This window comes from Melospiza melodia, chromosome Z (genome assembly GCF_035770615.1).
Source record: "Melospiza melodia melodia isolate bMelMel2 chromosome Z, bMelMel2.pri, whole genome shotgun sequence".
Taxonomy (NCBI): domain Eukaryota; kingdom Metazoa; phylum Chordata; class Aves; order Passeriformes; family Passerellidae; genus Melospiza; species Melospiza melodia.
This window is the reverse complement of record NC_086226.1, coordinates 29,400,787-29,544,965: the sequence shown is the minus strand read 5'-3', so window position 1 is coordinate 29,544,965 and position 144,179 is coordinate 29,400,787. Positions and strand designations below refer to the sequence as shown.

Sequence of the window (144,179 nt, the reverse complement as noted above, 5' to 3'; positions counted from 1 at the left end):
GCGCTCCATAAGATTCTAGCAATAGCTAGATTATCCTAAGGCATGTGAATATACAAAATCCAGCGTGTCCATCCAGTGTGGTAGGTGCAGTCAGTAACAATCTTGCTGCTCTATAGATACTCTGCAATAATGCAAACAAGTTCTCCATTTGCACTTGAGAAAGTATTGGAAAATCAACTTAAGAACACTGGTAGCCATATATGCAATTACTTCTGAGTACTATTTATGGTTTGACAGTTAGTAGTATTCAATCATAATATAACAAAACTTTTAATCATCATTTTTGATTGAGGAAGAAGGTAAGGAAGAGTAATGGAAAAAATAAGGTAAGGAGAAGGTAAGGAGAAGATAAGGTAACTCTACTTACGACTATAGAAATTTAAGAGCCCTAAGTAATCCAAACAAAACTGTATGGTTGTTCTTATCTTCTCTTTCATAGTGTTAGTAACTCACAAGTTTTTATCAAGAATATTCCAGTACATTATAATTTTCTCATCATTAAAGCTCATGGAGAATCTTAGTTTATGGTTTACAAGAGTGGCATTCAGGCCTTACCTTAAATACTCAGCTTGTATGCCCAAGAAATTAATCCTTTCTACAGAATTTAAGCAGACAGAATCTCCCTCTACAGGTCTCCAAAGACACTCCTTGATTGGAAAGATATCCTGGAAGACTGTCCTGATGTGGTTAAAATGAAGCCACAGGTTAGGTGACCTGGGTACAACATGAAGTTTCTCATGCTGAGGTTTAAAAAATGCCTAAATGTCCCTTATGTCTAAAAGTTTAAAGTCCAAGGGGAAAGGATGGGGTATTTTATGATGCGTCGAGTCATGATTTTTAAGTTACTCTCGGTATCTTTGAAGTCTGTTTATTTAACATCCAGAAGTACTGCATAAGCTCTTGGATAAATATTTCAGCTCTCAAGTATGGCCCATCACATGTTTTTCTCTTTAAATGAAGACTGAGCACTTCCTTTGCTTGATGACATTAATGGCAAGTGAGCAAAAGGCTGTCTAAGAGTAAGAAGGGCTGACCACATGCTTCCATGCACTCTCAAAGCCAGAAGGGAATTCAGTGTGTTTGGATGAGCAGCAGTGTGTTTGGTGGCTGATGTTTATGGCTTCTCTGAGTCAATAAACAAAATGTGAGTTAAACACTGAGGAATTTTCTTCTGTAACTTCAGTGTTGATGATAGGGATTTCAATGCTGCCGTGTGGCTGACCAAAAGTTCTGCTCACTGTGAACGCGTGTAAACACAAACACAAGCATGTCAAGCTTTGCAGAAACCTTGAGCAGGGATTTTATTTTCTCTTTTAAAAGTCAGTGAACTTACAGGTGCATCTCAAGCGCTTCTGAGAGTGCCCCTGCCACTCTGTTCCTCTCCAGGACCAACAGCAGTTCTGTGTGTTTTGCCTGCCTTGGTCACAATACCCGATAGAACAAGGGCCTAGATTCTCCCCATTTTATGATGTTAAAAATGGACTGTCACAAGGCCATCTGGTGTATTCTTTGAAAGGAATTTGGAACATATTGTTTACTGGATGTTAGCAGCTACTTGAAATTGAACTTTTTCTGTGTGTATACATTACCATCCTCCAATCCCACAGGAATTATACACAAATATCCAGCTCTAGTGATGGAAAACATGACAGGGTGCATTTGGCAAGGATTTTTCATTTAGAACTGATTCCCTTGCCAGGAGGTTTCAAGGCTCATGCAGCATTGTTCATATGGCACCTACCCTTCTGCAAACCATCAGTGTGGCTGAAAAAGCTTCCTGATTACATCACTTCTTTTCACTTTTATACCATTTAGTAAAAGTTTTCTCTGGTGGGAAAAAGGTAGGATTGTTTGCCTCAGCCCCATTAAACTTTCTCACACAGCCTCCTGAACCAGTTCAAATAGATTTATTTGAAAAACTCAGATGTAATAAGAGGAAGAATGGCCCAAAGCAGTGATTTTTGGCCTTTTCCATTTCTGGATCTTCAAAGTTTCTGCAGAAAAACATGCATGGCAAACATAAGGTAAGCAAAGCCTTGATTTCATTAACTGTCTTTCACAGACTCCTCATAGAAAAACACTGTACTAAATCATTAATCACAGAGCTTAACTCATCCAACATTTTTCTCTATAAAGCCAGGACGTTAGTCCTGTGCAGGGTTACTGCCCATGATTTGGCCTATATGGCCTTTGCAGATAGTTATTAACAAAATCCTATCATGGAATAAAGGAAAATATGTATTTTGTCCATTTGTCCATTTTGTCAATTTGTCCATATGGCCTCAGCCTCAGAAGTACCTCAGTGTCTATAGGTTTTGAATGTTTTTTGTATGCTATACATACATGCAGCCTACTCATTTTTAACAGTGGAGAATTAAAGAGCAAGGGAATACCATTCCATGTATTTTCAGAAACTTAATTCCAAAGGAATTAGAAGCACACCAGAAATTTTCACTTCACAATGGAGAGAAACTTCAAAAGATGTGATGTGAAGCAAGATGCTCACATAGAACTACAAATCATAGAACATGCTGAGTTGGAAGGGACCCATCAAGATCACACAATCCAATTCCTGCCCTGCACAGCACATCCCAAGTGTGACACCACGTGCCTGAGAGCATTGTCCAACTGCTTCTTGAATTCAAACAAGTTTGGTGTTCCAAACCCTTCCCTGGGGAGCCTGTTCCAATGCTCTGGGTGAAAAGCCTTTTCCTGACATCCAAGCTAAACCTCCTCTGACTCAGCTTCAGGCCATTCCCTCAGGTCCTGTCACTGGTCACAAGAGTAGAGATCAGTGTCTGCTCTTCCGTTATCCCTCGTGAGGATGCTGAAGACCATAATCAGGTTTTCCCTCAGTCTCCTCTTCTCCAGGCTGAACAAGACCAAGTGACTTCAGCCACTCCTCATCCAGCTTCACCTACAGACCCTTCACCACCCTCATAGCCCTCCTTTGGACCCTCTCTAATACCTTTATACCTTTTTTATACTTTTTATATTGGAGGTGAGGCTGCCCCAGTGCAGAGCAGAGCAGGACAATCCCCTCCCTTGCCTGGCTGCTGATGCTGTCCCTGATGCCCTCAGGACGTGCTTGGCCCTCCTGGCTGCCAGGGCACTGCTGGCTCATGTTCAGCTTGCCATTGACCAGGACCCCCTGGCTCCTTTCTACAACACTGCTCACCAGCATCCCATTATCAGTCTGCACACACAATCAGGGCTGCCCCATCCCAGGAGCAAAATCTGGATCTTTCCCTTGACAAACTTCTTATGGTTAGTGATTGCTCAGTCTTGTAATTTATTGAGGCCTCTCTGCAGGGCCTCCCTGCCCTCAAGAGGATCAACCGTTCCTCACAATTTAGTGCTGAGCGCAAACATAGTATTCCTTTGAGTCCTGCATCCAAGTTACTTATGAAGATTTTGATGAGCACCGGGCTGAGGATGGAACCCTGTGGAGCCCCACCAGTGACAGGTCACCAGTCTGATGTCACACCATTGACTGTAACCTTCTGTGCCAGATCCTGACCCAGATGCTTCCCATCCCAAGACGTGTTTGTCCAATTGTGAGCTGGATATTCTGTCCTGAAGGATACAGTGAGAGTATCAAAAGCTTTGATGACATCCAAAACGATTCCATCAACAGGCTTTCCTAGACCAACTGAGTGGGTTACCTTGTCATGAAAGGAAATCAGATTTGATAAGCAGGATCCTCCTCTCATGAAGTTGTGCTGTCTGTGACCAATGACTGTATTCTCCTCCAGGTGTTTTTCAATACTTCCCAGAATAATCTTTTCCATAATTTTACTGAGCACTGAAATAAGACTGACAAGTCTATAGTTTCCAGGGTCCCCTTTCTTGCCCTTCATGAAGATCAGGAAAACATTCACCAGCTTCCAGTCAGTTGGAACCTCTCCAGATTCCCAAGATGGCTCAAAAATGAATTCTCAAGAGGGGTTTGTGATGGGCCAGCTCTTTGAGGACATAGTCCCGTTCAGTCCCCTGAGGGACAGCAGCCCACAGGTGACCAAACCTGCAGCAGGGACACCCCCATGGGACTGCAGTCCTCAGGGGACCCACACTGCAGCAGGGACATCTCTGCAGAACCAAAAGGCCCGGATGTTCCACAAGACAGGCAGACACCTGAGAGACTATGACCAACAGGAACCCACATAAAAGACACTAAGAAGCTGTGTAACAAAAATAAACCCAAAACAAAAACAAACAAAAACAAACAATGAAGAAGAAAATAGCAGCAAACAAAAATATTAAGAAACAATCAGCACCAGAAAAAATGCTGTAAGAAGCAATGTGCAACAGAACAAAATAAGTGAAGAGCACAGCAGAAAAAACAGTTATATACACAAGACCCAGACCCAGATCTTCTGTGTCATCTATCATCTGACAAGAGTAAATGGAACAGACTGACTTTAACCCCAACAAATACAGGGGAAGTCAAGCCTGGGAAAGAGGGAGGGAAAAGTTTATAGCACATGATTTTTTTTTATTGCTGATTTTCTCTTTTTTTCCTCTCTAGCCATATCAATGTTCAGAAGTTTATGTGAACTGGACATAGATTAAGCAAAAATGCCCTGAGAAGAAATGTTTTACCCATTGACTGATTCTTGAGTTCTCTGGACAATAAGGTGTGTGCTTCCACAGGTCAGGTCAGCCCAGCAAAGCTCCCATTTCTCTGTGTGGGAGCACGTATCTCTCTCCATAAACTGGAACCACAGTGCCTGAGTCCCATCAGGTGTCCCAGCCAACAGTTCCCTTTAACTACTCCAACATAAAAAATCATACAGAGCTTATTAATCAGCCCAGCCCAAAGCTAAAGGAATATGGCAAAGTACTAATTATTATACTTGGAGGGAAAGGGGAACAAGGATTTATATTAAGTATTAAAGAACTGATGCCAAATAATAAAAAAATATACATTAGTATGAATACTATCAAACACAGAGTTAGGTGTTTGTCACATTACGTATGAGGTTTTAGCATTCAATTCTTCTTTCACCATGGTCGATAGTAAAACATGCTTTTATTTCAATTGGAGGTGAATGGAGCCATTAAGTGGAGTTGAATTGTTAGGCCATATGGTCACTCTCCTCGTAGGTTTCTTCATGTTGCAGGTATTTGTTTCTGTTTTGTGTTTTTATTTACATATTCTTGGCCCATTTAGTGCCCTAAGGAGACATTTATAAATGGTCATAACACAGTAACCCACAAAATTATAGGCCTATAAATTATTCCCTCAGGCATTATAAGAGCCTGGGAAAATACAAATGCAGACAGACTCAAAACTTTTATTTAACAAAATTTACACCATATTGATGGTGTTGAAAAAAAGAAGTGAAAAACTATTTGTCTTGTGGACATACGTCATTTGGTGTGTAACTTACAGCACACACAAGAACAAACTAGGCCTTCCATAATTTCTTACCAAATCCTAGCTGGTGTTTTTCTAACATTAATGTTACCAAATGACAGTGTACTTACTTATCACATCATTTCCAAAGTGAAACACTTAAAAGCCAAGAAATTAATAAAGGACATCTGAAATCTTAGATTTTTCACATAAAAGAAAGAAAATACACTAATGGCCTCTATTGCAATGGTACCCTAGAATATTGCACTCATTGGTACCTTTGTTCTCAGAGCTCCTCTCTAAGACAAGGGCATGATGTTTTAAATCAGGGGGAAACCAAATCATGAAACAACAGATTTGGAAAGATGCCCAACTTTGTAGAACCAGTAGAAACATGTGATCACTCTTACTTTCCACACCAAAGGGGCTCCCTGCAATCCCTCGAGGCTGCATTCACAGCCCACAGGAGTGCAAGCAGGAGGCTGATGAAGAAGTTTCCCTGTTTGGGTTGCCCATACAGGCCCCTAAAAGCAGAGCATACATATCTCAGAGATGTACTACCACACCATTATGCAACAGCTTAGGACAGTCCCAGCCCCCATACTTTGAGGATCCACTCAATAAAAGCCTCACAACCAGCTTGCACAATGCAATGATGATGATGTGGTAAGGACAAGGGTAATGTGGATGCAAAGCATTTTGACACACCACTGAGTGGCCCAAAAACCTGGCAGCTGAACTTGGGCATGTCACCAGATATTGCCTCAGTCACACCAAGAAACGAGAAGCTGCATGAAAAACTAAGTGCAAGCCCAGGAAAGCTATGCTGTGACTGACTTTCTGATTGCCCTTAGTTTCAACTGCAGACTCTCCCCAGAGGTTTCCCAACATGTCCTACCTTGCTTAGCCTGTCAGCTTTGGGAAGATCCCAAAAGAAGGTGGTGTAGCCATGAATAGTCTCAATTTTAAGGTCTAGTCAAGAGATACTAGTGTCTTCACAAGAAGATTCAGAACTAGAGATGAGGTGGCAGAACTAAACTTTGAACTAAAGTTTGCAGAAGACAAATGTCTCCACACTAATCCCAGAAACAGTAACAACAAAAAAATGCCTTTGTCAGTTGTATCCAAATGATTTTTGACCTCTTAGTCCCAGAGATTATGAATTTCAGATGGTGATATTGGAAGGGCAAACAGAACTCAAATAATTGGTGCCCTGTGGACCCCCCTCTCTCTGGGAGACTGAAATCATCAATAGACTGTGTTGCAGGTCCTGATTTTGGCACACATTAATGTGAAATCAAGCTCAGGAGGAAGAAATTTCAATTTCACCATAAATATTTTATGTACAAAATTCATGGTTATCCATGATTTTTCTTACTACAGTACTACTGTCATAAGATTTGAAGACTTCTTTCTTTCACTCTTTCTTCTGAAAGGGATGAAAAATGGTTAAAAAACTATGTTCTTCAGTAAGATAAGGTACTAGGAAGGGACATTACATCTGCTAGAGAAATCAATGGAGCTGTGTGTCCACCTGCATTTATGGGAGACTCTGCAGCGTAGTATCCTGGGATGTGTTAGCCCCGCATGATCTGCAAAGAAACAGTCCCAGCTCATGTCAGGAGTGAAATAAGGCCCAGAAAGGCAAAGGAAAGATACATCACAGTTTCTCAGAGGGGGGCCTTTGGGCAGAGCAAGAGAAAATAAGCTGCTAAGGAGCAGACCCCTGCAAAATACACTTCCCTGCTTAAGTTCTGTGCACAGATTTTTTTTCTAGAGTGTAACAGAAATTCCTGATTCAGTGTTTTTCCAGAAGGTACTGATATATTGTTCCTGCCCACAAAAGATTTCTATAGGCAAGAGGGAGTGTGCTCTGTTCAGCCTTGCTGAATGTTTTTGGCTATAATCACAGAAGGACTGATAGATTTTGCTGGCCCTGAAGCCAACAGCCATGCACAGTGCACACCACACACATCCCCTTCCCTATCCACCCATGAAGAAAGGGTAGAGGAATCCAATCCAGGTCCTGGGAATCGTTCCTGGAAGGTCTCACAGCTGGGTCTCCTCTGTGAGTGTACCAGCTGGTTTGGGCCACAGCCAGGAACTATGAGAGCTGTTTTATTAGTACAGCTATACATCTCATTAATATATCTGTAGCCACTTTGAGCAAACTTGGGCCAAATGAAGGTAAACCAGATCTACTTAACACCTTGATGCTTACGGTCATTGCGCTGTCCTCAGAGGAAAATTAAAAATCCCCCTAACCGTCCCACAAAATGTTTTTCTGAGTCTGAAGCAGAATTCCATCCAGTTCATTTTGTTTCTAACAGCAAAAAATTTTAAATCTCAAGGGCTTATACTCACAGAAATGAAAGGTTATTGACATCATAAATTTTATCACATTAATACTTATAAACCTGCTTCCACATTGAGTGCAGGTTGTGCCCAAGTACCAAGTATACATTCTACTGGATATTTTTATAAAATCAGTTACTTCAACAAATATGAATTATCAAATAGCTAAGAGCTAATTTTTATTTGCAAGTATATGTTCAGTAAAATTCACAGAAAAAAGATGTGATTTAGTATAGACTACAGACGATGGCTTTAAACAACCTCTTACATTGCAGAGGTCCCATAACAAAACAAATGAACAATTGTCTAGAACTTGAAAACCACACATTACTAATTTAAAACTTGTATAGAAACGTTGCATTATGTATTAAGCTAATATAATTTAATCAAAACCCTGAATTCAGAACTTCTCAGAAGTGACCTCCATCTATATTTTTAAATGAAGTTATCATACCCTTTTAAAATATTATTTGTTACTATTAGTGTTGACACAATAACATTGTTATTATAACTGTCAACAGCCCACTTTATATTATGGAAAATGAAATTTGAAGACAATAAATTACACAAGGAGATTTCATTCAACTGTTGGATATTCTTATTCTACATAAATTCTTACAGGGGATCAAATCATGCAAGCAGATGCAGAAAATATCAGAGTTTTACTGAAAGAATATGCCCACACATTAAAAAAAAAAATTATTTATCTCTGGGGAATAAACTTCATTTAGGGCTTACAACAGAGCTCCAGCTGTATGAATTTAAACTTTACTAACTTGAGTTTTCTGCTTTCTAGAAGGATTTTCACTGACAGCATGAGCATGCATTTCAGTTCCACATCCATCCTAAATTTAACTGAATCTCTTTTGAACACCATTTAATTTATTCTCCATGTAGAGCTGGAAGTTGGAGAGCCAAAGGCAGTTTTTCTACAAGGGGCAGAAGTGGAAGACATCATTTTGTAAGCTCGTCAATCCAGCTACAGGCAGCAAAGGTAAGAAAACACAACACAACACAACACTGCCTGCTGTGCTATAGGTTACCTTAGCTGCTTCGGGCTGATGAGCATTCAGCTTTGGGAGGGATGTAAAACACTACTCTGGGCTCTCCACCAGCCTGCCAGAGGGATCTGACTGTCGGCTGCTGGGAAGAGGGGAGAGCCAGACTGCACGTGCTAGCTGTCTCAACCACTGCCATGGCTCCAGAGAAAATCATTCTTGAAGACTGTCCCTAGCAAGTGGCTTCTTTTCATTTAGAAGTTATTGCACACCAAACCATATGATCCCTTTCATGTAAAAATTGTTTTCTGTGTTTTGGTATAATTTTAAGATGATACTGTCATTCATTCACAGCAATAGTTTTGCTGAGGAAGACGGCAGTTATGTACAGAAATCTCACACCAACTTTTGCCTCAGTTTAGAAAATACAAAATTTAGTCATTATTTGGAATTACTCAGTCCCCAGATACTATGAGCAATACAAGAAAAACCCTCATCTTTTCAGAGCCCACAGTAATTTGCGTTCTTACATATTGCACATATTTATGTGTCTACTTTGCTGTCTATGTTTTCCTGTGCCTGGCCATCATCTTCCCACACCGTCTCTGTTCTCTGCAGTAAAAGTTACGCTGTTGATTTGGGGGTTTTTGTGCTGTGCTCTTTCCAGTAACAGCACAGACAGTCCTCCAGTTTAACAGAATGAGGCCAACCACATTTGAAACAGACAACATCCAAAACATGAATGAGTTTGGTGCCAGCAATCTATTTAATACCTGTGAGCTAAAGAGTTTAGTTTCAACCTCTTGGTGTTGTACAACATTCAACCTCAACACAGGTTTAATCTTTAGCATTGGCTGCAAGACAGCTCTTCCCAGTTGTTGCATTTCAGTTCAAAATTAACCCATTTTATTGCATTTTTTCTAACTGCCCTTAAAAGGGAGAAATCTTGCAAAAAAACCATTATTTCCAGGGATGCATTATGGTAATTCTAGCTTTGCAGAAGTTATATCCAAGCCTTCTATGTCAATGTTGATGATAATAAAATACACAGTTTTTAGCAGACTGCAAAATGTTCCATAAGAGAAGATGCAGCTCCACAGTCCCCTTCCTCCAACCAGTTCTGGTTTATATCTACCTGACATTCTTTATTTGCATGCACCCTCTTTTATACATTGTTTAAATACACAGTAAGATTGCTGCTTCTCTAGCAGTATAAATACACAACCCAGAGTAGGTAATCTCAGTCTCAGTTCATTATTCAGTCAAATAATTAATTAGCATAAGGTTTCAGTTCAGCAGCTGAGGAGTCAAGCAGCATATTACAAAGAACTTTTTGTCCTGATTTTATGAAGATTTAAAAGTGGAAGAAGAAAAGTATTGTCATTCTTAAGGCTTCATTTTAAATAGCATTTCAAGACTTTGATTGAATACATAGTTCATTTAAAATGGTAACGTTTTTCTCAAAGGGTACTGTCAGTTCTATTGCTCCATTTAGGTTTTAACAGGATTTTGGCTTTCTTCCATTGTCAGAAAGTATTGTTTCCAGAAATCATCATTTATTAGAGCAGCAAGTCCTTAAAAACTACCAAGACAGGCCAAGAGGTGAACACCATCCTTTCTTTTTTGAAGTTTTCTTAGGAATAAAGGAAAGGTAATTCAGCCTCTATCATCATGCCTGGATCTGCATTCCTTCCTTACAAACAGCTTTATTGATCCCTGCGTCATTCCTCCCAAAAGAATGGCTGGGGTGCCTCGGAAGCCCTCTCATTATGTAACATGTCACAACATCAGGAGCACGCTGGGGAATAGCTGCATCATTATGCAATGTCAGTCTGTGAATCAAGGCTCCCTTGCAACGCCCAGTGCTTTACAACAGTTTGGTTGTGTCTCCTGTAGTATCTCTCTTCTGGTAACTAAATATTTTAAAATAGTTTATACTGACTCCAGAGACAGCTGTTGAGGAGAAAATTCCTTATTTCAAGCCAAATATGGAGTTCATGGCTTAGCTCAGGAATTGGACAATACCCAAGAATTTGTTAGGTTTTCTTCCCCTATGCTCTGAATTGTCCAATATCCCTCCTGCCTTCCCCTCCCCCACAAAAACCCCTCTACAATAATAAAACCTAAAGCATATCCAGAGTGCTCATTATATGCTGACATTCCCTTAAAGAAACAGTGTCAGCATAGCTTAGGCCTAAATTTTGAATTTAATAATAAAATTTTAAACAAAAATGTGAAGTTCATACAAAATCTAAGGTGATTTTAAACTGCCCCAGCAAAAAGAACATTTCAAATTTAAAGTGTTCCCAAACGTTGTTGTTCTAAGAAACATTTTACATTATAAAAGCTGGTAATTGAAACCAAATAGATTCTTTTTCTGAAGTCCAACACACAGGCCTGCTCTCACTTCACAGGCAGGAAAACAATGCAAGGGGAAAAAAATCTAACTAAAATATTTTCAGAATTTTCTTTTTTAATGTTTTATCTTATATTAATCACACATCATATCAATATTGCTTTTCATTAAAGCACCTAGAATCTGGAAACTTATCATCCTTTAAAAGAAAATACATTCCTTTGTCCTAACAGTGAAGCTACCATTGGTAATGAAAACAATAATATATCTTCCATTTCCACTAGCCAAATGTCTAGCTACTTTTCCTGTGACCAATCATAACAAATACGTCAAGAGTATTAAAAACACAGGAAATACTGATCAAATTCTTCTCCAGAAAAAAAAGAAATATGTGTATAAAGTGAAGCATTTCTTACAGGAAATATCTCCATCTGAACTTACTGTATAAAAACTTGTGTTGCACATTTAATTTCTGACAATTTTTACCTTCCTTTTAAAGTGCAGGACAACATAAGAAAGTTACAATTTCCACAAGGTGTTTGGAAAATGATGCTTATCAAGATAGTATCACTCTGCACAGCTAAAATCAAAGAAGATTTTCTGTGAATCACATACACCACATAAATAATGTCACTGGTATTTTGTGAATGACACTATACATCAGTACCAATAGAAAAGGAACTTGCTAGCAAGGAAAACCAGTATTTTTTTCACTAAAGTAAGGCGCTATCAAGAGTAAAAGCAAATCTGTAACTGCTGGCCTAAAGGCACAGGTGACTCAAACCAAATAATGCTTAATCCTTGTGATATGCAAAATATTTTGAAGATATGCAACTGGAAATACCCGAGCAGTTATGAGTTTTTAAAAATGCTTCTTGGGTTTTATTGAGAATTCTTGGTGGAGGCGATATACCTGCGGGTATATCTTAACCCCAAAGCAAAATCAGCTTTACTTTGGCCACTCACAATGGTCAGAGACCTCCACCCCACAAAAGGTTTGTTACAGATGTTTATTTGTGCACGATCAGTTTGAGACAGACATGGCCAGCAGGAGCAATAAATTTGATCACAGCACTAAACTCACCAAAGGAGATGAACCAATCTCCCCTCTCACAACCCATACTTGTGCACCCCTTTTCTAAAAGCGTGTGACTGGTATAATTAAAATGCCAACGTGTTAGGGGTTAGTATTTTACCTTTGGTTTCCTTCTGTCAAGGAATTTTGTCCCATTTGTTGATAATAGAGACAAAAATGACCGGTACTTAAGAAGAGACAAAAGATATGTTCACACGGCAGAGGGGGAGGAGGGCGCCTGGCTGCACTTCTCTTTATCTTAGGTGTTTCTCTTAGAGGAGTAGAAACAGGGCAGGATTTGGTCTGGGGCTGGAGGCAGCTCCTCGCTCGCTCTGGCTCTCCCGGCGTTCGGGGTGCCAGAGGCCGCGGTCGCTGTGGGGAGGATTCCCCCCACTGCGGGGCTCTGCCTTTCTCCTCCCGCCAGCGGAGCTCTGCCCACAGCAGCGGCCACTGCTCTGGGACCTCATCCACACCTGACCTCACCAAGGGGGACCCTTCAGCTTCTGCTGGGTGTCTCAGGGGAAATCCCGGGATCCTGAGCCCCTTCCCCCTCCAAGGGAGCCTCTCCCTGGCTTGTCTGGGAGCCGGGCTGCCAGTGCCCAGCCACTGCGGTTTGACACTACTCTGGGGTATTTGCTACATTGTATCCACATACCCTCTGCCTGCTGGGGCGCCCTGCGGTTCCTGCTGTCTCATCCTGCCCCGGGTGAGCCCGCTCTGCCCTCCCAGCTGCCGCTCCGAGGTATCTGCTGCCTCCCACCTTCCCCGCCCAGCCCGCCGCCATTGCCGCCTGAGGGAGGCGCGGCCGAGCCCGCGCCACCGCGCCCCCTGCAGGCGCGAGGAAACGGCGCACGCGCCCGGCCGGGGGCCAACAGCGCCCCTGCTGGCTGCAGCCGGAACTGCACCAAAGGGGAGCGCGCTTAAGGAGCCGAGAGAGGTCCCTGGGCTTTCTGTGTCTGTTTTGTTTTCTCTTTGCTTGTTATCCTTGTTTTCCACACAGACACCAGTAAAAAACTGTTGTTCCTTCTCCTATATCTTTGCCTGAAAGCGCCTTAATTTCAAAGTTATAATAATTCAGAGGGAAGGGCGTCAGTCTCCATTCCAAGGGAGGTTCCCACCTCCCTTGGCAGACACCTGTCGAACCAAAACGCAAGGTTAGTTTGAAATACAATAAAAGTGTGAGATGTTTTTGAAGTCCATTCTTTAAGGACCTTCTTGGAGACACATTTTAGTCCTCTGAGGAGGCAGTTGTCTCTTCATGGCTTGCACACACACTACTTCTGGAGCCTGCTCTGAGCAGGAAGTTATTTTATAGTTATTTGCTGACATTTTGTGTGCCAATCTTGTTTTAAGATGAAGCATCTGTATAACTGTATTTTGAAAGGAATACAGTTTCACTCAGCCACTGGGGTTAAGTGTCCTGGGAGAATTCCCAGTGGACTAGCATCCCAAGGGCATCACTCAGCCCAGGCTCAAGATTTTGTTTGAAGAATTCTCTGGTAGGCAATACCAGAATTGTTGGCACAACAAATGTTAGGAGACTTGCTTTACATATAGTGGGCCTCTTAACATTGATAGAGGGGGACCCAAAGAAAGGGAAAAATCAAGGCTGTCTTTCATGGATCTCATAATTCCACGCTTGCTGACTCTGAGCTCCTCAATCCTGTTCTGGTCTGCCCTTCTAACACGGATGTGGTAAAACTATTTGCTCTGACAAAATTTGCAGTGCTCCTGTTTAGCAAAGTACTTTTCATAACACCTACAGGTTATCACCTACCAGCGCTTTGGCTTGTATAAGCATGGGGCCATGATAAAAAGGTCACAGCTTACACATGAAGGAAAAGAAAAACATGTAAGTGTTGCTGCAGTTTTCTAAAGTGGAGTCCTGGAAAAATTCATGTAAACTGTGCATAGCTGTAATGTGAAAGAGGACATTTGTTTCTTCAGAAGGAATTACTATGGTGCAAGAATTGTCTTGGCAGATAAACAGAACATATTTGCCCAGTGTGTAAATAACTTTTTCTTCTGTAAAACTTCTAGTGAATAAGTAACTCCATCTCTTTAATTTCTGTATAGAGAGACATACCTGTTTCTTAAAAAAAAAAAAAAAAAAAAAAAAAGGAAAGAAAGGAAAAAGGAGTTTTGGAATTTTTCAATTCTACCTTTTGACCTCAGTGGTTTTGGCACAAATTTCAAATGTCAGACCAAAGAGTATTGCTCACAGAAAAAAAAAAATGCTGGCAAAAGTAATTCTCCTATCGGGGTCACATTCTAGAGTTCAGAATGTGGGAAAAATGATCATTTTCCCCCATTTTCCTTAGAGAAAGCACTCACATAAACATTTTTTAATTAGCAAAAGCACTACATGTGACTTTGCTCATTGAATTGCATTCGAGTGTCTCTCTGCGCAGTTTCACTTGCACAATTTCACTGGAAGGAATGCCTGCCTTCCACAAGCTGTGCGCAAGCTGGCACTTCCCCACTGCCTGACCCTTGGGAATGAAACCTCTCCAGACCCTGGCAGCTCTCTAGGCAGACATTCCTGCTGCCTCAAGCCCCGGGAGGTGTGTGCCCGGCGAGGTGCAGCGCGAAATCCGGCGTTACCTGCCGCTCACCCTCAGCATCCGTGCGAGTGCTGAGCTGCGCCGGCTGTGCCAACGCCAGCCTGGAGCTCCCGGCCGGGCCTGCCCTCCTGAGCCCACAGTCAAAGAGGTTTTCTGCTGCAAAGGGATCTTTCACACAAGCATGACAGAGCTGAGGCTAAAACTTGCCTCACCAGAGGGAGAAGGGTGGGAGAAGTGAGTTCTGCTCAGCTGAGCCAGGGTACCTTTTTCCTCTAAGCTGTGATCACCTCACCAGCCTGGATCCTCTGGCAGAGGATGTTCACACTCCATGCAAAGACTTTTTTTCCAAGTTTAATGGCAAGTCTCTCAGGAGATGGAATTCAAAGCTTTCCTGGGTGGTAGCATGGAACCTAAGTGTACCCACTGTTGCAATGTCAGTAATTTGGTACTTGCCAGAACTCAACAAAATAGTCTCATCTTCTTGCCTGTTTTCTTTGGAAATATGACTTTTAGTTACAATATTTTGCCTGAACTTTTCTTCTCTCTACTTCTTTTCTGAGATACTTTTCTGAGCAGTGGCAGAACTGCTTCATTATTTGCTGCACAAGAAAGAAGAATTGAAAAAGGGAAAAAAGCCTGTTTTAATTAATAGCCTATCAGGAGCTTAAAGTACACAGACACACACACTTTAAAAAGATTGAACAAAACAAAACCTAAATAAGTTTTTCCTACCATTTTTTGACACTCAGCAGGTTGTAAGTTGGCATTTTCTCATGATTCACCTGGAGATCCACAGACACTTTAAAAGAATTAATGAATATATCACGCCGCAGAACACTAATGCATGCATTACTCATTTTGCCTGAGCTTGTTTGAAATGTTTGCATGAAGAGGAACTCAAGTAGGTACTGTTTCGTTTCATCACTTACAGTGTCTGTAACCTGACTGTAGTAAAATTTACAGCCCTGGGCTCTTTTATGACTAAAATGCTACTAGCTTAAGGATCTGCTGTATTTTTGGTACCATTATATACATGTGTTTCTGTTGATACCAATCTGATACCAATCTATGACTTCACATAATGTGATTTTAAAGCTAGGAAATGCTTCCTTAAATTATGTTTTCAATATTATGGATCAGAGGTAGGAGATACTCTGTCAAACTTGTAGAAGAGCTCCTTTGGAAGCAGCTGATACAAATCAAGACCAGCAAGTTGCTTATGTCTACTCCTCTGTAATTTAAAACTGGTTAACTCCACAAAACAAAAAGGCCTATAGGAGTCCTAGGCAGGTAAATTAATAAAAATCCAGTGAGGTGTCTCTCAGTTACCCAGCAAAGCATGGGCAAAGTGCAAACTTCACAACACACCAACCCTGCCACCTTTTTTGTTCTTGTTCCTGAAATTTCTTATCATATGAAGTAGAAAACTGCACAGAAAAGCTCCAACCAAAATAAAACTACCTGGAATAGCTTGTTTGTGATGAAATCCACACTGCTCAGAGGACAAAAGGGAAGTGGAGGAAGAGGACGTGAAACCATAATACGTGTCACTAACTACCTGCAGTCCCCTGCTCCCCCAAATGTGAAAGGAGACTCAAGCTGAATATCCCTGGAGTCATCACAGGAAGTGAGAAACTGTGAATACAGCTCCTACTGAAAGCAGGGAAGGAGACCTAGCACATGAAAGCCTTCCTCCATGAACAGCTGTCATGCAAATAACTAGCTGTCTCCTTCCCTATCTGAATTACTTTGGGAACATTTGAAATATCATGGTATAGCTGCTAGAAGAAAAAAATATGTTAAAGTGTGCACATATAAGCTAAAGGTCAATTTTTTAATCTTTCTTTTTTTTTCCAGTCCTCACATGTGTGTGATTACAAAAGGTCCCCTCCTATTTTTAATTAAAATTCAGTGCCAGAAAGCAGCTTACGAGCTCCTACAACTCTTGTAATCTATAGCACAGTCCTTTAGGGCATCATTTACCAAATTTGACCAATATGTTTAACTGTTGAAACAAAATTAGCAAAGGTTTGTATTATTCACTGCTTGAATTTTATGTAATTCAGAGTAAACAAGCTGTGTTGTTTCCATTGGTATCTAATATGGTGTTATAATAAACAGACAGAGACAACCTTTGCTGTTGGGAAATTTATACTCTACAGAGTTATGAAAAACTGGGACTTCAGACTTCACTGTAGAGTATTAAGACACAACAGAACTGAGGAGACAAAATTCCTTTATAATAGATGTGATCACTGAAAGACCCTTGGAAAGAGACTATTCTTTAACAAATCATTCTGTAACAACAGTAAAGCTGGTAAGCAGCAAATATCTGAGACTCTAAAATGCAGTGACCCTTACTTGAGTTTTAATGGCTGATGACATCAGATGCAGAAAACACAAATACAAGGGAAACAATCACTATTTCAGTTTTAAATACCTGTAGTATCTGATAACATTGTTGTAAAAAAATTAAAAGTTGTCCAAAGCAGTAAATAAAACATCAGGATAACAATTTACTATAAACAGGTGAAAACACAATAAAAACAAACAAATACAATTGTATCAAAAATTTATTCATGGACCCTGCAAAGACACTATCACTTCAGTGTTTATGCACTGCACAATGCATAAGTGAACTTATGCATAAGTTTTAAGGGAATAACAAGTAGGAGGAAATCGTTAACAATAATTACTGGTTTTTAGATTGGATCCACACTTAACTCCCATTCTTCAAGTCAAATGCAAGAATTTTGTAAGATGCAACAACACGTATTTTCATTTTGAACAAGTTTTGGTTAGAAATAAAAATCAGAATTTATTTTTTTCACTGGATGATTTTTAAAATGTTTTTTCCCAAATGACAGGGAACAGTTTTGTTTGGGTGGTTTTTTTTATTTCCAAGAATGCAGTAACACTTCAGAACAACTCAGTTCACATAAGAAGATCATGCTCAGCCTGAAGTCATCATGCTAGGAAAATTTTAAGAGCTGACACCTTGACAAGAAGCATTTCAGTAGAAAAAAATATGCTGACACTACAGAAAGCCTGTTTTGACATAAAGTCAACTAACTATGGGATATTATATATACATATAATTAATATTATGCATTCTATATATTTTAGATTATTTTACAAGTCTTCCTATTGCATTTCATGAATATATTTGAAATTAATTTTTTCACATAGTTATACAGACTTATAGTTAACTTACAGTAAACTTTTACATAGTTTACATACTTACTAGAATGATGAAAATTTAGCCAGAAAAAGAAGTGATGGGACAATGTGCTCTGGCTGAGGGTGGATTGACACCTAGGTGAAAGACTTGACACAGTTATCTGAGGATCAGTCAGGAAAAGGCCCTTCCTCCTTTTATAACAGTTTTTGATTGCTGTCAGATAGATGATGCAATTGCAGAATCACGCAGAATCAGTCAGGCTGGAAAAGACCTTTGAGGTCATTGAGCCCAACCTGTGACCGAACACCACCTTGTCAACTAAACCATGGCACTGAGTGGCAGTCCAGTCACCTCCAGGGACAGTGACTTCACCACATCCCCGGGCAGCCCCTGCCAATGTCTGATCAACCCTTCTGTGGTGAAATTCTTCCTGATGTCCAACCTGAGCCTTCCCTGGCGCAGCTTAAGACTGTGTCCTCTTGTCCTGCCACTAGTTAACTGGGAGAAAAGACTGACCCTACTGGGCTACAGCCTCCTCTCAGGGGTGACAAATGGGCTGTACCTCTAGGCACAATTCTGCTTGCACAGCACATGGCCAGAAAACTACATAAGCCAACACACTAAAGGACAGTAAATATTTGACTGATGTTGACATTGCCCACACATTTTTTTCCAATATGTGAATTTCCTTAGCTAGCTTTTCTGCAGTGAACCATCTCTACCTCAAGTATAGAATATTTCCTCTTGGGCTTTGTTCCTTTCTATCTTTTTGCTCTCTTTTGGGGATTTTGTTTTGTTTTGTTTGTTTTGGTTTTTTTCCTGCTTTTTTTCCTTTTCCGACTTTGATGTATCTTTCTCTACACCCATGTTTTCATCTTTAAGGCAAACTTACACGCAGAAATCAAAAGCACTGTTGTGCAAACCATGTTTCTGTTGACTCAACTCATGGTGCAAGTCACTGTTACTGCTACAAAGGGGATGGAGATGAGCACTGTAGTAGGAGAAATAGGACCCTCTTTATGGCTGCCTCACAGTTCCACATTCCAGGAAAAGCCAGCATCCAAACTTAAGAAGAGTAGCATAGGCAAAAGTCAGCCACAAGCATCTTGTGGCTCCAAAGTAACAAGATGTCTCTTCAAATTAGGCTCTCTTGATTTTCAGATGAAAAAGCGTAAGGCAGGGAAAGAAAAATTCTGCTGCCCGTGCTCACTTCGGCACCATTTGCACGCTCCCAGCAGACACACTATTGTCCCTGCAGCCAGATAATGAGCTGCTTAGTTGTATTTATGTGGAACAAGTGACATCCAGCGGCCGGTGCAGTCAATTACCATTCAGCGGTCAAGCCAAGTGCTCCAGCATCCTCATCTTTCTTCTTCTCTTGTTCTGCCCCCTCTTTAGCCTAAGTGCCCAACCCAATTTTTCTGACTGAAAAGAGCTTCTTCAAGGCGCTTACTAGAAAAATCACATGGGAGACTGACACAAGGATTAGGGAGGTACAGAAATAGCCCAGACTACATTTAAATGACGATTTTGATGTTCAGGTTTGCGGTGGAATTTGACTACAAGACTATTTTGCGAGTTGTTTTAATACTCAAAAAGGCAGAATGAAAGTTGATTTCCCAAAGGCAGTCTGATGAAGTTTGCTACCTGTCTGATATTCATCAATTCTCATAGTGCTGCATAGAATACTCTCAAAAAACACTGCTGAAATGATTCGACATATTAGAGATTGTGTCTAAAAAATCCCAGCAAGACTATTCTAGGACTAGGAAACAGAACCACGCTGCTGCATTAGGCATTTTTCCTGGGTATTCTGTATTCTGTTATGGGGTATTTTCACACTTATAAACGACATTCAACCTCATCTTTATGAGCTCAAAAATCAAGCATTTTCATACTTTCTGAGAAGAGATGGTTACATAAAGACCTAGGAAATCATCTCATTAACCTGTTATCCTAAGCACTACTCACAACAGCATCACATGGGCAGAATGTATACACCAGAGAAGATGGGGATGGGCAGATCTTCCACCTTGATACCCTGGAGTGATTCCTGTGACAGTCACAAGCACAAGGCCCCGACACAGCATCAGAGACTTAGACCTTGTTGCTGTTCTTACCACCAGCACTCAGTGAAAAAGGACACAGAAAATCAGGTCAGACCCTATCAAAAGGCAGCTGCTGACCATTTGTGCCATGAAAACTACTACATATCACTTAGGGACATGGAAGAGTGTAAGGTTTATGGTTGGATGCAATGATCCAGGTAAGTAATGATAGACGACAAGATATGTAATTCTGTAAGAGGCTGAAGTCTTTCAGTTAACTTTAAAGATATATTTAATAAATCATTCAAATCAAGTACTCTGGTGTGAAAGACATCAAAGGCCAAAAAACACCATGCAGTATTTTAAAAATTTTGCCCTTTTTTCCTATCTTGAAATCTCATCTCTGCCTATTTACCATGCATGCACATACTCTTTTATTTGCCGTTGCTAACTTACAGGAACAAGATTAATTTGTGCTGTGTCAATAGAAACATGTGCATTCCATTTTAAATTCTTATTTAAGAATTTTCAGGATGTTAGGATTTACAATAAGATTAACAAATATTTCTGCTAGAGAAAAAGGAAAACAGACATTCATTTAAGAATAAATACCAGGAAAAAAACCACACTAGATATATTTAGTGCCATATTGCTGTTCAATAATTTCAGATCCCACAGCAATAAGAAATTTTATAAAGGTTTGCCTGACATGCCATGGAAAGCAAGTTTTGTAAGAAGAAATAATATAAGACCTAACAATATAGCTTGGAAAAAGACCAGAATGTTTCAAGCTAAGCATACTTCAAAGCTAAGCACAAGGCCATTTCTGACTAGAGGAAGAAAATGAGGGCTGAAAAAAATGTGTCTATTCTTTTCCCAACTACAGCAGTTGCCTAATAAAAGATGTCAACTCTCCCTTTCATTTTTAGTCTGTTATGACAACAGCAGACCACCAAACAATAGCAACAACCAACCCACCAAGAGGGAAAGGTCTTTTTCAGAATACAATGCCATAGCTGCTCCATTACACATTCTGCACGAGGTTAATTCTCAGTGGTAATGCAAATACAAGCTAAGCCAAAGCAACCTAACTGATGTGTCTGGAACAAGCTTTCAAAAAAACTCTCTAAATATGCAACTAGGCAGCAACATATATAAAAGTCTTGGGAGACTTGAGCAACTATATTTGTGAAGATACAAATCTGCTTAGATAGAGGTTTTGACAACATACTGCAACACATGCAGAGAACTCTACTCCTACTGTTGAGACCTCAACCGTATTTATTTCTACAGAATTTTAATAAATGATGGCAAAACTTTGGCCTTTAAAGGTCCTCTTATTTTGCGGGAACTCGCTGATTTTGTGTCCACACCCTGAACACTTAAGTAGTGATTGGGGTGACAAAGATCATAAGTCCTCTTGTAAACTAGTGCTACCATCACAGGGCAGACAAAGGGAAACTGGGACTCCCCTGCTGAGAAAGGGCTGTTATTAAGGAAAGAAAGGTCCGTTATTAAGGGTCTTTCTTTTCCACCATCCCTTGTTTTGGGATGCTGAAAACGTTTTCTACACAGCAAATACAATCCAGTAAGGGGAAAATTGTTTATCTACTCATTAATCAGAAAACATGAATGTCATATAGAAACATCTCAACATTTACATTTCTTAAATTACTTTTTCTTTCCTTTTTTTTTTTTTTTTTTGGAAGCTTATGAATACTTTAATAAATCATAAGTACTTCCTATAAGGAGTACAGAAATTTTTGGATACAGCATCAACTTTACACTGGATAAAGTATCTTTTTTATTTTGTGGACACTTTCTTATAAAAACACCAAAAGTTTTTTGGTAAAAAAGATGCTTTAGATACCCAACTCCTATTTGTCTCTGTTCCCTTCCTATTATATTTGTATTCAACATAATTTAATTGCTTGCAAAGCATGGTAATTCTTTCCCATGTTTTTATTCCTACAAACTATAGCCACCTCCTCCAACACAAAACGCAGACAATTAAGAAAATTACCAAAACTAATTTTCACCCACAAAATGAATGCATCAAAATTTATACTGCAAGATCATCAGAGTAATTTCCAAGGCAACTACAACTAATCTTAAAAGTAAAAGCCATGAGTGAAACAATCTTTGGAACTAGGTAGACAAATGCAAGTTGATACTAACTCGGCTTGGAAATAGAAAAATATTAATGAACATAAACTCTGGCAGAATGCTTTGGTATTTCCTGCAAAGGACATAATTCTTCAGGTATGGTAAACCTAATGTCAAACTAATCAAAACCTGAGCTACTTCCCTGTCCTAACTTTTTAATATATTAGATAAGTCTTGACAAGAATCAAATCAGTATATTTTGAGGACAGAATAAAAAAGATATTGGTTGAACACTAAGGCTCAAATACTAACTTTTACACCTCACTGGCATGGGATTTTTTTGAGGAAAGAAAAAGCATTGCCTACAGCAACAATTCTAACAAAACATCCTCTCAAATACACATCTTTCATATACTGAACTTACTCCTAAATTAAAGAGACAAGTAGGCTAAACAGCTTTTACAGCTGTTTGGAGTGAGAAGTTACCTTATCCACAGAAGCCTGTGCTACAGGTTTATTAAGCTCTAAGGGTAGAATACCACCTTACAAACACAAGAGCAGCAAGGGACCAGTCTGTAGACTACATGTGTTCCAGGTTCTGGCTGGCAAAAGATCCAGCTTTCTTCTTTCTCTTTTTAAGAGCTGACAATTTTGAAAACAATTATTTTGAGAAGAATGCATGCAGAAACAATGTGTTGCTAAGGCTACTACTTACTTTATTTAAAAAATGGTTGCTGTTTGTAAGCCATTGTACATTTTCTGTGATGGAAGGATATCACGCCCCTGCAAATACTGAGATTTAACTGTTCAGCCCAAAGCCACAGAACTGGTCCCTGAATAGAGGGAAAGAGAATTGACTGTTACAGCTGTCAAAATCACCCTCTCTTGAAAATTTTCTCATTTCTCATGTCATCAGCAAAGGACATGAAATTTCAGATGTCTCCTTCTTATTCAGAGGGATGCACTGCAACTCATTAGGGAGATCAACCCAATGCATCTGCAGGAAAACGAAAGCAAGGCTTTTTATGTGCAGTGTTACGCTGTTTATTACACTAAGGTTTTAAGATATATTTTGGTCTTCAGTCACTTCAACTTCATCCCAATATTGTTTTACTTAAACTTTTAATGAAATTAACTTCAACAAACCCAAGGAATTGCAACATATGTCTAACATGAAGACTATGTAGTCCCAAAGTAACACAATACACTAGGGCATGTTTCCACATTAAAACTGGAGCTTCTTACTCGTATCATGTCCCATCCAGCCTGTAATGAACGTAAGGGGCTACCTGTGCCAGTGCCTCATCATCCTCACTGTAAAGACAAATGAGCACCAGGCAAGTAACGTTTTAGGAATAACCACGACAGCTGGTCCAGAAGAAATGGAAAGCTCCTTCTTTTCTAAAACTGGCAGCAGAGTTAAAGATACAGGGCAGTAAGGTGGGGCTACTGTAGGGTTTCCTGTAAGAATAACTCCATAAAAATCTTGCCAAGATGACTAGCTCCTGAGGTAGACAACAGAAAGTAGATGCCTCAGAAAGAGTTAACATTTCAGTACCAAATGTCATGATAATTTCTTACAGAACACAAAATGGAATGAGTAGGTTAAAAGGCACAGATGCTACTAGCTGTATCATCCTGCAGGGACAAAAAATAAAAATGGTTCCAAGGTCTACAGTCAGAGTTCAGCAGCTCCATGGATCACCTTAACACTTTTCACAGATCAAATTAATCAGGTATAAAGTGTGGTGTATGATATCTCTTGAAAGTTAAAAAAAATAAGTCAGTGTTGCATCAGCAATATGACATGAAAATGATAGCAATTCATAGCACATTGCATTTGTTGACATGTTTTACTTTTTTCAGGTTTCAAAACTCAGATATAATTCAATCACATCAAATTATATGGTTCACTAAACTAACATTCAATTATTCAATTATTATTTTGGGAGACAAAATTATAGTGAAAAATAAGGTTGTTGATGTTGATTAGCAACTTCCTATGTTGTGTTTGTACATCAATAAATCCACCATAAAACTCTTGAAAACTGAGGTTCATTGTTCCATGGTCCATAACAAAAATGAGCTTTTGAGAATGTAAAATCAGAAAATTAAGTGGCTTTTCTTACCCACATCTGTAATATTTTAATAAGGGGAATAGGCAACTGCTAGTTATTACTGCATGAGACAGCTTTAACATCTGCTTGAGTTTTTTACATTCATTAGCTGTTAGTTTCCCTTCTGTTAGGGATTTTTTTAAATTATGGGTTAGACTGACCATGTAATAGAATAACTTAATTTCATGCTGTGCTAAAGTTCAATCTCAATCTTCCTTCAGAAAACACTTCTTATTGAGTGTGAAGCCCCTTCAGTCCTTCTTTCTTCCAGTTCCTTTTTTGCTTCCTTTCATAGGGAAATGGATGGATAATAACCAGTTTTATGGGGTTTTGTCAACAAGGGACAGGAAAAAATGGTCAGGAGACAGACAGAGCCTTTTTCAGAGTATCATGTCTAATTGCAAAACATCATACTTAGTAAATGTCATCCTTACCACATCTAACAGAACCGCATCATGTATAACCTTAATTTAAGGCCATACTTACATGTGAGTTTTGATCGTTACAGCATGACTCCTTTAATTCTCTGACATACAATTCTTTTCCCCTTTTCTGGCCCATTTTGACCCTCTTATCAAAATGAGTAACAGACATATTTTGTACATAATATCTAAATATTCTAAAAACAGTTGTAGTTGGTAAATAAAGTTTAACAGCTGTTTTCCATATCATTTTCCAATTAAAACTGCTTTGCAGAAGTAAAGTCTACAGACTTCCAAAAATGTCAAGAGGTGGGAATTCACTGAGTAATGGAGAATTTACACCGCCATTTCTCTAATAAGCGAGTAAAAAATGGGGATTAACATGTAATTTATATATGCAGTGCAGAAAATTGGACTCCGAAGTGCCAGGTTTCAAAATGATATAGAGGCCTATGTTCAGCCCGTGAGTGCATGGGGTAAAACAAAACTGATGAACTGTCACTAAAGGAAGAATGCAAAATAACCTCTTCGTATGTTCAGTTGAATAATATGATCCCACTCATTCTCAAGGAAAATGTGTCTCCAGGCAAAAGTGAAAAAGACAAAGCAGAACAGTTGTTTCCTCTAACCCTTTTTTCTGATTGCTGTCTTCCCATTAGCTAACATTCCTCGCTATCATTGCAACTGGAGAAAACACTCTTTCCTTAGACCCTGGAATAAGGGCTATAAATTAGTCCCTTAATTTCTCAAGTAATACTTTAAATTAGTATTTTAGGATTGTTTCTGCTGCTTAAAAAATGATCTTTTTGAGAACTTAGAGCTTGAAATATTATTAACTCCATTTATGGAAACATCTAATTGTGTGTTTTCCTCTCAGAAAGAGCCATGTATCAAAACAGTCTAAGACAGCAATGCAATATATCCTCTGGGCAGCTGCAGAGCAGTTGGATTATGCAAGCTATTACCATTTGTAATTTGTTTATTCATAAACCACCCCACACTAATCATATTGATGGAACAATACTCATTGCAAGTGTTATGAAATGAGTATTTGAACTGCACTTCTTAGGTACAGAACAGAGGACTCAGATCTCCTACTACTCAAGTCCCCTTCCATAAAGTTTTCCTGCAAATTTGAAAGCTTACACAAAAACTCACATGCACTGATAGTGCAAAACACTCTTGATTTTGAGCATTTCTTTGAATTTAAATGTTCTGTTTACTTACTACAAATAACTGAGGCTTAGAATGGAAGATACTGAAATATTTCCCCTCATTCTTTCTCATGCACTGCAGATCTGGAAGACTACTTCAACTGGCACTCTGGAAACAAACCTAGCAAACAACGCCTTCTGTGCTGAGGATATGAAATTCATTCCTCTTTGTTGGAGGATGTTTACTATGGATGAACCCTAATCTAAGTCCTACAGACTAAATCTTCTTTCACGGTGCTAATATATCTTCTAGCTTAATTTCAAAAACATCCAGGTTTGTGTGTTCCAACAGTGCCCAGCAACATAATCCAAAACTTAGCAAGTGAATAAAACTCCAGATGCTGGGGGTTTTAGCCAAACTTCAATACAGAAGCAGGTTCAAACCCGTTTCTCTGTTTGAATGGACCAGAATTACATGCTTGCTGCTTGATACCAATGTAGTGGGCTACACATGACACATTAGACTGGAATTTCAGAAACCACATCTTATACAGAAGCAAGAATCTGAGAGACATAGATTGATAGATCACATAATGGAAACCTTGTCATTTTGTAAACCTTGTTATTTTCTAAACAGTCAAATGGCCCTACTTACAGAAGATTTCAAAGCCAATTTAACAGCACAAAAAAATTTTGTACTTCTCAGTACAGGAAGTAAGAAATGTTTCTTTGAAATACCATATTTTATAAATTTAATTTCTGATCTAAATAAGTCTCTGGCTCAAGAAGAGTGGGAAAATGATGGAAAATAGTTGGGCTTCAGTTCTGTTTTCAGTCCATCTTCCCCCCATGCATCCCCTCCCTTTCAGCCTCCTCTGATGTTCAATGTGGTTTGTCTAAGATACCACCAGGTGGGTACTGCAGAGGGGTCTGGAGGCTTGCACAATTAATGCATTCCAGAGATGGGTAAGCAGATCAGCCTGCTAAAGGGTACGAAGTGCTGCTGGAGACTGGAACAACTGGGCAAACTGGTCTCCTGAGGTTACAGGCAATTCCAGTAAAGGAAATTCTAATTACAGTTGAAAAGGAAATTCCAATTACAATTTTTAAAAAATCACTTGTTCCCAGCTGGAAGAATTGAACACTGTAACAACAGGGTGGCAGACATCTCCACCAAGAAGTTCAAATGAAAGCCTGTACCAATCTAATCAAATTGGATCTGTTTTCAGCAGGGAACTGATGCAAGTTAGCAGATCTTTCCAAACTAAATTTCTTTGTAGCTTTAGTACTGTAACAATTTGTATTGTAAAATAAATAAATAAACAAAAAAAAACAAAAAAAAAAAAAAAAATGCAAAGGTTGAAGTTCTTAGTGGTCATGGACACACACTGCAAACTGCAAAAGCTTCACAGCTGAACAGAGACAAGTACTCTTGTTCTTGCTGCACTGCTTTGCCATGACCTGATCAGATTTTCATAGCCTGCTTGAGTCAGGCTAGAGCAAACACTTGGGTGATAAGAGGTTGGACATAGGGTAGAGAGAGGAAAATCTTCAAAGCAGCAGTCAGATCCACATGACAGACTAATCTTTACCCTCTGTCACACTACAAACCCGCAGGCTCTCTGTACATGCTTCCCCTCTTCCATTAAGACGGAAGACAGGTTACTTCATGGGCCAATGCCAGGTGCAGCCTCTGGAAGAGACTTCCAGTCTGGGCTTCACCAAAGCTTGAGGAAAACACGAAAGCTGCATTGTCAGACTTGTGATATTACTGAACAAACTGTCAGATGGCTAAAATTATTCACTTATCACTCTGAAGGTAGAAACCGGAATCATCACAGCAGTCAACTCAACAGTCTTGCAGAACTAAAAAACAGTGGAAGCAAATTTACATGGTATCTGGCTCAGAGGGATAGTATTCATCTCACACTGCAGCCACTAGAAAATTAACTACTCTGGTAATTAACCTGTCAGTTATTATAGCTTTTCTTTTATCTTCTTTAATCTCAAAAAAGCAACACAAATCTTGTTCAATCACTCTCAGTTGTACAACCCTTTTCATTGACTAGAAAAGCTAAGTGAAATTGCTATGGTCAGGTGACAATCAAACCTAGAACGAAAAAATGCAAAGAACCAATGCAATTAGAAAAGAAAAAAAGAAAAAGAATATTTTATTATGATTTCCATTCACTACAGCCTTCAATCTCAATATCCTTTGGTGGCAGCTTGATTATTTTAATTTTCAAAAGTAACACTGGACTAGTTAACTACTCAGGAAAAACAACAGAAGAAAACAAACATAGTGATCAGAGAAAAATAACTGGCTTTTTATTAGCACTTCAGCAATTATCTAGTGTTCCACGGTAAAGCATATGTTAAAGAGAACCATGGTACTATTTACACAAAGTAACAGAATGGGGTTTTTCTCCAAGTACAAATGAAAAAGTGTTCCCCCTCCCTCATTTGCTATTTTTTAAAGAAAAGCTAGATCTTTTATTAGCTCTCTATGAACAGAGACATGATGCATACTGCAGCAGGATACTTCAAGTTTGACAAGACAAAAATTATGCTTCAGCATGTTAGATCCCTTCAAATCCCCTTTTTTTCTTTTGCTTAGTTGGGAGGGATATGGATAATTAATTCTTTGTCTTCCCTCTTCTCCCATTTCCCTCCTATTTTTTATAGACCTGAAGGAAAAGTTGAATACAATGAAATTGAGAAGCTATACATGCTACATTCAAATATAGCTGTCACAGTGTTTTAAATTAAAATTCAATTACAAGCCTTTTCCTGCAGTATACAACATAGTGCTTGCATGAAAAAATTTATGTCAAATCATAGAAAAGAGATCTTCAAAAATGATAGATCTGCTGTATATTGTTACATTTTTAATGTATCACCTGTTCAAAATCTGTGTTTTAAGTGATCTTCACATAAAAACAGAGGTAGCCAAGAAGAAATGCTGTATTTTATATGAGGTCTCTATGCATGGTGTAATAAAAAAATGCTTGTTCTCTCGACCAAAATGGATTAATTTCAAGACTTTCTTCATAATAGTTTGTCTTCTCTAACATAAAGACATTGATTTCTTTTTTGCCTTTTCACCATGGACAGTTGCTGTATCATTATGGAAATACGACAAATTCATGTTATTAGGCAAATATTTGAATTTCAGTCAAGGATACTTACCAGAATAAAAATGAAATGGCAATCTTATGTCATAATTTAAATTTGCTGGACTTACTATGGAAATTAAACAGTGCTTTTAATTAAATTAGCAAAAAGCAATCAAAGCACTGGATTTTAAGTTTAGTATGTTTCTGTGCTGTCCAAACAATAGAAAAAAATTCTAATGAACTTCAGTATCTTAAATATAGAAGCACAGAATGGCTTGGGCTGTAAGGGACCTTAAAGACCATCCAGGTGCAATTGGAACCCCATGGGCAGGGAACCTTCTGCAAGACCAGGCTGCTCAGAGCCCTATATGGCCTTGGTCATGAGCAATTCCAGGGATGGGGAACCTGTTCCACTGCCTCATCACTCCCACAGCAAAGAATTTCTTAACATCTAGTCTAAACCTGTCCTCTGTTAGTATGAATCCATTCCCCTCTGTCCTGTCACTACATGCCTGTGTGGAAAGTCCTTCTCCCGCCCTCTTTGGGGTCCCTTTTGGGTACTGGAAAGTGCTACAATGTGTCAGGGATGCCTTCTCTGCTCCCTGCTGAGCAGTCCCAGCTCTCTCAGCCTGTGCACACAGGAGAGCTGCTCAGGGCCTGTGATCAGCTTAGTGGCCTCCTCTGCATTTGTTCCAACAGGTCAACATCTTTCTTGTGTTGGGTGCCCCAGAGCTGAAGACAGCATTCCAGGTGGGATCTCACAAGAGCAGAATAGAGAGTGAGAATTCAAATGCATTTTTTTCAGCATCACAACAATATTAATTAAGAAAGCATCACTAAGCATCACTACTACTAAAGTAGTAAGTACAATCAAAAGCTAAGTGAACAAACTGAAACACTGTGGTCCAAATTCTGTGAACAGATAGGTATGAAAGACGTTCTACCTGTGCAGAACTGGACCATATTTTTTCTCAGACACTTAAAAAGGCAACGACTGGAAATGATGGACAATTTAGCAGCTGCTTAAAATAGGTAAGCAGTGCAAGTAAATGTACATTTCCTTGTCAGACTTCAAGATTACTTGGCAAGTGCCTGATATCCTGTGTTTCATTTAACATAAGTGCGCACCATAAAAAGTGGAACCGCATTTTAAAGCAAAGTAACTTTCCTAAAATGTTCCTGATTCACAGCATCCATACAATCCCCAAAAGAAAAAGAACATTATGCTTAGATTTCAAATCATGTACACATCTAGTTCAGAGAATGTCCTGAGTTCGAAGGGACATGCAAGGATTTTCTTCTGCTTGCATCTGTTTGAAATTTATTTTTAAGTTTTGATGAAATCAAAAGTTGCATTGTCCATACCAGCCAAAAAACAGCTTTGATGATAAGACTGAATACAGTTTTGGCACAGTATTTTTTAGTGAATTTCCATGACAGAAGTACAGACAGTAAGGAGGAGGAAGTCAGTAACTACTTAAACATGGCCACGAGTTATTTGGTTCTTCTTGTAACAGCACAATGTTGACCTTAAAAAAACCCATTTTTATTCTTTTATGCATTGTCTCATTGGAGATTTAGTTTGAAGGGCTAATCTGCCCATCTTTTATAAAAGTCTATATCCCCTGACTGAACTACATCTCCTAGGAGACAATGCAGTCTTCTCTAAAAGCCAGCTGCCTTAGGATATTGAGAGATGCTTCCACCTCTCATTTTCTGTGACCTCTGTGACAAAACTGTAGTCGGAAATATGAGCAGAATATCAATCAGTATTTAGCTTTGGTACGATTCCCTGACTTTGGCCTGCAGGGCATCACAGGTCTTTTTAGCATCTCCCAACAACATGGCAGTATTGGGCTTGTAGAAGATGGGATTGTCCACTGCTGCATAACCAACTCCCAGAGATCTCTTCATTACAATGACCTGCACATAAAGAGTTCATGTTTGAAACAGCAAAGCACAGCCACCACCCTTCCACAGACAAAGGCAACACAAAACCAACAAATGAAGAGAAACCTCTGACCAAAACAGAGTGCTCACTGCTATGAAATTGTATTTCAAATTTTAATATAGAAGATGAATTGATATCCAGACCAATTTCAGAAACATTTTCTTGTTAAAAACAATGTTTTTTCAGATTAAGAGATTGTGGACATTGCACATGCATTTACTTTATTCCATGTAATAAAGCCAAAGTATGGCATATCTACTAATGACCATAACATTGAAGTGTTTTGAAACTTTAATTTTGAAGTGTTCAATTCCCTGATAGCAACAAAATTCAGATAAGTGTTCACACCAATACTTGGTGCAACTGTCTCTTTACTATTCATCTGTATTACTTCATACATAGGACATTTTAAAAAAATAGCCAGTTTTACCTATTGAGTGTAAAATTAGTTAACTATGGCATCTTTAGCAAAGAAACTGAGAAACTTTATCTTAACTGTGTCCATTTTTATTTCTCAAATTGCAATCCATAGCTACACATACTGCTGATGAATGTATATGTCTGAGAACTTGAATGGATAACCCGCAGAACAACTGAGGCCAGGACTTCATTCAGAACAAAGTATCAAAGATTTCACACCAAGGAAACACTATATGTACTTTAGATCAGAGCAAAACTGTTAAGGTAACTACACTGTTGGTTCAACTTGGACAGTCTAAGTGCTCTACTTGTCTCAGTCAAGCATTTTTTAGGGGTTTTGTTTGTTTTTTTTGGGAGGGATGTTTGTTGGTTTTTAATTACTATTTATTATTTTATTTAAGCATACTATTCATTCTTGTATTTCTACCTCAGTATTAAACTATAAACTTAACAAAACAGCTATGAGTACAGAAATATTTCAGGGCTGTGGATATAAGCAGACCACCATTTATTCTAATCACATTCTAGTAGAAGCAGCCTAATTGATCTTTTCTATTGCAGTCATCATTGGTCTCACTAAAGCACTTGATGATGATGCTAAAATCATGAAAAGTGCATCACACTTGCAAGGCACTAACCATTTTGTTGGACAACCTGAAGAAAAGCTTTTTGTGGAAACCAGAATAGTGGAAAAATCCTACAAACCATATTTTTGAAAGCTTGCTAAAGGTAGGTGATAATTCAACTCCATTAATCTCACCTGTTTGGACTTCCAGACTTCAAGAACTGGCATTCCCGCTATGATAGAGTTCGGATCTTCCTGAGCTGCTGAATTAACTGTATCATTTGCACCAATTACAAGGACCAAGTCAGTCTCTGCAGCAAGACAAAGAAAACAACACTGATGAAAAATTATCTAAAACTGAAACATTGAGGCTGATGCACATTCTAGGCAGAAGGACCCCTAATGGTTAAGTATGCTCACAAGTATTTTACAAACTTCTCAAGCCAATTGCATGTGAGAGTTCAAATGTGCTGCCAGCTACCGCTAACAAACTACACACATTCACAATCCAATTCAACCCTGCCACACAAAATTTAAAACCTTTTGATATTTAAATGTGGTTGAATACGCACATCACTTCCAAATTTTTTTGTGCCTGGCTTTTCTTTTGAATATTTTTCTGAAAAACCTTTAGCAGCAAACTTCTGCCTTTTAAATAAATATGTAAAAAAAGCAAGAAGTTGCCAGTACAATGCTGTACATGACAGGGTCAAGTCATGTCATTAACAATAACTGAGCTAAAGAAGTAATAATAGTTTTGCTCTGCAAGGACAGGGTAGTAACAGAGATAATAAGGATATAGCATTTGCCATTTACTTCACAGCTACAAGCACTTCATAAAAAGCTCCCCCTACCCACCCCTCCCACCAAAAGACCTCTAGTCCTCTACAAAAGAAACTGAATGGCTTGACTTCTTGACTTTCTATTGTTAAAATCCCTGTGCAGTGCAAAAACAGAAGCAAATCAATCATTCAATCTAGTGGAAGCTTATGGCTCATGTGCTAACCTGGGAAGTCTTCATTGATTTCATCCATTTCCAGAACAATGTCATAGGGAACACCAGCTTCTGCTAGCAGTACGTTCAGCTGACCAGGCATACGGCCAGCCACAGGGTGAATACCAAACCTAAAAGGGAAGAAACTCCTTTAATAAGTTTGGACTACTGTGTTTTATACATTAAAACTATCACCTGTGACTTAGAAGGGTGAGAAGCTCTTAAGTATAAGCACAAATGGCAATTAATGAAAAGAATCTGTTAAAATTTAACAGTTCACCTTCCAAGCAGTACTGTATTTCAAACCTTGTGACAGATTCTTTTGGACTTTTACAAATGATCCTTTTAACTCCAAAACTACCATCCACATTAGTATGTTTTTCAGGTCCTTTACATCACTGAAAACACCACAGTGTTTAAATAAAATTGCCATGAGAAAGGCCAGAGACCATGCCACCTTTCTGAAGGAAAACTACTCCTAGACCTAGAGATGCCCTTAACAAATGACTTTATTACTCAGGTATGTTTAGAGTATGTACAAGAAACACTTGTATGAACATTTTCAATCCAACAGAAAAATTAACAGCACAAGACTTCAAGCACAAGAGAATGTCTAGCTGAATTAGGTTAACATGCCACTTTCTTCTCTGGATTGACTTTAGGAGGAAATGAAGAGGGGACCAAAAAAAAAGGATGGGGAGTGAAAAGGTAAAGAGCTAAAAAACTAACAGTTTAAGCATAAACATTTTAAAAAATGTTTTCAGAACAGCTCAAAAATAACATGAGAGATTACACTGCTCATGAGTTACTAAAGCTTCAGACAGACCAACAGACCTGGACCTGGGGTGCTCAGGCATGTATGTATGCAGCTCCCTAAGATTAAAAACCTGAAAAAGCCAGAATGGAGATGTTAAGCTGGTTTCGCTGCAAACCAAAGACGTATTTGGTTAGAAGCAAATCTGTTTCCTGCTGTTACTCTTCTGATCATCTACTGGCCCTTACAAGCAAGGCATAGCCATGTCTACTGTCATGTGCACTTTCTGTCTTTCCATCTCCGAAGCTATCACCAGATGCAATGCTGACTCACACATGCCAGAAGTGCCTCAGATTAAGATTGTATGGGGCTGAAGATAATATTGAATTCAGAAGTCTACAGACACTTTTGAAAAGAAGGAAAATAGTCAAGAAAAAACTTGGATTTTTGAATTATTGGATTTTGGAAGAGAAATTTCTGAACAGAAATCCAAGTAAGTCAGGAATTAAATGAAAGTAATTCAGAATTCTTCAGAAAGGAGAGAATTACTAATAAATCAATTTGCCATGACAGATAGATAGTCATATACTTCTATTTTCAACTCCACTGCAATGGGAATGACTGACGGACCACAAGTCACAGTCCAATCAACACAGATAACTTGTGAATTAAAGACTGAACAAATACATCCTTAAATGGGCAACTGAGCACTCCATCATCAAGGCAACATTAATACAATAAAATACAAGACAATTGGAACTCCAGCAACAAAATTATGGACATATGATTAATCCACATAATACTGGATATAATACAGCTTTAAGCTCTAGGTCAAAGAATAGGTTAAAAGCTAGTTTTAGAAGGAATGCCTTTAAAGAAGAACAGGAATAGATTGTATTCAGCTTGTAAACATTTGGGACCCTGTTGCAAAGGCTAATACCTAGAATCAGAAGGAGAGCAAACATACAGCACAAATTACTAACAGCTTATGTTTCACACCACTCAGTAACACAAGCCATGTGTAGTACTGCAGATAGATCTTAAGTATACCAAATTTGATCACTAACAGTACAGTAGGAGAACTCTTATTCTGAAGTACCCTTGAGAAACTCATCACTCCTCTGGCAGTGAAAATAGATTTTCCAACAAAATTCTCTTTTGTGTCTAATAAAATTATTTGAGTGCCTTTGTGACCAAAGCTGCTTTGGCAATACACAAAACAAAACACTCGTGAGGTTTCTATTAAGTACTATATACACATACAATCTTATTTTAAGGGCTGGAAAGCCAAAATTTAAGCTGCCAAGAGAATGAATTTCACCTTTGACTTTGCCATTCCTGGCAAGAGGCAAGGAAAGAAGAAAAGAAAGGGACAAATTATCTTCATACAGGAAGAGTTATGGCATGAACCATCAGTAGTTAGAGACTTCTGACAGACTCTGCTTGAAACCACATACTGTGTATTCAAAAAGTTTGAGAAAGCTGCTCATACAAAAGCTTTTTTGGACAAATATTGAAGCGACTCCCAAAAGTCTGCTTGTAAGAGTCTGTTAACCAAATATGACAGTAGCTTGCCAGTACTACTCAAAACTGGATGTGCAAGAATGTAAAAAAAGAGTAATTTAAAATTATAGCTTCTCTAAGACTCTCACTATGTCACAAGGTAACACTTACACAGTTCTGGACTGAAATCAGCCTATCCAGTAGAAAGCGGGATTCAGAATTCAGGTAACTGTGCAAAATAGATACTAAAAATCCCTGATGGCTCCTAATGAGTCAAATAAAAGCAGCAGTCTTGCCTCCAACTCACAACAGCAGCAGTTCTTCAAAGTCATGTGCATTTCAGCAGGAACATTTTGTTACATATGCCGTCTCAGATGTTCATAACATGAACCTCATTCATACTCAAAAATTTAACACAAATTATTTTAAAAGGGAAACGTTTTATGGCAAAAATGCTTTCAAGTGAAAAATTGCAAAGTTTCTTTGATACTCTTTTGTCATCAGTAATGCAGGAACTCCCTTAGGTTCGTTGGTTTGTTTATAAATCAAGAAGAAATCTTAAACCACAACACACAGTCACAGCCATGTTGTGTATGACTTGAAACATTATTCTAGTATTTCACTGAAACACAGAATTCAACAAGAATTTTTTCTTTTGACTTTGAAAACATAATGTGGGGCTTGCTTACCACCAACGATTGTCAAATACTGAAGTAAGTGTACATCACCTTGCTACTCACACTTCATAGGTAAACAGCTTAAGGCAAGGATATTCAACTCTTTTAACCAGCCTCTACTGATTACCTTTTAGTTTTATAAAGACAACACAGCGCACAAGTTTATGTTTTGAACTTTTTTAAGTAATATAAAACTGCAGCATTTTATTTTAAATTTAGACTAGATATCTAAAACTCCTGACATATCTAGCACTTTCAGCACAGAAAACTGCAATTGGAGTTGAGAGGGATAGAAAGGACTGAAGGAGGCTGAAGTAGTATGAACTCAGCAATATCAAAAAGACAGCTATAGCATGAAAAATTATTGAAAAATCTCAAAATAGAAATTACTTTTCATACAGCTCATAAAGTCAGTATCTATCTTTATTACAGCTGGCTAAATAACATTCTTGTAATCAAAAATGAAACAGCTGGCTCACAATAGCAGCACCTAACCCAGTACAAAAGTGTTTCAGGATCACTTCATCAATGTGAAGATAGGGTTCCTGTCATTATACCAGAGCTGGGCAGAGCCAAGTAGCATCTGCCTGGTGCCTAAGTGAACTTACTCAACAATTTAAATGTCATGTTTGCCCAAGGGCTTGGCTTCACTTACAGGTTCTCACATCTCATTCACTTTATTTAGACACCACTCTTCAGCTCTGTTTTCAGTAAAAACAGGAATCCATCACTCAAGGTAACGGGAGGGGAAAAAAAGCCACCAACAAACTATATGAACAGAGAACTACATCATTCAAGTATTCCACATCTTGAATCCTGCCATATAACAACAGTTGCAGTGCAGAATGACTTAAGAGTATAATGTTTATCATAGGTATGGACAACTGCAGGTTACAAGCTAACCCAGCTAGCTTAGACTTACTGTCATGCTGAAGGCAACATATGCCCTCAAAACCAGTCCTATGGCATAGATCAAGCTTGGTGGCTCTGCTGCAATCAAGCCAGTTAAATTTAAATTAAGTTAGACAGCTAAATTACACATACTAAAGTAAGGGCTGACACTGGCTCCCTATTTCCAACCACTACCATATATGACAGCAGGGTCAAGATGCAGATGGATCTTAGCTCTGTGCAATAGCCTTCCCAAGAACCCAACTACAGGCAAAAAACAAGACCCTGCTTCCACAAAGCATCATATACTGACCTAGTAAGGTCATCCAGAGGTGAGCTGACGCATATGGAACCAACAGCGCACCTACAATACTCCCCCAGAACACAGTAACAGCTGCATCCTTGCAGAAGCCATCAGGCACTGCATGGTTTGCAAGTTCTAACTACAGCAATAAAGCACTGGAGCGAAACAGACCTGATGAACTTCAGCTGTCCCTTCATGTGCAGCATTAATAATTCAGAACCCATACACCAAAGCTGATTACCTCAAACCAAGAACTGACACACAGGTACAGTTTGTGTTTTCATAATGTGTATAATAACTCAGCTTCCCAGAACCTGCACCAGCACACATTGTCCTTAAGCTGCCTCTCATCAGTGACAGTAATTTCCATCTTGCACGTGAGCTACGCAGTGTGTTAAGGCTGCTTGGGACAGCATCTTAACAGCTCATCCTTAAAAATTCTTCTAGATTTTCTTGTAGAGCCACAACAGATGATGGTTTTAAATTGATACCATAAATAGTTTTAGGTAATCAGGCTTATTTATTAATTTGCAGATAAATGTGTAACTGATACTCATGCACATGTTCTATTACTTACAAGAAATTAAAGAGGGGAGAAAAAAATCAGAACACCAAACACATCTGATTAGAGTTCAACCACTGACATATCAATAACAAAAACTTAAAAACACAGGTACAACATTAAATCAATACTACCATATTTTCAAAAATATAGAAAACTCTTGTTTTCATGTTGTTCAAAAGTAACTACATTCTCCAGCACCAAAAGACAGAAATCCAAGTCCTTCAAGATATCTACCTTTAAAAAGGTAAAAAAACCAAACCAGAACACTAACTTCCTAGCAACTATTTTGAAAAGCTGTTAAAGAGGCAATGTGCATGTCCCTCAACTACGAATTCCTAGAAAATCAACTTATTAACTACATCATTATTTAGAAAGTCTACACAAAGCATAATTTTAAGAGTCCTTCCATACCAAAATGCATTTTTCTTATCAAGAACATCTTATTATGCAGGAAAACTAAACACACTGACAGCAGATGTCTCAAGAAAGTTATACTGTGGTAAAAACTAGGACAGTTAACTGGATGTGGATATGAGAGCATCAACAACCCTTGCATATATGAGAACATACAGTTTTAGACTGTAATTATGTTTCTATATATAAAATTACTACAGAATATAGTTTTATTATATAGGAAAAATCAGAATTTCACAACCAGAGTTCTACAAACAACATTACATGTGAACTTCAACATTACTGATGAACTTCAGTAAGGCAAGAACTTTCAACAATTTACTTACTTCTAACTTTGCAGAAATACAACACCAGTTGTAGGACAGCCATTTCCTCTCCAAGGCCAATAGATTCAGGGGGCTATGGGATTTAGCCTATAAAAAGTTTTGTTGTTTATCCATCCATGACAAGGGAAAGCTATACTCAAGGCTCAGTAATATCCAGCTTTCTCTGTGACTTTACTAATGCATTAAAGATGTGATCCGCTGCAAGACCATCTCAAGTGAGCGATGATGCTAGCTAAGCAACTGAGTAACTAAAACAGTCTAAAGTTTCCAAAATCTCTCCTGTATTTCTAAATTTAAATCCTAGTCAAAGGTTACGCATCATGTTATATAATCTGCGGTCTTCAATGAGAATGTTATGGCTATAGGCAAAGCAAACTAAAACAACAGCTTCTCTGGATCAGTGGTGAGCCATGAAACAAAAAACCAGACCATATGACAGTCGCAATTTTTCTTGGCACACGATGGGCATTACAGACTGATGCAATCCTGTGTCCATGCTGGCAGCCCTCCACAGCGTGTGTGTGAGAGTGTCACTACATCTGGATGGTGAGTGCATTAGGGTCCCGAGGCACTCCAGGCCTACTGAAACCAGAGGACAACAGCTGCACTCAATGAACACCATGGGAGCCCAGCAAAGTGATGAAAGGCCTGAATTACCACAAACTGTAAATACAGATTTCTTTCATTAAAATACTAGGTAACCACTGCAGTCATCCCTTCCTGAAACTGATTCATTTTAAGTATAAGCCATTTATTTCAAGAACTCATTCACTTTTCCCTCCTGCAAAGCCAACATAAAAGGCAAAACCAATTTTTTTTCTTTTTTTTATTTCACCAAGGTTGGTCAAAAAAGAGCTAACCCCCCACAGAAGCACTGAAAGGAAAGCCAGAAGTGTACAAGACTGTCATCGCATTAGCCATGAAAGGGTTTTTTTGTTGCAAAACTAAGCGACCTCAAATGCGATCTGGACACACACAGAGCTGTTGCTAAACATGGAGAATCAAGGTGTGAAGACTGTTCCAGGAAGCAAATACACCACCACACACCCTCATTTCTCATGCACAAACAAATACATCCATAAAGCAATTTTATATGCAAAATTCTGGTTAAACACTAACAAGTTATTGCTGCTAAACCCTAGAACTCTACTGTTACCCAACACAATGTTGTAATACGCTGCAAAAGCTTACATGCAACTTTTTAATAAGGTTGGAAAAGTAGTGAAAGAAGAAAAACAAAACCAAAAAACCCTAATTACTAGAGGAATGATTCCAACAGGAAGTCACCATCTAATTGAAATAAACATATGGAAATCAGAGAATGAGTCTGGCTAACCAGCATCTCCCAAAATACCTTGTTTGAAATGAAAACTGAGCCTTGATTGATTTTAAAATATTAAGTTATCATAAATAGAAAACAAGCAAAATTTCAAACAATCAGCAAGATAGACATAATGTTTGCTATCCAGTATTTTCAGAATATATAAGGTCTACAGAAAAACTGAAGGAGGAAAGGAGACTTGAGGCCAATACTGGAAACCTAAGAATTATCTCTATTTTTTGGAATAGCACTCCAGCAGAATAAATTCAGGCAACTGGAGACATGCACTCCCATAATCCTTTCATGAGATGCTCAACAAACTCTAATAGCAGTCCTGCCTGCAACAGCAAAATCTTACAGGAGCCACATAAGTGTAGGTGTAAGTTGTTAATGGTTAGGACTATCTGCAACAAGAGGAGAGGCTGAAATCTGGGATTCTTCTGCCTGCAGAAGAGAAGGATCAATGGAATCTTATCGCTGTGTATAAATATAGATGAAGGGCAATAAAAAAGATAGAGCCAAATTCTTCTCAGGGATATCCAGGGAATAGGCAAGAGGCAACAGCTGCAAATTGCAACACAGAAAAAAACTGGTTTTACCCTAACGATGACTAAACATCATAAGAAACTGCCCAAAAGAGGTTGTCAGTCTCCATCAAGACATTCAAAATCCAATTGGACAACATTCCAGGCAACTTTTCGAGCTTATCCTGGTCTGAGCAAGGGGGCTGGATGAACTAGACAGTCTTCAGAGGCGTCTTTAACTTTGTTATTCTGTGCCTCTGTCAATGCTGAAAAAAACGTTAAACCAAAACTAGCGGTTTTAATGGAATGAAAAAAACCAAAACAAACCACCTGTAATACTTCTCATCAAGAAAAGCACTTACCTAACGTTTTTCCCTTGTTCTCTCAACATCTTCACCAGATCAGCTATTGGGTACTGAGCTTTTGCTGCACACAAGCCATAACCTGAAAGAATTTCAAAATTTTAATGTATTTTTCCATTTTAGTGCAGAAAGACCAGTTGCAGACAATAAGTGTACCTTCCACACACAGAGATGTTCTCATAATTAAAAATAAATGAAAGAAATTTAAAAAACACACATCAGATTCTCACACATTCCCAGCCTGACCACTGTAATTAATCTCTTTCTTGATCTCCTGACCACTTACAGTGCAGTGATTTGACCAGTCAAACTACAAAAGCACTTATTTCGCCCTCACAAAAAGACATGTTCCTTTCTGTATCAGAAAAGGATGTTTCAGACAGGTATTTTGAAAAATTGATAAAAGGGTGATTGTCAGGTTACTTGACAACCATTATCCTCAACAGAATTTCAATCAGCTTAATGCAAATCTAGTAGCTAGATATGGCTTTTAGCAGCAAATAATTTTTTCAGTCTCTCTGAGCTAATTCATCAGAACAACTACGCCAAGGATAAAAATACAAAACATGTATTATTAATGGTGTGCTCAAGGTTTGACCACAGGAAAGAGACGCAAACTCCTTGAAGATGATTGCAAGCTTCATCAGGAAAAAAAGTAGCTTACCAAATTAGAACCCTAAATCACTGATGGTCTCTTTAAACTTAAAGCAAAATGAAAGATAACTTTGTATTTTAGCATTCTTCACATTCCAGTGCTAAAATGAGTTTAACATGATAGTCATGCCATTTAGTTGAAGGAGAAACCCTAAACTGTCCCCTACCTGAGTTTTCCTTTCAGGGAACGTACTACTGAATGACATGAACAGCCAACATAATAATTTCAGGCAATTCAGGCTTTGGTTTTCAGGTTGGGTTGTTTTACTTTAATTACATTATTTATATTTAGTACATTTTGGATGGGGGTTTTTGGCCTTTCTTTTTCATAAACAAATACAGAATTGAACAAGTACATGAGAAGTGTAAACAAAATCCTGTCTTTCAGGATTTAACAGATCTGTCGGTAAAATTGGTACCACTGGTACTGTAGTTGTGCTTGGAATTCAGTTAATTTTGTGTACAGCTGTTGTGGTGTAAACTTAATTTACAAAAGATAGCTTTTGTTCTGAAGAATTTAAAATGCAAGTAAAAAGGACAAACGTTGATGACACATACACAAAGAAAAATGAAGTGGCACACATCTCTGCACAGGGGAATGATATCTGACCAGGGAACAAAAACAAATCACATGGACTCAGTCAACATTTGATATGCTGCTGCCATACTGCAACCTCTTTGCTGCTACCTTTTTTTTGGTTTGTTTTGTGTTTTTGTTTGGTTGGGATTTTTATTTTTAAATCACATCCTCTGAACATCTTGTTGTGTAAGTCAAGAGAGTCTTACCTGGAGTAATAATAATGCTATTTGCTTCTTTTATCATTTCAACTGCGTTGTCCAAATTGATTTCTGTGTGAGTTCCAGTAATTTCCATGGGTTTCCCACCAGCTGTTGATGCAGTGCCATAGCCCCCAAGAATCACATTTGCAAGGGAACGGTTCATAGCCTAAAAGACAGGATGGTTATGGTCATATAAAGATGAAATCCAAAAATAAAGGTGACACTCCACAAAGAAAACTTCTGAAGAAGATTTCTGAAAATATTAAAGACTTCCTGACAATAGTCTTTATAAGCTGGATTTGCCTTCTTATAATCCAAAGACTTTTAAAACAGGCTTTTAAAAACAGTTTACCACAGCCATCACCAAACATCAGCTTCGAACACATTACATTACACACATAGTGGGAGAGCGTCAATATTTCTCCAAAACAAAGAACAAAACTATGCAAATAGCAAATATTGGTCTCTTTTTGTTCTTAAAAGGGAAGAATATGAAAGAATGCATGCTGATGACAGAGTTTCTAAAATTTTTTTTTACATTGGCATATACACACACACATTTTTGCAAGATATTTTCCATAGTTTTTAACCAATTTAACATGTAAGCACAGCACTGCTCCATGACAGCATGGAATCCACAAAGCTCTTACAGGTAGTACTGAAGCAAAACTGCTACAGCAACAAAACAGGAAAACACAAAAGCAGCTAATCAGCCACACTGAACCAGCCACATTGTAAAGAACTGAAGGGGACCACTGACTTACTGGCTGACCACCAAAGGAAAACAAGAGATTTTAACTAGAATGTTTAAGAGAAGAACACATCCTGAAAATCTGGCTCCATTAGACACATAGCCAGAAAAAGCCATTGGCTAAATGCTTTCTTTGGCACGCCTGCTCGTGACTGTGGTCCCAAAGTAATATCTGTCAATAACTGGAAATAGGAAAAACTTGTAACTGCAGGGGATAAAAAACTTTAGAAGCAGGAAAGGAAGAGGATAAAATGCTTCTTTAATTACACATATGAGTCATACATCTTCTGTACTAGCTGAGAAGCCATGACAAAATTTAGGAATGGATCTGGAGAGTCACAAATATAAGTAGGAGGAAGTACAAAATTGTGCTTCCAGATGTCTATTCTCCACATTTCAAATCATGCAGCTCCACAGTTTTTTTGCCATAGTCTCAGAAGGTGTGCCACTCTTTGAAATTTATTATCTAGCAAATAAGCAAAATGATGATGTTAGAACTTCTGTTTTTCCTGATAAGTCATCACTGTGTCAGATACTGTAAGGGATGCACACAAACATGGTGAAATCAATATTTTTCACTGTCTACAGCACACAGTATTTCACATACCCTGAGAACACACTGCCTTTGGCATCTATCTCAACATTATAGCAGTTGTGTCAGGTAAGACAGCCTAGACAGAAGAATACCCTCGGCAGATGTTGCACATGCCAAGCTTGTAGGGAGGACAGCACTTTCTACACATATCTAAACCAAAAGACAACAGTTAGACCAAGTCAAAGGGGAAAAAAAAGAAGATAAAATATAATTAGAAATATGGGAATCGGCTAAAAGCAAGCATAAGATTGAAGTACCCTTGCCTGGCTCCACTGCAAAGAGCCAAGAACTTCCAAGAGAAAATGTGGAAGGCAGAGAAGAGCCAAGGCCTTTATCAAGCAATCATTAACCAACATATCTGGGACAGTGTGAAAACTCTTCTGTAGCCTCTTCCACCTTCTTTACCACCACACACCACAAATACGGAGGTATAAAGTGCAAGCTTCATCACTCACTGATAACCCAACAAGTGGCAAAAAGCCCTCTATGCTGAGCATAGACAAATAACAACAATGGTCAGGAGCTTACAGTCCAGGGAAAATCAAATACCTGAATCCTGAGAACTGCAAGTGCTTCCACTGTGCCTACAGAAACTTCACAGCTAGTACACAGGAACGGTCAGCGTATAATTTGTAAGACTAACACAGTTTGTCCCCTCTCTTGCTCTGTTTCATCAACCCAGTTAATGGTTCCTCTTCAACCTTAAGTTTCTTCTGGATCCCATTATGAGTCTAATACCAGAATTGCAATCATCAAGTATTACCTCTGGGTAAAAAAGGAGTGATGAGGACATGCTAACAATCAAATGTTCTGAATAAAATGTATTGTGTTGGTGTCTTAAAAGACTCACAATTCATAGGATAAGCAAACAGTACAGGCCTTTGCTTTTTGAAGTTAAATTCCCTGTCTTTAACTCAGTTATCAACTGAGGCTTTAAAAGACTCAGCACTGACTATGGATAATTAGGTAAGTATCAATAAATATACTAGTTTTGACAGAAATCATCCTAAAAAATAGGGGGGGGAAACCAAAACAAACAAAAAACCAAACAAAAAACAAAAAGAAAAAAAAAAAAACTCAAAAAACAAACAAACAAAAAAAGGAAAAAAAAAAAAAAACCAAAAAAAACCAAAAAAGCAAAAAAAAAGAAGGAAAAAAACACCAAAAAAAAAAAAGTCGACAAAAAAATCCCCCCCCACAAAAAAACCTAAAACACACAGGAAAAAAAAGGGGGAAGGAGAAACTTTTGCTTCATTAGCACAGGTTGAAACACTAAGCGCAGAATTTATTGAAACTCTTGAGCATTTCCTTCTCCTGAAATGCAGCTTCAAGACAATGATACTGAATCCCCTGATTATAACAATGCTTTCTAAAGTAATGATTTCCATTAAAGGAAGTATAGCAGAAAAGAAAAATTCTGGCCTAAGAGCATGTTATTCTGCTTACTGTGCAGAAATCATACTAAATAATTTTCATTTTACTGGTTGATGAACTTCAGTTGTCTAAGCTTATATAAAGCAGCACAAGATTTCTAGACACTACCTCAAAAACTAATCTTCCTGTAATCTGAGAAACACTGGGGAAAGTCACTCTGTCACTGCCTAACTATTTTGCTAACTACTCCCTCAGGCTTCCTATTTACCTATGCTCCTCCAACTAACTCTGTAAGTATTTCAAAACTCTCTTGTGAGTGCTAAGAGAATGAGCAATATTAGAAAGGAAAGAGACAGTAAAACAAAAATGAAGGTATAGATAGATTACTGGTAAACACACACCAAACAGTTCTCATTTTCCCTGAAGTTTACAAGAATTTGATTCTTAAAAGAGTTTTATACCTGTCTTATCCATAAGCACTATTTTTCCACTGAAGTGGACTAAATTCCTGAATGTATACAACTAAATATATGAGCTACATAATATGATTTCCTTTTGATAAGGAGACAGAAAATGTTCAAGAAAGAGATTCTTTGCAATTCATACTTAGAATTGTTAATTTTAACTCACTTTCATGTAGTTTTACAAGAACACCTTTTTAAGCTTTTCTGAAATTTTTCCTCAAGAATGATGAAAAAGAACGATACTGAACATTCCTAACATGGTAACAATACTATTTATCAGTGGAGATGAAGTAAAAGATGATTGTTAGAGCTGACCAGAGGAAAACATCAGACAGGAGAACAGGGGCACCGATCACACAAGAGCAGAAACAAAGCAGGATTACACCATAGAGAACGAGAAAGTTGGTAGCTGTGGTGCTGCAAACTGTTTTCTTTAAACCATTACCTCTCCATCTTTGAATACAAGGCCTCTACACAAATGTTGCAGAGAAAAGGAGGTCATTACTATAGCACAATACAACTATCACACCGAGATGAAGCTCAAGCTTGCAGACACACAGCACTGAACTCACGCAGGCCTGCTGCCACCCCGTGGTACTCCAAAGTAGCTGCTCTGAAGAAAAGGGCACACTTTTCTGCACTCCAAAAACCAAACTGCAAATCACTGCCTAACCAATGAACACACTTCTTAAAGTATCTCCTGCTACATATTAAATCTCGTTTAAGTTTAACCACATTTCAGAAGCTGTATGACTGGAAAAAAAATAGCTGACCACAAGTAATCATACTTCTTTGAGCCCAGATACAAATCCTTAAAGGGCTTTCCTCAGTTTTGAGATATGTCTCTCACCAAATCAAATAAAAATTACTGACATCTAGTCCAACAGTTTCAATCAAGAATTTTCTAGTCTATAAACATGTAACAGTTTGAGATCCAATGGCTTATCTTCCTAAAAAGCATGGTTAAAAAAGCTTTTTCATAACTCAAACAAGCAGAGTTTCTTTTGACTTCTTACCACACACATGATGTAAGAGAGGATGGCCCCAGAGGAGCCGATGAGTGCACCAACAATGGTCAGCAAGTTGTTGTTCAGGAGAAAGCCCTCAGCACACAAAGCCCATCCAGAGTAACTGTTCAGGACAGTAATAACTACAGGCATATCAGCACCTCCAATAGCTGCTGTTAAAGTGACACCCTGGAGAAGGAAAGAAAATACTTAACGTCAGCAATCACTAAGGAGAACACCCAGAAAAGACACTCAGCCTACAGCACTGAAAAATAAATACAGAATGGCTTGTGCCATTCTTTGGAAGGGACCTTAAAGATCAGCCAGTCCCAACTGCCCTGCCTTGGGCAGGGATATTACCCACTAAATCATGTTGCTTAGGGTTCCAACCAACCTGGTCTTGACACACCCATGAATGGAGCATCCACAACCTTTCTAAGCAACTATCAAGTTACTTAGAGCCTATTGAAGTATTGTCAGTGTAGGTATCCAGGCTGAGAATTCAACTTGCCAAATCTGCCTTTTCAGAGAGAACAGGAAGGTACCCCACCATTCTCATGCTCAGCTTAGTCACATTTTTTTACTTGCTAAATTATCCTACTAGCTCCATGGAACTGTTCATACCATTAAGGCATTCATAGTGAACAGTCTTGCAAGACTCAGTTTACAGAATGGCAATATTCAAGGTAAATTTTGCAACACTGGCATACACTGGTGTAGGTGAATGGCAGAAGTTACACAAGGACATCATCTCAAGAGGCTATCATAATAATCAGTAAATCAGAGCTTTTTCAGGAATTTTAGGGATTACCTTTCTAAAAAGTATTCTCTAATATCACTCTGTCGCATAAAAAAATTCATTAATCAGTAGCTGCAAAACTTAAGTATAAAAATGCATTCCAGTTCTCTGGAACAGTTCTCGTTTACACCTAGATCTAGAAAAGTCAGTTGCTACTTGCTACTTCAACTTACCACACAGGCATGCACCATGCCCACCGTGACTCAGGATGGCAAAATATAATTAATAAAGAGGAAACTTGCAGGACTGGAGAATAAACTCCTTTTGTAACTTGTTTCACTTTCTACAATTCCTTAACTTACCATTATGGCTGAGAGTGCTGACACAGAACCCAGGCAAGTAATTCCCGTGGTGTAAGAAGGATCAAGCATGTAAGGTATCATCCCACCAAAGCTGGCAGCCAGCAATCCTGCATTCAATGCATGCCGACCAGGCAAGAGCAGAGGTGCAGAGTTCAGGATACCTGCGATCAAACACATTTTCAGACATGAACATGTACACTCAAGGAAGCCTGCTGCTCACGTTCAGAGAAGACTGAATAACTCAGTAAAAGAAAAATTAAAAAAGAAAAAAAGGGAGGGGTAGAAGATAAAAAAAGTTAGTGGAAGCTGAGATTTTCTGCTGACTTAGAACTGCAAGACATTTAAACTTCCTCTAGATTCTCAAATAGTCTTCATTAAACTGTATTTACTTCTTATTTCACTGAAGTGCTCCAGAATAGCTAGAAAAATCTCTTTTCCTTTTGAAAAGCCTTTTTATTTTTCCTTCAACAAAGTCCTTCCACTTTGCCTCTAGGTCTTTGTATGTTGAATATGACACACAGTAGAAGGAAGCTTTTAGCTGGAACTTCTACACAAGATTATCTCAGTCTCTCAAAAACTGTGTGCTTAAAAAATATGACTACACAGGTAACACCAAGTATAAAACATTCCTATTTTCAAATGCATTAATTTCACAACTACCCTCAGTCACACGGAACTCCCACAGCTTCCCACATCTGCAGAAACTTGAGGGGAAAAGGCGGTTCAGTATTTCTGTGATTCAGTTAAAAAAGACAGTCACATTAATTTCATATTAGGGTTTGGTTTTTTTCAAACCACATGACAAAGGGTTGAAACAATGCAAGTTTGCCAGTAATTACTTACATCAGAAATAAGTGTCTCATTTAGATTTGAAAAAAAAATTAATTCTCATTTAAAATTCATTTTCATTTCATTTCATTCATTTTAATTTTCTCATAAAAATTTGAGAAAAGCTGAATTCAAGGGAAACAATGAACTGATGGTCTCAGCCAGGGGAGTCAAAGTGTGTGGCTTACTACCCTTTTCCATACCATAGGATCAGTAGTTTGCTAATACAGATAAACTTCATATTTCATACCATGATGATATGAAAATGCAAGGGAGAAAAAAGTAAACAAAAATAGGAAAGCAGGCTCAAACAGGCAGTGAAGTTTACCAGGGACATGCGCACAAATCACTGAGGAGGTACAATGGAGAGAGAAAAAATAACTCAGAACAAATAAATTAATAACTACTTAGCAGAGATACATCAGAAATACATACTACTGACAAATCCTTCAAAAGATTATTAGAGAAGACAGCTTTCCATCCTTGTCATATTTCCTCCTTCAAAGGCTGGTCTCACAAACATTGAAGAAAGCAAAGAGATGTTTCCCAAAGGAACTATTGCAAAGTTAACAACAGGATTAGTAATAGGAAGCTCTTAGCCTGAAATTCTTAGTACAAGTATCACCTCAGCTTCTCAAAAGCTGTGTGCTTACAAAACCAAAAATAAATGCAATAAAGAAAACTTCACATGCGTAATAATCAGGAATTAGTGAGTATTTAATTTAGAAAACATACTTGCTAAAACAGCAAGAGGCATGGAGCATGGAGTCTGTGCAGTAGGTAAATAGACAGTGAACTGAATGGTTTAAAGTGAGGCACCCTCAATATTGCAGGCTGCCTACCTTAATGAAGATTGCAGTGTTAAGAACAAAATCCTAGAAGTATTACTAGTGCTCACTGAATACAGCAACGTGAGAGTTTCAAGCAAAATTCTGCTCAGAAATACCAAGTTGTGATCATTAAAGTTCAATAAAATGAATTTGAGAAAAAGCATCAAGTAGTGTCTTAACACCAAAGCAACACTTATTTCTAGACAAGATGAATAATAGTATGTCAAAGCACTGAAGACAACTTTTCATAAAGCTGTACACAAATTAAACAGAATTAGAAACAAAAAAAGTACTCGTAAAAATTAAACATTTAAACTTTCACCTGGTCCAAAATACAATGGGTTTTTTTCCAATTACATAGCAGTCTAAAAGTAGAGTCAAATCCCAAGGGAAGAAAAACTCTTTAACAAATATTTAATTCTGAACAGGAGGTCTCACCTTGCAGTTTTCCATATGCAACAAGAGAGCCACTGAATGTCACTCCACCAATGTACGTGCCAAGATATGCCACAATCTTGGTGAGGTTTGCAGCAGGGTTGCTGGAGAAGTGAGGATATTCAATCATGTACTCTGCTACACAGGTGAGCACAGCAGCCAAACCAACCAAACTGTGGAAAGCAGCCACTAGCTGAGGCAGATCTGTAATCTGGATGCGTTTAGCAATTGTCAGACCTATTGAGAGATGAAGACAGAAGGGAAGTCTTAGAAAACACAATCCACCTGCTCAGCTAGAAATTAGTACAGGATGGTTCAGTGTGCAATGATTACACATACACAAGTCTGTTCCAATTAGAAATCCCTATGGCATTGAACCGAAGGTTGCACATGTGAATTTTGTGCATCATGAAAAATAGAATAAGTAAAGCATATCATGGGCTAAGAAGCTTCACCAAATATTGAGAAATTCATTGTTTTCTGTGACAAAGGCACAGTATGAAAGAGAGAATTTGGCAGTATTCGGTCAGGAACTGAACAGAAGTACAAAGTTGGGCAAGATCATTTACCTCAGGACACAAGTTTTCCTATCAGAGATGATGTGGTCCCAACTTTTCAGTCAGCACATTCTTTACCACATTGTAAAGCATTAACAAAAGCCCTGACAGTTACAATATTTTGTTCACACATTTGCCAAATAATTTTGCACAAGCCAGAAGTGTCAGTTAGTCAATTCACTTGGGAGCTATACAGTATTTCATGTATATACAGGTTGCATATATGCATGCATGGAACACAGATTGTTAGTTCATCATACACATACCTATGGTCCCACCAAGTGCCATTGCACCTGACATCTGTGCCAACAATGCAGGAGTGGGATTAAGGCTTCCAAGAGTTGCAGCTAAACCTCCTGCAACACCAATCATACCCAAAGCATTTCCAAGACGAGCTGTTCCTTGGGTAGACAAACCAGCCAGGGCACCAACACAGCACAGTCCTGAGGCCAGATACATCACCTTTAAAGGAAGAAAAAACATCAGTATGAAGTAGTCACAAATTGCATTGCTATAAAACATCTCTGATAATTACACAAAATGACTGATTTCTCCAGAATGTGTTTAAGTCACAACTCTTAAATGAAGTCAAGAAACTTTACAGGATGAGGTTTTGGCCAATTAAAATGTGATATCTATAAAGATTTTCCCTCCCTTGACGACCCTTTTTTATCTGCAAAATGACTATTAATTAAAGCCAAACCAATTTTCCTCATCAGTTCAGAAGCAACCTTTCCTTTAGCACACAAACCCAAACCTATATTTCATAATTTGTTTATGGCAAATTTGAACTAAGAAATAGCTTTGATAGTTCTGAACTACCAGCAAGAGTGTGGCCAGAAGGAGTAAAACTGTGATCATTCCCCTGTAGTCAGCACTGGAGAAGCCACACATCGAATCTTATGTCTAGTTTTGGACCCCTCACTCTAATAAAGAGCAAGTCAAGAGAAGGTCAACTGAGCTGATGAAGCATCTGGAGCAGAAGTCTGATGAGGAAGGAGTTGGGGCTGTTCAGTCTGGAGAAAAGGAAGATCAATGGAGACTTTATTACTCTGTACAATTCTTCAAAATGAGATTGTAGCCAGGTGGGAATTGGTCTCATTTCCCAGGTAACAAGTGAGAGGACACGAGGAAATGGCCTCAAGTACATGGGGAAGGTTATATTAGATATCAGGACATTTTTTTCATGGAAAGCATGGCCAAACTTTGGAACAGGCTGCCTAGAAAAGTGGAGTCACCATCCCTGGAAGTGTTCGAAAAAACTTGTGGATATGGTACTTGAGGACATGGTTTAGTAGTGACCATGGTGGTAGTGCAAGGCTGACAGCTGGATTTGATGTTCTTAAAGGTCTTTTCCTACATTAATGATTCTGTGGCATTCTGTAACTGTTGTTTGCAAAAAGTCTGTTCATGTTGTTTGTAAACTGTTGTTTACAAACTTACATGAACTGAGCTATAAATGTCCAGATAATTGACAAAACACAAATACATTACAAGCCTCTGCTATAACAGTATGTTTCACTTTTTCCAAATGCACAAGGCAATATAAAGTGATTTTTCTTACTATTAAAACAAATGTAAACAAAAGTTTACTATAAAAGGTGTTATAGTATACAATAACCTATATATAACAATATATAGTTATATATATATATTGTACATCCCTCTGCACTGAAAACTGATCCCATCCTTTTTTAACTGTCATGCCAAGCTGAACTTTCAGAAACATTTAAAACAAAGACTGATTTCTGTAGTTACTGTATTATTTAGACTGCAGTTTAGGAAAACAGTCCAATAAATAAAAGCCCCTGCTATGTTAACACAAAACCAAACAACAACAGAGCTTTTAAAGTATGTTAGCTATGTGACTGCAAGCTTACAGTTAATCAGCTTCAGATTAGCCTTGTGGGAACATGCAGCTGATGGAAAGACCTTGGATTATTTGTTATCTACTCCTCCACAGAAGAGGCATGAAGAAACATAACACTGAGCACTGGGCTAAGAGCCATGAAGTTATCGTCTTACTTGTTCAATGTAATAGCCACTGCTGAGAGCAGCTGCATAGCCTCCTACAAATACACCACCAGGGAGCAGGTACAAGTAGTTGTACTCAGGAGGGTCTGTGGGACGTTTGAACATATCCAGCATTCTCTGTGTAACTAAAAAGCCACCTGGACAAAGTAAAGGAGCAATCTTAAAAAAATAAAATCTGAAATCAAGCACATGCCAAATTATAAGAGAAGTATTTAGTAATACCATATTACCACACGATTCAGCAACCAATAAAGCTAGCAACCTGGAAAACTACCAGGAAACAAAAGCATAATCAGTGTTAGATTTTGCTGTCTCTTTCAGCCTTTTCAGAAGAAAGAGGAATTGCTCTGGCTCCATACTCTACACTGACTGTAGGATACAGCTTCGTTTATGACTGCACTCTTTTCCCAACCTGCTCTAGTAAAAGCAGTATTTCTAAGTCACATTGCTTACTTTGTTGCCTTTTTATTATTGAAGCTGGGACTTATGAATCTCAAAGAAACAGAATTTTGTTCTATGCTGCTAGTATGCATTTCAAGTAGGAAAATTAATACCAGTAGAAATCCTCTACAACTACCCCCTTGGGTTACACAGGAAAAAATATTGTATATAATCACCAGCCAAATTTATGAAAGGAAAATGCACATTTAAATAATTCCTAAAAGAGGTTACTCCACAGGGTATGCAAAATATCTATAATAACTATTGTGAAAATTGAAGGGCTGATGGGTTTTTATTGATAAATGCTCTCAGAGTCTATTCTCAGACTAACATTTCTGGAATTATACAATTAAATAACTACAAGAAGTTTAAAAATTACCCTAGTACTTGAAGTTATCCTCAGGAGAAAACCTTACATTCATACCTGCAATATTGACTGAAGATATAAAGGTTGAAAGCACTGCTAGGCTTTGGGAAATGTCTTGAGGGAGATAGTGTCCTCCCATCAGTACCAGCCCACCAACTGCAGTCAGACCTATTTAGAAGAGATAAAAGCATTACTGGAAGAGGTTACTGTGTAATCATAAAAGGCACTACACCTATAGGAAATTTCCTTTCAACTGTTGGACAAATATCAGTCAACTCAAATTTTGACCCCTACTTCACACATTAATGCTTAAAAGAAGACTACCACAGTCTTTTTCAGGAATACAAACATGCTTCAGAAGAAAAAAAGAAAAAAAAAACAAGTAAATGAATGTAGTTTTGAAGAACAGTGCCCCAGGTGCAGAATTAGCCAAGTACGTGTTCAATAAAAGAAACTTTGTTTATAATAATCAAAGCAGATCCTTTACTTATGAGAATTATGAATTACTTATGAGAATTATGAATTTTATGGGTATTTTAGGAATGATTTTCTTTTTTCCCCCTCTCTCAAAACACATAGTTTTAGGAGATGAATGGAAGAATGCAAAAAATAGGAAAGATTAATTATTTTCAGGGCAATCTTTTGAAGAGATGGGAGAAAAGATGTGGTCTATGAAAGCACACCACATCACTCCAAATAAAACACACTTTTAAGCAAATAGGTCAAGTGTAAAAATTACCTCAGAAAATTAAAAGGATATCAAAAGGATAAATTAAAACATCACATTTGCCTTTCTTTTGAAAAAAACACACTCTCAGAACACATTGTTTCATGTTTCCTTGCTATTTATGAAAGTAAACTCAATCATGCACACCAGCACTAATTCAGGTAAAAGGAGTTGTGACTGCTTCAAGTAGAGAACAAGAGGCTGTGTGACAGCCACTTACCTGAGATAGCATTAGTCACAGACATAAGTGGGGAGTGCAGAGCAGGAGTCACACCCCACACTGTGTGGTACCCCACTATCCCAGAGAGGCCAAACGTTGTCACCATTTGTGTGAAAGCATCATTAGGTGCTACAATGCCCAGCCCTAACATACCAGCTAAACCTAGAAGAAAAGCACAGGAAAGCTCTGTAACTTTTCAATAACTTCTTACATTTAAACTGTATCAAACAGGAGCCTAGTACGGACACAAAAGCAAAATGGAGTTCTCTGCATGGACTGGTTTCAAAATCAGGGAGATAATTTTTTCAAATACACTACGTTCTTTCAGTGCTAATCTTTCCTTTGTAACAGAAAATAAAGCCATACATATAATCCACACATTTGTTACACATGGACACAATGCAGCAAAGATAGGTTTCTACACCAACACTGACTGAATCCTGTCACCCCCCTGTTCTGTAGGAAAAAACATAGAAGTCACAATTATGTTGAGATATTGCTTAGATGTATCAAAGCATATGCATGAAGAACAGGGATTAAAATTAAGACTACTGAATTCATTAATTACTTCATGCAAAAGTTCTGATACACTTTGTCAAAGCAAAGTCCTATTTCCAATACTTCAGTAGACTGTGGCCATTTAAGTCTCACACAATACAGTAAAATCTGAAGAAAGCAAAAGCCATTGAACTGATTCTGCTGCAAAGTTGGGGCACAGTCCCCAGCAGGAGTCCTTCCTGCTTTTTAAGCATTTTACTAATATTTAAGTAGAGTCAAACATACATATATGCAGAGAATCAGCACGTGTTGGAATGCCAAATACTTTTGGTATTTCACTTTTGGTAAAATTTCAGAAGTTTTATTTTCCCTCTCAAGCAATTCTTACACTATGCTGATTTTGCATCAGGATACACCAGACAATCAATTGCTCCCCAAATAGCTATTCAATTAAATGAGTTAGATGATGGGTCATTCAAAAGTATTAGTCAAATGAGAAGTACTCTACACTGGCTCTCCAGCTATGGAAGTTGCCTACCTGCTGTGTATATAGACGCAGTAGTCATGGTTTTTCTAAAAGGTGTAATAGTAGCTGCTTTTTCTGCTTCCAGCTCTGCTACAGTCTTCTGCTTCACTGGCGCTCCCTGAGGAATGTTTTTTGGTGGAGGTGCTGGGAAAATCACTTTGCCATCCTGACAAGAGATATTTACAGTTATGCCTAGCATGGAATATGCTTAGTACTTTTCTTCTCAATCCTGCAATTCAGGCAAGTGCTAGCATCCTACAGCCACACCCAGGAACAAGCTCTTTTTCTGCATCAGCAGAAGTTTGCAAGGCATGACCAAGTTAATCATAATGGTTTACACATTCTTCAGACAAGATTTGATATTAGTCCAAGAGTACCTGGTGAAGACACAGCACAAGGCTCCAGAGCAGAAACAAGAGAAAAGTAAAGAGATAAAGTTCCTTAAATGGAAAACACCTAGGCAAAATAAAACTAAGTCTTGGAAATAACAAAATCTGCTACAGATGTAAACTGTAATCACAGCCTTTCCAGACCTCAGATAGAAACCAAGGATGATATCCCACATTCTTTGTTAATCTTCAGGCCTCTGTGGAGCTATCAGCACTGAGCTGTACTCACCATTTCAATGACCTGGGAGAGCTGAAGTCTATGCCCTGAGTTTTTATTTTATTATTTTCTGATAAAGCTTCAATTATTTTGCATATTCTAGTTTCACCATTTTTTTCTCTTACTATAAATGGAACACTTTTTATTTTTTAAAGGGAAGAATGTTTTTCTGGAAGAATGTTTTGGTGTGGTAAAGCCTCAAATATGTTTTAAGTAGCTATGTTTTTATCACACAAAACACAAACTTTATCTTTTTTCCTATTTTTCATTGGTTAATACATTAGATTTAACCTTGACAAGAAGACAAGACTAAAAAGAAACAGGAATTTTCAGCTAAATAAACACACCATTACCCATATGCTCCACCAAGCCACCTCTGAAATCTGCTGACATGCAGTATCTCTAAACACATTTTGAAGAGACAGAAATTATAAATGATAGGTCTGTACTCACAAATTAAGACTAGAGTATTTATAGAGTATTTAGTGGCTCACCTTCATTACTACAGTTCCTCTGATAACATGATCCAGAGTCCCATAGTCGAAGTCATCTTTTGGATCAAAGTAGAAGTTCTCTTTGTCAGGACTAATAGCTTTCAGAAGTTTGATAATATTATTAGAATACAGGGTACTGGCCTGAGTAGCCATTCTGCTAGGCAGATCTGTGTACCCAATGTGTGTAACACCCTGAAAAAAATCCAAGTAAAATAATAAGGATTTGTACAATCTCTGAAAAAGCATCATCTCTTCCAGTATATCCTTCTAGAAATATCTATCCAAACTGTATCATTTATCTCGGTTTATAATCTCAACTAAACTGGTTACCTGCAGTTCTGACTCTACTACGTCAGGGACAGATCACTCACAATAGCTACAGAATCCAACATGATCAATTCCAAAACCTTAAACTCTATTAGCAACAAGACTTCACAGACAGGAAGACATTTTGGTGCAAGAGCTTGTCTTCTCCAAGTCCTACATTCTCTCAGAACCCAAATTCTTTAAGCAATCAGGTAACAGATTCATCCATCTAATGCTTGGCATCTTCTCAGTTTTTCTGGAAGGCAGGCACGGGAGACAAGTTTCTGTATACCACTGGAGTGAAGGGAGCTCCCTCAGAGCTGTGCAAGAAATATGTCTGAGTTCATATGGATGTAAAAATGTAGCCTAATATATCCTCACTGCTTAAAGAACTAATGAGAACTAAAGGATATCAGGCTTTAGGAAAGAATGGGAAGCTGAGGCTGGCATACACTCTGAGGTGTTCAAAAGCAGGCATGCGTCAAAACACTGCTCCCACAACTTACAGCTAAGACCCATCCTCTGGCTTCCTAATGCAATGCTCTGGCACAATCCTAATAGTTCTGCACTGCTCCTATTTTCCATAACACAGAGACAGTACACTAAATCCAGGGGTAATACTCCTCTGACTAAAAGTGTTCCATATAAACCCTTCATGCAAGTATCTGCTTACTTCTCTTCTACATTCTCTAGTTTCAGTTTTAAGCAATGACATCAAAAGCCCTAGAAAGCCACAAAGACAAGCGCAACATGTGATTCTTTGATATATACAAACAGATTTCTGCTTATGTCAACAACAACCATGGCAGCAGCATCCTACAGGCTTCCCAAATAAAGGCATTATATACTTGCATTACCAAATTACACCCTAGGAAATCTGCTACTATAAATCTCATCACCCAGATTTCTGTAATTGTTAGCAGACTTCACATAAGCATCAAAAACAAAACCCAAAAAGCAGAAAGACAAGTTCTCAACTGAGCAAATGAACACTGGAGCAAAACCAAAGTAATTCAGTCCAGACCAAAGGACTTTCTTTAAGGAACCAATTTATGCTACATCTACTTTGGGTTTCAAGTGCTTTGGATGCTCTACGGGCAACACTCACATTACGGAAGATAAAGAAAAGCAAAGTCAGCACCCTCCTGAAGCTGAAATAGTACTGAGTAAGCCAGAGACTTTGTACTGAAATAAACACTGAGAGTCTGAACCTGCTTAGCTTTGCCTGTGACAGGAAATGTTTATCTCCAGCCACGGGAGGTGATAAGCAAATCAAAGAACCTATCGCTACTGCTGTGTTTTTTAGCTAGACCAAGAAATAGATATCAAATCCTACCTTCAACTCAGAAGAGACAAACACTGGACTTGGAATTTTAAGTAGCAAGAATTCTGTAATATCCATTAACAACCAAATTAACACTATACAAAGGTGTTAGTTTCTTTAAAAATATTCAAATTGATCTATTTAAATAGTGACCAAATGCAAATCTAAAGGATTACTTGAGCCCAAAGCAGCTGAAAGACTGTTGAAAATCCAGCTGCTTATTTTCAGCATACAATTTACATTTTTGTCCAGGTGAACTGAGAATGAACTGCAGATTAAAATGCTCACCTTATGAACATACATTTCCCCAGGCTTTGTAGTCTCAATATTTCCTCCTGCTTCTGCAGCTAAATCCACAACAACTGAACCTTCCTTCATAGATTCAATCATATCTTTCTTAAACAAGACTGGAGCTTTTTTGCCTGACAAAACAAGGCATAGCAAGTTAAACGCAAAATACAGCTTTCTATCTGTTGAGCTTAGGAGATGACTTCTCCTCTTTGCTCTATATATAAGCTTTAATTTTGTAAGCAAAATTTTCAAGTATTTGGTACCTAGGATAAAAAAACACATAAAAGTTTTTTTTAGAAAGACAGAAGAAATGCTAGAACATTCTGCTCCAAAAGCATACAGGAAAGTTATGCATGGTAGTCTACCAAAGATAAGTTCAATTCTGCCAGCAAACTGACAGTCCAATCTCACAATTTCAGTCATAACAAAAAAAGTTAAAAAAAAAAAAAGAGCCATCACATTGCCAGCTAGTAAAATAGAGACATTGTGCAACACAAAGCACTAAAATCTAAGCTCTACCTTACTGTGTTTCTATTACAAAGGACAATTCCATTTCAATCAGACTTGTTTCAGTGCACAAGTTGTATAGCAGAAGTAGTCATGTAGTTGTGATGCAATAGATATGCAAGAGAATTATATATTCTCACTTTATTACTAAATACTCCTTTTTTAGTAAGAAAAACATGACAATATTTGATTCATACTGATCATCCATGAAAACAAAAGTTGTTTAAAAAAAAAGGACATACTTTAAAACCAGGCCTTTATCACAGAAGCATAAAGGTGAACATTCACACAGACATAATTCATTATCTCCTCTGTCTTTATGCAGACGCAACTTCAAAATACAACCATTTACCTAGAAGAATGAAAATTTTCATTTTCCACATCAAGCATACCTGGAATAAGTGCTGTAGTGATGATAATGTCAACATCTTGGCACTGTTTGGTAAAGAGTTTCATTTCAGCTTCAATAAATTCTTTGGACATTTCTTTAGCATAACCACCTTGTCCCTCTCCAGATTCCTTTACGTCTACTTCCAACGGCTCAGCACCAAGAGACTTGAACTGTTCCAGGGCTGCAGCTCTAGAAAAAGAAAATTTTAGTTGACAGAAAAACCACTACTTTACAAATACATCATGACCAGTGACTTAAGTAGCAATCTTCAGACAAGTGATGATGTAAAACTTATTTTAGTATTAAGGAGACCATAACAAAAGTCCTCAGCTTTCTGTATTCAGTGCAAAAAATAATTGCACTGATAAATTCAGGTTCCAGTCAGACTTGAATAAGGAATGAAGGTAGCCTATGGTTTCCTATACAGTCAGCAGAGTTGCTTCAAGAAAAACCTCAAAGCTGAGGCTCTGCTGATTAACTCTCCTCATGCATTTCTGTTGTCATGACTTGGTAAATCTACAGCCCAAACAAAGGTGCCAAAAATGGGAGATAAGCACAGAATCCATGACCTTGTCTTTAAACTGTGAGATGAGAAGTATAAGTAAATCTTATTTTCACAGGGAAAATTACCAGGGGGTGGGTGTTTGAAGTTGTGGCTTGCCAATATTCTGTAATTTATTTCGCATCATATGACATCACATTAAAGAGACTAAATTTCAGTGTTAGGTGAACAGTGACAACATCAGAGAATTAAACATAAATGTTCTTGAATCTAAAGATAAAAGTATCGAGAGTACTTAAGAAGGGAATTAAAGTAAAAATGGAAAAGTTTTAGACAGATTTCAAAATAAAACATAAAGGACTAATAATGGCATAAAAATAGTAGGAAGTGAATTACGACTCAGTGTAGTACAAATTATTTCACTCTAATACAGCCATAAACAATTTAATCTTCAAGTAATTTCAAATTGTTTATTACAATTTTCACACCCTTACCTAGTATCAAATCCACGAACCACTGCACCCATCGATTTTGCCGCTCCTGCAGAAGCCAGGCCAGCAACCCCTCCTCCAATGATCAGCACCTAAAATTATAAATCTCATTAACCAGCCATTTAAACTAGATACTTTATGATAAAACCAAATTTAATTGGGCAGAGTTGCCCCATATATCCAACAGTTTAAAAGCTGTAACTCCTAATTACACATACCTAAGAGGCAACTCTTCTGTAGCTAGTAGTTTCTCTAAGTAAACATAGGTTTTCTCCTTGATATTTTCCTTTTTTCCTTCCCTAATTCTAATTTCATTTCATTTCAATCCAATCTACCTGTAATTGCAATCAAGTAAATCTTTCCATTGCACTCCCCAATGCACAAGAAATACCAGTCTCTGAATTTTTTTAACTGCTTTCTTACCTTCTCATACTTTGAAAAAAAATTAATCCAACCCCTTATAGCTAATCTGATGTTTAAAACTAGGCAAGCTTAAATAAAATTCAAATTATTCTATTATTCCCAAAACAAAACCAGAGCAGATGTGAACAAAAAGTGGTATGAGAACAAATTACAGTGATTTCTGAAGTCTCTAGAAACAGCCCAAAGGCAGGAAAAAAGCCTTTTAACATAGTTTCCGCAACAGCTACCTTTGCTCAGAAATTCACATTTTCTTTTGCCACAATGTTTGTTTAATGACACATACCTTTGCTGGAGGAACTTTGCCAGCAGCTGTGATTTGACCCGTGAAAAATCGACCGAAGTGATTTGCTGCCAGGACCACAGCCTTGTAACTGTCAATCAAGGACGAACACATATCAGTGTTTTCTCAGATTCAGTAAATTCCATTCATTATATCAATCTAAAAGATGAATATTTGACCACAGTATATGTGTAGGATAAAGCAAGCTTAGTATTTTATCATTGAACACAAGCTCAATAGTCTTTATCCATACTTCTATGGAGACGTCTGACAATATTTGATCTTTTGTTTGTAACTGCCATGGCAATTGCATTCACACTGAGTGTTCTTTGGGTTAGTTAGCTCCTAACAATACCAGATCCCCATGACAGACAATCTGTATTCAAGATAACTTAGTTCAGAGCAAAAAGGTGCTAGACAAAACAGTCAAGGAATTAGAAGAATTGTATTCAGTTTTGTTTATTTTAAAAGCATTGCTCTGATCTGCTATAAAGCTAACCATAAAAAACTTTAACACTACCCAGCTTGAAACAGCTCTGCATGAAAACAGAGATGTAGAATCATTTTAGATATACCTAATATCAAAGCACATGACTTTAATCCAGCTATACTTAAAGAAGCAAAAAAAATCATACCCAGCAATGTTGGCCATGGAGCTAAGTGCATCATATCCCTGAGCAATGGTGACCCGTGGAACCTGATCCATAGCCAAGACAGTAGCTTTTTTTTCTGCAAGTTTTTTCAGGAGGTCTGGATTTTGTGCTGGGTAGATAAAACTAATCAGGGTTGCTGCTGTCTTGAAAAGATCTGCCTCATGTACACCTAGAGATGAGTTATATATAGGACCTCTCACCTGAAAAAGACAGAAGTTTCTAAGTTAATCAGAGGAAAAAAATCAGAACACATTCACTTACTTTCTCTCAGGTTGTAGTCTGTCCATTCCCATCCAAAAAGTACAGAAAGAAGAAAGTACATCAAAGGCGATTTACACAACTGAACTGAGTAACTGCACTTATCAGCTGCAGTCCACATCATGGAATTGGCTCTAGGTGGATTGGTGACAGGGCAAACAGGGCAAACACCTCATCAGCACACACCTTCACAAAGGTCTGATGACCTTTAACTGGCAGTCGCTTTTGTTACAATCAGCTACCCCCAAACCCACTATTTTTAAGCACAATGACTATGCAACAGACATGACAATTAAGCTCTACAAACTAAGAATCACTAATAAGGTTGCAGTGCACGACTACATACAGGGAATTTCATGCCAGATGTCCAGCAAACACTCATCTTCATCTATATTCACTTCTGAGTTTCTCACTTTTCTCCAAACAGAAACCTACTTAAAAGCACTGTTCATAAAGCAGCTCACAGAAATTCAATGTTCAATGCTGATGGGATAATTTTAAACAGAGCAACTGAAGGAAGCCTCAATAAGGCAAAGGTATTTTTTCTCTTTTTTTCCCTTCAAGACTCTGCACAACCTAAGACCTTTCAAGTAAGATTGCTTTTAGTTCTTTTCTCAAATTTTTAAACACATCTTTGCTGTAAATGAGAAGTTACACAATCATATTTTCTAAGTCACAAACAGCACTATTTAAAAAGTAACTAGAGGTATATGTTACCAATTTTGGACAAAAGATTTCTTAGAGCAGGGATCTCATCTGACTAGATTCCAGAACTAGTCTACCTCACTCTAGAATACAACTCTTAGGTAGTTAAAAACTTGCTAGAGATATTATCCACATTTTTTTCAACACAGTCATTTACTTTTTTTTTTTAGTGTAGATGCATGCCTGAGCTATTAAAAAAACCCCAAAGCTTGAATCAGAACTCAAAATGGAAAACACTAATTTAAATTACCTTACCTACTGAATTTTCCACAGATTATCAGAAAAATTACTTATACATTTCTCCAAAAACAATGTAATAGGAAATATACTAATAAAGTAATTACTTTCACAACCAAATCAGAAGCCAAGACTTCCTTGGTCCCCTGGATCTTTGCTCCGACTTCTCTGTAATGGTCATCAGAAAATTTAGAACCTTCTCCAGCACCAGATTCCACCACAACATTGAAGCCTTGCTTAACCAAGGCTTGAACTCCAGCCGGTGACAGAGCCACTCTCTTCTCATTCTCAAATATCTCCTTGGGGACACCCACAGTCAGTTGTTTATATGGAATTCCTGTAAGAGTGGCAGATAAGACAGCATTAGTTGTACTAAACATTAATTAACTGGTATAAGGGACACTCTTCAATGTTGTACAGACACATGCAAACACATGTCACAGTTAGCAATTCTCTCTCTTGAGGAAGAAGCAGAATGCTATTTTCTAGGAACATCATTTACATTTCCTTAAATTACAACATCTTCCTAGAGATCCTTGTTTTCTCAGCGATCAGCAGGTGAACACAATGAGCCACACAAGCAGTAACAAGTGTTTGGTCCAGTTCATACTCATTGTCGTTTACACAGCTCTGATTGTGTAACTGGCATTATGATTTACACAATACCTGGTGTACTGGTGATAACACATGCTGCCTCAGGCCAGAATTGAAATCGCTTTCTAGACACTTCCAGGTTATTGTGAAGAAAGAAATGAGCTTGAACAGTGGAACTGCATTTTAACTGAATATGTTTGTAACGCATATCAAATTATGCCAAATTATTGAATGTAACATACTTACCACAAAGGACACTGAAAGGTATAACTATATAACTACATCAATAAGGTACTCTAAAAGTTGCCACAGAAATGAGAAATGTGAATTCAGAAGTAGTTGAAGAATAAATGAATATCCAGCTACTAGTTTCTACAAAGTATTTATCATCTAAGTTATTTACTTGTCTTAACTTGTTCACAGCTCCACTAAGTAACACCAGGAAACTGCTGAAGCTGAAATTTATGTTTTAGTTAAAGTTTTCAAATTACAAACATCTTACTTAATTCGAGTACAGTTTGGGGGCTTTCAGTCTTGTATCTGAGAGATAAACTTCTCTGATCCAAACAAGTGTTTAAATACATTATTTATGAATACACAGGCTCAAGTAGAATAATCACACATAAAACTATTACATTACTTTAATTACACTGACAGCATGCAGTCCAACATATAGGCTGAATCCCGTACTAGCTTTCACTTACATCTATCCAGAATTTAAACCTGGATTGTGACATTACTATGCAAGACATTTACACCACATGAATATTAATAAACTATAATTTGCGCAATCTAAGCAGTCACTCATATTAATGATCAAGCAACAGCAACAACAAAACCCACCAAAGAAACCACAAACCTAAAAAAAGGGAGAAAGTGGATGAGCAGATTGTTTAAAATTACATATCTCTTTTTAAATTGTCCAACAGTACTGTGTATTGTGCTACAAAAAATTGTACGAAGCAAAGAATGCAAATTTTAGGAAGGCCTCCTTATGACTTTCAGATAGAAACAAGTAAAAAAAAGCTAAAAACACACTACAATATATGAGCTTTGAGGAACTAGATTTAGATTTAAAATACCAAAATAAATTATCTGTGAAATTGAACGTGGATTACAATGTGCCTAAAGTTGGCAATTTGAAAATGTTTTTGGTTAGAAATTTTCAAGCTACTGTCAACTTACTATGTTCTGAAAAACCAGTACAGAGCTGCTAAGAACTGGTACTTAAATACCTATTTCTCAGCCTACTAACACACTAATAAAAATACTAACACATCCAACAAGACAGAATGACAGCTCACCAGACAAAGACGTTCATTACTTCTAATTGCTGCACCAGGGGAGGTTTTACTGAACCACAGGAAGTTCAAGTTGGACATTAGAAAGAACTTCTTCGCTGAAAGGATGGTTAAGCACTGGAATGGGTTGCTAAAGGGAAGTGGTCAAGCCACCATCCCTGGAGGTGCTCAGGAAACGACTGGATGTAGCACTTAGCGCTATGGCTTACTTGACAAGGTGGTGTTCAGTCTAAGGTTGGACTTGATCTTAGAGGTCTTCTCCAACCTTAAAGATTCTACGATTCAAATTACTTCTACTTTTTTTTTTAATCTTTGCCTTTGAAATCTCACTAATAAAATGGTAACAAATAATTTAAAGATAGAAGTGTTGTGATGTTTTATATGTTGCAGAACATCTGAAATATTTTAATCACAAGACAACACTCAGATTCAGAAACACATACATTCATAGAACATAAAGCCAAAACAGAAGCAAGAATGCACATCCAAAATAACAGATCCACAAAGGTAACAGAGCTTTGCAATGATTTGTTCCACCAGCATACACCAAATCTAAGCATCACCGTGCAACTCAGGCCATACCCACCACAGCAGCACTAACCACTTGTTACCAGCTGTGGTAACTGTTGCTGTCACTCAAATTACTCTTGTCATTTGAAGAGACTTTTCTCCTCATCTCTTCTAATTACTACACAATAAAGTACTGCTTCTGATTTTCACTAAATCAGCTTGGTGGAAATGAGCTCTCGTCTTTTTAGAAGCAGGAATGAAACCTAGAAGATTGAAATTTGTTAGGATAACAGAGACCAACCAGAATTTCAGAGAGGAAGCAGCTCTAGGGTAGGATAGGATAGGATGCAAAACACTTTTCAAAAAGCGCTGAGAGAAGTTAAGAACTAAAGTCCTACTTTCCCTTTCTCGTTTTGGAAGTTTGTGTAGCACAAGAAAGCCAAAGGGGAGGAAAGGAAGGGGAAAACATGGGGGAAAATAGGGGAAGGAATAAATTATAGCACAAAGGAAATAGATAACTGCAAATTTAAAGGTACGAAGACATTTGACTAAAGCTTTTATTTTTCTCAAGCAAATCTTCTATAGCTCCTAAGGTTCAAATGACAACAGACGCTTCTAATTTCCTTTTGCTCATCTGCTTCTGTGTGGAGTATCAGAATAGAAGAGTAAATGGCTAGGAGTAAAAGGACAGAAATATACATTCACTAGATGCCAGATATGTTTCCTCATTCCACTTCCTTCTTTATTGGTACATCTTGCATGCAATAAAAATAAGTACAACTTTTTCAGATAGAAAGTATTTGCACCTTATTTAGTAAACAGAATGACCACAGACCAGCACTGAGGAACATGCCCTTCTCAGAGTTTTATGAGCTCAAATCCAAGATAAATATCCAACAAGTCTCGTTTGCCTACCTACCTTTCTTCTCTATCCCACTACCAGAACTCCAGCAATCCATAAATATAAAAGCAAATGAATACATAAGCAAACTGTCAGTTTGCCAGCTTTTAGCTAGAGTAGGTATCGGACATTTTTCAAGTACACTGCCCCGAGCCTCCACGATTCAGCACTAAAATGGAGCAGATATCTACAGCTCAAAAACCAAGATCTATCTTAAAACTGCAGTACAGGTCTTGGGAAGAAAGGGTTAAAAAGTGGAACACTGGCACAGAGGATTGCAAAGCTCCCTTTCAGCTGGATATAACTCTTGATAAGCCTATGTGAACAGCAGGTCTGTGATGATTTACTGGTGCCAGTGTCCCTGCCTTCTTTCCTCTGCCCAGGTGCTGCTTCAGCAATACCCTGTTAGCAAAGTAATGGAAATAAATTATAAATTTACCCTTTGGATTCTAGACATGACTTTATGGCTGTCCCACCTGCCTGTCTGTGCTGACATACACAACAGCGTATGATCAATATTTGAGCTGGAAGAAGCTTTGTGATTAACACAGATTCGGTTTGTTGGTTTTGGATTCAGCAATTTCATCAAAGTCAATAGTTTTGAAAGGTTGAAAACTAGGGTTATAAACTTAGGACCTTGATTTAGTTTTTATTTTGAGGAAGCCCATCTGCTATCCCTGTCAGGGGTTCAAAGTCACGTCAGAATGTGAAGCCTACAAATTGTCTCTCTAATCCTTCATGTCAGGTAATCTCTTTAAGTACTGCCTTGAGTATGTTTTAGTGCTGCTTTACGACATCATGGACATCTTCCAAATACTGAGTGATATTACATACCTGGAGCACCTTTTTGACTCATTAAGTTTTTAAATATATTGAGTAGAAGATACGCAGTACTTAGATTCTCCCACTATCAGAAGTAGAATCATTACATTTTACAGGTCTTGGAATATACATTCCAGTGAAATGCTCTGGCATATACATAACTTAGAACTTCAAAAAACTAGCAAGAAGCCACTCTCTCATTCCCTTACTACAATCCTAACTGTAATGCAGACATTGTCAAACTTCAAGTAAACATAAGTAACCATTCAAGTAAAATAACTGTGACTTTCTCCACGTAACTTCTATCGACAAGAATCTTAGAGAAGATTATAAGACAAAACTATAGCAGGAAATACAGTCTTTTGATCTCCTTAACCTGACTTTGGAAATTAGTCTGCAACAAAACAGGATCAACCAATAGAATGTGACTTAGGGAAAAGATAAAGGAGAGGTTTTGACTATATGCCACATGTTCTGGGATTGAAAACAGGATGCCTATTTTTAGTGTTACTCTAATAACCTTTAAACAAACCATCTCACCTGTCCTGGAGATGAGGACATATTCCGAAGAACAGCAATATGACGTTGGCAAAAAGAAAAAAAACGATACAGAAGATTAAACGAACACCTGATCCCTCCTATTACATAAATAAGGATTTTTTTTAAAAAGGGAAATTAAAGGAGAATATTTCTTTGTTTATAAATAAAATAAAGCTTACCTAGAGAACTAATTAAAAATTAACTGCTACAGGTTTAGAAAAAAGCAGGAAAATTTAAGAAATAAGCCTAAAAATAAAAAGGATATTTAAAATCCCAAAATAGAGAGGGATAAAAGTCATAGATCTGTAGGACAAACTAATCTGGGAGTATACTGGGAAGCTCAGTCACTCCACATGCACCCTTCCCAGGGCTTCAGAAAGTTTTGTCTCTGTTTCTGAAGTAACTGGTCCTAGTGACTACCTGGCACAAATTATGGGAATACTTGTTTACATCTGTATGAAAGTTCCTATAGTTCTATTAAGCAAGTAGCAGCATAATAGCTGGCAGTAAGAAAATTATCCATGCTCCAAGTTCACTTTTCAGCTGACTCTGTATCTCCATATTTCTTCTCCTCAAGCAGCTATTGCTCTTTCACATAACATAGCCTGGATGGAATGAAAGCTAACCTGACTAAGTAATAACCACAGCCTTAAGAAGAATCACTGTGACACTAGTCTTTTCAGAAAATTTACTCTTCTTACTAATACAGTGATTTTACCAAGTGTTACAATAATCAAAGCTAATTTCTGAAAGACTGAAACACAGTTCTTTTGAATCTGTTCCATTTTGATTCAAGAGCACTTAAAAAGTAAATATAAGCAATAGCTCTGCTTCTAATTTGTCATTAAATTGCTGTTTTCTCCTTGATTTGTCCTCTACCAAATGACAAATCACATGTTACCAAAGCATACTACAAGGACAGCTTAATTATCAACCAAAAGACTACCAAACTTGTAATTCTCCACATTAAATAACTGCATTTCATTAATATTATTAATCCTTACATAAGGGCTTCCACACAACAGATTTGACAGGGCAGCACTGAGCATTAAACATGACACTAATCAGAATTCTCCATCCTTGTGGGAAAATTTTTCAAAAGTTATTCTTAAAAATGAGAAAATTCACACACACAGAGTAGCATACCAATTTCAATAAAACAGAAGAGACTCTGTAGTTTCATGATGAAATTTGTGGTCAAAGCCAAATACAAAATTGATTCCAAACTCAAAAAAGGACACTTACCTGGGGTATTTGGAAAAGAACTTTGAACCTAGTTTCCTATGTTCCAGTTTATGCTCCCAACCAAGGGACAATCTGCCATATGAAGACTGACAGATGTCTCTTTCATTCTGATATTTAACATGGAAAAAAAATTGAGAGCATCTCAAATCTATCACAGACATTCTGGTTTCAGCACACAACTCTGATACAGATTTATCAGAAGCCCTCAGAGTAAAGAAACTTCCCCTCATGACATTTCTTCGGAAGTTCCAAAATCTTCAGTCACCAAGTTGAAAGGACCACAAAATGCACCATTTTCTGTTAGTACTGCCACAAATTCTACACAACACAGGCTTCTCTGAACTACTACATGTTACTTTTGTGTCATGTTTTCACTACCAGACACTTCTGTTTCCAGCAGCACTACTTTCCTCACACTCTCAAGTACCTATTGCAGTTACCTACTGTGTACATTTGGAAGAACCAAATCTCATGTGCGCAATCAGTCCAACTCTCCACATTAATTTTTTGCAAAGACTAAGATCCTACATCTGCACAGAAGCAGGGTCTCTGCAAGGGACACACAACCCATTCAGTAATAATGGGCATTAAATCTGCACTAGGGTCTTCTTCAGTCTTCCTTCCAACTCTTAGGTTATATACAGTACAGAATAGAGAAAAAAATTGTCAGTTCTGATCTTCATGTACCAGGCTCATAGCAGAAACTGGAAATGAGTGCCTCCTTTCCCAGGTTTTTTTTTTTTTTTTCTGAAAATACCAGAACTTGTCCATTATCTGCCGAAATGCAATTTTTTGCAAATACACTAACAAACCCTACACGTGAAGATACATATCAATAGTTTTTCAAAGTGATACAATGTGTTTCCTAAACAAAGTTAAGAGGTTTTTTTAAGATTGGATAATAATGTCTATATATACTCATGCTAGCAGATGTCGTCTTTGTGAGGTCTTTATTTTCTCACATGCATGCAAATAGCTGCACTACCAAAACTAATTAGGAACTCAGGATTTGAACTAAGAAAAGCATTTATTTAAATACTTCCTTCAAGCAAGGAAAGTATTAGCAGGAGCTCAAACCCTCTAACCACAAAAACTACATGGATCCAAAGTATTCATAATAAACACAAACACCTTCTGCGTAAGCCCTATAAAGCCAGACTAAAATTGTGCTGCAACTGACTCAAGTACGCTGCTGACATAATTTAAGAGTGTTCTTTCTATTTTAAGTCTTTTCTGTACTAATGCAGATCTGAAAGAAAGAAAAAAGAAAGAAACAATTTAAATTCATGTTTTAAAATAAAACATTGCTTACAGTCCTTTAATCAATTTACCTGGCTTTGGAGCTGCCTGAGACCCAAGCACCTGGTGGGTTCTAAACATTCGCAAGCAAAGCACCTTTGCAGAATGCGCCTTCGACGGGAGCACATTGCCAAAAACAGGAGCTGAGCATCCACCCACAGCAACACGCAGAAGGCTCGCCATTGCACCCAGACCTCACAACAAATTCCTTGCCACGTATGGAACCCCTACAGCAAATGTGAAAACAAATCAAGAGTTATTAATGACACTGCACAGAAGGCATGTAAACGCAGCAGGTTTAGAACCAGTCGACTGCCAGTAGCCACGAGACAATCATTCCTCACCACCTTTATCTTTCAGGCTAGAAAAAAAACCACTTTTTTTTTTTCCAAATTAAGTAAGACAGCTCTTAACCAAAGCAACTGGCGTGACCAGCCGCGACCCGGGATCGCATTTCTGCGACTCAAGGCCATTTTCTCTTTACACCGCCGCTTTAAAACGGGAACTTTGGTACGGGAAAAGCGCGGCGCCCCAAGGCACCAAACAAACGACTCCAATCCGTGCCACAGCTCCCTCAGGAGTCACCCAGGGTGGGACACTGCTTGGGAGGCGCAGCAGAGCACGCACTCGGGGCGAGACATCCCGGGCTGCGGCCAGGGGAGCCGGGAATGCGCTCTTCGCCCGGAATCCCGCCGGGCCCCCCAGCAGCGGCCCCTTTTCTCTCCTGTCACTATTTATAGCCCGCGGCCACCGAATGACCTTGGGCGGGCGGCTCGTCCCCCGCCATGCACCGTCCCCGCTCAGGGGACACCCCGCAGCCGCCACCTCCCCGCTCCCGGGGCCCCTTCCCAGACCACCTGCCTTCTCCCGCACGTCCATCCCGCCACGCTCGCTCGCTCTCTCCCTCCCTCCCCCGCGACAGCGTGGCACCGCTGTACCTTCTCCCCAACAGCGGCTGGCCCCCACACGCACCAGGAGAATAAGGCGGTGCCGGCGCAGCCCCTCACGACGCGGCGCACACGCCCCGCACGGAGCCCCGCACACGCTCCTCCCGTAGCCCCGCACCGAGCCCGCACAGCCCCGCTCCACGGGCCTCCACAGAGAGCTCCGCGCACCGCCGCACCCGCGCACCGCCGCACTCACGCACCGCCGCACTCACGCACCGCCGCAGCCCCGCACCGCCGCAGCCCCGCACGACGCCGCGCGCACACCCGCGGTGCCGCCGCCGCGGCTCCCACCGACCTTGGGGCGGGGCGGGGGCGGACCCGTGCCCGCCAACCCGGAAGGACTGTGGGGCACGCGGGGGTCGGGCGGTCGCGTCACGCGGCGTCTGAGGGGCGGCGGCGCGGGGCTGCCGCGGTGCTGGCCGAGCCCGCGGCGCCGGCGGTGGCAGAGCGGGATAAGCGTGCCCGGCTGGCCGCGGCGCCGAGGCGAAGGTTGGGGCTGGCGAGGAGACGTGCCGAAACGCGCGTGTTGGACGTGGGGCTAACGCCATAGCACGTAAGTGGTGTCCTCTTCGTTATTGTTACTTCTTAAAATGCGCGATAAAGCAGCGAGGTGTCGGAGTGGTAGGCGCAGTTCGGGAACAGAAGACGCGGAGCTGTGTCATCTTTGGGCATTAGGAGGAAATTCTTCACAGAAAGGGTGGTTTGATGTTGGGGTGGTGCAGTCGCCGTCCCTGGGGGTGTTTAAGGAAAGGCTGGACGTGGCACTCAGTGCCATGGTCTGATTGTCGTTGGGATGTTCCGTCATAGGCTGGACTCGATGACCTCAGCGGTATTTTCCAACTTAATCGATTCTGTGATTCTATAGCTGTTGAAATAATACATGGCTGGATGAAGAGTACGTGGGGTTGGAGAGGCAGTTCCATAGGACAGCCAGCCACGCTGCCCATTGCCTCCATGCATTGTCTTCACACAGTCCTGCATATGTTGTCTCACTTCGCATGATCTGTGGGTTCCGTGTATGAGGCCTATTTTGGTTTGCTTGTTGTTTTTTTTTTAATTTACTGAAGTCTGTGTAGCTGCTCATGCAAACTACATGTTGCTGGAGATGACACAGCTTCCAGACTTGTAAACGGTGACTTAGCAAGTGAAGTAAAGCACTGAAAACATGAGAGTTATCCTGAAAATAATTAATAGGATTTTCTACTAATAAACGTTCATTACTTTTGTGCTTTTAAATAAGCTTGTGTGAAATCTCTAAAGCTTTAGAGCTACAGATTATGCCTGTGGTTTATGTTTTGGGCTCAATGACTACTGACTCCTCCAAAAACATGCCTTAACAGTATGGTAGCGATTGGAATAATTCCGGCTAGTAACAATAGATTACAGTTCAAAAGCTAGAGCCTGCCCTCTCCTTTTTTTCTAATTAGAAATACATTATCAGCATTAAAAAAAAAGTAGACCAAAATAAAATGCCTGTGTTATGAATAGTGACGAGGTTACGGTGTGCGACTTCTTGGCACCAGGCACTGAAGGTGTGTATGGATTTAGTTCTTAACTACGTTTTAAATTATTTGGCAGTACACTTAGGACAAAGCAGGTATCTCCTAGTGACTGCCTAGAAGTGTTCATAATTGTATTTGGTGAAAGTTTTAATACAGTCATTGGGTGCTTAGGTTAGGTCTGTCTAGTTTAGTGATCTCAGGGGTACTGCTGTGTGGCCTCCAAGCCTTGAAGTAATTCACAGGACTTCAGCTACTCAGGCCAAAACCTTCTAAGCATAATGTTAAGCAATCTAAAGGGGTGTACTGTTGAGGGCAGTATTTGGGGCTTGTTATTTTGGAATTAACTACCTGATTATTTTTCTAAATTTTGTTTTAGGTGTCTACACTGGGGAGAGGAAATTGGGTTCCCAACCAAACTCAACGGCGTTCATGCAAACTTAAGTAGTGCATCTCTAAGAAAAATATGGATTTGGGATCACATTCCACTTTAAATGGTAAGCAGTTGCCAAACAGTTATTAAATTAATATAACATAAAATGTCTGCTATGTGAAAAGAATTCACATTTATGTCCAAAGGTGAAAACTTGTCTTGTTCCATAACTTAAGGCACTCAATTCCTCTTAGGTGTAAACTTTAAAAAATGAGATTTGCTAACTTGAAAGATTGGCATATTCAAAATTGGCATATTCTCCATTAGAATATAATGATGGAGATTTTAATTTTTCTTCACATCAATGTAATCTTTTCATTCTCCTCCTGGCAAGGCAAAATCTACAGATGTGGACAGAGGTCACAATATAGGCATTAAAACTGGTGCTGATAACACAAGAACACTGAATATTTTTAATGGAGAAATTTAGTAGCTAATTTGTGATCTTTAAAGAATTGGTAATGCTGCTTAAATTAGTTTTGACAATGGTTTACACAAGTGAAGTATTATAATGGTTTTTTAAGACTCATTCAAAACATCCTGCATTGGCTCACATTCCAGTTGCAGAGTATAGATTTATTAGTTTACCATTCTATATTTCCAGAAGGGTTGCCTAGGAACAGTTTCCCCATGAGCCTCATTAATTTTAACTTGTGACACCTTTAATGTCTGGCCATCTTTTTATCTTGGCAAAAATCAGTCCAATTCATGCCTTGGGGAGCTAACAAATATTTTATACCCTGCCCCTCCCCTGTTAATAATTGAAATGGTAACATGTAATAATAAACCCAATAGGAACCTGACTTCTAAAGACACCATTTTACAATCCAATTGGATTTTTTTAAATACAAGACAGCACTATTGTAATATTTTAATAATGTTTCATACATACTCACCTATTTTTTTCACCCCTTCATAGTGGTGAACAGAGCGGGAACCAGTGCCACACAATCTTTGGATTTTTTTGTGGCAGGAACAAGTGGCAAGGACAGCACAGACCAGACTGTTCAGGGAGACAAAATATAAAGTCCCTCAGCATAATCAGCTGAGGTGGATTTGTGGCACACCAGATTACACTTGCCCTCCCCATCTTGAAAGCTGATTCTGATACAGAGTTTGCAAAACAACGAGAGAAAGACTTTGGAATGAAATTGAAGAAGAGTAGATTAATTAAATTGTAAATGGATATGTGAGTTGAACCGTTCTCAAGTTTATGTAATAATATTAGGAAAAATGCATTACATGAACCATGTTCTTCAGTTGGTTCCTACTGGTGTGGAAGGTGGTTGTTAAACATTAAATCAGAAGAGCATTTGTTATCACATCATGCATAAATTATAAATGAAAATATATTTTTTCTGAACCACCATCGTTTCATTAAATAGCCCTAACCGTACACTAATATGGTCGTGTTGGAGGCTTAACTTTATGGGGTTAAATTTAAAATTTCGCCTGTAGCTTTTCCATCCCTCTCTGGTGTAAACATCTGTGTATGCACAGCGTGGCGTGATGCACCTGTGGCTGCAGGTCTCTCCTGTTGTAGCTGAAGCCTTGGCCCTGCCACGGTCACCTCGCCCCGCTCGTTACCGTGGAGATGCAGTCGCAGGGAATACGGTGCCTTTGGAAACGCTGTTTCCAGGCTGGCGCGGCTCGGGGCGGGCGCGGCCATCGCGGCGCTGCGCGGGGTGAAACCGAAAGTGCGGGGTCGGGGCGGCCCCGCGTTCCGCCCGCCTCCCGCGGCCCGCCCGCCCCGCTCCGCTCCGCGGCGCCCCTCCCTCCCATGAGCGCCCGAGCCGCCCGGCCTCAGCATGTCGGAGAGTTTCAACCGAGCGCCGGGTGCCGGCCGGGGCCGCGGGTGCGGCGCGCCGGAGAGCGGCGGCGGGGCCCGGCCCGCGGGCAGCGCGTCCCGCGGCTCGGGCTCGGCTGAGGAGCAGCAGCACCAGCCGGGCGGCCTCTTCCCGCAGCAGGAACCATTGCGGCCTCCGAAGACGGCGCCCCTGGGCACCGGGATGGCAGGTACGGGCTGCTCTCCCCGCTCTTTCTTTTCGCGGGGAACCTGCGCAGCTCCCCGCCCGCCGCAGGGGCACCGGCACCCGCCCTCGGGAGCGTGGTCCCGTTCCCGGGTGTGCGATGCGGGCACCGCCCTGAGGCCGGGTCAGCCTGGTGAGCCCTGGGGCCGGCGGACACCTGGGTGACTAGGGAGGGGTAAGAGGAACAAAACCAAAGAGAATCATGTGATGCACTGTGCAGTCAGCTCAGCACCTGCTGACCGATGCCCAGCCTGTCCCTCAGCAGCCATTGACAACTCCTGGCCAACTCCCCCCCTGGTTTATATACTGAACGTCACATTCAGTGGTACGGATTATCCCTTTGACCAGTTCGGGTCAGCTGTCCAGTCTTTGCTGCCTCCCTGCTTCTTGGGGTTTCCCATGCTCACCATCACAGCATGGGAAACCCACGTTATCGACACTTGCCTCATACTGAATCCAGAACACAGTGCTGTACTAGCTAGCAAGAAGAAAATTAACTCTATCCCAGCTGAAACCAGCATACTGGGTTATGGACCTGGACCAGGTAAAGGATGTTGTATTGCAGCTGCTTGCAATACTCTCTGTCCTTTCCCCTCTTTTGTGCTCCCACATCTGAGTGTACTTTTTTATCCATCTGTTAATTTGACTGCAGATGGTCTCAGCCTTCCCCCACTGAAGAATTCCAGTCTATTTGCAAAAAAATAAACCCAACCCAACAGTAACACAAAGCAATGTTTGTTGGTCACCTTTTTCAGGTAGGTATCAGGTTCTGTTTTCAATAAGCTTATGAGCTAGTCTGTAAAGAGTGGTTTGGAAAATAGTGTTTTTAAAACACTTCAGTTGGATGTTGTGGCACGTGGTATATAAGAACAAGAATAGCCAAGTGTCCTTTCAGCATTTTGTTGAAAATAAGTGTTGGTCAAAATCAGTCATGTCTGTCATTTATTGACCTTCCAAATGTATCTTGTATCTGTATCTGAAATCAATGAAAAATCACAGGATAATCAGATAAGCAGATTTACTAGTTGCATAGGTTAACTTAGATAATGTGTTTACATGGAAAATAAGGTTTTTTTCCCTTCTTCCGTTTTTTTTTTTGTTCATCTGCACAAGACCACTGTTTACTTTCCATCATGTAGAAAGACATGTGGAGTGTGCTTAAATGAATATCCACACCTAAGAATAAGCAAAAAAACCTATGTATTTAAAGGAAGTATATTTATAGAAAAACCATACTTTAAGTTTAATATATATATATATTTTCTGTGTTGACTCTGTGTGAATACATACTAATTTAGTGATTTTTAAGACAAGCTGTTAACAAAAATTTTTCAGAACACCTGCAAAGGACGGGAATTCCATCTGGATCTCAAGACAAAGTTTCTGTTCTTGATTCTGGACCAGAAATGACTGAACCTCAGTTAGCTGTGGATCCTGTAGCAACATCAAACTTGTCTGCTAAAGCACCTGAATTTTATCCATCAGGTTACAACCAGAACTTCAATCAGAATTTTACAGTGAGTGTTTTAACTTCTTTAGTATTCAAATTAATAATATTCTTATATTCAAATTAATAATATTTTCTTGAAATCTTTTATGTCAGATAATTTGAATTCTGTATTTGCTAAAGTATTGCAAATATTCTGAATATAACCTCCAGAGTTGCAGCCAGGATGCTAAGTGATATTGGGTGAATATTATGATGTACATAAGCACCTCCTGCTGTGAAATATTTTGCCAAAGCTTGTTGCAGATAACCATATTCCTTTTTGACTACACCAGGCATTGGTTGCATTCAGTATGAGAGTAAGCTGTTTTTTTGGTGACTACCTCTGTTGTAGTTACATCTATACTGCATTTTAAATGAAAGCGTAGCTTCACTCTTATGCAGAATTCACAGGGAGAGAAAGCTTGAACTTTAGGTTCTCTGAGCGCAGGCTTTGCCTTTCCTGAATTTCCTGCACCACAGGTACCATTCCTCATGACTGCCTAAGCTAGTGTAGCATCATGTGTCATCAGTGGTGTTGTATCACCAAAGGGCAAAAAAAGTTAACAGTTACCTACCAACACACCTAGTAAGAAATGTATTTCCAGCCAGACTCAGATCAGTTTGTACATGCGTCGTGTAGTAAAAGCAGGTACTTCTGTTTTCTGCTCCATTGTCTTCCATGTTACTGCTTCAGTAACTCTACTCCAGGGAAGATGTCTGTGAATTCTTGGTATATCCTTTTGTTATGCAAACAGTCAGACTATGGTACTATATCTAAACAAATGGAAACTTTTACAATTACAATCAAGTGATTTAAAAAAAGAGGGATACTGAGTCAAATTGATTTTTTTGATAACTGGTAGAAAAACACCTCATTTGAATGCTGAATATGGTGGTTTGGTATTCTGAAGTCTTTTCCTCACCAGTAAAATTGATGTTACCTTAGTGTTACCCACTTTGCCTGTTTACTGAATGTAATTACTGTCCTATATAATAAACCCCACAGCCAATACACAATATCCAACTGTTAATGCCAGTGTGAACGTATTTTGGTGAATTGATAATCTAGGAAAAAAAATAACTGCTTTGCCCCACCACTGTTACATGTTTTCTGTAAATAAAATGTTTCAGTTTCAAGGCAAAGAAAAAACCCAACCAACCTTTCCAATAGCATACATAGCGCACTCTTGAAACTGCAAAGTTTCAATGCCAACAACGTTGCTTTTCAGCTGTTTTGCAAAAACACACAAGCATGTGGGAGTGCCTGGTTGCTATGTTGTTGGAATATGCTATGAATGTGACTCATCTATTAATAAACTACCTCTGAAAATGTTAGCAAAACTTATTGCAGGGACTTTAATCTAATTAGAATATGATACACTGTGGTGGTTTGACCAGGAAGAAGTGGGAATTCTGGGATGCTGTGGTCAAACCAATGGGTGCTCGGATTTTGATATTGGCACCTGATGTGGCCAGTGGGGTTCGGACACACCTCCGAGAACACACAGGGATTAAAACCAGAGCTGCTCCCCCGGGAGGCTCTCTTGGGACTTCGAGGGAAAGAGGTCGGATCTCCCTCCCCCGTCCAGCTGCTGCTGCTGGGCAGGGGAAGGGCAGCCATGTGGTAGGCCTGGGGCTGGACAGAGATGGGGGTGAGGAGGCCCTTGAGGATGGAAGGGTGGAGGAGCACCAAGAGACATTGGGCAGCCACCTCCCAACAGAGGAGAGAGAGAGGGAGAGCCGGCGTCTGAATTTGATAGCGGCCAGCCCAGGAGGAGAAGGGGGGGAGTGCAGTGAGAAGGTGTCCGACCGGAGTGGCAGCGAGTGTGGGAGTGCCAGAGCTCTGGGACAGACAGAGACTGAAATTTTTAACCCTTTTTCTTACATGATTGGGACCTTGCAAAAATGCTGATCCTCCTCAGAGCTGAATAAGAAGAAAGATAGGAAATGAGATAACCAAGAACTAGGCCTGAGGGACGTGGAGAAGACCGGCTGAGTGGGGAGAGATGACGGAGTGGCCTTTTGGCTGGACTTTTCTTATGTGGCCATAGACTGAACCATTTTTTTCCTGTGACACAAAGACTTCATTTAGGGGGAGGCAGTGCCTCAGAACCAGAAGGGTTCATTGTGGGGACCCCTCGGCCCCAGGGGGTGGAAAAAAATGGGGGGGACAGATGTCCCAAAGCAGAGACTGTGCCTTTTGGAGTGAGACAAGGCATCCTTGAAAGACAACCCTAGAAGCAGCTCTGGTCCATGCACAGTGGTGAGAGCACTGGGCATGGAAGGAAGATGTCTCAAATGGCAAAAGGACTTTCCGGGCGGTGCTGAGTGACATGGAAGCACACGAGGTTACAGCGTGTTTGCAGGGGAAGCCTATGGTGCAAGAAGGACTCCTCTCCTCTTGATGAACTGAAGATTCAGTATTCTAAAGGGTGGTGCCAGACTGGGCAGTTGGTGATTTGGGGGAATGAATCAGATTGGGAAATTTTGGTGGTCGGGAGGAGGAAAGTGTTTTTGGTAAGGTTTTCAATTTTTTTCCCTTATAGTTCTTTTCTTCTTTTCTTGTAGTTTAGGTAATAAAATTTTCTTTATTTCTAAGCTGGAGTCTGCTTTGCTTATTCCTGGTCACATCTCACAGCAGACACCAGGGAAAGAGTATTCTCATGGGGGCACTGGCTCTGTGCCAGGCCCAAACCATGCCATACACATAAAGCAGTGGTATTTTTCTTTCATTCTTCACTATTAGAAAATCTGTTGTTTTTTTAGTTTAGTATCTGAAGTAATTTTATATACTGGGCTCACTTGTCATAAAAATAAAAAATTTAGCACACTTTAGAGTTACACTGATTTTGAGCATGAGTTTCAAAATTTGAATCAAAACAAAGTTTTGAGATACTTCTTTTTTTACTTTAATTAGTACTTAATAGGTTCCATTTGTAAAGATTCCTGAATTTTTAGATCTGAAATATTGTATTTCTGTCATGAAATGCACAGTTGTTTTGCAATAGCAAAATAACATTTATTATTTTAAAAATAGTGTTGATTTCTTGTTTGACTATGCACCATTATAATTATTGTGTCTGTCCATGTAACATTTGCTATTAAGTCAGTTAATTTCCAGTCTTTCCAGTTTTTGATGCTCAAAACTATCAATTACCTGTGAAGATGGTTTAAGGAGTACAGCTTATAAGGTTTTGTAGAATTTTCAGAAAAACTTTACTGGGACTTTGAAGAAAGGCCTCTATGGAATTCTCTATTTTCATACAGAGTCTGACCCATAGAAATTGTAGTTGTCTGCTCCAGAGCTAGCAACTAGATAGGTTTGAATTGCCAGTAAGAAACACCTGGTTTGTTCCTTGGAATGGCTGTATGATAATACTATGGCTGTCACTCCATCAGATGGGCATACCGATATTCTTACTTCATAGCTTTAGGAATGAGGTTTTTGTTGGTTTAGGGTTCCACAATCCTTCCCTCCCACTTTTTTCTTTTTTAACTTCTGTAATTTCCATCAGAAGACCAAGCATGAGAGTGCCACTTAACCTCATTCAGCATGAATAGAGGTTTTTAGTTTTGAACTTGGATTTGCAATAACTTTATTGGAAACTTGTTGAGTTCATTTAACTAAAAGACAAAAAGCTTGTTCCTAAGAAATCTGAAGAAAAATCAATAAGTTGTTATTAGTGACTAAGTTCATATGTGGAAATATGAATTTAGTAGATAAAGGAAAACAGCAATCAGTATATATTAAGAAACTGAGTAAGAGCAAATTTGTCTCATGAATCTTTGCTATAGACTTTATCTTTTTGTATATCAGAGGAGTTCTAGCACCTATTTAGCTTTCTACCCTTCTGTACGTAAACTCATGAACTGACATAAAAGATGAGGAAAATCTGTAATCTTTTCATCAGTTACTCTTTTGTTGTGAATAATCCAGGACCCCATGCTATAGCTATCAAAGATTAGAGAAAGAAATTGGAGCACTGACTTAATGGAGTAATTATTAAAATTAAGAGAAAATCTCTAGTTTACTTTTGTGGCTTTAAATTATAATTTTGTAGTGATGTGTAATCTTACTGGTTTCTGTTAGCCAACTCCTCTTGAAAAATAATCAAGAGCCATTTGCTTTGTTTTCCTTGGGTTCATACATTGCGTGGTTCTCTGTTTATGTTAAATTTTAAAATCTGACAATGAGATGTGCAAGTACTTTATTTCTAGAAGCTAAATTTAATTGGATTTTAAGAAATCAATTATAAATAATTTTAATAAAGTTGTATATTTCTGAATTTCCAAAGTACTCATTTTTCTCTCCCAGTTTTTTTTTGTTCAGTTCCCTGAAACCTAGACTTTTGAAGTTGCATATATAGTACATGTAGATGAATATAGTGCAGAGTTTAATTCTGTGTTTAGCCTCATAATTATAAACTGAAGATAAGAGTATACAACAGGGACACTAGTATACCAAATGGCACCTGGGATCCCTTACAACACAAGGATGTTCTCTAAGACTGGATTCTTGCCAAGTGAGTGTGAGAGGACGATACCTTCCTCTCTGCTGAAGGAGGACCTTGTAACAATCTGATGACTGTCAGAAGGAGCAGCTTCTTTTACTAGCTACAGCAATTGCATGCTCTGCAGCCTGGCTGGAGAGTTTTTTGGAGAGATGCTAGTTCAGCTGTATGTGATTCAGCTGCAGTAGCTGCACAGTAATAGTTCTGTGGAACAAACTAGTTTTAATTTTATTGTACAGAACTCCTACTGGCCTATTTGAAATTGCCTTATAAATGTTGATTTTCTTTAGTGAAGCAGAGTATGTGGCAAGTCATACATAGGCCTGTTAGCCTTTACTTTTTGGATTTGTAAGCTCCAAGCCATTAGAATCATAGAAAACTTTAGCTTAGAAAGGACATTTGAAGTGCCCATGCTCCAATCCTCAGGTTGTCAAAGACTTTATGTAGTAATAATTTTCCTTTATTTCCATAAACCCATATTTTTTTTCATGTTTCTGGTGGGCAACATTAAGTTATTTAGCATTTAGTGTTACTAACTGACATATCTTCTAGGTAAATATATTTTACCTCTGTTACACAGATGTATGTCCCACCTCACTAACTTACGACATGTCTGAATGATTTTGGAAAGTCTGCTTTTTTACCCACACATTCTTCACAAGTCATGCAATAAATATCAAGATGTGATTTTCAACAATGTGTATCTTGTCTTTCTCATAGCTCATGCCCAGCAAGAAATTTTTCACAGATCCATATTGCTTCTCAGTAGAGGAGAAATAGGCATTTAGAAGACAAAGAAATTAAAAATCCCTATTAAGGGAGTAGAAGGGGAGGGGGACAATATAGTTACAAACCTTGTCAATATATTTATATACATTAAGTAAAGAAAAAGTGCTTTATTTTAGCTCAGCTTTGCCATGGATACCCTTTAAGCATTTTTAAATGGTGGAACAGTTGAGAATTCTCATTTTCTTTACATTACTCTTATGTCTTGAATTGCTAATTGTAAGTCATATTTTTTAGAAGTGCCACTTCAGGCTCCTGCTTGCTTTTCTGAAATATATGAGGTGATTTACACAACCTGTTGTGTAGTGTGACAAAGTTATTTATTTGGACTGTGTTACTACTAGTGACATCATGAAGGATGCTACTTTCTTTTCTATTCTCTTGATATACCTGCATTATAATCATCTGGAACAGTGTTGACTTTAGGTACTCTCACATAGATTCATTTCTGAACATACAAAAATTCTGTTTCATCAGTGGGAGCATAAATATCAATAAAGTGGTACTGGGTAGCCCCTCCTCTGTTTAGAGAGCAATTGTGTTTACTGTCTTGTCTGGTTTTAGACCTCAGTAGCTGTAAATTAATGCAATTCAATTTGAATAGCTTCATTTCATGCCTCGTAATCTTTAATCTTTTGCCAAGAGATAAAAATACTCTGACTTTAAAATAGCAGTTTTCCTGATTATACTTCTTACATGGGAACAGTACTGTGTGTTTATTGTATTTCTCTAATTACTCTTAACTTCTGCATATTTTTGGAGCACTATACACACTATCTAAGCCCAAAATACTTTGTTTCAAATTTTCCCTTCTTTTTACTTCTATGGTTCATAAATCCACAGTACAGTACCAGGAATGGGTGTTGAGCCTCAGTTTGGTAGTTCTACCCTTAACTGATAAACTTGGTTTGTTAGTTAATCTTGTAACCAACTTGGGAAACTTATTTCTTTTTAATCCATTTTTTATGTATTTTACTGGGAGACCCTAATGTCTGTAAAAATACTTTGCCTGGTTCTTAAGGTGATTGGAGGTTTCTGAAGTCTGTACTCCAGGAGGTGTTGGGGGTCTATGCTCTGTAAAAATGTTGAAGTGAACTGTGTAGTCCAGTATACAGAGACTCAAAACTCAGGGCTGTATGGTTATTTCTGGAGACAGAAGGTGTAACAATTCTGCAAGGTTGTTTTTAAGGAGTTGGCATATTCTTTCACTTCTACAGGATTCTTCTTTTGAAGATAGATGTGATGGCTATCTGACTCTGGCAGAATATGTACAAGACTTCCTAAATCACCTCACGGAACAGCCAGGTTGTTTTGAAACAGAAATAGAACAGTTTGCTGAAACACTGAATGGCTGGGTTATTGCAGATGAAGCTTTACAAGAGCTTGTTGAACTCATCTATCAGCAGGTAATGTATTACAAGATGGACATTATGCCTCAGTTACCCAGTGTCCAAGATAGGCATTCCAGAATTTGTTGCATTATTGTATCAATGTAGTAATTTAATGATTGATATTTTTCCCCTTTAGACTGAAATATATAGGGAAGGATTTTGCTCAGTAAATTGAAATGGTAGCTCAGATTTCGGAGGCCTAAATTGTATACGTTTTCCCAGTTTGCTGTTTCCTTTGTTCTATGTTTGTTTGTCCTGGGTAACATACTACAATTGAAATTATGCTACTTAATTAAAGTATTTTTATTTTTGTTAGTAAAGATTGAAGAAACTTATACAATATTGTACACTTTTATTATCTTGTGGAAAAAAAAATCTTCATAGTTCTAAGACACTTTTAATTCCTAGGTATTTAAAAAAATTAAATTCATACCTACTGTGCACACCATCTTTTGGGAAATACCTCCTTTCTGCCAGGCTTTTTCTTTATTTGAAATATACCTATTTCAGAACAGCATAATTGGAGAAAAGGAAAGCTCCTGTAAGGGTAGCTAGGTCCACCCCCATTGATGGCCATGGAAATGAGGACAGAGACCTTGAGCTGAACTCTGCACTAATTGGGGGAGCCATTGGAAAGAACAGCTTAATATGTGTTGCTTAGCAAATGAGCTACTGTTACTGTCTTTTGGGCTCGCTGCAGAAAAGGAAGCCATGCTTCTGGCTGGCTCTTCATTATTTGTTGTTATCCCAACAAACCTTTCATAGGTTTGTTGCTTACAAGTTCTACCTTGAATAAAAGTAAGAAAGCAGACTTTTACTTAAGTGAAGATACCTGCAGAATATTTTAATCTGGTGTATGTAGAAGTGGAATGACTGGTTGGCCATTGTACAGAATTGTAGAATATCAGGTTTCTCATTATTATACAGAATTAATGCAAATTTAATTGAGACCAGTTTAGTTAGACATGATGATCACCTGTGCTGCATTAGGCAGCATCATTTTACCCTTCTTTATTTGAACCCACAGAGGATAATTTATTGGAACAGAAAAAAGAGGATTTTATGCTATTTTTAACTTCCTGTATTTTAAATACACTGACTTTCATTTAATAGAAGTCTTTAATGTTACCTCTTCCTCTCTGTCCCCCTTTAAAAGCAAAGCATTGGGGTTTACTGTGACTTCCTCAGCTCAGAAGTTCAACGTTAGTCTGAAAATTTTACATGAAAAAGTTACATGAAAAATAAATCTTAATGCTGAAAAGCTGTGTTAGTAACCACAAGCATCTGATTTTAGATATCTTATGTATCAGGCTAGCATAGTGTCTAAGCAAAGCCAACTATACTTATTATTTTTCTTTCTTGAGCAGAGACTCAAGCATTTGTCTCCTGCTTTTTCACAAAACAATTAAAATTGCTGTAACTTATAAGCATCTGCTTCAGTGATACAAATTTGACCCAACTAACTAGATTTACAGATGCTAGGTTTGTAAAGGAAATTACTGAAATGTAATAAACCCATGTCCTGTAGGGTCTTCCCGTCACTTCTATGTAAGGTATCTTAGCCTGTCTATAAATCGTAATTATATACTTACCGTCTTATTTATGTCTGAACAGAGTGAAGTGATAGTTCTTTTGTGACAGTCTTCCAAAAGTTGGACACTGAATTCATAGTTTAAGAACCTTTACTGTTGTCTAGTTAATGCAGTGGATTGTTCCTGTTACAGCAACTACAGTTTCCCAAGATATGTGTTGGCAGATTAGCCTTCATGCTTAGATTGTGACTTTTTTGAATTGGAGATAAAGTGGTATTACCAGCAATAATTGTTACAAGAATATGATTTTGCAGCGTAATGATTGATTATTAGGAAGATATTTTTTTGTCTGTGTGTGCTACACCAGATCATAATACCTAAAATTTAGTTATTTCAATGTTTGGTGCAACCACAAGTACAGACCAACTTAATAAGGAAGATAATGTTTAAAAATACAACTGAGATTTGAAGAATTTGTGTATGTGTTTGGATGTTAAAGTTTTTGTTTGCTGGGGGTTTGTTGGGTTTGAGTTTTTTTGTTAGGAAAAAGTATTGAAAAGGCTCACTTTATAAAAAAAGGGGTACCTTTTCTAGTCAGAGCAACTGATTGAACCACAGCATCAAAGTCTTTTTAGGTAGTTCACATGCCCCTTACTGGAAAGTGAATTCCATTTGTCTATCTTAATTACTTAAACTTGTTGTATTTTCCAGAGACACTTAATTTTTTTTCCAGCAACTCTATGCACGTAGTAGAATTATGTCTTTTTCTCTACCTCTGAGAGGTACCTAGGTATAATTGCATTAGCAAGACTTTTTTTTCGGTTCCAACAGAAAAAAAATGTTCCAACATGTGTTTTTTTCAAACATGTTGGAACAGCTCAAGCATGCAAACATATCTGTAGCACTGATAGATGATCAAGATGCAAAAAAATATTCAAAGATTGTAACGCCAAAGGAGAAGTTTACTGAGTTCTTAGTATCCTCATTTTCTTTTGGACAGAGCAGGTGAAGTTATTTGCAACAGAATCTCTTTTCACTGAAACTGCATCTGAAAAATAATCTGAAATTCAGGTGTTGTTAGAGGAGGCTTGAAAATCAGTGAACAAAATAAATTTCCACCTCTTTAAAGTTTGAATTATCAGATTAAAATAGAAGATTTTTTACACAATATCATTCCTACCATGTTTTTTTTGCATGACAAAGGTGTAGATGTTCAACAGTAACAGGACTTGTTTTAGCAAAAAAAGGCGACATTGAGAGTGTTACTTGTAATGGTCTAGTCTTACTCTCTGATTCAGAAGTTTGCAATTCTGCAGATTGCTGGAGGATGTATGGGAGAAAGTATTTCTCTTTACTTGCCATGCTCTTACACTCTTTCCTTGGATATTAACCATGACAAAAAGAGATTATGGAATAAATAGCTTATAGACTGAAAGAAGACAATTTTTTATGATGTTGTTTGAATGTACTCATTGTTCCTTGAGAGAGTATGTGTTCTTGAAAAAGTGTCTTAATGACCACTGTTGATTTTTTTGTATAAGCAGTCTGTAAGTGGCTTTGAGACGCTCTTCAGTTGTAGGTCACAGTGCAGAAGTAGAGTTGTATGAAGACACGTGGCATAATGGTGGTTGTTTTCTTAGAGCCATAGAATTACAGTATAATGAACTTTTAAGTTCTGCTGAAGTGCATATATCAACATGCTGAAGCAATACAAAAGTGAACATGGCAAATAGTAATTATTAATCATTAATTTTCTGCTCATGAGTTGTACGATCAACATTAAGCATGGATTTCAAAAAAGCTTTTAAAATATTTTCTGAGCCTAATCATTACTTTTATAAATAATTTATTTTTCCATTTTTATTTTGGAAGGCCACATCTGTCCCAAATTTTTCATACATGGGAGCCCGGTTGTGTAACTATCTGTCTCACCACCTAACCATTAGTCCACAAAGTGGGAACTTCCGACAGTTGCTGCTTCAAAGGTTAGTATCAGTCAGTTAAAGCCTTATTCTCTTCAGTTACATCTTTCTGGTATGTGTGTTAACTCTTTCTGTTGCATACGAAGAGATACTTATTTAAAATATTACAGATTGACGAGTATCAAAACACAGGTACACACTGGGTACTTAAAATATTTTAATATTTTTAAATACAAAAATAGGGCTCCATTTGAAGGTCTGTGTGATCTTTTGAACTGAGTATATTAGGCTGATCCCCAAAATAGTGCAAATTGGAAAGTTAATCTATTTTAAAAGTATACTAAATCTATTTATTTAAAAGTATAATAAATCTATTTTAAAAATATACTAAATGCACACATAGCTACTGTCCTTGTCCTTTGACTCTTGCCAGTACTTACTTAATTGTGGTTTTATAATTAGTGCTTTGGATTTTTGCCTGGAATTGCTGTGTAAGGTTTATTCACTGATAGGCTAACTGACTTTGTATCTAAGAAATAGTTGTATAAAATCTAGAAGGATAATTTTTTTTCAGTTTCAGTTGTTGCAAATTTCTGGGGACTGCACTTAATAATGATTAGACTTTGTAGTTGACAAAAATGCAACATTTTTCTATTGTTATATATCCTCTCAAATATGACTGCATGACATTTGAAGGAGTACTGTGTTAGACACTTCAGAATTCTTTAGAAATTTACCTTTTGATTTTTGTTTGAAGACAGCTTTTTGTTTAAAGAACAGCATTCTAAGCTTCAGGTTTGCCTCTTATTTGAAAAGTTTTTACTTAATCCAGCAAAAGTGTGGTAAACTTACTGTAGTGCATTGCAATGGTCTTTTATCATGAGTGGAATGTTGTGGTTTAACCTGGCAGGTAGCTAAACAGCTTGCAGCCCCTCACTCACTTCCCCCACCCTCCCAATGAGATAGGCAAGAGATTTGGGGGCAGGAAAAGAAGTATTCACGGGTTGAGATAAAGATATTTTATTGGGACAGAAAAGGATGTGGCTATAATAACAGTGATAAAAGAAATAGCATATAGAAAACAAGAGGCACACCATGCAATTGCTCACCACCCACAATGCCCTGAGAGTTCCTGAGCAGCGGCCTCCAGCAGCTTTTTCTCTGGTTTGTATGCTAAGCATGAGGGCACATGGGATGGAATATCTGTGGGGTCAGTGGTGTCTCCCCTCAGCTTCACCCCAGCCTCCTCACTGGTGGGCTGGGGTGAGAAGCAGAAGAGTCCTTGATGTAGTGCAAACACTGAGGCAAAAGCTAAAACCAGGGACTGCAGAAACTGAAAACACTAATTTTTCTCTCTTTTTTTGGTTGTTGTTCTCCTTTTTTTATTGTTGTTGTTTGTTTATTTTGTTTTATTCTTTCTTTCAAAGTCATTGTTATAATTTTTTTTAACTGTGTTACTTTGTTACTTGAACACGAAAAGAATTCCCTGTTAATGTTGCATTTTTTGCTTCTTGGTTTTGAAGCAAACCCAATTGATAACATTAATGTTAGCACCAGATATTAGTTTAAAGTTGCTTATGTTTTGCTTGCTAATATGGATGAAATTGAGAGTGGGGAGGGTGTGTGCAGATAAACAACCTAATAATGCAACACAAAGAGGTAATCTTCTGTTTCTCAACTAAGTCTCTACCTGAAACTTTGTATTTCAATTCTTAAGATTTTCCAGTTTCTCCACTTTTTTTCAATCCATTGCACAATCATTCAGAATACGTTAAAATTTGTCTGGGTTTCCTTTTATCTCAAATATTTTTAATTTTGTTTTTGTACTGTTATGTAAACTTGTGTGGTTTGGCCCAGTTGCTAAATACTAGAAAAATTACTTCACTGCCACAGTATGTTAATATTTTTTTTTTGTATTTATATTAAAATTACAGAGTCATAGAACTATTGGGTTGGAAGAGGCCTTAAAAATCATCTAGTTCCAAACCCCTCTGCCATGGGGAGAGAACCCTCTGCTAGACCAGGTTTCTCAGAGCCCCATACAGCCTGGCTTTAAACACAGGGATGGGGCCTCCACAGCTTCTCTGTGTGGAACCTGTCTCGGTGCCTCACCACAGTCACAGTAAAAAATTTCTTCCTAACATCTAGTCTAAACCTGTCCTCTGTTAGTATGAATCCATTCCCCTCTGTCCTGTCACTACATGCCTGTGTGGAAAGTCCTTCTCCCGCCCTCTTTGGGGTCCCTTTTGGGTACTGGAAAGTGCTACAATGTGTCAGGGATGCCTTCTCTGCTCCCTGCTGAGCAGTCCCAGCTCTCTCAGCCTGTGCACACAGGAGAGCTGCTCAGGGCCTGTGATCAGCTTAGTGGCCTCTTCTGGTCTCACTCAATATGTTTGTGTCCTCCCTGTTCAGTGGACCCCAGCTCTGGATGCAGTGCTTCAGGTGGGCCTCAGCAGAGCAGAGGGGCAGAATCCCCTCCCTCCCCTGCTGCCCATGGGGCTCTGATGCAGGATACAGTTGGCTTTCTGGGCTTCAAGCATGCACTGTCATATTGATCTTCTCATCACACCCCCAAGCCCTTATTGGCAGGACTGCTTTCAACTACTTCCCTGCCTAAGCTGTTCTTATTGCTTGGGATTGCCTTGACCCATATGCAGAACTTTACACTTGAACTTCATGAGTTGCACAAGGCCACCTCTCAAGCCTGTCAGGGTCCCTCTTGTTTGCCATCCCTTCCCTCTAGAGTGTCACTTAACATCGCTCAGCTGGGTGTCATGAATTATGTATTACTGTCACTTAACATGGCAAGATAAAGAATTAATGAAATAAGTGTAAAGGCATCTAAGACAATGTGGTAAGCACCCTGAAGAAGGGAACGTGTCTACTTCATTTCTTTGGGCGTTGGCTCCCTGTATTACTGTTGCACATCGTGGACCCATATTCAGTTGTAAAAATTGTGTAACTATTAATTTCTACATGTTGTAAGTTGTTCTATTTAATTTTGCTGCATCAGATATCTCAGTGCTTAAAGACCTAATCATGTAATCATATGTGTTTCTCTAAAAGGATGCAAATCCACTGTTTCTTTGTGAAGGCCTCTTATTCCCTTCACAGATCATAGATCCCAGCTTTCAGCATGTCACAGTTTTCATGCAGTTCATAGTTCTCAGCATTCCTTTAAATGAGTAGCATGTTACATTTGTTGGAATGGCTACCGATGGTGTAATTGTGCTTTGATTTTTACAGGTGTCGAACAGAGTATGAAAACAGAGATGAAGCTACTAAAGGGGATGAGACTACTAGAAAACAATTTCATGCCTTTGTGCTGTTCTTAGCTGAACTTTATCTTAACTTAGAGGTAAGAAGAAGGTCGGCTGTCATGTGACTCTTCATACATTTTTTGGTGTGTGTAGGTAAACACTGAAGTGGACTATAATTTGAGGTGTTTTTCCAAAGGCAGAAGGCAGTAAAGTAAAAGAACTTTAGAACAGTTTCATTATGATGGATATGTCCAAGAAATATATAAACAAAAAAGGACAAGATCATTAGAAGAGAAATGTATAAAAATGAAAATGTAAGAATTTGTGGGAAGAGCCAACCACAAACATCTTTGAAATGAAGCTTTTATTTTCTTTTTTACTGGCAAAACCCCTAGATGGCTATACTTAACCAATATATTAAATGTTATTAAATGCCTAGCAGAAGCAGATCAGGATGAAAAACATGTAATTTTTTCAGTATTCAGGTGCTAATAAGAGGTGTTAACAAACACCTGAGGCAGATGTGAAAATCCTCAAAATGAGGAATTAAAAATGCACACTTTTAAAGGTACTTCTTCTGATTGTTGAGTCATTGGTGCATGCAGTCTTGTATTTACCAACTTCATGCATCTGGGATATGTTCAAAAATGTGTACAATTTTTTTTTATTTTTATGCCTATGCGTTCACCAAGTTCCCTTCCTGCTGTAGCGTAGTTAAAAATACACATATAACTTGATTGTTTCAGTGGTTTGATTTAAGCAAACACTATAAAAATGTTCGGCTGGCATGAGGAAGATCCTTCTCTAACTCTTCCATTTCTGGACCGTAAGTGGTCCTTGAAATCTACTTTTCACTTGCTAGATGAAAACAATGAAGATTTTCAAAGACGTTGGGACAGGGGAAGTTGACCGTTTGTGGAGTATACCATAGTCATTGGAGTATACCTTTTGGTTTTAAACCATTTTCTGTAATTTTTTCATTATATAAAGACTGCTTTCTAGAACTAAGCTACCACTGCTGTAGAGAATAGGCAATGCAGTGTGGAAAAGAGTGTGAGGTTCTGGGAATTTGGTAATTTTTGGACCATTAGGCAGGCACTTGATAGCTTTTCTTATTTTAGCAGAGAAACAAAATTCTAGACATGAATTGTTATGCCAGAATTGCAAGGAAATTACTCAGTAAGTTTTCCACTGACGCTGAGCTGTGTGGTGTAGTCCATGTGCTGGCAGAAAGGGATGCCTCCCAGAGGGACCAAGACAGGCTTGGGAGGTGGGACCATGCAAACAAGGTCAAGTGCAAGTACTCATCTGGGCCAGGCACAAATACAGGCTGGGTGGAGAATCAGTCAGAAGCAGCTCTGCTGAGAAGGGTTTTGGGTGTTGGTGGATGAGGACCTCAGCATAACATGCATCAGAAGATGTATGGCCAGCAGATTAAAGTAGTTGATGACCTGAATGATATTTAAAGTCCCTTCCAATCCAAACCATGCTGTGATTCCATAGAAGTCTGTGTTCTAAAATGGTTACAGTATTTGGCATATAGATGTCAACTATATTGATCACAAACCAAATAATACAGCATTCAAGAGAGAAAATGTGCCCAAATTAATTTCTAAGCATTTTAAATATTGGGGGGTTTCTTATATGTTTTGCAGATTAAGGGAACAAAGGGACAGGTTACACGGGCAGAAATTCTTCAAGAAGGCCTTCGGGAATTACTGAATGCACTCTTCTCTAATCCTGTGGACAGTAATTTGATATGTGCAGTGAAACTGCTGAAGGTGAGACAGTAGTTTTAAAAGGAAAAAAATCATGTTTTTTAAACTGCCTAGCTTTAATATAGGGAATAGTTGGCTAAATTGCAAATGAGAAAGTATTTACAGGATTTATGCTTTACAGCATTAGCAGAGCAAACTACTATTTTTGTTTTCCTTAGTACCATTAGGAAATTGAGCCAGCAAAAAAAGTAACAAGATGCTCTAAAAATAAATTCAAGGCCATTTGTGTACAAATGAGCAATAGAACTGAAGTTGAGGTGCCAACAAATAAATTTTTCCTCTAGATCTCATTTTGCTGCTTCTGGTGTAGGAGAAAACTGTAACATGTCTGAATGAATTGTGATATCTTAGGTATGCTCTGTGTTCTGAAGGACACCTGGCCATTGGGGTCTGCCACTTTTTGTGGCAAAAGGTTCTTAATATCTCTTTCTTCCTTCTGTGCTATGTCATTACTATTGTAGAAATATAGAGATTTCTCTTTCATGTGGAAAATAAACCTCTTTGCTCATAACCCATAGCTTTTCTTGTAAAATTGTTAGCCTCTATGTAGGAGAAACTCTTATCTTCACTAGGTATCATTATACTTGTAGTTGGGAAAACAGTTTAAAATAGGAATGAAGGTTAAATGCTAAACAGTATTTTCCTGAAGATTTTTTGTTGGCTTGGTTTTTTTCCTCATTCCTTACCCTTCCCTCATACTCCACTGCTTCTCAACCTGCTCTATCTTGAATTTCATTTCTGACAGTTTCTCTTGATACCATAAACATAGACTGGGGAAAAGAGATTTTTGTAATTCAAAACCTTCATTTGACGTTTGGATGTTTAAGGAGGTTGCTTCACAGCAAGTGTGAGATTGCGCTCAGTGAGCACATTCACTCCTGTGGTCAGTCCTTACGTTGTCAGTGCTTCCCTGAGGCAAGGCCCACTGAAGAACCTTTTTAAGCAGCAGTACACAAATCAGGAAGCTTTACAGTGCAGTAAAGAAGAAAACCAGTCGTCTAAATTGTTTTATGACAGATTGCTATCTCTAAACGGTGTTACAGAACAGACACTCTTTCTTTTCATGCAAATGTTTTCTGATGTTACATAGTATCTACAAATGTTGCGTATATACGTAGCTAGACTGGCCTGCCTCATGAAACCTTAGCTTCACTACTGAAGCAATAAATGTCTCATTTTGTCTTTTCCATTTTATACAGTGATAGATACAGGTTTTTCTCTGTTTGCTGAGCAATATATTTTTTTTTAATTAATCTTAATGCTATTACCTAATTATCCAGGATTAAGGTGAGACCACTGTGGGATACTATGAATGTCAAGCAAATGCTTACCAATATACTTGCTTTTCTCTTGGGATTTTATCCTTTGTATCATCAAGCACCATTCCAAGCATTTTTGATCATGTATTTATGCTGAGGAGATTGCTACTAGTGGCAAACTAATTATTTTTCTGATTTAACTCCTCCTGTACAATTATTGAGTAATGAAGTACCTATTCTTGTAGTAAAAAGCTTTCATCCACAGCTGCTCTAGACTGACTCCTGCTAAAGCTTTCCTGGCAGCAGTTCTAGCCTCATACACTTTTCTATATTAAAGTTCAGGCTGGCTTCAGATAATTCTGCTTTCCCTTATATATACCCAGAAGAAATTCTCTGGCATGTGTGATGCTGGCCAAGTTGACTGAAGTGTTTCTAAAGCTCAATAAAGTATTTCCTGTTGTCATGTAAACTGGTGGAATCAGCTCAAAAATAAGATTTAAAGGAAATAAATGATGGTAGTATGTACTTAAATCAAGTAAGATCTGCCCAATGTCACTGAAGAGTTGTTTCGAAATTGTATTTCAAGAATGAAACAAGTGGCTGTGAACTTCTAGGTAACATAAATATTGGACACGAAGCTCCTGTACTGTCTGTAGTTTAAAATAAACTATGTACGAGGTCTGTTAATCTGTTTAGTAAAGAGATACAGGCAGCTGGGAGTGTCAGCCATCAGGTAGTTCAAGTGTCATGAATTGTTACAGAATCTCTTAAGTTGACTGTTTATTAAGGATATCTAATTAAAAAAAAAATACTAATCCCTTGTCTTTAGTTGACAGGTTCTGTCTTAGAAGATGCCTGGAAAGAAAAAGGAAAGAATGATATGGAGGAAGTGATTCAAAGAATTGAAAATGTTGTGTTGGATGCAAACTGTAGCAGGTGAGAAGAGAAGTTTATGTGCAGTGCTTTGTTTATATGTTATATGAAAAAGAACACCTTGAAAACATCATCAACTATAATGAACAGGGCAAAAAAATTATCTTTGAAATTTATAATTATGAAAATTAATGTGTTGTGTGTGCAGGTCATTTTCCATGTAAAAAAAGGTGGTGTTTTTCAGTTGAAGGGTAATGTGGCTTTTTTGGCAGTTGGGTTGATTTTGTTTTGAGGTGGGTTTTTTGTATTTTATTTTTAATAGAGATTCAAGTTCCACTATTCAGTTAGGTTTTTTAACCTATTAGGTCTCAATATCTTCAGTGAGTGCTTTAGGCTCTTAAAGCAAGTATATACAAAGAGTAAATAGGGGCAACATCTCATAGTTTATACTTTTCATTTTGAATTGAACAGGCTTAAATACCTACAAAGAATACTAAATATGTAGCAGTATTAAATAGATACAAATTATTATAAATGTAAAGGCAAAATGAAATATACTTCATGGTTTGGTTTTTGTTTGTTTGTTTTTTTTGGAGAGCATATCTTTTTGGCAAGGTTTTCGCTTTAATCTGGGAAAAAAACGAGTGGTTTTATATTAGTGACTGACTAATCATGAAATTGTCATAAAACCACCTGAGTGCGTGAGGTTACCTGATTCTTCTGTGCTTCATCCTCAGCTTCTTGCCAACTTACCAAAAACCTGTAGAGGGCTCAAACACTGATCTCTTGCCATATGGAGGGAGGCCAAGAGTGGCTTATAACATCTGTGGGTTGTAATTGAGCTGCCCACAAGGAGGATGAGGAAATTTTTGCTTCAGGAACCAGAATAGATGGCACAAGCTGAGGCCTCAAAGATGTAGAGCAACAAACAAATTTTGATGCCTTTTTGCTGGTCCTAAAATCATGAGCTAGACACAGTTAGGTGACAAAAAGGGCTTATCTTACAAGGATCCTTAGGTGCTCAACTCACTGGGTGGAAAAGAGCTGAAGATGCACACCCAACATAATGTGTAGACAATGTCTGTATGTTTAGCAAATTAGCATAACTGACAGGGATCCCAAGGTAGAGACATAAGTGGTGAGATAATTCCCCCCCAGGGCAACCCTTTCTGAATTCCTCCCCCCCTCAGATAGGAACTAAACTTTGTTTATGAAAATGTGTCTGGGACAGCTGGTCTCAGCCTTGGCTTTCCAGATAATCTAACCAGCTTGGAGCTGCTGAGGAATTTCTTCTGTCTTTCTGTGTAATATAGTAGATAAAATGCTATCTGCAAATACTGTAATAGGCTATGGAGCTATAAATATACATGTAAAGAATATAGAGAATCTATAAAAGAAAAAAAGGCAAAAATCAATTTGGCATCAATTTCAGCTGGGAAAATAACTGTTTTTTCTTAATGTATTCTTTAACGATACACTTCTCCATAGACTAGCTTAAACGAAGAAGAAATTTTCTTTTATTTTAGGGATTAAATGCGTGTTGATATCTAATGTACTGGGGGCATTATGTCTTACTTTTGACTGAAACATTTCATTATGATGGAGAAGACTAAAGTTAGGAGGATAGAATAGATAACTAAAATAAAATTCAAAGATAATCTTCCTTTTTTCCCCAGTATTATCCTTTATCAAAAAGGATTGTGTTCTTTAACTTGTATTGCAAGGTGTCGTATCTCAGTAAAAATTACAGCAGTTTCCTTTTTCATGTGAGTTCCCTACTTAACAGCAGAGGAAGTGAAGAGGTAGAATATCTCATTACTGACACATAAAGCATCTAGACTTGCAGTTGTAAAATTGAATGCAAAATTATCTACACAATGGACCAAATATTATCCTTCTTGAACTTGTTTTTTTGGATGGATTTAACTATCCTGTATTTGCACAGTAAGAGAAGCCAAATTTCTTGCTTGGCACAAAACATTCTAACTTTGGTAGTGCTTCTCTATTTCAGAGATGTGAAACACATGCTTCTGAAACTAGTAGAACTGCGATCAAGTAACTGGGGTAGAGTTCATGGAACAACTCCACATGCAGAAGCTACCCCGGAAAATGACCCAAACTATTTTATGGTAAGAATATATGGACATTTCAGTTCCTTAATTTCATGTGAATTTGGTTTGATTAATAGACAATTGCATTACTTGCAACTGCAAGCCTCTTTCTCTCTGAATACATATAACTTTCTGGATGACTTTATTTTTAGAATGAACCAACATTTTACACTTCTGATGGCGTTCCTTTCACTGCAGCAGACCCAGGTATGGCACAAGTTTAGCTAACCTGTCTTCTCAGTCTTCTTTAAAAAGTTGTAATTAAGTTTACAGCCTGTTGAAGAACATAAAATGTTACTCTTCAAGAATCTAAAAGCTATTCAGCTTAAAAGACAAAATTCTGCCTGAATTCCTGGTGGAGCACAGGATTTATTCTGTGTTAAAGAAGGTAGATGTTTGAAATGGAGAATGTGCATTTGAGTTCATATAGGTCAGAAGAACTTGTTCAGTAATCCACAGCATCTGACCTTTCCAGAAAGCCAAAAAAATTCAAGTCTTCTTTTGTTTGTCCATTGTTAGTATCAAAATCAAATCAAAATCCTTGATTTCCTTATGTGTAATCTGAGCACAACGGGGCACAACATCATTTGAGGTAAAGACATCTATCACAACCTTTACAATTCTATGGGAAATTTGGCATCATTCTTAGACATCCATTCGTGTCCTCAGAAAACACTGCCGAAGGATCTTTTCCTGTTAATACATTTCCTGCCTTTTATGATTTCGTTAACCAACCAATTTTCAAACTTGATATTTCTGTTAATTTAGCAGAGTAGTCTTCTACATTACTCAGTCTCATTTTTACTTTGCCAGATTATCAAGAAAAATACCAAGAGCTGCTTGAAAGAGAGGATTTGTTTCCATATTATGAAGAAAATGGAGCAGATCTGTCAGGACCTGGAGAGCTGTATGTTTTCCTTTTTAGTGACGTATTTTTTTAATAAGATTTATTTTTACTGTGATGCAGTGATAGTTCAGACTTAGGATTCCAATGCTGACAAAAATGAAACTAAATAATGTAATTGTTACTTAGTTCTACAGTGGATGTATTTGTTCAGGTTTAAATTGTTTTTTAATCACACAAGTTTGAAACCTATTTCATGTTTATTCTACTGAGTATGGTAATTACATTTCAGATGTAATTCAGATGTTTATGCACATGTGCATACATACTTCTGCACTTAAGAAAAAAATTGCAAGCAAAATGAAGCACCAAGCCTTCAAGTGTTTGTAGAGAGGCAAACTAAATTTGTTTGACTGATGTGCATGAACATCCCAGCAAGAGATGATTACCAAATTTCCAGTGTCTTTGAAAAGGAGAAAGTGTTAACTTTCTCTTGTCAGCCTAAGGACTATTCCCTTCCATTAGAGGGCTAGTCAGTATTCCTGTAGAGCAAGAAAAGCAACCTAATGGCAAAAGGGGAAGCAATAGTTGAGAATATAGCTGGACATTTTGGCACCAGAATATAGCCTGACCAGTTTGGCACCATTATACAAAATATGGTCTAAAATAAATCGCTCTGAGCTTTTTGCTCACTAAAGAGGACTTTCAGACCATTATTTGACACACAAGAACATTCTCAATGTTGTTTTTATGTGTGATAAGAGTGCAGGCCTGGATCAGTATTTTTTTAGTACATTAGAAAACTTTCAGTATGTACCTAGCTGAGGGGAACATAAAGAACATCAAGAACTGGAAGATATATTAGAGATGTCATCAGAAATCAACAAGCTCATACTGAAGGGAAAAAAGGACCCATTTGGACCTCTGCTTAGAAGAAAAATGCAAATTGAACACAGACATCCATTAAAAACACAGCAAATCCTAAGAGTGTCATGTAGAACACACTGAGTCAACCTTCAGGCACAGTGACTGTAACTTTCTTTGTTGAAGACTTAAGAAAAGCTTAGACAAATGTCTGCTGATTCTCTGTCAGCTATTTCTCATGACATCAGGGAGGAGGGCTCTTTGTGAAGCCCCTTTCTTCTGAAGGCTACACTTCTACAAGAACAAAGGAACACATGACAAATATGTAGATTGCTTCCTCAATGCACATCACTTTGGAGCAAAAAAACTTCCTTACATATTTTCTATGTCCTTCTTTTACATATCAACAAACAGGAATGCAGTGTTTCTATATTAATGTATTCTGTCTTTGAGCTAGGATGTTGACCCATCAAAATTACACTAATATGTTATTAATTATGGTTTTTTTGTAATTGGATCAGTACAGATGCATTATTAAATTTTCTGTCACGTTGGAAACTTTAGGTACTTCTGTCTTTTAAATTGGGCGGCATAAGATGATCTAAAAAGGTGGCAAACACTGTAGGTATTTGAACATATCTGCTGCTTTGCGGGTTCTGTTTATTTGTTTTCCTAGTATCCATTATTTTTTCCCTTTTAATTCCCTTTAGGAAAATGTCATAAATAACAGTCATTTATAAAGCTTTGTTTTATTTTGACATCTACACAAATTCTAAAAATCTGCTGGCTCTGAAAATCTGTATGCAAATCTGTATGTAAAGTGTTAACCTTTGGTCATTTTTTCCCCCCTCAGGTATTTTGATGAGATTGATGATGAGATGGATCCAGAAATCGAAGAAGCATATGAAAAATTCTGTCTAGAATCAGAACATAACAGAAAACAGTGAGATGCTATGTATTAATGTTAGTTTATTTAACCATTTTAGGTATGATTAGAGTGAAAGGGGACACAAAACATTTGTACCAAAATGAGAAACTTGAGTTTCTCCAAGTACTAAAGTTACACAATTTCCATTTTGTTTAACAGAACCTGCCAAAAAATGTAAACCTATGCCCTGTAACTTAAAATGTTGTGTATATACCATAGTTTATTTTGTGAAAAATGTTTTTTGAACAATGTTTTGGCTGCAATAAAAATTATTTAAAAGTTATAATTGAAATTAAAATTTAATGGGGAACTGTCCCATAAAACTTCCCTTGAGGAAGAAAGGGAAAGAATAATGATCTGAATTTGCTTGCTTGTTTGCTTTAGTATATATTGGGATTTACTCATCCTATTTACCATATACACTGTCTTGCATTTACTTCCTCCACTTCCCCCTCCAAGAAGAGTATGATCCAAATAAGAAAGAAAATTTCTTTTCTGTATATCACAATCATGAAAAGTGGCTTGTGAAAGTTTTGTGTATGAGTTTTTGTTTTGTTCATTTCCTTTTTCTTCTTCTTTCAAAACACACATGGGTGAGGTCTGGACTTTTCTTTTTTCCTGGAATAAATATGTTACATGTTGATATGTGAAAAAGCAAGCAGTATTTTGGAAGTGAGGTGCTTTCAAGATTTTTGGTTCAGATAAGCTTATTTTTAAATCTACAAGAAAAAGCTATTCTGTAATTTGTTGTGTTCTTCAAGGCAATAGTAATACAGTTATGTTCTAAACCACGCTTCTCAAGAGTATGTGCAGTGCTTTTTTTCTTTTGCTTTTTTTTTCTAGTAATGTATCTAACATGTCTAACCTTTCCCAACCCCCCTGTAACTTTCTTTTATTCTTCTAATTTTATGTAGTTTGATTTAATTTTGTACTTGGAGTAAATTCATATATTTCATAAATGTTAACATTCTGAAGCCAGCTGCTCTTTTTTTGACTCCATATAATCATGTTAGTTTTCCGGGGATACTCCATTGTTGTTGTTGCCAAACTCAGTAGAAGTGTTTCCTGTTACCTGTTGCTGGTTAGACTTGATTAGAAATCGTTACCAAAACGAAACACAAGTATTTCCCAACAGTTAGCTACTCTAAAGAACACGCATTGTAAATATGCATGTAAATAATTCTGATAATATTTCACTGTTATTTGTTTGGTTAAATAAGCTGTGCATCTGCTAGTAGAGTAAGCAGTGGCTGTTTTCTGGATGTTTATTTAACATACTTATTTAGGTTGGAGTTTTGGAAAATAAAATTTAACTAGCTTTATTTCCTTTGGTACAATATCACTACCTTGTCTTCTTGCTTTAAAACAAAAATGATATTTTATCTTCTTCTGTCTTTCCTTCACTGAGCACTCCTTTCTCTTCTTCAAAGTACACAATTGCAGAGTCTATTATCTTTTGATTCTTGCTGGAAAAATAAAATGTATCAAAATGCAGTATGCTCAGAAAGACTGTATTAGCATTCCAAAGTCTTTAGACTAAAATTCAGAAACTAGAAATGTGAGAACTAGATGACTTTCAAATACATATTCTCTAAGTTGAGCACAATTTTCATACAAAACTTTTAATCTAAATACAGGTCAGACTTTCTGCTGGCTTTACAAGCAGATGTCTTGTGGAAATTATTTTTATTCAGAATTTATAATCCCAAGGAACAAGCATTCATATATGCTTTACAGTAAGGTAACAGTGACTCAAAGGGACATGCATTTTACATGTTTTAGTTTTGCATGATTTGTGGTGAGTCATCTTTTTCTGTCAGGTAGCTGTCAGCTCCAGATGTACTGTCAGCTTGTGGAAACAGTAATTTTATAAGTAGATAAGAAGCATGCCAAATCCTAGGGTAAAAAAATCAGGAACTGTATATATAGAGAACAGCTCAAGTCAAGTTTGCAATGCAAGGTTTTTCCTCCACTGAAAATATTAAAAATCATAAAGTGAGACTTTCATTCAAACTAGTGTAGAAGTTTATAGTCTGTACATATGAACTTTGTAGGTGCTTTCAGTCTTTACTGCAGCAGGGGAAAATTGGTTTTAACTCTGTCCTGCTGCATTAAAAAAACAGGATAATATTTTCATTAAACACTCAAGTATTTCCCACTTGTCTTAAATCTCAAAGAACTTCACTACAAGCTAGTGAATGTGAGAGAGCAAAAGAAAGCAGCAGGTTTCTCACTGTCAGGATCCCCTTTGCTGCTTGTCTGCCCGCTCCTAATCACCCTTTGTTCTGTGTATGATAGAGATAAGTCACAAGAGGTTTAAAGGTTATTTCACCTGAATTTTAGCATTTACAAATTTCAAATGCAATGTGTAAAAGTGTTTCTCATCTACAGGTTTCTGAACAATGCCTTGCAAATGTACAACTTTTTAAAAATACGTGTTTTCTTAATGGCATAATGGTAAATCAGTGAAGGCACAGAAGCATGGAAAGCAAAATTTGTGGGAGATGTGAAGCAAGATTCTTTAGCACTGGTTCTGAAAAGAAACAGGCTTCACATTCAGATTTGAGCATGAGACCCAGGCTTTGCAGATCAGTAAAAGTGTGCACACTATTTCCCACTCCTGACAAATTATTATGATTTAGCAAAAATGTTTAGTATTTGAAAATCACACTTCGTTTGAAGGAATTTCAAAATGGGCTGCAAGAATTGCTGCTTTGCATGTGCTTTGCTGTTGCGTGATTTTCATATCCAGAAATGCAGCTTGTTCTCAGTATTTCCTTTTAAAATCTGCAACGAAGTTCTTGCTAGTAGCCTTTGTCTTTCTTTTTTTTTAACAGATGACAGCACTGGGTTTTAACTGTTGGGTTTGAGAATAATTGTACCATTAGAGAGAAGCAAGACTGGCCCAACCACATGTGGTATCACAAACTGCACATAGCTAGGTTGTTTTCTTTTTTCAGTAGAATAATCTGTTGTGGCACTGAATGTTAGTGACACTCGGTCTGGTTTGTACTAGTAATCTTTATTTTCACCTGGACATTATTTCCTTATCACATTCTGCTTTTCCTTCCTACTGCACACAACTCATTGAATTACTGACAGCTGAAGTTTCCAACTTCTCTCTGACTGAATTATAGTTCTAATCATCCAGTTATCCAAATCATCTAGTTGATACCAGACCAGAAAATGGCATTCCAGCCAAAACTCAGGGAAGATACCATACTGTACCCTGAACTGCTAATTTGCCACCTCTACTTCAGCCTGTGTCACCTACTTCCACAGTTCCTATGCTGAGGGTTCCAACCAGGGCAGTGAAATTGTGAGCAAAATGCAATGCATCATCCATAAATAATAATATTCATAACTCATTCATAATCCCAATATATACTTTGAAACTTGCTTCTGACAACTACTGAACAGAATAATACTCATTAAAAAGGGGTATTCTGAATAGAATCAGGGTATTTTGATGCATGGCTGTGTCAGCAGCCACTTGACAGGGTGTTGATCTGCTCTCTGCTGAGACAACAGCTGTCGAGAATGGAAAATTGTACTGAATGCAGTCAGTCGACCTGAGGAACCTGTACTTCCCGAAGCATGTTAGGGAGCTAAGAGAGACCATATGGACTAGTGGGGATATTCAACTCCATTTGCTTAGGGCTGGGAGTGGGAGTTGATAATAATTGCCACTCAGCTGTGAACTGTCAAGCAACTTTAAACAGCTTTGATTAAACTGTAGGTATGGGTGGAGGGTGTGTATAATAATAAAAAAAGGCAACTGTCATCATGTTAAAATTGCCCTTTGGCATCTTGGCCTTTCTGTTCAGATAGGGCTTCTACCGCCCAGTTCTAGGTACAGAGCTGTGTGTTGGCTCACCGCGCCATTTTCAGCAAATAAAAAATTATTTTAAAATTTATTAAGAAAAAAAAATTTACAAGGACACCGTGAGCAGTTCCCTCAAGCTTATTTTACAGATGTGTGTACTGAATGCGCTCATCTTGCCTGAGGGATCAGGAAGGCGCGCTTACCTCACCGGCGGAGTGAGCTGGGGAGAAGCTCGGTAAGAGATCAGGTCGGCAGCACATCGGGAGAAGCTCGGGGGTGTTTGGCTGGAGCTCGGCGGGAGTTGGGGCGGAGCTCCGGCGGGAGTTGAGGCGGAGTTCGACGGGAGCTCGGGGGCGGAGCTCTGGTGGAAGTTCAGGCGGAGCTCGTGGGGGAGTTGGGGCGGTCTCCCCGCCCCGCTGTTTCCGCCGTGCGGCGGCGCGGCCGCTTCGGCCTCCTCGGTCCGGGCGCCGCCCGCGGTTCTGGCTCTGCCTCCGAGCGATGGAGGCGGAAAGGCTGATGGTGCTATTCGGGGACGACTCGGTGGAGGTGCACTACGCGGGGGGGTCCCGCTTGCTGCTGTCTCCTTGCGGCTCCGAGTATCTGTACGAAGCGGCGCTCCCCGCGGCCGCCCACTCGCTCCAGCCGGCGGAGACCACCCGCCAGCGGGTCGCCTTTGTCGTCAGTGCCTACCGGGTATGCGGTGGGCGGTGCTTTTGGGGACGGGAGCGCTGTCCCTCGTCCCTGCGCCGTCCCGGGGAGCATCCCTTGGGCAGTGCCGCATTTGCCTCCCTGCTCGGGAACGGGCCGGCCCGGGGATCACGGCCCCAACAGGAGTTCATGTTTCTCTCTGTAAAAAACGGATCGGGTTTCATAGCCTCGCCTCCACAAAAAGTGTGAGATCAGCACAAAATGTTATCACTGCATGTAAAAATCGTAATAGGGTTTGTTTTTCTCTGCACTTAAACAGGAACAACTTCTACGAGCGCTAGATTTCCGGAACGCGTTTTCTTCTCGCCCGTACTTGCCTTCACGTCTTATACCTCCAGAAAGAAAAAAGGTGGTATTGCACATTAGGCGAGTAATGCTTTCATAAAAAAACTTATTCAGCGGATTTAATATAATTTCACATGCCTGTGTGTGAGTACAGGCCGTGAAGATCTATCGAATGCAGTTTGGCTAATGGAGTTGTCATCTTTCTTAAATTACTGCCGTTTTAAATTACAGTTTTAACTGTTACTTAGACGTCTGTTAAAGCATTTTCTTTGTAGAAAAAAATACTAAAACTTGGTTTATTCCTAGCAAGTGTAAAACTTAGGAATTTTTTGTGTTATGTTTTTTTGGCAGTAGAAACTTTTCAGGGAGGTCACACTGCAACAGGATGGTATTTTCTAAGGCTGTCAGATCTCCCCATTGGAGTACCCTTGTGAAAATGCTGCTGGGGTCTGTGGGAGGAATGGAACAATGTCCAGGTCAGACTGAACATCCATGCAGAGAACAATTTAGCATTTCTGGAAGCTTTGCTCCAGATCAGTATATCTCTGGGTTCCCACTCAATATGAATGTCTGAACAGCATGGTGGGAATCTTAAGACAACTGATTAATCAGGCAAGTTTTAAAACTTTTAGACTGACCCTTCAGTAGTAACACCCTTCATGCTAATGTTTAGCTGCCTAAAGCACTATCACTCAGTGTCACTATGTACTTAATTAAAAGACAGGAGTCCTTACCAGTCATGCAGTCAGTGCAAAGAGCTGATGCTCTGCTCTTAGCACTGAGGAGTAAGTTCCACCTTCTCTCAGGCCTTGAACGATCTAACTCCTTTGGAGATTGGCTGGGTTTCTAGACTGTTTTTAACTTACAGCATCCCTTTTGACTGCTTGCTTCAGGATGCTGAAGGATAACTTTCCTAGGCCACAGCAAGCACTTGACCATATTGGTTGCCTTCTCCCTCACACCCCTTTTCTGTTGCTTTGGTTTCTTGCCCCTCACTTTGAGAAAAACTCCTGCTTTTCATAAAGCCAAAATACTCTTTTTAGAACTCCTGAGGTTGCCCTTGTCCAGCAATTTACTGTCACTTTATTGTTGTGTGGCCTGTTATCAAACAGTGCCCGTGTTTTCAAGGCCCTTGCTGTTTCCCACACTCCAGTGGTCCACCATAATAAAGTAAGAGTTACTAAGCTTCAGCTGCCATAACAAATTGTTAACGAGCCTGACAGGGCAGCCCAGGGCCTAGCAGAGTTAACCTAAGGCCTGAGGCCTGTTACTACCATGGGCACCCTACCTTCATGGGCACAAAAACACTTAGACTCTGTTACTTGCCTTATGCTTGAGTTCAGAACAACCCGTTCCTGTGGTGTGCTTAGGCTCTCATTTGGCCACTCCAGCCACCCACTTGTCTAGACAGCTCCCTGAGGGAGGTCTCGTCAGTGGTCTGGCCAGTTCAGAACTGCACCTAATGCAGGTTAGCTGTGAATATGTATTCAGTGGTACGTTCAGTTTGCTCTTGTTCCATTCCTAGAACTTTCAAACATTTCATACTGATTAAATTGCTGGTGAGCATTGAGTGTGTTTTCATGGGACTGAGAATTACAACACGAAGATTCTGGTTGGTGGCAGTGAGCTCAAAGCCCATCCTCCTATATGGAAATATATATAACTATATATAGTTAGGATTGCCTTTGCTCATTGAGATAACATTAGGTTTATCTCAACTGAAGTTTTATCTGCAGCCTTATTGTCTGGCATTGGTTATTTTTTAGTGTCCTTTTGCAATTCTTTATCAAATTTACTGATAATTGCTCTGAACAAGATAATTTGGCCATTCTGTCCCTTGTTTCTGAAGAGGCTGATGGAAGCACAAACATGTACAATTGTGCCTGATCAGTTGCCCATGTACCTTACTAATTTATGGCTGGATTAAATTAAAACATTATTGCTTGATAGAACTCTGTTAGTACAGGAGGAAGCAGATATGAAGATTAGATGTTTTGCTTCCTCTGAGCTCATACACACAGATAAATACAGAGCAACATTTCTTGCCATTCATCACCTTGCAGAAGGACTGAATTAATTTAAATGTAAATGCTTCATTGAATTTCTGGGAGGCATGTAATTTTTGTCTTGCTGCAATATTTCAATCCTTTTTCTTGTATTAGATTCTTCTCAGTGATATCTCAGAAATTAAATGGCCTCACCCTGCAACAGCTGATCTGACAAGATGTTTAGACAATGGCAGTGTGAAGATCTCATCTGTAGATGGCTATGCTCACCTTTACTTGTCAGAATTGCAGCAAGAATTTACAGTGGAGTTCTTATGCAAAGTCAGCCAGTCATCTGCAGCATCCTCATGCTCCTCTGGAAAGAACAGCAACTATCAAAGTGGAGATCACTGTGGAAAACCAAGTAAAAATTCTGCAGAAGTCTCATCAAAACAAAGAAGAATAGAGAATAGGGATAAATGTAGTTGTGCTGAAGGTAGGCATAGGGAACCAGCCAAACCAAAGGACCAAAAAGATGGAGATGGAGTGCCTTTGTTCCACACAAGTTGTTCTTCTGAATACACATGGGTTACACAGCGTTGGACTGTTTCCTTGTGCCCGGAAGAATGGAAATACCCTTTGTCCTTGGCACTAAAATGCTGTAAATTACATACTGTGGAAAATGTTATAAAGACATATGAGACAAACAGCTGTACAGTTGTTGAAGGTGATGTTTTAGCAGACTTTGAAACATATGAAACAGTTTCTTGTTTACCTACAGCTTTGCCACTCAGCTGCAGAGCCCCACATCTACACAGGTAATTTAAACTCTTTACTTTGTCATTGTTATCATATGCTTTTCAATTCTGCATTTTGGATCTTCAACTTCTAGCAAAATAATTGAATACTAGCTATAAAAAATGTTTAAAATTACTATCAGTTGTGGGTCTTTTAGAAACTTCTTGAAACTTGACTTTGTAAAACCAACATTCTGTAACCTACTTTAATGAAGCTATAGTGATTAGTTCAGATTTTAAAAAATACATTTTCTGACATGCTTTATGAATATGTAAATGAAAAAAGAACACAGGTGTTGTGTTGGAGTGGGTTGCTTTCTCCTTTTGTTTGGAAAAGAGTATCTCTGAAGTGGTCCAGTGGCATATGTTGTCTCTCAGCATCACTAAAAATAATTTAAAAAATCATTTGTGTGATTGAGAAGTTTAATTTGGTAAATAAAGTGGATCACTAAGGAATTGGAGGTCTGTGAAAATATGTGTCAATTTATCATTTGAATAAGTGTGCACACTTCAGTTCTAGTTACAGAAGTGATTACCAGCAAACACACACACACACACACACACAAAAGAACAACCAATATATGGACTTAGTGAGGCTGTCATTCTATTTTACACACACAGGTGGGCATTCTGTGACTTCTTTCAGAATGAAGATACAGACGAGTATTCATTCCATCAGCTAATTCAAGTTGTGTGGTGCCAGGGTGTTTTCTACAGGTATGTAAGAGGTCATCTGTTATCTGGAAGACTTTATTTGTATGGAAATTAAGCTCTAAGATGAAATGTCTTACTTTGTCCCTTTCTTGCTCTTTGAGAAATGGAACACAGTCTTCATGTCAAAGTCTGTTTCTGCTTTTTTTTCACTGGACTTCTAGCACGGTATATTATCAGGCCTGAATCTGAAGTCATGTTTAAGTGATCTGATAATCTGATTTCTTAAAGGTTTACTGGACAGCTGGAGTTACCACAGATTTCACTTAAAATAATGGTACTTGGTTTCTTTGCAAATTAGTTCTCTCCTCTTGCTGCTGAAGACTTCACAGCTTAGAAGTGTTTATCTTTTTGACCTACATAATTCACATGTTCAGCTGTGGATTGTCCTGGCAAGTCACCTTGTCCATATGGTTAAGGAAAAAAAAAAAAAAAAACCACAGAACCCCCCCCCCCAAAAAAAAACAAACAAACAAACAAACAACAACAAAAAAAAACTAAAAAACCAACCAAACAAACAAACAAACAAAAAACCCCCAGGACTTTGAAATTGCTATAACTGCTATTAGCACCTAAAAGTCTTTGATAAAAGCATCACTGGTGTTTAGCCCTTTAATCTTTCTGCTGAGTGTTCTTAATTTTTCCTCAGTATAATTCCTAAATTTTTATCTCAACTAAACAAAATGTTTAGCCACACTTCAGAGTTTTTTCAGTGCTTTTTTCCTCAATTAAGACCTTTCGATTGTTCAGGAGTTGTTCAGTCCGGCATTTTCCTGTGTACACTAGATGTGGCTGGTCTACTAAGAAGGTTGGATTTTTCTTTACAGGATCACTATGTTTTGTGGAATGAGCAGCTCTTGAAGGTGTTTACCTTGATGCAAAAAAAGCTTTCTTTAGCTTACTAAAATCCCACCCCCATGCATATGTCAAAGAGCCTAGTAATATTAATATTCTCTGTTAAAAGACATTGTCAGTACATTCTACTGTTTGTGAAACAGTAGAAATTTTTAACATCTGAGTTGCTGAAAATGTGTCTCTGCTTATTGTTTTCTTCAGGTTTAATAACCTGTTTTGCTAGTCTAGTGACACAGCATTTTAAATACTTGCTAAAAATCTTATTATTTTTCTTAGATTTATCCATGGTAGGACAAACATCACAGAAATTTATCCTGGTGATGACTCATATTTCAAGTCAGAGGGAGAATTTTTGGGAAAATACTTTGTACGTTATGCAATCCAAAAAGGAACAAAAAAGGTACGAAACTATCTAAAAACTAGAACTACTTAAAAGGATGTTCCAAATTCCTTCAAATTAGCTGGTTCCTTAAGACATTTGTCTATGCAGTGTGTAGTGAAGTCCCTACGCTGGTAATTACTACAATGCTTTAATCAAGCTATCAGTCATACAAAAATATGAGATTGTTCCTTCTGTTTCAGAAGGTATTTTTGTAAATTTTACACAATAAGAAAATTTTTCCTCATTGTAACATTTATTTTATCAAACTCAAGAGTAAGATTCTACAACAACCATTTTCCATGAATTTAGAAGTTTAGTCTTGAAGCTGATGTATTGATTAGAGTTTAATCTCTTTGTACTTTTTCAACCTATGACAACTTGGAAGTGTTTCCTACTGTATGAAGACAGAACCTAGAAGATGTAGGTTTTGTTCTGGCTTTGCTGCAGACCAGCTGTTCAATGCTGGAAAAGGATTTTGCCTCTGTGCCTGTCTGTTAAGTTCCCCCAGAGGAGAGGTGCTCTCAAGTGCTAATTCAACACCTTGGTTTTTTAAAGCAGAATTAAGGATCAGATTTGTACTCTTGGAATGCAGTCTTTAACTTGTAGTCAAACATTGCCACTCAGTAATGACCTGTAGTCTACAGTCTGATGAGAGAAGTTCCTGGTTCTTACTGAGTGTAAAGAAATGGAATATTTTAATATTTTTTCACACAGGTGTAGGCATAAGGATACAATTTTCAATCAGATATTTGTCTATGCTCTGTGGCAGATTCAAATGTGATTATAGTTGGCTTCTGGGAGGTTAGAAATTTCATAACTTGCTCTTAATTCTGTTTTTATGCTACGGTACTTGTAACTAACTTATCTTCTTTCTGCTCTTTACTCAGATGGAAGAAAAGATGTATTCAGTGAGCAGCCTACCTCCAGATGTGCCAGGACATCCGTACTCAATATCCTCCATTATTACTCAGGCAACCAAGTAACTTTACCTTTGTTATATTAATTCTGCTGACTTAGAAAGGACAGGAGTTAAAATCACACAAAATGCTTCTTATTACTTTAAGTATAAAAATTAAAGGAAGTTATCTTAGCACTGAGGGTGTGTCTAAACTTACAGAACAAAATTTTCAAGTGCTTAGAAGACATAGTAGGAATTAAATGCTTAATACCTTGTCTGATTTTTTTTTCTCTCCTCAGAATTCTTCAGTATTGCTGCAAAACAAAACTGTCATTAAGTCATAATTATTATCTCTGCTGCTGGAAAGTGGTATGTAGCTGAAAGTGTATAAATCTTGCAGTGTTATAAGCATGATTATACATACTGTAGGAAATAGGACACAATCTAGAGTGAAGAATGGTGAGTGTATCCTCACAGATAGGAAGGCAGATATTTGGGAACCAAAAGCGTGGATTTAAAAGTTACATTTAAGAAGCAATTGCATGATGAAGAGAGCTGGTTGTGATCTGGAAAAACAAGTGAATAAAATATCTGGAACAGATACAGACAGTTGTAATGATGTAAATAGCCTTTCTTCAAGTTTTTAATGTATTTGTTTGGTTCTAGGTATCTGAGGCTGATGGACGAGAAATGTTGCCGGTTTTGCTTCATGAAAAGGTTATTCCCAGCACAGGAAGACTGGTTGTATACTCAGATCATAAAGTCTATGCTGTTTTTGGGGATAGGATGATCCTGACTATGGTTTGGGATTTCAGCTCTTCCTGTAGTGAGATCCAGGTAACATGTGACTTAGAGGAAGGACTATCCATGAAAAAGTGTTGCTAGGAAATTAATGAGAATACCAACCAAAAGTTCTGATGCCAATAAAATACAAAAACAAAAAAGACTTTGAGAATTCTACAGGTTTGGAGACATTTTTACACACTTCTAGAAGTAATTTATTCTTGAATAGCACAAAGGAAGAGCTGGGGCTGTGCCAGGTGTTTTTCCCCTGCATTTGTAATAGCAGACTTTAGGAGATTCTGTCTGTAGCAAACCACAGACTTGCAAGTTTTTCAAGTGGATTGTTCATATATATTTCATTCTTGAATTGGCATATTATACTTGCTTGGTTTTTTCTTTGGACTGCAGCAGAAAATTAATATTTGAGTTTGCTTTTTATTTTCTTCTAAGATAAATGAAGATGTAGGCTGGTGTAAGTTAACTACTCCTGATGGGCTACAGCAGCTAATACAAATAAGTCATCCTGGAGTCTATGAAAGGTAATTTAAATTAGTTGTTCAATTTAAACAATTTAAATATAAAATTTTTTCTTTATAAATCCTCTTAGATGAAGAAACACTATTTTCTGATGATAAACTGGTAGGTGTGGACTAAACATGTAGTGATAAAAGCTCCATCTTGTTTCTGGCAAAGATTCAAGACCTGTGTGACTCAGGGCCACTGCATGCTGTGATTCCATTATAACTGTTATGGCAGTGTCTTTCTAGAAAAATAACTAGAGCTGCAACTTGGCATTTACTACAGTGGATTAAAAAAATCAAAAAAACCCAAAAGCATGTGTCCTATATAGAGCTGATACACAGAACTGAACAGCACTTTATGTAATTTTTGCTTTATTACAGATATTGACCTCTGCCTACAGACTGTTTTCTAATCTGCTTACTGTAATTACAGCCTCATTATTGGAATCATCAGAAGTTTTCTGTGCTGCATTTTAGCATAGAGATATTCACAAACAAAAATTAACATTTGTACACTGTTCATTGCAAAACATACAGCTTTGTTATAATTTACTATAACTGTATAGATCTAAATATGAAAAAGATTCTAGAGAAAAAATGGCAAGGCAAGCTAGGAGAAAAATACAGATTTCGAATCATAGATTTTTCTTTCAGATACAAGTGTATTCCTTAGTGCCTTCAATTTTTCTCTCAAAAATGGAGTTTATTTCTTAAATAAATAACTACTTTTTTGAATTTTCATATTAACACAGGTACATCAGAACAGCAATAGAATGGTGCAGAAGTTTGAATGAAAGGAAGGAGATTGCTGAATATCCTGTACACTCCGCAACTGAAGAAAATTGGTATTCATCTTTATCCCAAATAATTGACTATAAATAATGTTGAAAACAAAGCTCAAAAATATTATAATCTGAATTTTATATCTTGCATTTCCTAATGGGCAAAATTTAAAATTTTATTTTAAAGTCCATTTATTTTGTATATGGTTTGATATTTTTCATTCAGTGTTTAAAATGTTCAGTGAGTTTCAGGTTAAAGTTGTTTCATTGTGCTTTGCCTGTCTTAAAAATCAGAATTATGGTAACTTTGTCAAAGGACAGTTAATGTTACAAAGATGGTGTCTTGTACTGTAAAGATATCAGATCAAGAAGGATGTTTTTTAACAGAACATCAAGCATCTAAAGCAGTACTTTGAACTGCCTAATGACAGTTGTATCTCTTGCTGATGTATTTGTCCTTTCTAATACATGCTGCTGACCAAAAATCTATTGACATCATCTCTAAACATATTGGGATATTAAAAATGTGCTAATTGAAATCAATTGCAGTTGCACTTGCTACTTACTGACCAAAAATCTACTGACATCATCTGCAAACATTAGGATATTAAAAATGTGCTAATTGAAATCAATTGCAATTGCACTTGTTACTTAAATTATAGCAGATTCAGCTTATGAATTTTATAGCATCAGCTATGTTATCTTTATAGCTGCTGAAATGAAAATGCTATCTCTATTTATACATACTTACAGCAAAGAGACTATTCTTAGAGCAGAGACCAAATTTTTGGAAACCAAATGATTTACAAATGTCAGCCATTGAACTATGGTATCAAAGACAGATTTTGCTAATCTAATTCTCAGTATTGCTGGAAACTGTCAAAAAATAAAATCTGAAGTAGAAAATACCCTTGAGAAATAACCTTTCTTTTTTTGGACAGGTCTGCTGATGCTGAGCTTGAAAAAATACAGAGATTTAATTGTATCCTTTTAAAAGCTGTAAAGACCTTTTTCACTTTTATATTCTGCATGTTCAAATCTGCACTTTAGATCATCAAAGGCTCTCTATCCTGATCTTACCTTCTTTTACTGTATCACTTTAAAAACCTAATTTTCTTACTTATCTTTATTTTTTATCACTTATTTTGTGGTAAAGATTAAAAAAATTTAAAACAGTGTTGAAGTACAAAACAAAAATGAAAAGTTGCCAGAAAACAAAACTCTTCAATGTGTATTGCATCAGTTTTGCTAAGAGTCATCTGCTGATCTGTTCTTGAAAGAGGAACAACACGGTTGGCTTTGGGCTTGTATTTGCAGTACAGTATCTTTCTGTTTATCAGCTACCTTACTATTGTTCTATTGTCTTCAGCCAGCTGGAAATGTGCACTGTGCTGAATCTGCTTAAAGCCACTCTAAAACTGTCTTTAAGCCAGTGTTCAATTCCATTAGTATGAAAAGTGCATGCTCTTAAACTGAACTGTAACACCCTTTTTCTTTTCAAAGTAACTTTTGGATAAATTGAAGTCTAAAAGACATTTTTCTATAAATGTTGTAGACTGTTTTAAGTAATACAGTCTTTTTCTCTTTTTACCTGTATGTAATTACCATGCTACAAAATGTGAGACTTTGCAAGGCAGAATGATGAATACAAATGCAGAGTCTAATTTTTATCTTTAGGAGGAAGAGTCTGAATTTTTTTCTTAACAAAGTAACACTAGTTTTATTAGACAATAGCAACATTCTGAAAAGGTCATCTGCCACAAAATCCAATCCATCTAGTATCACTGTCAGACAAAAAGAAAACGGGCGTGAGACAGAACTCAATGAAGATTGCGTCTTGGAAGCTTTGGAAAAAACTTCTAAAGTCATTCAGGATATTGAATCGCTGCTTGCTGCTTCTGGGAGGTGAGGCCCTGTGTTCCCTGTCCTGACAGGAGCTGTCCCAGCTGTGTCTGAGGAGGCTCTGCAGGGAGACAGGAATGAAGGCTGAGGCCAGAGGGACAGGCTGCCGCTGTATTCCCGGCGAAATGTGTCAGGTGCCAGTGTAATATCATAATAACGCCAGTGCTGTATTTGGGATAGGCAGAGAAAACAGTTGCGATAATGGAGCGCTGCTGTATAAATAGATCAGCCCTGACCTGACAGTGCTGCTTTTAATGTTTGAATATATGTTCGAATCAACTTGATTGATGGATTGCTGCTGGAATGACCAGGGTGGACATGGCAAGTTTCCACTGTAAAAACGTGCTTTTGTTCAGATGCTCACACCAAGAAGTCTTAATACTGAATAAAATGTTTCCCAAATGCTTTCTACAGTGCTCTCTATGAGTAAATAAGTACTAATTTGAGGACAGAAGACGCTACTCTGCTCTGTGGTCTGTCAGAGGCGCACTATGTCCTAAATGACAAAACACTAAAATCTCATCATCGATGTCCCTCCCAGCATTTAAAGGAGCCAACGCGCGAACACCAAACCCTCCATTTAATAATCCAGGAAACGCTTCTCCCTCACAACAGGCGCCGCTGCCGGCGCGGCTGGGCGGAGAGGAGGCGGGCCCGGGTCCCAGCCTGCTCCGCGGCCACGCATGCTTCCTGACCGGCTGCCCGGGGCTCTCTCCAGCCCGCTGCCTCCGGGCTGCCCGCCCGCTCCGGCCGGCGTCGGGCTGGCCGAGCGCCGTGGGGCGAAGGGCGGATGGCGGCGGCCGCGCTCCAGGTGGGCTCCGGGGCGGGCGGGGCGGGCGGCGGCGGCTCCGAGGCCTGCGCCTCCCCTCACGCTCCCGCTGATCTCGGGTTCACAGGTTAATTTCCTGCTCGGTTTAATTTAGTTTGTTCTTCGGCGTCTTGGTAAAATCCTACCGCTTCCTTCTGGGATTTTGCCCTCTCCAACCCCAGAAATGCGTTATAATTATGTCTGGCCCAAAAATATTTGCTGGATCGCTGCAATAATGCATTGTAATTATCTGGCCCAAAAATATTTGCATGATCACTCCAATAATGTGTTATAATTATCTGATCCAAAAATATTGCCACTGTCAGTTCTTCACAGTCAGTTTTAGGCTGGGATCTCCTTTACGACGAGATTGTTTGCTAAAGGTTTGAGCTGGTGTCGTAATTCTGCTTCATGCAGTTTTTAACATAAATTAACATCCAATATCAAATAACGAGGGGTTTAGGAGATTATAGAATTGTAAGGGATTACAAGTCTTTTAACTTCCTGTGTAGAATGCGTCATTCTATTAGTTGGCAGGGTGTTGTTTGGTTGTAGGTTGGACTAGATGATCTCAGATGTCTTGCCCAATCTTATTGATTCTGTGATTCTGTAACTTCGTGCATTAAATTCCTATATGTATTCACATATCTAATAGCATCATGCAAAACTGGGGCAACAATTATGCAGAGCAATATTTCTAAGTGATAATTTTAGCCATTTGATTTTTGTTTTGCTCGTACACCATAGCCTCTTAGCTATTTTCCCAAAAGTATATATACAATTTTGATCTAAATAACTTCTTGTGACAGTAATTTAAAGTGTTAACTGTGTGTTCATTGAAATTATTTTTGTAATGTCCTTAAATTAAAGTAAGCATATCTACAAAATTCCATTTTGAGACTATAGACAGAGATTCTGCTCAGTGCTTTGTCTCATTTAAAAATGTCATGAGAAACCACAGCTCAAAGCTGGGTTACTCTCTCAGCTGTTACATAAAACCAACCTAGAACTTCCCTTCAGGATGTTAACTGTAGTGACCACACAGAGGTCTATAAACATTTCCGTATGAATTATTCCCCACTTTTTGTTTCAGCAAGAATGTAAGCTACACTACTGCTTTCTGAGATTTATAGGCTGGAAAAATCTACACTTTATTGTGATATTTTGTAAAGAGCCTGAAAAGCATCATTTTTCAGGGAGAAAGAAATGGTCTAGTTTTACATTAAAATTTATAATATCAGATATTATTTTGGTTTTCCAGAGTTTTGCTTTTTGTGGTCTGATTTCTCTCTTGATCTGCAGAAAAATTCTGGGAAATTCTGTTGTACCTGGGAATGTGAGTTGATTTTTACATAGGTGGCACTCATCTTTTTCTTAAAAGGAGGCTGAAACAGACGGCTTAAAAAGAGCAGTTGGAGATGGCTCTTGACTATGGTCAACCTGAAGCCAGTTTTGCATCCTGTTCTTCATTCTGGCTCAAGGAACACATGCTAATACCACCCGTAGCACAAGTGTAAGCCTAACAGAACTGACACAGACCTCTGTTGCTATATGAATTTCTAGGTCTCTCTTTGTCTCTTCCAGGGTCACTAAGTGATGGGGTGGAATTTGAAAAGAGATCCCTGAGTGGGACTTAATAAACGTTTCATTAGGTGGGAATCTTCTAGGCACAAGAAGAAATCTATGAAAAGGGATTGCTCTATCTGTTGAAATGCAGTTATGTAGAAGACTGAACTTGGTTTTGGACTTTGTGTTTTATTATTTTTTAGTTACTATCGTGTTCCATTTTTATTTCTACTCTTCTTTCGGTTTGTAGTTTTTTATGGGTTTTTTCTGCTTTCTTTTACAGTGCTTCAAAGTTTAGCTGAGGTTGCTTTTACCTCAGTTATATTTGTTTACAAATTAGTTAACTATGTGTCTATTCTTTCTGGATTTTTTTACTGTTGTTCATATTTCATGTATGCTGTTTTGCCTAATATCGGTGCTTACCAATGCCTGGTTTGTTTTAATTTAGGATGGAACAAGTGGTGTTTGGGCTGGGCAGACTGGATTCAGAAAGCACAGAGGCTCAACACTGAGGCATAGACCACAGACATTTCCTGCTGGAGTAAGGCACCTGTGATGGGAAAAAAAATGTTCTCCTAGTCCCAGGGGAAGTTTGATTCTACTTACTGGTGTGCTTTTTAAAGGTATGTTGCTACATGACCTCTTCACAGACTGGGTTCTTACACAGCCTTTATGGTAATTTTAAATTAAATCCAATCTGACACGATGGCCGTATAGAATAAACATTTGCGAAGAGACTGCCATTTTTTTCCTTAACATGGAATTTATTCAGCAATGTCCTGTGTACCATAAGGCTGCTCACCAGAAAACAGCACTTCCATTGTTTCAGGAGTCATTCATTCATAAGAAGTACTGTCATGTTAACCAACTCTAAACTTGACCCACTTTTTTTATCTCTGTGCAAAGCCCATGTATTATTCATGGTTTCTTCTCTTTTACTTTTTTAAATGTTTTCTAAATAAATGATTCAGTGGGCTTTTTCTTTTCCTACAGAGAGTGCCAGTAGTTCTGTCTTGCAGATAATTCTACAACAGGCAGGCATGTAAATAATCCAGAACAAACATCTATATCTTCTGAGATTTATAGTATGTTTAAAATCATAAATTGTTATGTATTAGCTTAGAAAGTCTAATACACTCAAAAAGGCCCTTCAGAATAAGAATTTATCTAGTAAAAAGGGTTGTCAAGATTAAATGTATTGCGCAAAAATGGTGAACTGTTGGGAAGTATCCATTTTTAGGCAGGATGTAGGCTTTAAAACTCTGGTCTGTCTGTATAGCTTCTCAAATAAGACTTGCATAACAGCTGGGACAGTTAGATCTTCCCTTGCAAAAAGAGGAGTTACGAAGGTAAGGTGGCAGACAGTAGATAAATCCTAAAAGTAACAGCCAACTTCTCTGCTGGAGCACATGCTGAGGAAAAGCTTAGGTAGTTTTGCTCTGTAAGGAAATTATTTTGATTACTTTGCTTGACTAAATGGTTGTTGTTTTTATGTTTATTATAAATAATGAATATATTTTAGTGGGTTTGGGTTTCTTAAGGCTTATTCTACGTTCCAGTCTCCAAATTAAACAAGGCATTGCTCAGGAAAGGGTACCAGGGGAGTACTACATATGTTAAGAATGTAAATTAAAGCAGTGGTTTGGATTATACATTGAAAACTCAGTTTTAACAGTTGTTTTATAGAGAAAGCTGGAATTTTGTGCATCAGTCATAAGAATCTTCCAAACCGAATCTTCTTTGGTTATTATAATGTAAAATATTTAATTGGGTTAAATAATGTATTTAAGATAAGAAGGAATCTTGAAACACATTCAGTGAATTATCACAGAGATGTTTCAGATTATTTTGTAATATTATTTTGTAATATTTAAGGTTTCAATAAGTAGAATTAGAGCTCTCTGTGTTACTTGTGCTGGTTCTAAAAAAAGGCAGGTGTTTTAATTCAAAGCTGTCGTGTTCTAGTCAATAAACTAATTGAAATAAAAAATTCCCTGGGAATGCTAAATGCAAACAGTGAAATTGGGGTCTTAATGCCCAATTGTAGCTGTGGTGACAAATGTTTTGTGCTAATGGATTTTCTTTGTTTAATAGTTTCCTTTCTGATCTCTGACATTTACAGAACAACTGTCAATACGAAGGACGATGCACAGTGTGTGTCCTGATGACAGTTTGTGTGCTGCAACATGGCTCTTGTCATGGCATCCGAGACCGAAAAGGCCCACGCTCTTCTCCAGACTTTCAGCACAGCGTCGGTTCTTTCCAGTCTAGGTTTGGGGATATTCTGCTTTGTAGCAGACAGACTCCTGCAGTTTTCCTTCATTCAGCAGAATGACTGGCTGAGAGCCTTATCTGATAATGCAGTGCATGGCATACTGGGGATGTGGTCCTGGGCAATAGTGATTGGACTCAGGAAGAAAAGTGACTTCACTGAGGTCACCCTAGCTGGCTTTCTTGCCTCTGTCATTGACGTGGACCACTTCTTCCTTGCTGGATCTCTGTCCTTAAAGGTAAGCCACTAGATCAGTAATTTGTTAATTTTTCACTGTTTACGTTACTTTTCTTCTACCATGTCCTAGACAAAAATAGTTCCATTAATAATTTAATTAAATAAATTTCATAGATATACAGGAATTATGTTTCTGTGCAGTTGTTACAATTTTAAAAGCCATAAAAATATTTTACATCTAGTGTTCAGTTTCTGCTGCTTAGAAAGGAAAAAAAGTTTTGCACATGTAGATGCTATTCTACATGCATCACATAGTTGCTTTGTTATCCAGCTTATGGAGTTAAGTGCTGCCTTGCACACTTTTGTGGGTGAAGTGGATTATTCCACTTCTCTTTACAGTAAGGGTTAGAAATACCTGAAACGTAAATGACAGAGGTTCTCTTTAATTTAATTCAGTCATTATAATTCAGTAGTACATTTGTTTTAGCCAGCCCTAAATATTTATCCCACAAACAAGCTATATGTGAGCTATCACCTTTAAAAAGGCAATTTGAGTTGCATTTAAATGTAGTTCATTGGAGGAAAAAAAACCAAACTAAAAATTAGTAGATAAGCAAGCATCAGCTTATTAATAAATGTAGAGAGGTGAATTGGCTCCTATTAAGCAGTGAATGGATCATCATCTACTTGCAGAACTGCTTGTTCAAATAGAGTTTCTCAATGGCATTAGTACTACCAGATTATGGCACTCTTTTCCAGAAGTTTTCCTCCTCTAGTTTGCTCATAGTACTATTAAGTTCATGGGGAATAGCTAACTGTTCATAGGGAAATAGGTAAAAGGCAGGGAGGGAGGGAGGGAGGAAGAAACCCCTGTTTTTTATATTCATATAAGTAAAGAACAACAATGGTCTACCAATTTTTAAAAAATATTTAAGTGACAGCTAAGTGCAAGAGGCAAATATTGCTTTTAGCTGAGATGTAAAAATCAGACTTAAAATGGAAAAATAATTTTTGTTTACATACAGTATCACTATTTATTGTAGAGAAAAGATGCCTCTTATTTGTGCGTTTGGTCAGTTTTCCCCTCTTGGCTTTACCAGTGCTGAGGGGAAAAGGAAGAATTGTGTCTGTGAACCTGCTGGCCACATTCCCAGTGCAGTCCAGGATACCACTGACCACCATCTTGCCACAGGGACAGTCAGGCTCCAGCATGTCTTGGTGCCTGACATCATTCTTCCCTGAGTAGTCCCTGGTTCTCCCCTCTTCTGTATTTCCTGCATGTGGAAATGCTGTGCAATTACAAAACTATGTAAAGAAAAGGAAAGTTAACTTGGTTGATTAATGGATCACATGTTACTGCTGAATAGCAATATGGAATAGAATTTAAATCTCTTATTAGTCTCATCTGTTTTTTCTTATTTTAAAATTAGTGAATGCAAGTAAATGAATGGCTAGCTATTAGAAAGTTTTAAAATTTTATTGCTGCTTTTTCATGCATTTGAGATGATTGCCAGAATTTTTCTTAATTATGACCACTAGATGTCACACTTCACCGATATCAGTTTGAGAAGCTGACTGCTGAATTGTGTTATGGAATCAGGAGGTGACTTGCCACTTGGTAGGGAGGCAAGGTTAAATATACTTACACCTTCCTTGATGGGGAATGTTTCTGTAGCCTAGCCTATCCCTACTATGTAAAACCAAGCAAATTTTTGTAATTTTGTGACCTAATTTCTTCCTGTGTTGTTTCAGTTCACAAGCAGATAGCAGTTAATTTTCTAATTGTTGATGACAGTTAGATCTAGTTCTCTTGTTCTTTAAGGGTTTTTTTGCAAAAGACAGCTGACTTCTGTGATCTCCCTCAAATTTTTTTTCAAATCAGAAACACAAAACATTGCAGATAGAATCATAGCCCATATTAGTAGCCAAATGTATTTAGCTGAGGTAAGGAAAAGACAAGATGCTCAAAGGCTTTTTCAAAGTGATTTGCCTACCAACTTCTTCACTTTCCATATGTTAACTGGGCTAATAAAGGAAATAATCCGGTGTAGGTCTCTCGACTCTCATTACAACTTGCAAAGCCCCTATGCTTTGCAAAGACTCTCTTCTCAACTAAATAACTTTCAAAAAAAATCTTAAGGAAACAAGTTTGTGTTTTCTAAACCTCATACTATTTTTCTCCTCTCCTATCTATTGCTTTTTCGCCTAAATTACCTCTAAAGGGTCCTGTCCAAAACCATGAGTAGTATTTTGGGTGAGACTTCATACTGAGCCAAATACTGTAGGTTAATTCCGTTCAATGGCAGAAAAGTACAATCCTTCTGTCCTTTAAAAAAAGAATAATAATCTGTTACAGATTTTGTCTTCTTACAGTGCCATCAGAGTCTCTTTGGTTTGTGATATAACATAATCCTCATAAACTTTTCTTCTGTGTGCTGTCTAGCCAGCTAGATCTGATTGTAGTATGTAATTTTTCTTTCCTTGGCTTCATATGATGTGCTTGTCAGTTTCTTGGCATAATTTCAGGCTGTCACCTATATAATTTATCACTTCATGGGATACTTTTTTACTACATATTTTGTAGTTACAATCCCATTGTTTGTCTTTAAATTGCATGGTTGAGAGTAACTGCTTTAAGATACTAACATGTTTATTGCTTTTGCAACACATTACTAAATAACTAAAAAAATTAATTTGTATAATTAACCAACCACACCATTATTACTAATTTGTACCAATAGTATATTTCACATTACTGCACACAATCACCTGTAAAGCTCATCATCATCACTTTTAAATCTGATGACGAGTTATTTTTTCTAGAGTAACCTTTCTGTGCGACACAAGGCGGTACTGCCTTCTGCCTCCAATTGCTACCTTCACACTACTCTAGTCACCTACTTCTGTTCCTGCTGACGCCACTCAGCACCTGGATTGTTTGGCCATTGGTCTGTTTTTCATGGTCATCATTATTTTTCTGCAGTATTCAGGGTAAATAGTCACCTGTGGTATTTGTATGTTTGCTCTGATAAATACTTGTGTACCAAGTACCACGTGATCTGACCTTTTGCCCACATTATTTTTGCAACGAGTATGATAGTCTGCAATGACTCCACTACTTGGAATTTGTAGTCCTTTGTGCTCCATGTGGTTTTCACTGTGCACACAAGTATAGAAGAACCTGTCCCACTGACTGCTCCAAAGGTGGTAGTTCCTGCAGCCTGTTATCAGTCAGGAGTGCTGGTATGATGTGATGGGCTGCTCCCAGACTCCACCAGGATTGTAGCCCAGACACTCACGTTGCAGAACAGACATGGGGAAATTGCTGTCTTGGTGCTAAACAGTCACCAAATTTTGGAAGTGTAGAACATTCAGTTGGTGGCAAACATACAGAACACTGGCACTGCTGGGAAATGTGCTGCCCATGACTGACCCAGGCTGTACAGGAGCATTTCTGGAACGAGAATAAGCTTTGTACAAGCACAATTGTTGTACGATTGAATATGTTACTATGTTGCTAATATTGCTGCTTTATGTTACATTGAATATGTTACTATGAACTAAAGACTTCAGGGTTGTGAAGCGCCACAGAATGTCAGTGAGGGAGCATCTGTTATTACCTAACATCCATTGCGTTTCCATGAGCATTAAAGCAGATAATTTGCGTGGGTTCTCCTGCATGCAATTATTGTATCCTGTCTCCAGCTGCTCGTTGTAGTTAGAGAGGCTGGAGAAGCAGCAACTGCAAGATGATCTTGCATCTGATTGCATATGTAGGCAAATGGAAAAGGTCTTTTGTAAATAAATTCTGTTTGCAACTTTTTCCATGAGGTCTAAGGCAGAAAAGAGTTTTTTTGTATTTTGCAGTGGGTTTTTTTTGGTTTTTGTGGTTTTGGGGGTTTTTTAAAGATGTGGTGCTTTCTAAAGGCAAACAAGTTTTCCTGTTAGGAAAAAGAGATTGTAGCAGCTTAAATCAGCTAACAGAACTACCTGTCTGTGTCCAGGCCTTGGCAACTCAAGGATGTAAGTGTTCCTTTAGTCACAGAATATAAAAGAGGAAACAGACTGTTCTCTCAGGCCTTGGGCAACAGCATCTCAGAAGCTTGATGGGTTACTGCAGTTACAGAATAGGACTTTCTCTTGCTGTCATTGAACACTCAGGTTTGCTATATGAACAACCCTGCCATCTGAAATTTATATGAAAAGAATTTAAGCATCACCTTACTGATGCTTAAATTCTTTTCATATAAAATGAAATAATGATATTTCATTTTATATTAAAAGAATTTAAGAATTTATCACCAATACTGATAAACTAAGTGTGCATAAGTATGATTACAATTTTCCTTACTCACTGTGTGCTGTTGGCACTTAACCTTAATAGGCCAGAGGAAAAAGACTAATTTAGACTGTTCTGCTGGGTTTTTTTTCTAAAGTGCAGAAATAGAGGCCAGTCAATAGTTTATCTGTAGAAACATTCAGGTTTTTTCAAAATTAAGTTAGTATGTACTTTTGAGCCTTTTGTTGACAGTAACAAAAATTGGACTCTTTGTAAGGCAGGTGATAAAAAATTTCACCATCACAAGATTTTTCTGCCTTAATCGATGAACAATCTGCTTGTGTGAAACAGAACTGAAGTTGAAGAAAATACACCTTTTGCCCCAACTTAAAGGAATTGCGTCCACCACATTAGAGTTAAAAATTGTTGAGACAGTTTGTGAGCTTTTAAATCCCATTACCTGATCAGGAGTCAAGGACAAGTGTGTGGTGGCAAGCTAATAGAGCAAAGCTTTCTGCAGGCCTTTTATGGTTGGCTGTGGTTTAAAGCATGAGCTGTTTTATTTCAAGGTAGCCTGTAACTTCCCATCTCTAATCAGTTAATAAACTGGCTACGGCTACATCAGGGCTTCCTTGCAGAGAAGGTAGTGTTCCATGCAGTTATCTAAATTATGCGTGAGCTTGATGAACCTTTTCCAGAGTTCCACTGCCAGGCCCTCTTCCTTTTGAATCCTGCAAGGATTAACACAACTGAAGAATGAACAGGTTAGAGATGCTTTGTTTGCCTTACGCGCTAGGAGCAGTGAGGGATGTGCTCAACGCAGCAAAGATACACTGTTGCTTAACATCGCTGGGGCCTTGTTACAGGTTTTCTGAGTGTCCCCCAGCAACTGAATTGAGCCAATGAGTATCGCGTCAGCACTTCTGTAGACCTTCTGGTAGTGTGCTGTTGTTTCTCCTGTGCTTACAGACACGAGAATCTACTTATTTGTGAAATAGTAATCGAAAATGCCACCACAGTTTTTTTATTGTGTTTGAATTTGGGGTGATGGTTTTAACTGTTGCTACTGAGTACACCCACAGAATATCTCCTCAAACGTGTATGTTAAATTGACATTATCACTTCTTAAAATGGCTAAATCTAATCTCAGTACCTGGACATTCACCAAATATCAGTCTTCATCAATATTAAAACCAGATATCAGACTTTCAACTGAGTTATTGTTAAACAAGTTGTTGACACAAAATTCCCACTCACAAATGTTTCAGATCTTTGTTCATGAACTTCATTTTGCCTGTCCATGAAGAATACTGTCTCAAGGTGATCAAAATACATGTAACTTTGCTCATATTTTTGTCCTATTGAAAATTATTTTGGTGTTTTAAACACTGTGCAACTAAACCAACTTTACAGGTGACAACTATAGTAAAATACAGGATGTTTTTCTTGGAATAAATGCCATTAAAGCACATGATTTATTTCAAGTAAAACATACTAAATATTTCAAGTGTATTGCATGGTTGTTTTCCTTTTAATTGTCTTGAAATTAAAGACGTATAATCAGTGCAGCAAATAATACAGGTTCCCGTGTTCCACCTGACTGTGTGGCAAACAGGATTCCTCATCCCTCCCCCTCCCTGTTTTGCTGACGATAGTACTTAGTAGGATGCATGATTCATGTCATACATAGAGACAGGGCAGAACACAACTCTCATGCATAAAATTGGCTTTAAATTATTTCATTGGAAAGTATGTTTTTCTTTCTGCTTCCATTTAGTCACCTGACAATGCACTTGTAAACACTCATGAAACTTTTCTTCTCTTGTTACAGTTGTAGCCATTGACAGTAATATTTTTCTCTTCTACAGGCTGCTCTGACTCTTCCACGGAGACCACTTCTTCATTGTTCGACTGTGATTCCTGTGGTGGCTCTGACATTAAAGTTTATCATGCAGCTTTTCAGGCTTAAGGACTCATGGTGCTTTCTTCCCTGGATGTTGTTCATATCCTGGACTTCTCATCATATCCGTGATGGGATTCGTCATGGCCTCTGGATCTGCCCATTTGGAAAAACTCCTCCCTTGCCATATTGGCTGTATGTGGCAATTACAGCGTCTTTACCTCATCTGTGTTCATTTATTATGTATTTAACGGGCACTAGAGAATTAATGTCCATAAAACATGGAATCCGCATTGATGTATAGGAATAATGGCGTTTCAAGGTGGTTTGTGCAAGCACTTGAAATAACCTGCCTGTCTGTCACTGAAGGGTTTCCTTGTGTTTCCTACACCTTCTGAATTAGGCATTTTAAAGTTGTGGAGCCAATTACAGCTCTTGTGTCAATTCCTTGTGGTCACAGAACCTATTTGATGAATAATAATAATTTTATATCTCTACATTTCCCTTGTACAGTGTGTGGTCTTCCATGATAGTTCATGCATAGCGAGCTGATTATAAAGTACTTAGTTTCTCTCTGTAGTAATTACATTGCATTTTACTATTACGGTGCCATTCATTTGATCACCATTCACTTTGGATTTGTATTCTGCCTCTGGAGAATACGTTTCATCCAGATAGTATTTGTATGGCACTTTAAAAATTTGAAGTTCTATATAAATGCTAGGTATTATTGAGGATTTAATAGTGTCTGGGAATTCTAAAAAAATCTCTGTTAGCCTTTCTAATTTATTAATATGTTAGGAGTCCTGCTGGATTTTTGCATTCAACAATTTTAAAAGAAACACCACCTCTATTTCACACTGTCTATCCACACCCCTTTGAACCTGTAATCACAAAGTGTTTTACTAAATTCTGTATCCCCCTGTCATTGCTTAATACTAAATTTGCAGATAATTACTAGCCTCAAAATTAGAAAGGGGTATACAGATTGGTTATAGTATTATGGTGTGTTGTCCAATTTGTTTAATTTTTAAAAATACACTAAATATGAATACTGTTTAATTTGAAACCAAGGAATTTTAGTTAATATTTAAGAATTGTGTCAAGATTCAGGGAGACTCAAGAAAATAAAATTTGCTTATAACACAGGCTTGCTTAAAGATATTACTACTCAGTAAAGCATTTTCCATTAAGTGCAATATCATCCTCATAAGTGTAAAATAAAATGCATTATAATTATTATTATTATACTACAGAAATATAAATTTCCTCATAAAGAAGATCTATAAGGAAAAGTGTTATTATGCTGCAGTTTATGAGGTAGTAATTTGCACTATGGACTATTCAGTTTTTGTTTATAGACATTTCTCAGAAAGAGTCCCAAATTAAAAGTTGTCTGGTCTTGTCTGACTAGACAAGACTGTCTAGACTTGTTCAGTTTATAATATACAAGCTGAGAATGTCTATTAATAATTTTTAAATTTTGTATTCACTGCCCATAAAAGAGATGGGGCCTTAACTACTCCAGCTTGTGATGAATAGCTGTCAAAAGGGGATCATTTTTATGGAACTGCATGTATAAGGTAGCATGTGTTTAACTTAGGTTACCAAGGGGTGTAAGGGTTTAACATGATGTGTACATTTACATTATTAAATGTATATTAGAATAAAGTTTAAAAAAATTATTAAATGGGATGCTTGTTGTAATAAGTACCAGAAACTTCCTGTGACTGCAGAATCCTTAAGGCTCTTTGAAGCATTCTATGCTAATCATGGAAAGTGTTGCACCTCTTTAAAATGTGTCTTATAATCAAAAGAATAGTCACTGTCCTGTCTGTTCTTCACATTAGAAATGTATGCCAATGCAAACTTGCCTGATAGTACAGTGGGCCTGTCTAGCCTTTATTATAAAATGAATAAAAGGTTTCTTTGTTGGAAAGAAGATTGGAAGAGTAAAAACCTCCTTAGAGGTTTATCCTCATGAATTTTTGTCCTTTAGAGTTTTCCAGAAACAGCATAAGAAATATCTTGCTTTAGAGCTTCAGATCAAAACTGGTTTTCATCCAAAGGCAAGATGGTTTACTAGAGGAGCATTGCTCATTCATTTACTTCTATCTTGTATTTTAAAGTACAGGCTATGAAATGCCAGTAATGAATAAATTTGTGCAAGGGGTGAAGACTGAAACCTGTGTAGAAAATTTTCTCTATTCTTGTTTCATGATATAAAGTTTGTATAAATTTGTGCTTTATCCAGATTTTTTTCAAAGGGAAATGTATAATAGGAACAAGGTGTAGAATTACACTTTCTCACTTTCAGACTGTATCTGTAGTGTTTCTGGTAATTATGTCTACCCACAGTCCTTAAAATCAGTACTGTACTGTTCTAGCTATGTTTAAGGACCATTTAATGGGTACATATTCAGTAGTTTAAAACTATGTATTTTAATTCTCTTTAAAACTACGAATTTTAATTCTCTTTATGTCTAGATATTTCTGTGTGAGCATTCACAGTAACTTTGAGCTGTATTTCGAAACACCATTTTTTCCAGCCGTGTTCTTATGCCAGTTCTACCACAGCAATAGGTGAACCCTTCATGAACTCAGACACTATATTCGTGAACTCAGACACATATTAAGGAAAGCAGCAAGTACAAAGTACTTTGGTACCATGTAAAGTACAAGTACAAAGTACCATGACTTTTCTCCCTCCAGACAGACATGGCAGTCTCTCACCTCAGCCTGACATTTAGGCAGCTTTCACTGAGGCCATCAGCAGCTGTTCAAGGTAACCTGACACGTGGCATGTGCTGCTGTAATTTGTGGGTAGCCAGGGTAGGTACAAAGGGGAAGTGAGGTGTTCGTTTCAGCCTGTGTGTCTGTGTGTCGTGGGCAGAGTGGGAGCTACAGAGATTATAGAGAAGCCCCCCTCCTGAGTCATGAGGCACAGACAGGACCCTCTTGCTTTCTAAACTCCTCACAGAGGCCTCTGGGTGCAGCTGGATCCAGCCTCAGTCCCAGATCCTGTCAATGGCTTATGTTAATGCATTAAATAGGCATTATTGAATCTTTTCACAGCTTTGTCCCACAGGATTGAGGATAAATTAGGGTTATTATTAGGGTTATAATTTACTATGATAATGATGAGACTAAAAGATCTTAATCAGAATTATTTACTGCACAGTATAAGTAGCTATAACTACTAGTCTAGTTCAGTCCTCTATTTTTGAAGCAATATTGAAGCAAAGGTACAAAAGAAATTATGAAGTAGAGATTGATTTTACTCACCAATACCGATGACTATGGGGAAGTCGCTTTCTCTCAGCTTTGAGGGGTAACCTTCAGGCAAATCTCAACTCAAGGAAGGAATCTTCAGAAAGGGGATTGTTGAAGGACCTCCCCACTCATTAAAAAGTGGGAGTGGGCTCTATGTTTCCAGACCAACCGTGTCACCTTGGCATCTTTAGATAAGTTAGCAGTACCACTTGTTTATTGCTTTATCTGGTACCTTACCAGATCTGCCACAGCTTCACCTTTCTGTGAGGAGTGTTTAACTCTGGGATTGATGAGTCAGGCAGGTTTCAGCATTATGCAGCACCAAAAGCACCAGGACAACCCCTTTCTCCTCTGATAGCTTTGCAAACAGGGTGTTATTCCAGCTGTTTTACTGCCATCCAGGCAGAGCATCCTGCTACACCTCTTCACCCAACACCTGCCTGCTACAGATGAATTGCCCAACAACTTCTTACCAGTATTCCGTGTGCATTTCAAATTCACTGATGTTTCCAACTATGCATCGATACCATGTCTAGCAAAACCATAACAAAAATAAACCAAGATACTAAAAATATACTGACTTTGTACTTTATTGCATGCATTACTATAATGGGTAAATGTAAAATACAAAAAGCATGTGATTGAACAAAATGGGGCTTGCAAAGTCAAGTTAATGATGTTGTGCACAATGTATGATACATATCACTAAAATACTAGGTTTTTCAGTGATTCTTTTAACATGCCAAACTAAAAATTTTCCATGTATTTTCAAGTTGAACTTAAAAAGTTGAACAAAGTGTTGCTGTATTGTGACTTACTTTGTTAGAACTGTGCTGCTTTTTTTTCTTACTTTGACGGATTTGTGCTGTAAAAAGTAGGTACTAATAGCTCAAGCTAAAGAAAAATATTCCTTCCCCCAGTCCTGGAGAAATAAGATAATTTTTTTCCTAATTGCCTAGTGGCCTTAACAGAATGCGTGAACATGTTTCCTATAACCTTGTCTTCTACTTTAAAATCTAACCTGTATTTTCACCTGACTGTTGGCATCACTTTTTACTACAGTGCAGTATATATTATATCACGTGCCCTTAATAAGGTACTGGTAAGTGAACTATTCATAATTGATCCCATGCCCCAGGGAAAATGATGCTAAGTTTAAATTAAACTGAAGTAATTTTTACAGCACACTACTGATACTGACTTATTATGAGAAGAACATTTCCTCTGCTAATGGAAATGAAGTTCCAGAAGGAGAGAGAAGGGGTTAAAATTCAGTCTGAAGGAAGTGTTAGTTCACAGTTAAGTTTGGACATGTGTTTTTATTCCATCACTGTCAGTATGAAGTTGGGTGATGAAATGCATCAGAAGAGTACGTGTCTGGTTGTGTAATTGAGCCAATCTAAATTCTCTAAATTATGCAAATTTATTCAGGGCAGAAGAAGCTTTGTATTCTCAGTGTTACATTGTGAGCTTTGATCAACTGGTAATTTTGAGCCCACAAACTAGGTTCTGTTTCCCTGCTACAGGCAAACCTTGCATTGAAGCAAAGGAAGAGCTGTCAAGTTGAAGTACCCTTTGTGCTCATCACAAAAAAAAAAAAAAGTAATGCTTTTCCTCAAAATTGTAAGCTGGTGTCTTCAATTCTTTCTTAAAATTTCCCAAATTTTACATCCTCTGCATTGAATTTTTGAATTTATATTTTCAAATTATATATTTGAATGCTGCATTGTAGAGCTGTTTCCTGTTATTTAAAATTGTTTCCTAATAATTAAACGGTACTTGTCTTTTTTATATATACATACATATCTATATATATGTGTTTATGTATATGTACATATATGTATCACACACTGATACACATACATCTTTCCTTCTATGTTCATATAATAATTTTTCATTTCTTCAGCTAATTTTGTATTGGTTTTCCCTGGAGTGAGTAGAAGTGTTTGTCTCACTGACTGTGAAAAACCAGGCATGCTACAACTTAGCAGAAACATTTTAGTGCAAGGAAATCTTCACATACTGAAAACAAGAAAAGAGATTATGCTGTCCTTTTGATGGAAGCATTCAGTTGATTTCTAGGCAGTTCTTGAAAACAGATTTGTTTAATCAAAACGAATAGACTGAAAACATTTGTCTTAGTAAATATGAGTGAACAATCTTCATTAAATTGGATTTGTATACTAAAACTGTTGCAGGGATAATCGGCCAAGTTGCTGTTGCTATATCCACCACAGAAACAGCTCCTTTGGCCTAGGAATGTTAGTAATATCCCTGGAGCTTTCCTCATGTTTCCAAGGGAATTTAGTCTTGCTTTGATCTTATTTTTCCATTTAAAAATTAAATTGAGCAAGAGCTCCTTGCCTGGTGTGGAGTAATTTCTTTAAACTGCTGTCTGGTCATTCACATCAGTTTTTACAAATGAGCCAAAAAAGCTCAGTACAGTAACTCTGCAAAATAAATTAAATCAAAGGTAGTGGACATAATATTGACATAAGGAATTTAGAAGGTAGAATGTTTCTAGTTTCACATTTCCATTCAAATTGCTGATAATCAAAATTGCCTCCTTTTTATGTATTACTGCCAGCAATTTAGAAGCAAGGTTTGTGGTGACTGCTCTAAAAATTTCAGGTTTTTCTGGGCCAAGTGAATACTGTTAAGAATTGAGTAGTAAGGCCTTATGAACGCTTTTGCAACAAAATATCTGTGTCATCTTGTTAATGTAGCTGTTTACAATATGTAGATGCAAACACTCGGTTATTTCCTGGTCTTGTTGTGGAAACATGGTTATGGCTCGGGGACGTTTGGTAGAAAATGCTCTAGCTAATATAACCTTTGAACTCAAGTAATTTTTGTTTCATTAGTCCATGTGGAGACAGATCTTCCCTTCTATTTGATATGTTTTGTTAAGGTGAAAGTTTGAGTGCTTTGCCAGCATCTTTTGTGTGAGTGTTTTGTGTGCCTTGTACATGAATAAGCAAAGCAGAGACACTTAGAACTTTAAAAATGTGTGCACATGATTTATTTTCAGTTTTTCCCCATGGTGAAAAATAGTTCCACATGCTTTAGCATCATGCATCTTGCATTTAAATATGTATATAAATGTTGACCAAATGGTATTTCTAGTACTTTTATATGGCTAGAGAGACACTGTTAGTCTTTCATGTGCTCTCCTGGTGCTTGACTTAACTTGGGTTGCATGATAAGCATGATCCTACTACTGCCTCAGTATACAGATTGCTCAACTAGGTGTAGCAAATATGAGTGGTAGACCTCTGTCTGGTAGTAAACAATCATAGAGATCATTTCTATTCAGTGTGCAACTGCTCAGTCTATTCAGTGGTGCTTAAAATGTGATTTATATCTTCCTAAAAGAAGACATAAATTTACATCCTAAAAGAGATGTATGCTTCTGGAGTACTGAATTCCATTCCAATCATCACTTATTGTTCTAAATAGGTAGTACAAGAATATAATTGAGATTGTAGATTAGGCTTGTCTTCCTGTCCTTCATGTGATTTCCCCTTGCTGGAGAAGTAAACCATCTTTTCAATGACTATTTTATCCAGGGGTTCTTTGATGTGTGACATAATAATGTAAACATTAAAAAATGAAACAACTAGAGGCAGTTCTCAAGAGGCACTGATGCTGGCATATTCTAGACTGGCATATTTCGGTAGAGGGATGACCAGCTTTTTAAAATTAATTTTAACTTTTGAAATGCAGATGAAGCATTTATTGTAAAGTTAGACAATTATGTGACCATCTTTCCAAACACAGGAGTGTCTCTTTGAAAGATTTCACAATTTGGGTGAGAATATTTATCATGGCTGAAGTTTTCAGTGCTAAATCTTTGCTTCGGTTTACGATTTGTTCAAGATTCAGTATATGGGGACTTAGCAACGTGAAATCTCTTGAAAGTTTGCACCTTTTTCTCCCTTGAAACTTGACACAGAAGAGGCTCTGTTTAAGTTTCGTAAAGTAGAGCTTGTATTAGGTGGTCTAGCTCTGTGGCAATAGAGAAAAGCTGACCACCTGATACTGTCATGGTACACATTTATTGCAGTTAGAACGCCCTGCTGCTGCTCTGCAGCACTCCTGGGGAGGTGTGGGCTGCATTTGCTGCTGCCGTCTGCAGAGTCAGTGCAAAGAACGAGTGCTGCAGGGTTAGTTAAGGGAAACCATGGCTCGAGTTTGTGCTGTATGGAGCTCCAGGCCTCAGTGGTTTCTGTGAGTGCTAAAACCTGCTTCTGTTACTAAAATCATGAGTTTCAAAAAGAGACAGTTTTTTCCCCAATGAATTTCAGCCACTGAAAATCTTGTTGGATGATCAAATTTCTTGAAAACTCGTTTCAGATAAGAAAACCAGTTTGGCAGGGACTTGATTTACAAGTAATCATATTCCTGCTGTCTGTTTCAAAGTGAGGAATGTTGGCACATTTCTGTAGTTCTCTGTTGCCTGGATTAGCTTTGCAGAAAAGGATGCGTTTTCTTAGTCACCGAGTGTGAGCATTTCCCCTCTTTTTAGTGAACAGATAGATGGCTTTGAAAGCATTGAGGACAACTCTTTTTGCCTTTGGCACACATTCACAAGCATTTACCTGTCACGGTTATGAAAGTTATTCAACAAAAGACGGAAAATGCCTTGAACTAGGCATACACTGAATACCTAATCAGAATGTGTCCAAACTGCTCACATAACACACTCTAGGCAAATCTCCTCTGCAAGAAAATAACCGATAGTGTGAAAAAGTCTATTGGGAAACAAATCATTGAAGACAGAATTGCTTTGCTCTGGCTTTTTTCTTCACCCAGTGGTTCTACTTCCCTGCCTTGCAGGGGGACTGGCCTTTGACTGGGCTTGTTCTCATTGCTACACAGGGTGCACATGCACCAAGCTTGTTTGGAAGGGGAAAGGTTTCAAATGCACAGACAAAGGTGAGTTGCCTGGTGGTAGCTCTGCTCAGAACAGAATGCTCTGTTCCTCAGTTGGCGGTAGGTGATACCAAGAAGGGGTGAGGGAAGCCCCTCTCAAAAGGATTGCTATTGATTGGAAGTAGAGAACAAATTATTTCCCTGGCCCCGGTGATATTTCAAGGAACCTGGCAGGAGTTACTTTACTGCTGGAGATAAAAGCTTTACATTTCAGCTGAGATTCCATACTGACAAAATTACATCTACAGAGGTAATAAACACTGTTCTCAGTGTAATGAGAATAGCTTCTACTAAAATTTTCCAAGTTTGTGCTACATCTAGACTTGCAAAAAAATAAAAAAAAAGGCAACTTTTTTTTTGCTTTGCATTGGAGATGTTGTTTGAAAACACTCACATCCTGCCATGTTTACAAAGGGTGTTCACTGTTTCTGCTTCCTTTCTGTCCCAAAGTTAACCATACTTGCCAACCTTAGTTGCTTCACACACAAGGAAAGAACTTGTAGAGTTAAATACAGAAGAAAATCCATTTTATGAGTGTTCTGAAGGCTTTTCACCAGGGTTTCAAAGTCAAAACAGTTGAGCAGAGGTGTTATGAGGCATACAGAAAATACATTTCCATGCTATTGAATGTTTTATTCCTTCATACTTTACAGAAATAAAACTTCACTGCCACTTGTTTTGTTTCCTCCAGTCCATGGCTAGTCCTTTCTATCTCCTGGTAGAGTCTCCTGGTAGCATTTCAAATTTGTCTCCAATGTGCTTTGTAAGAATTACCCAGTCTCACTGGGTCCCTAATTAGTTTACAGGAGGAAAAAAAGCTTATTGTCTAATATGAAAAAATGGCGTAGCTGAGCCAATAAGTATGTCCAAAGTTAAATTCTTTGAAGCTAAAGAAGGGGAGCTAAATGGAGAATGTTATGATGAAATGTAGTTCTCCAAGAAAGGGATTGATCTAGAGAGGAGCTTGTTTCAAACTTTGTAAGGACTAGCTTGAAGCTTCATTGTTAAATATTATGTACCAGTCACTTCCTGCTAGTTGACCTAAAGTGATGAAATAGTTTGGGTTTTAAAACTACAAAAACAGAGCAGGTTTTGCAAACAACTTTCCAGTGCCAGGAAATGGGATCTGGAATAGTGATGAGGAACTAAGATATCAAATTCACTTGCCAAAGTAAATCAACTCCATGCCCCAAGTTACTCAATAAATATAAATGTGAAGGACTCTTTCTATCCAAGTATTTGATGGACTGGAAACTACTGGATAATTTGGAAAAAAAACAGGCATTGAAAGAGATTACAGGAAGACAGTGTGTGTCCTCCTTCTGGAGGGCACAGAACCACCCCATGGCAGGACAGTCAGCATTTACTTGAAAGATTTGTTTCTTATTCCTGTTTAATTTCTGTTGCAACCCAAAGACTGGATCTCAGAAGAAGTGAACAGTTCAGGGTGGTCCATCCTTAACTGGAAACATACAGTCAGTGATATCAGAGTGTAAATGAAATTAAAAAAAACTTTACTTGCCAAATTTCAGGTGGCTAACATAACATAAAAGGCATTTAAAGTGCAGATTTATACCCGTGTATCTTTACAAATCAAATTAATTCTGTTACATCTGTGCAGCCTCTATCTGCTGGCTGTGAGATGAGCTTGGTTTGCTGTGGTAGTTTAATGATATAACCTTTACTGTAAGTGAGGAATATTTGGTGACCACATTTCCTCAAATGGAATTCAAAAGAAAAGCAGGCTAAATCCAGCAACAAAAACCCTTCTGGTATTAATGAGCAAGAACCGTAGAACATGTTATTACATATTATTAGTAACATCCTTATTAATTAATTCTTATTGATATTTTATTTGTGTGTGTTAATGCAGGGAGGTTTCAGTCACTCATTGTGTTAGATGTTGTTTAACAGTAGGACAATCTGCGCTCAAGTAGTCTTACAATGTAAATAATTTGGTTTTATCGTATAGGCAACATGTAACTGTAAAAATATGAGAATAGAGAAAGGGATTGTAATCTTAAATTCAAGTAACAGACTTAAAACATGTAAACTAAAATTAATGAATGCAAGTGAGTTGTTCTTTTCTCAAATCATTGGCATTTCCTGTATCTCAGGGACTTGTCGAATTCATGCTTTTGGTATACCAAAAAGAGAGTGGCCAGGAATACTCCCATGTCTTTTGTGCTTTTTCTTTAAATTCATGTTTTAAAAAATTTCTTAAGTATGTTTTCCTGAGACAATGAGCTCATGGAGAATGATCGCGAGGATCTATATCGAATTCATCCATCATTTTACTGTTCAAAAATGTACTCTCTCTGTGTCCTGTTGTTGGTAGAGTCTGGCCTCTTTTGAAAGCACAGCAAAACAAATTTTTTTCTAAATGAAACAGACTGCAGTCCTGTCTACTGTGTTTCATCATAACACATAATGAAATTGTACACTGAAGGTATTTTGTCCCATTCTGTGGGAAAAAAAATGAACCAAAAAAATTAAAATGGCATGGGGAAGAAGCTGTTTTGGATGGCCGCTCCTTCCATGGTGAGTTTCCCCACTTGTGCCAAGCTATTCTGAGAGCCGCAGAGACAGAATGGGCATCGATAGGAAATTTGTGCAAAGACAACGAGTGAAAACACTCTTTTACAGAGGGCCACAAGGCCTGCTCAGGAAGGAAAGATCCTTCATTAGAGTCACCCTCACATTTCTTAGTCTGGGATATAGAAAGCATGAAGGAAGTTTTGGCCTCTACTGATCTCAAAGACACTGTGAATTCAGCTCTAAACAAAGAGCCAAGTATGCTGTGCAAGACTGACAAGTGCACCATGGCCTCGGAGGCCTCAGGGATGTGAGGGGACAGCTGCCTGTTACCTGGCAGACCTGAGGCCATGTGAGGTGTTATAAAAGCCCCAGTGCTAGCTAAACAACAAACATGTAACATGAGGACGTGACGGTTTGTAAAACAAAATTTAATCTCCTGGTATAAACAAGGGCTGCAAGAGATCATAGTTCAGGGTTGGTAGTGACTTCACAAGCCGCTGTCAGAGAGAGTGAATTTGGGTCAGGGAAGAGTTGGGATGACATTTGCTCTCAGTGAGAGTGGTGCAAGGCTGCCGCTCCCCACGCGTTGCTGCAGTGTGCTGCACGTGCCCCGCTCACACCCGTGTTGGTATAACCTTGTGTGGGCCCTGTTTGCGCTCGTCCTGCGCAAGCCTCTCTGACCCCAAACGTGTTCGGACAAACTGGAACACCAGGACGTTTCTGTGTGCATTTATGTTGGCAGAAAACAGCAGCAACCTCTTCAAAAAACTTGACTTAATGCTTTTCCATTGAACATTTGTCACTTTTTGTTATCATCCTGTGCATACAATGTTGGGTTTTAAAAGGTAGGGAGATCAGAACAGATGCTCAGGACACATCTTGTCCAGAAAGACAGCTTCAAGTGTTTTAGGATGCAGGAGAAGCAGGCTAGAAACAGAACATCCTGCTGATCCAGACCACTGTCCTGTGCAGTCAGATACTGCCTCTGTAGGGCATGAGCTGTCACATGTTTGTGAGTAGACCTTCTGTCCATCCCCCATTTTGGTTTTTGCCTTTTGGAATCAGAATTACAGACTCAGTTCCTCATTCAAGAGTCAGTTAAGGCTTAGGACAAAAAACAAACCAAACATCCAAAACTTGGGGGTACCTGGCCTTTGGCACTCAGGTTTGTCATGACAGAAGGCAAAGTCTCCTGTGAGGTAGAGTTGGAAAGAGGCTGTGTGGACACTCATGTAAATGTCTTTTTTTTTTTTTTTACTTTGGTTTCAAGAACAACTCAGCTATGTATTCAAGAAGATACATTTATTTTTAAAATAATAAGGAAGCATGCAGAATTACTGGTCTTTGTTCTGTTCAAAAACACAATTCCCAATGTACTTATTTCCTGATGGTGCATCTCAGCATCAGGTTTTCTCCTGAGCTACTCAGCCATGGAAAACATCTGACATTCTTTTTTTCAGCACTCACATTATAATCCTCTAAATTATTATTATTTTTTTTTAACAGAGGTTGAGAAGGAAAGGGTCTTCAGTTTGTCCTTTTACTCATTGCTTCAATAAATTAGGTCCTTCTTCTCATGCTGCATAATAAGGTGTCAGGCATAAATATCATACTGGATGTATGAAAAGTATTATAATTTGGCTATCTCAGATAGCCAAAACATGCTATCAGAAACCAAGATTTTCAGTTTACCAGCAATATTGGACTCTTTGGCAGTCTCAAATTATGTTTCTGAGGTGAATCCTGGGGCTCTGCTCAGGGCTGTCTTCCCAGCCAACACCTGCAACATGATGCTAATACAGTGGTCTATCAAATGGTACTCCTTGCTTCTTCAGTAGTGGTTTCCTGGGTGTCTGCCTCTCTAGTCTGCAGTATTTTCATGGCCACCTTCTCTTCAGTCTATTTCGTTCTTTCAGAGAGGAGCAGAATCACAGAACTCGTATCAGCCTCACTTTTCTCATAGTTCTCACTTCAGAGAGATTTTCGCTTCTCTTTTGAGTGCCAGTCATCTTCTCTGCTAGCACTGGTGCCACAGCATTCTCTCCTCCTCCTGTGGTTTGTCCCCAGAGCACTGCCCTGTGAGGAACAATCCCTTTTGCAGTGTGCCAGTGGCTGGGGCTTCCTCTGTGCTGTTTCCCTTGGTGATGATAATTGCTGCCACAGGAAGAGCTCAAGTCCATACAGCCACCTTCAGGTAAAATGCCTGGGGGTGTATACCATTCTGTCTGTCTGTACATGGCTTTGTGTGTCAGCTGCTCCAGGTGGAATTTAAAATACCCATAATAAAGCTTGCTGAAATGGACAGTGGGAAATAGTAGGTATTTCTCTGAAATTGTAGCATTGCAGCCAGAGCTGGCACCTTTGCCTTGTTGGTCTGTAAAACCCAAAATGTCATTTCAGGACAAAAACCTGCATCTTCTTCCCAAGAACTCAACTTTCATCTTATTCTGTCAAAATTTAGTAGTCAGGGAATGGGAAGTCCATGCCCTGAGTGCCAGGAAACAGCACAGACAGCGACAAGCCTCTCAGCAATTCCTGCAAGTGCTGCACCTCTGTCACCAGAGAGTCCCAGGGACTCTGAGCACAGCAGCAGGATGTGAACATCATCTGTGGGGACATTCATCTGGTGCAAGGGGAATGGGTGTTCCAGTCCTTCCTCAAGTTTCTTACCTGTTTTATGCACCCATAAGGTGCAGTGCTGAGTGTAAGATAGATCCCACTGAGGCCCTAGCTGGCTGCTGGAGAGGTATCCTGACGTGTGGGTGTATCCATACCCTCCCTCTTGGGCAGAGGACTGAATCTGACTTGCATATTGGAATTTGCGTGTTAAGCACTAATAACTTTCCACAGGTCAAAGTTTTCTTTGGGACTCCTCTTTTTTCCCCAAAATGAAGTCCCCACAGATAAAATGTCTGGTATGGAGAGGGCTGAATGAGAGTCATGCAAACCATTTTAAAGTCAGAGGTTTATGATAGGCACAGGGCCAGCCATTGCAGTCTGGAATAAGGTTCATCTGAGGAGACCAGTTTCGGGTTTTGATATGCACATAAACAGTTAAGACATTGCTAGAAAGTCCAAAGTATATTTCATTGTGAAATCTGTCCTTTCATTATTTAAATCAAACTAGAAAAATCATTTATTACTGTGAGTTCGTTGTTATGATCATTTACAGCGTAATAAGTACTATGATAAGCCTATTCCATCTATTGATATGTTGGAAGCCTTAATCAAATTAAGTCTTGCTGGAAACAGTAAAGATCCAAAGTTGTTTCAACATTAATTATCCTGCTTTAGCAAACTGGACTCAGTCTTCCTCAGCAATCAGCACTCCTGTGGCAAAAGAACATTGTTTAACTGCAAGGAATGGGTAAAGGAAGAAGCATTTATTCTTGCCTCAGCTTAGTAACTGCAGAGAGATATACATAACTGAGGGGATTATATTACAGTGCACACTGAAGTAAAAGTTAAAATCATTAACCTCTGCTCAAAAACTGAAGGCTCAGATTAAAAGATCGGTCAGTTTTAGCCTTGCTAGCCATTCTACTTTTACAAATAAAAGGCAGAACTTCAAAAAAGGATTTTAAAAAGCATTTACTTTGTTTCAAGGATAGAAGAATGACAAGCTTCTCATTTGCAACAATTTCTGCCTGCAGGTTAGAGCTTTGATTTGAGCTTTGAATGCAATCCAAGTCAATACGTCAATAAAACTTTTTGCCTTCTTTCAGCTATACCTGTAACTAATGCCACTGTCAACTCTTGTCAGCCCAATTCTTGGAAAAGAATTTCTGGCTAACTCCTTCTTCCTTTGTAAGTTGGATGGCTGCCTGCACATTCATGTGGAGCCATAGCACAATATTTGCTATTGTTCTCTTTGTTTTTATTTTTAATTTCACAGTCTCATAAATCAGTGTTGTTTCCCCAGTTTACATTTTGTCCTGTTCCAATAGGTTTAGCATTTTAAATTACTGACACATTATATAGCCTCCATAAAATGGGAAGCACGTTCTGGTTCTGACACAACCCTAATTTCCTTCCTGCACTTTCAATGTTGAAGCAAATGGCCATTTACTTAATTATGAACCTATAAATGACACCATGAGCATAGGACAGAGGAACATAAGATATAAAACTTGAGCTCAAGCTTGTGTGCTGTTGTTTATTGCCAGCAGCAGAGAAAATAATACCCATATTCCTGTATTTACTCCATGGTTCTGAGACCACAGGAGCTGTGCATGTCTGAGTTACCTCTGGGGAGCACTTAGAACTCATCATACAGGAACAGGTCTTAAGAAACACAAAAGGCTTTGGTTCTTCTTCCATCCCCATCACTGCTACAGCTCCCTGTACTCCATACTCTCACAGTGGAAAGACCCTCGTAATCTGTATCAGGTCTTTAAAACTCTCTCATCCCTTGTGAAGAATTTGCCAGGACAAACAAATGAATTATCTGCAAGGAAACAAAGCATCCTGATTTGCAGCGGCAACCAGGCCCTGGAATACAAAATCTAATACTGACTGAAGCTGTTTCTTTAACATGCTACTCCAGTAGCACCAGTCTCGCTGTATTTCTTTTAATCTAGTTTTCTCCTCCTCATGCTACTTTGAAGGACAATAATGCTGCTAATATTCTTGTCCTTATGTAGGTTTGGGTTAATAAAGCTGTTGTGATCTGTCTTAGCTTTGGCCACGATGTAGCTTTTACAAACTAAATGGTGACAATGAAGCAACTTTCTGATTTCAACATAAATGACTTCCTCAAAATCATACTTTAAACAACACACAAGATTATCTTCTACTCTATTTTTACAGTAGACTTTTACTTCACAGTATAGTAGTCTGGATTTGCCCTGGTCTTTTGTCCTGGTAGATAACAGTGAATAACAGAAACAGCTAGGAAGTAAAACACTGATAGCCAGAAAGATTGATTGCACTTTATTATTTTATTATTAGAAGAAATTGCAAAACCAGTGTTGGGACAATGTAAGTATAGACTAAAGTCCCTGAGGTTAAAAATTTCTTCTACCTTGTGGTCTGAAAATTTAAGGAATAGTAAGAATGATGTAATGAGCCAGTGCAAAGATGAGCTTGGTTGAATAGTGTAGGAAATTCCCGGACTGATTTTCTAGTTCAGCCCTGGGAAAGGTGGAAGCAGGCAGCTGTCACTGTGGTGGAGTATACAGCAGCTGCTTGCTACTCTTACAGCCCCTGCGCTCAGTCCAGACTGAAACCACACATAATCTTTTTAGGGGTTTGGAAGGTTCGAAACTGTGCTGAAAGCCAAGTGTGCCAGGAATAGCATGTTCCTTACAGACTCAAAATGCCTAGGTCGAACACAAGGCTAGGGCAAGGCTGGGCTCTCCTTGAGGTTGTGTTTTTTGTGCTACAGCAGGTTTGGCCCACAGCGCTGGACGTGTAGCTTCCATGCAGGTGACACCTAATAGCAGAGGAGTATTCTTCTTAATCCTCAATCCTGCAAGTACTTGTTTCTGAAGTACTCCTACCCTTGGCAAGTCTTGCTGAAAAGCCTCTTCAGTAAGGAGAGATGTGAGGATCTGGATGTAAAGCAGTACCTTCTTGGGGAGCTGTGTGGAACACAACCTGTCTTCCCATCTGGCAAAAAACTGAACCACGTCTTCAGGTGAGAGGAGGGATCCTGCTGAAGTCCACAGTGCCACCCAGGACAGAACTGACGCCAAGCTGCTGCTCAGGGTGGGGCTTTGAGGCACGTTCATCCCCAGCAGCCACAGGTAGGGTCAGGTGTTAGTCCTGCGGCTCAGCACCTGCTCTGTGGCTGTGCTCCTGCTGCTCCCAGGAGGAATGAATGTGAAATTTGTCACTGTTCTGGTTGTTCTGGCAGCCATGGTTAGTCGGACGTCTGAGAGTAAGTAGTCATTGTACTTTATCTATTTCTATACTTTAATCTCTTAAAGGTAAAAAAACCTGATGTGTGCCTACCTGGAACTGTGTCTGCTTGAGCCTTTGCAGCTCTGCATGGGTCCAGAGGTGACAGCTTAAATGTCTGTGCTGCTTTTCTTCAAAAAGTGAAACTTGGGTGTCTTAACTGCACAGAGCAATTGGCATTTTCAGTGGAGTCAGGGCCTCACCTGAGAATTTCCTCTGCAAACCTGATGTTTCCACAGCAGGTGTGAGTACACTATAATTCTGTGAAGTGCCTTGAGCAAGGAAAAGCCACGTGAGCTATTTGTCATAGGAAATATTTCAAGAAGATTTTAGCTGCTGAAGGTGTAAGGAATTTAAAGCAGTGATTTCCTGAGAGAAGACCTTGTAAAATGTCAGTATTTGTTCAAATGGATCTCTCAAGTTCAGGTGCAAATTATCCTTTACCAACTCCCCAGAGGAAATGTGTTTTAAAAGTCACTTGGTCCTTTTCCTTTAAAGTGAAGTTGCCCTGGGTAGCACAGGTTTCAAAAAACTTTTTATGACAAACTTCAAGTAAGAGATTTTTCCCAGCAGAAAAGCAGTTTTGCATGCAACTTTGCTCTATGTTGAGTGCAGCATATCTCAAGGATTCAGGAGATTAAATAACACTCAAAAATTAAACTTAACTTTAAACTTTAAATTTACAAAAAATTAAAAATTAACTTTAAAAGTTTTCAAAACCATCTAGGCAATGCTTGCTTGAATCCTTACTTTTTCTTTGTAATTTTTTACTGAAAAATTGACTGTGTTCACAGAGAAGGTAACTCAGATTCTGGAGCACTTTCTTAAGGACAACTCATCTCAGGCTCTTCTGGCTTCTGTAGGAGTAGGAATTCCTTGAGGATTTTGATAACATGGACAAAATCTGCCTTAGAATTTTATCCTGTTAAAATGGCCACTACACCTGCTGGCATGGGAATGCTCTGCAAGTACTTTTGGTCTGGATATATGATCTGGCCAGTCAGCAAGGTCTTGCACAACAGAACTGACACCTGCCTGCACAGGCCAAAGCAAAGGCTCTCTTAGAAAGTGTTCTTTTACACTGAACCACCTGACACAGGGGAAATGCCTTTAGCACCCAACTTTCCTCAAACAGACGTGCTCCATCCTTGACTGCAATGCTCAAATGGCAGAACTCACAATAAAAATGAGCAGCATTTCAGGTTACAGAATTTTGGTTACAGGCATGCCCTACCTGAGCTGAACCAGATTTGGGCTCAGCCCTACCTAGGCTTTATGCATCCATTTATTTCAGGGTGACAGTAGACATACAAGTAAGATCTGGGCTGGCAGCTACAGAGGTTTCCTTTGCCTGTGGACATGAATTGGCAGCTGTTGACAGAGGCCATCTGTCATCCAAAATCACACCTAGCTACAGGCTTAAGAATAACCCAGCCAGGCAAGGCCAGACAACACACAGCTTGCAAAGCGATCATGATTTGATGGACAAAACCCCATCCTAAAATCCTGACCTATAGAAAATACCCATCTATTCATCTCCAGTCAGCCATCCACCTTTGAAAATGTCCATATAAATAGCAGTCCTAATAGCAAAACAGGAAAAGCATCACTGTATAACTTCAAATATATTTATTCTTATAATATGCTTTTTAGATTTATGTATTATTGTTTATGGTTATATGGTTATAGCTTAGAATCCCTTTGTCCTTTTTTTTAAACTGTCTCAGAATTGTGCTTTAACTTTGTGCATTACCATGTTAAAATAGTAGGATGCCTTGGAACATATTTCAGCATTTGAGTTCCCCTGTCAAGTCCAGCTGTTAAGTAACCTCCTTGTTGCTACATTTCCCAAGAATTCTAGCATCCGGCTTTGTTCACCTGTCAATCAGGATCAGAGTCTTCTACATAACGAAATAGTTAATGACTTTCTTTAAGTTAAGATGAAAAGACCTGCCCTGAGGTGCTGAACTCTTAAAATAGCCTCAAGTTTGTTTTAAATGAGAGAAACACTTTCTGGCAGCTTTATGAAATGAGTGCTAAATAAGCTGCTTTACAGTAGCTAGTATTAAGTGTAGATGATGTGATAGTCCTTTTCCCTTCAAGGGCAGAGCCTTGATTCTGTGTTCATAAGCCAACAGTATGGAGCCAAGTGCTGAAACTCGTCTGTACTGATACCAGAGCATATCAATAAACACCATGTTCTGACTAAGCAAGACCGTAATACAATCAATCAATGCAAAGTTGTGTGGGTTCTCTTTCCAGATGTACAAAGCCTACTTTGTAGCCACAAAAGAATTCCATTAGGAAACACTAATGCCTGCTGTTAATAGCACAGGTGTGCCAAACTTGTGCAATGTGTGCAGAGCTGCAAGTTCAGGGTGAACTTGAGGCACAGTTACCAGCAGGTCTCACATTTCAGCACCGAAAGTGCCTCAGGTGTATGGATCTCGCTGTGCAAGAGAAGCTTCCCCTCAGAACACACACAGTGTTGGGGGAACACATCCTGCTTAATAATGTTGCCCATATTTGCTGGGCTCCCTCATGTTGTGTAAATTCAAGAGCTGTCCTGGTTTTCTTGGTCACATTAAAGAACAAGTACGGCATGGTTTTTCATTCAAGTAGTCCAGCTCACAAAGGTGAGCCAGGTGTTCTGCCAGCAATGGACAGGCTCCTGTGCACTGCCAGCAGGATTCAGGAGGGACCACCAAAGGCCTGGGCAAAACACCAACTGCTGGAGTGAAACTTGTGAAGAAAAGAGTTGCACAAGTCCTGCCTAAGGCAGCTGGGTTGGGTCTGGAGTGGAGGGAAATGGAGAAAGGAAGGAAAAATGCCTTCCCTACTGTTCTCACTTAAAGCACAGCTTTTCTTTATCATGCTTAGTCAAAAGAGACCAAAATTAAACCAATAGGTAAGAGCAAGTAGAGGGGTTGTGGGCACAATGGCTCCATCACTCACCATCTGTTTCCACAGGGCATCATCTCCTCTTTTTCCCTCTATCTGGCCCTCCTTCATGAGGCAAAGACCTGCCCTGCCATGTTAAATTCTCTGTGTAGGAGGCTGGCAGAACCACTGGCTGCCCTGTCAGTCCCTACCAGTGCTCTGCCCAGCCCCAGCCCCTGAGGCTGCAGAGGAGAGCAGCACAAGAGCCGGGTGGGCTCCCCTGGGTGCCACAGGAGGGCTCCTCGTCAGGCACGACAGTTTTCCTAAAAGACTTGGCAAATCTAGGAATATCAGCTTGAAACTGAAGATGGACAGAAAAGTTCTTTGTGACCCCCAAAACTGAGCATGCACCAATAACTTTTTTCGTATTTTTGCCTGAACCCTAGACAACCAGCCTTCTCTGGGTGATTAACATGTGGCTCTCAAGTTTGAGAGTGACAATGAAAAAAGTAGAGCAGAAGGGTAAGACAAGTTTCTATAGACTAAGTTTGGTCAGACAGCAGAGAGGAAATGGAAAAGGAAAGTTTAGGCAGTCAAGGAGATTTGATACTGATCAACTTAAATGTAAAAACAGATATAATAGACAGTACTCGTGGAGGTCTTTTTCCATGAGAGGTTTTGTTTTCACTGTGCTCCATTCCCAAGTACTCCACTTCAGTCATAGAATGGTTTGGTTTGAAAGAGACCTTGAAGATCATTCAGTTCCAACCCCTTCTGTCCTGCACAGGGACAACTTGGACAACTTTCATCTTTCTCTTTTCTTTTTTTTTTTTCTTTTCTTTTCTTTTCTTTTCTTTTTTCTTTTCTTTTCTTTTCTTTTCTTTTCTTTTCTTTTCTTTTCTTTTCTTTTCTTTTCTTTTCTTTTCTTTTCTTTTCTTTTCTTTTCTTTTCTTTTCTTTTCTTTTCTTTTCTCTTCTCTTCTCTTCTCTTCTCTTCTCTTCTCTTCTTTTTCTGAATGTGCTATATAACTTTAAAAACAACAGGTAATTCCCAGGGAAGGAATACCAAAATAGATAATATCACTTGCTAAAATAACAACAGAGGAATCCTTTCTGTCTCAAGATCCACCACTGAGCTTAGTCCTTTCAGGAGTTCCTTTAGCTCTAAGAATCTCAGGGTCAGACAACAGGTCTAAATAATTTTTGGGTAAGCTGCTGTGTATTTCTTAGAGACAAATGAAATCAGCAGCACTGAAAAAATCCTATTTACTGATAAATGGCACAAAAAAGGCCATGCCAACATCCATATGCAAAACCACAGTTCTTTCCTTTTAACTACTGTTTAGATCAACAACTACTAATAACCCTTATCTAATTGCTGAAACCACAAAAAAAAAAACAAAAACAAAAAAAAAAAACAAACAAACAAACAAAAAAAAACCAACAAAACCAAAACATGGCCTGGGCT

At 38.4% G+C, this 144,179-nt stretch overlaps 5 protein-coding genes across 12 annotated transcripts in view; 4 read left to right on the top strand and 1 right to left on the bottom strand.

Annotated features, from left to right (window-relative positions):
* Positions 1-27,877: 27,877 nt before the first annotated feature.
* Positions 27,878-70,552, bottom strand: NNT (nicotinamide nucleotide transhydrogenase). 5 transcript variants are annotated; one of them, XM_063180804.1, is made up of 22 exons: positions 70,534-70,552; positions 69,324-69,518; positions 62,187-62,416; positions 60,862-61,079; positions 60,230-60,317; positions 59,527-59,615; positions 58,532-58,719; positions 57,630-57,763; positions 55,712-55,903; positions 54,624-54,777; positions 53,588-53,749; positions 52,698-52,808; positions 51,824-51,969; positions 50,065-50,260; positions 49,245-49,478; positions 47,149-47,309; positions 46,057-46,236; positions 41,863-42,022; positions 40,423-40,504; positions 32,794-32,912; positions 31,983-32,098; positions 27,878-30,774 (listed from the first exon to the last, which is right to left on the bottom strand). In XM_063180804.1, exons 2-22 carry the CDS (start codon positions 69,472-69,474, stop codon positions 30,625-30,627), a joined length of 3,261 nt encoding a protein of 1,086 aa, XP_063036874.1. In that variant the 5' UTR covers positions 69,475-69,518; positions 70,534-70,552; the 3' UTR covers positions 27,878-30,624. The 5 variants fall into 5 exon arrangements, with proteins under 5 accessions (XP_063036874.1, XP_063036871.1, XP_063036872.1 ...); XM_063180801.1 differs by having other exon boundaries at positions 70,471-70,539; XM_063180802.1 differs by lacking the exon at positions 70,534-70,552 and adding an exon at positions 70,423-70,459.
* Positions 70,553-70,652: 100 nt separating this feature from the next.
* PAIP1 (poly(A) binding protein interacting protein 1) lies at positions 70,653-98,722 on the top strand. 3 transcript variants are annotated; one of them, XM_063181459.1, is made up of 12 exons: positions 70,653-70,791; positions 72,117-72,234; positions 75,536-75,717; positions 82,204-82,392; positions 85,782-85,894; positions 89,078-89,189; positions 90,747-90,872; positions 92,958-93,064; positions 95,013-95,130; positions 95,265-95,319; positions 95,926-96,019; positions 97,674-98,722. In XM_063181459.1, exons 2-12 carry the CDS (start codon positions 72,204-72,206, stop codon positions 97,765-97,767), a joined length of 1,221 nt encoding a protein of 406 aa, XP_063037529.1. In that variant the 5' UTR covers positions 70,653-70,791; positions 72,117-72,203; the 3' UTR covers positions 97,768-98,722. The 3 variants fall into 3 exon arrangements, with proteins under 3 accessions (XP_063037529.1, XP_063037530.1, XP_063037527.1); XM_063181460.1 differs by lacking the exon at positions 70,653-70,791 and adding an exon at positions 74,853-74,955; XM_063181457.1 differs by lacking the exons at positions 70,653-70,791; positions 72,117-72,234 and adding an exon at positions 74,075-74,186.
* A 3,284-nt stretch (positions 98,723-102,006) lies between these two features.
* Positions 102,007-112,588, top strand: CZH5orf34 (chromosome Z C5orf34 homolog). The gene is made up of 12 exons (XM_063181026.1): positions 102,007-102,267; positions 102,542-102,631; positions 104,730-105,370; positions 105,971-106,066; positions 107,192-107,315; positions 108,185-108,276; positions 108,495-108,564; positions 108,862-109,032; positions 109,429-109,517; positions 110,252-110,344; positions 111,223-111,263; positions 112,000-112,588. Exons 1-12 carry the CDS (start codon positions 102,073-102,075, stop codon positions 112,188-112,190), a joined length of 1,893 nt encoding a protein of 630 aa, XP_063037096.1. The 5' UTR covers positions 102,007-102,072; the 3' UTR covers positions 112,191-112,588.
* A 313-nt stretch (positions 112,589-112,901) lies between these two features.
* Positions 112,902-127,034, top strand: TMEM267 (transmembrane protein 267). Of its 2 annotated transcripts, none has more exons than XM_063181027.1 (4): positions 112,902-112,994; positions 115,006-115,180; positions 116,680-117,067; positions 123,154-127,034. In XM_063181027.1, exons 3-4 carry the CDS (start codon positions 116,744-116,746, stop codon positions 123,487-123,489), a joined length of 660 nt encoding a protein of 219 aa, XP_063037097.1. In that variant the 5' UTR covers positions 112,902-112,994; positions 115,006-115,180; positions 116,680-116,743; the 3' UTR covers positions 123,490-127,034. The 2 variants fall into 2 exon arrangements, with proteins under 2 accessions (XP_063037097.1, XP_063037098.1); XM_063181028.1 differs by lacking the exon at positions 112,902-112,994 and adding an exon at positions 114,318-114,504.
* Positions 127,035-139,707: 12,673 nt separating this feature from the next.
* Positions 139,708-144,179, top strand: part of CCL28 (C-C motif chemokine ligand 28) — an 11,249-nt gene continuing 6,777 nt past the window's right edge. Inside the window, exon 1 of the mRNA XM_063180773.1 lies at positions 139,708-139,812. Within this exon, the coding sequence (XP_063036843.1) occupies positions 139,749-139,812 (64 nt within the window). The 5' untranslated portion in view covers positions 139,708-139,748. The remainder of the gene's footprint in view (positions 139,813-144,179) is intronic.

What these genes read in the sequence shown, in the direction of transcription:
- NNT (XM_063180804.1), bottom strand. Translation starts at nt 69,474, where the DNA reads ATGGCGAGCCTTCTGCGTGTTGCTGTGGGTGGATGCTCAGCTCCTGTT. An exon ending in GCAAAGTTCCTCCAGCAAAG is followed by an intron (nt 59,616 to 60,229) that starts GTATGTGTCATT and finishes TTATAATTTTAG; the next exon opens with GTGCTGATCATTGGAGGAGG. An exon ending in CAGCACTCTCAGCCATAATG is followed by an intron (nt 46,237 to 47,148) that starts GTAAGTTAAGGA and finishes TTCCTTCTCCAG; the next exon opens with GGTGTCACTTTAACAGCAGC.
- PAIP1 (XM_063181459.1), top strand. Translation starts at nt 72,204, where the DNA reads ATGGATTTGGGATCACATTCCACTTTAAATG. An exon ending in ATCACATTCCACTTTAAATG is followed by an intron (nt 72,235 to 75,535) that starts GTAAGCAGTTGC and finishes AAAATTTTTCAG; the next exon opens with AACACCTGCAAAGGACGGGA. An exon ending in CTGTCAGGACCTGGAGAGCT is followed by an intron (nt 96,020 to 97,673) that starts GTATGTTTTCCT and finishes TTCCCCCCTCAG; the next exon opens with GTATTTTGATGAGATTGATG.
- CZH5orf34 (XM_063181026.1), top strand. Translation starts at nt 102,073, where the DNA reads ATGGAGGCGGAAAGGCTGATGGTGCTATTCGGGGACGACTCGGTGGAG. An exon ending in ATTATTACTCAGGCAACCAA is followed by an intron (nt 108,277 to 108,494) that starts GTAACTTTACCT and finishes TTCTCTCCTCAG; the next exon opens with AATTCTTCAGTATTGCTGCA. An exon ending in CATCCTGGAGTCTATGAAAG is followed by an intron (nt 109,518 to 110,251) that starts GTAATTTAAATT and finishes ATATTAACACAG; the next exon opens with GTACATCAGAACAGCAATAG.
- TMEM267 (XM_063181027.1), top strand. Translation starts at nt 116,744, where the DNA reads ATGGCTCTTGTCATGGCATCCGAGACCGAAAAGGCCCACGCTCTTCTC. An exon ending in CTGGATCTCTGTCCTTAAAG is followed by an intron (nt 117,068 to 123,153) that starts GTAAGCCACTAG and finishes TCTCTTCTACAG; the next exon opens with GCTGCTCTGACTCTTCCACG.